General features: G+C 44.1%; 1 protein-coding gene across 11 annotated transcripts; it reads right to left on the bottom strand.

Moving 5' to 3' along the window:
- Positions 1-46,483: 46,483 nt before the first annotated feature.
- On the bottom strand, positions 46,484-130,425 carry ST3GAL1 (ST3 beta-galactoside alpha-2,3-sialyltransferase 1). 11 transcript variants are annotated; one of them, XM_087745246.1, is made up of 9 exons: positions 130,268-130,417; positions 130,012-130,083; positions 92,406-92,527; positions 72,594-73,433; positions 63,149-63,345; positions 59,789-59,968; positions 54,629-54,674; positions 51,876-51,995; positions 46,484-49,994 (listed from the first exon to the last, which is right to left on the bottom strand). In XM_087745246.1, the coding sequence occupies exons 4-9, from the start codon at positions 72,903-72,905 to the stop codon at positions 49,821-49,823; spliced, it is 1,029 nt and encodes a 342-aa protein (XP_087601372.1). In that variant the 5' UTR covers positions 72,906-73,433; positions 92,406-92,527; positions 130,012-130,083; positions 130,268-130,417; the 3' UTR covers positions 46,484-49,820. The 11 variants fall into 11 exon arrangements, with proteins under 11 accessions (XP_087601372.1, XP_087601323.1, XP_087601539.1 ...); XM_087745197.1 differs by lacking the exon at positions 130,012-130,083 and having other exon boundaries at positions 130,268-130,422; XM_087745413.1 differs by lacking the exon at positions 92,406-92,527.
- Positions 130,426-144,179: the final 13,754 nt, after the last annotated feature.

The raw sequence follows: 144,179 nt of genomic DNA, 5'->3' as shown, positions 1-144,179 counted from the left end.
CTTTAATCACTCACGAAGACTAGGCACAGCTGCTCTTTACCATGTACAGGATCTCTGAATGCCAAAATGGAGGAATATTAAGTCACATCCTTCATGGCCAAAAAGATGCCAATGAGACATCTTTTAGTGTAATGTGCTTGTTGCTCAGCTGTTTCCAAACATTTAACAATGAATTATTAATTAAAGGGAGGTACTGTTGTTTGGCAGAGCTGATGATTTGGAGAGAGCAGATCCAAAGTCTTTCCCCAGACCTGCCATTGCCTTTTTCTGTCTTTTCTTGGCAAGCAATTCAGTCTGTGTGAGTTTCAGCTTGTCTATCTGTAAATAGATACAGATAAAAAATCTGCACACTAATATATTAAACAAACTTAGCTTTTTCTTCCATTCACAAGCTGTCCATAAGCAGCCTGATTCTGCATGTGAATCATCACTGGTCAATACATTTCTTTACATATGCTGATCACAAGCACAGTATTTGTTATCTAAAACTGAAACACTGATAACCAGGACTGTTTTGGCTCTAGTCCAATTTCTTTTGTAGTTACAGAATATAAAACGAATCTCTCTTGGGTACACTGGGAAAAAAAAAAAAAAAAGATATTTATGATTGAAAAGGAGGATGTGCTTAACATGGAGTAAACAAAATCCTTTCATTGGCATATTATTTAAAAATTTGTCACGAGCACGTTTACAATGGGTTAGCATTGCTGAATGAGAAACAAGTTAATTTCTGACTTGAGGGCTGCAAGCAGAGCAGTTCACCACTACCTCGCTCCATTCATAGTTCAGGCTTAATGTCACTTAGCATGTGACAGGCAGAAAGAAAATCATAAATGCTCTGTACTCATTTTGAAGAGTAATGATTAAAATCCCAACAGAGAGCCAAATCCTACCTTCTTCTGCACAGCAGCGGAGGATTGAATAGGGACAAATAGACTCTGTTCCTTCCTCCACACCAGCTGGAGACTTTCCAAATCTGGTGCTTAACAGAGTGGTAAGCAGAGCATCAATTAAATAGGACATGGGCACAGTTCGTACACCATGACCTGGAGAGGTCAAGCTCCTAGCTCTACGCTGAAGCTGAATTGCTGTGGTCCGTCATACAGGCAGTTTCCCATTGCCACCTCACTAAGGAACAAAAGGGCAAGCTCTGCCTATACTTTTCTGCCTATTTCTGTGTTTGCATTTTGTAATGCTAGTCAAATTTAAGGGCAATTCATGCTGTGGCCTTGGGAGTAGACAACAGAGTCTGTGTTTATTTTGTATCTCCGAGTTAATAAATCAAATCAACCGTATTCCTTCCATAAAGAGGGGAAGTTTTCATCATAGCACATTGCAACCTCTCACATTGTCAGACTTGATCTTTAATGAAGATGTCTTTAAAGAAACTGGTACTTAGACTGGAGTTTTAGCAGTCTCAACACTGTACCTGTTCTGTTTTACTGCACTTCATACAAAATGCGTCTACAGACTGCTACAGATGCTGCGCCAGGCTGTAGGGTTTTGATCAGAAGTATCTTTTAGTACACCACCAAAATAACTGGGGTTCTGGTTATTTATCACAAATGCATATAAGATTCATTTCACCTCTTTTTAAGCTGAGTGCCTTAAACATATGCATCATCACAATAAACTTGTGAGGCCAGAAAATGTTGTAACCTCCATTACATACTTAAGGAAACTGAGGCAAGGGCAGTCTAACAAACAGCAATGTTCCAAAATTGCACTTAGCTCCTCAAAAGAGAATTTAGACAGAAATTGGGTGATAAACGCAAGGAGATATCCACAAAATAACCATTAAATAACTTTGATACTTAGGAGTCCAGAATTTCCATGAAATTACCTTCAAACCTGCAGACTGTGGCACTGAGGGTCTCTGCAGCAGGCAGCAAGCACTGAAGCCATCACAGCACACTGCTCCTACACAAACACTGCTGAGCTCCCCACTACGACAACCACAGCCACGAGCCCTCAGCACCAAGCTGGATGCGTACAAGCCCAGATCTTGGCTAACATCCCAGTGTCAGGGTGTGTGCAGAGGGACTGGTGGGCATCACTGCTCCTCTAGCCTGAGAGGACTCCAGCATCTCCGGTGGGGAGGGCATACTCATGGGAGGGGACATTAAAGCTGGGACCAGGGGAAACAAAGAATGGGAGAAAAACAGTCTCTCCCCTCCCCTTGAGGTTGTACTGACTAAAATGAAAGATTCAGGGAACAACAGAGAGTGTGAGAGGGAGCGAGATGCTCAAGCCAGCAAGGAGGTCTCCTATTCCCTGAGCAGGGAAACCAGTTTACTGTTTCCTTTTTGGATTGTTTATGTATTTTTTTTGAGTCATTCAACCAAAAAAATAAGTGATACCAGGCACATAGGACCCATAGAGAGTGATTTCCAGGGAAAAGCTCATGTTAACCTGGAGTAAAAGCCACAGGGGGGGTGGGAGGGGAAAGAAAAACCTCAGTAGAATTTTGTCATTAAAAACACCAAACCACCCAGTTTATGTTTAACCACAAAATATAGTGTGGCAAGAAGATTATGTCCCAGGGAAAGTCATGCCTCTGAAGGCCTTTTGTACACCCGCAGTAGGATTTTACCCCACCCTGTGTAGAAAGGCTTCAAGCTTTCTTTAGGTGGCTGGTGGCAGTGTCCCAAGTCAACTGGAGGCCTTCAAGTTCAAAACAAAACAGAACAATCACTTCCTAGGGAGTTTCTTCCCATCAAGCATTTTTGTGAGGAGTCCAGGCTCTCCCGAGAGATCTGGCAGTCAAAATCCAGAAAGCAAATGTTTAAGAGCTTCCTTCACCCTTCTCAATCGCCTTGGCTTCTCTGGCACTGCTTTTATTGTGTCCAGGGTGACTTCTTGTGGAGGGCAACAAATCCCCTGGCCATGGGGCTATAATTCCTAGGGCTATTTGGGCCGGCAAAAGGAAGCTTTGACATATTTCAAGGCTGTCAGCTGAGGCCAGGGCTTTATCTCTGACCATGGATGGCCAGCCTGGGACTGATTACTCTTTGATTTCTTGCTTCTTGCTTGCTGCTGAGGCCCCCTCATCTCACAGAACAGGCTTGCAGAACCATACACACCCCAAGGGGTTTCCCACAACACCACACTGTGCTAAAGCATTCTCCTGGGGTGGGAAAGGCAATAAAGCACAGAGTGGAGTTTCAATGACAGCCACCTCAAGAGCCTCACCGATTCAGGAAACAGGAGTTGGCCAACATCTCTAGAAGACAGCTTGGCTGACCATCTGCATGGGGAGGGAAGGTTTCTCTTCTGTTTCAAGCAGGAGGTCTGACCTCCCTTCTCCCTTTCCCAGAGTCATTTTGCTTCCCAGGACACCGCAGGGGAAGGAAACCAGCCCTGCCAAGGGCAGCCAGCCTGCCTCTGTGCCAGCTCTGGGGCAGGGATGCGGCAGGGCTGGTTCTTGCTTTAGCTTCTCTGTCAAGCCAGGAGACAACCGCTGACCAAGGGGAAACCTTGCCAGCTCTGAAACTGCTGGGATCACATAAAACTGAAATACCCAGTGCTTCCAAACACAGCCTTCTTTTATCACTGATTTTTGCGAATTCTGTTACTCCATGTTTTTGACTCTGACTGCTTTAACCGCTTGCTGCCCATAGCGACAGGAACAGGCATGGGTGAAATCCCAGCCCCCTCTGATCTCAAGAGAAAAAGATCCCTCATGTCACCTGTAGATCTTAGGGGGTTTCACAAGGACTTTAAGGATGTTCATCCTTTGTCTGTCTTGCAGTAGGATGCACAGAGTTGTATAGCATCAACCCAAACGCCCCACAGACACACAAAAAGCTGCAGAGACCTGTCTCAACAGACTCCTGCTCACCTGCCAGCCCGCCTGCTTCTGCTGGGAGTGTCCTGCTTTCACAACTCATCCATCATCCCACTGGCTTTCCAGTATTTTGGAATAACACGTACCCTTTTACCAGCATCATCCTTTACCAGCTTGTGTAAAGTGAGCAAAAAAAATCAACTCTTTTAACGTCATTAGTCTGACTGCTTATAAGGTCAAAAGTGTCAAAATGTTTTACATTGAACTTATAGATAAGAGAAATTAAAAACTTAAAAAGATGATGAAGATATCATTTTTCAAAGTACACATATTTGATCCTTGCAATTATATATATATCTATTCTATGTGTGCATATGTGTGTATATTATATACTCATGTAAATAAACACACATAAATATATCCATGTATGATTTGCACTGTATAGTATGCAACAACAAAATCTATTTCTTGAACATGAAGCATTGCTGGCATGCTGTGTTGGCATGGATCCGGTTATTGCAGTGAACTTTAGGTGCACATAATTTCTGCCACTGCAGGTTCTTTGAAGAGCTGAGACTGAAGCAAAGTCTCCACTTGCGCATTTTAGTTTCATGGCCCATTATCCAAGGGTTTGCGGTGACCCATTTAGATCTTAACATTGAATTTTATGTACACACTTTTGCATCTACAGACATTTTGCAATCAAGTCTATATATCAAAAGTGATAGAGCTGAAGCTCTTTACAAAAACAGTGGACCTTAGACAAACCACAAGCATGTCTACAGTGTAATATCTCATCTATCTGCCATGCTCTCATACTGGTATTAGACAATCATCTCCCAGTCATGATTAGAAAGTGGAAAAAATGGGGAAATATGAAGAAACTTTAAAATTGTTTGAAGAAAAGTACTCTGGATTGCCTTTTAAGAGATTTTTGTTTGGCTCATGGATTTGTTTTGTTTTATTTAAAAGTTCTGTTCTTGCTGCCACAGAAATGTTTATTTAACAAGGTTGATGCTTTCTTTTTCTGAAGTTATATTAGCATTGCAGACCGAAGATTTAATCCAAACCACATTTTTTTAATTCAGGCAGTGCTCTATCCAAAGGTTATTTCTTGGCTTCAGATATAGCTCTCTTTAATCTATGGGTCAGATTTTCAGTGGGTATTTTATATTGATTTACACCTGCTGACTAGCAGGGCCATCATGTCTAACAAGCTGAGGCCTAAACTAATTGCCAATGTCTCATTAGACAACTGCATAGACAATCCAGTGCTGATGTATTTACATGTTTGCACAGGTCTTGAAAGCAAGGGCAGAGAAAATAATATTGTGATTCCTTATAATTAAAATAATATTGTGATTCCTGACAGTTATTCTACACTGATGTATGCTACATTTTTTCCTCCTGTTACTAATAGCTGATTTCAGTGACACAATATAATTACCAAATGCAGAACCTCGCTTGTTAGGCATGAGTAAGGTGACCAGCACTGCATATGACACACATTCCCTGCCCAAAATGCTTATGATCTCAACAAGATAGTCACAGAGCAGACAGTGAAAAACATGACGAAGGAGCTGGCTTAAGGGACAAATATCTATAAATTATTATAATAACTATTATAATAATTTGCTATAATCGCACAAGAGACCGTTACCTGTTTGATGATACAGCAAGCATTGGTTTGTTCTCTGGTCAAAAAATAAGTTAGTGACAAAAGAGTATCCTAGCTGTCTTGCCTGGCTCGTAATGCCAATGGTATCTATTCAGCGGCTGACTCTAATAAAGTCATCTGGCTTTTTTTGAAAAAAAAAGTAGGAGGGGAGGACAGCAGCTTGTTGGGTGACCTCAATTCGCTGAGATGCAAGGCCAGTTTTTTAGACTCCCCTTTTATAAATGCTGCAATTATCTGCTGTACATAATTCCAGTTACAATTCTGATTGGAAAATGGAGCTGCTTAGGGGAGCTTACAAGACAACATCTGTTCAACAACAGACATCTGTGCCAGAACAGCAAACCAGGGCTGCCCGAGGCGGGGTGCTCGAGTGAGACGCGTGTGCAGACCCACATCTGTATGTGCTACCACAGACCAATATTCGTTCTTCTGCCAGCAAAAACTGTTTGTAATCCAGACCAAGTTCACTGGCACTCTCTGCCCCATCTCAAAAGGCATCCCAACTTTATTCATTAAGGAATGCTTTAAAAAAATCTTATAAAAGAAATGTCCTTGACTGTGATTTCCAGCAATTCCTTAAACAAAATTACTTCCACGGACAGTCGTCCCCTACCCAGTTCAGAGAAGCAGCAACAGGCTTTTACAACTAGATGTCAAGTATCTTCTGCTGAATCTTTGGACTTATTTCATCCCCTTTTGCTAGTAGATGACTAGTGAATTAGTTGATTTCTCCACTAACCCACCTCCATCCTACCCTGCCAGCCTGCACCTTCAGTGTCCCTGTCTGGGTACCAACAGCAAGCCCACTAGTTACACATGGGTCTATTTGCCCCCATTTAAGAGAAGAAGTTGGAGCAAGTAGCCCTTCCAACCTGCTGTTGCTCCAGCCCAAGCTCTTGTGTTGTGGGTTGGGCTACTTGGTGAATTATAGACAACTCCTACTGAGTTTTATCATACTTCTGCTTGTTCCTCAGGTTTATCCCAAAAGGACTTTCCAATTCCTGTCTCTTCTTGCCTCTGCTAGGGTAAAGTGCTGGTTAACAGCTGTGGATGGAGTCTGCATCTAATGACTCATATGTGCCAGCAAACTGTGCAGTTCTGCCTGAAAATGGGTATTGCAAACCATTGTAGTATGTGGCCTAAGTAAAATAAAAAATATTCTACTCTCCTAATCTTTCCTTCTCCATCCCCTCACTACCGACAGAGCCAAATTATGGCATGACTGTTTCTCCTTATTCAGGCAAAAGTCACAAGATCCGCTCCTAAGCGAGCAAGAAATTTTAAATGAGGAAACCAAGGAAATAGATAAGCAAGCAGAAAACCAAAGAGAAACACCTTTAATACTAAGCCACTTTTGAATAGAATGATTATAAAATGGCCAAAATTGTTATTTATATGAAAACACGTTGCCCTAAGGACTCATCAGATGGGAACGATGAGTTTCTTTTTCAAGGCTAGTTGAGGGGTGCAGCCTGGAGAGCACTATAATGTGCAACAGAGTAATACTTGACATAGTGGATGATATAAGGAAGCTTCATCATGTGCACTATAAAGAAAAATTGCTGAACTGCCTGAAGAGTCTGTCCTGCCCCACTCCCTATCCTTAGAAACACTCAGCGATGGGTGGCTCTAAATTCACAAATCATGTCATGGCACATAACCTGTCATACCTGACCCACCCGCCCTGCTTCAGGTATACTGTGAAACCAGAAAATGGGGAAGGAAGGAAAGGTTCTCTTTCAGTTCGTTTTAGTCATCTTCCCTGTCTGTTTGGTGATCCTCCAACTGGGTAAGGACAGGGCTGCAGGACCAGTCTTTGTCCCCATGTCCATGTTATCTACGTGCTTGTTTCACTTTAATGGCTCTCCTGAAGAGGTCTGTTTACTGCCATTCCCCCATACTATTTACCATGTGCACTACAACTGGCCTTAATCAGGACCAGATCCCATTATACTGGGCTCTGTGCGAACATCTACAAACAGCAATTCAGGACTGGAACAATTTGAAATCTCTGCCAACCTGAATGCAGTTATCTGCTGCCAAGAAATTGTGAATTTCAAATGATGGTGGTCTGGTTTGCAAATACAAGCCCTCCATCTCCTCTTTCCTAGCACCTGATGAACGCTGACAGTACTACTCCCTCCAAATTTGGGGCAGGATCTCCTGCAAAGCCAAGTACAGGAGAGCCCAAGAAGACTGGGTCTCTCTGAATCTTACTTCTGCCAAGAGACTGTAGAAGATTATTTGTGGACCTGAACTTCAGATGAGTTAGGTGTCAGCCAGCAGATTCACTGAACTTTTTGGCTGGATCATTGCCGAACTGCTGACAAGAAACTGGTTATTATATTGTCCCTAACTCAGCCTCAAGAGTTTGGAGTGGAAGTGATTAGACATGTGAGCCGTGGTTTGGGAGACATACTTGCTGTCTGCCAAGGGACGTGCAGACAATCACGTAAAGCAGAAATGCACACACTCACGCAGCACTGCTGTTACTGAAGAGATGAAACTCCTATTGCAGCAGCCGTGACTCAGAGCAGCATTTGCATATCCTTGATCAAGAAAAAGTAAAAAAGGGCCCGGGAGCTGAAGAAGGGTGGGGATGATTAGGGAACAGCCAAGAAGAAGAAAGGCATATTCAGAAGTGGGTGAATCTTTCCCCTGGGACGTGCTGCTTTGCACCGGGAAATGTCTGCCAGGGCACAGCCCCAGCACAGCCCACTCTCCTCTCCATGTGCAATATTTCCATGCAGGCCGATACAAGCAAGCAGGGGCTGTGGGATCTGGCTTTACCTTGTCTGGGCAAGGTGAGCGTTTTGGGATCTGTATTTCAGCAGGAGGGCATTATGCACATAATGGCAGTTATCTACACACATATTTTTACACCATTAAACTCAAAGATGGATGTTTAATTTCCCCTTACTCTGGTTCCCAGGAGTTAGACATTATAAGGCTGTTGACTTTTGAGATTTTCTGTTAAAGGCATAATTGCTGAAACCCCATGAGGTTTGAAATAAGATACTATATTATTTTCACACACCCACATACAGACAAAGCAATTTCACTAACTGAAATTAAGATTATACCCCTTAATTAACAGAGCCCGTAAAAAGAAGGTTACTACTTCAAGTGTAAACTGAGACAGGGGTGAAAATACACCCTTTTGGAGGCACAAAGAAATGTCACAATACTTTTAAAGGCAGCTCATTTGTTTAAGAATGAGATCAGGATAAAAGGGAGCACCACACTTTCACATCGGTGGAAATTCTTTTCTCCCTTACCGTGGTGACAGACACATATGTTCAGCTACAGAAACATGTAACTGAAGATGCTTATGTTGAAAGAATTCATGAGGTGCAGTGAAGCATGTTTCGTTTCTGTTCCTAACAAAGGGACCAAATCCCACTTTCAGCTGGAAATCTCATCACCAGCGATGCCTTTGGAAGGAAGAGTTGGACCCTGCCCTGATGGGGGAAGGAGGGGATAGGCAGCCATCCCAGAAAGGCTTTAACTAAAGCAGTCTTCTGAGGAAGGAGAGGTAAACCTACTCCTGTGCAGAGGGCATCTGAGAAGTTCCTTTACATCACTGGTGTCTTAACACCAGGTCTAGGTGCAGGTGTCATCCTGAGGCTGCCCCAGAGTGTCCCCACCTGCAGCCTAGCATGACCCAAGATGAAGCACCCTGCATGTCCCAAGATGAAGCACCCGCGACCTGGCCAAGCTAGAGTGGTGTCTGGGGGCACAGGGTTTGCTGGGCAGCTGGGAAGGCTGAAGGACACCTGTGGAAGACCCGAATAGGTCAACCTGCCTCTGTGTGTCCTTCTGGCCTGTGTAGTAGAGGTGCTTGCTAGATCCCCTTATAGGCAGAGAAAAGGGGGGTTGTGAAGTGCCTCAGGCCCATAGTCACTGTCAGAAGCCACACAGGTCCAACAAAAGAGTCTCCAGCATTGTTGCAGACCTCCGTACTGCAGCATGTTTTATTCCTGCAGAATAAGCAGTGGTTTGCATGTGCTGGCAAGGTTTTCTGGGTCAGAACTGGGTGCTCTGTAATAAAGGTACCATGTGGGGGTTTCAGTGAGTCCACCTCAGCTTTCCAGGTCTTCTCCAGAGATACTAGGAGACCACAGCCCTTACAAAAGCAATCCTCTGATATAAATCAGCATCCTACAGCTGCTGCCATGTGAGAGCCATAGGGCCAGGCAGCTTTCAAAGCACTCTCAGCAAAAAAATGTTTCGAACGAATGTGAGAAAATGATTGTTTAAGCTATCCTAGAGAGTTTAACATGGTAGTAACTGAAAACTGGCAACCATAAGGCCTCACAGCCCTCCTGTGAGATACTGAAATTTTTTTGGTTATGGCTTTTTTTGCAGATGGCTTTCTCAAGATCATCTTACACATCCATGCTGGAACAGACAACAGAAGGTTTATTATTTCCACATTCTCCTTCTCACTGTAGGCCCTGGACATACATTCTTTTGCTTCCCAAATTAAGTAGGTTAGCTTTATTTCCTAATGTTAATGCAGTCTTTGCTGTAAGGGAATGTTGCAACTGGGTATTGATTTGTTTAAAAGAAATAGGAAAGGTCATTTCTGTTCTTAGGAGCCTCATCTCCCCTGTCACTCTGGCAGAGCTGGAGGATGAAGGGGCTCCTCTGTCTCACCACACACCATTTTTCTTCTCAGCCTCCTCTTGTAACAAGTCTTTTGCTCCACTGTGGTCACCTTTCTTATTTTTGTTTTTTGATGGTCTCTTCCCTTTCTGTGTGCGACAGGATTATCCCTCCCTGTTCTCTTCCTGTTCCTTTCCTTCCTTCCCTTTTTGAGGCCTTTGAGAATAATTTTGGCTGAAGACTTCTATAAGAAACTCAAAGTGAACATAAAACTGCAACAAAAACCAGACAAAAAATCTTAAGATTCAAACCTCAAGGTTCAGACTCATTTAAGGCATGGAAACAACATGGAAAATTGCGGCCCAATGCCCTGAAATTTAGCAGCGTTCCCAGTAATTGGAAAGAAGGTTTTAGAGCCAAAATGCCAGGTCAGTGTGAAAAACCAGAAGTGGTCCCAGCTCAACCCATCACTGTTTCCATGCAGTTTGATGGAAATGCCTGCTCTGCTGGGTCTCACCACCCAGCACACAAGCTGCCTAATTTTATTTGGGAAGCTGAAGCAGAAAGTGTGACAGTTCATTTCGGCACCTTATCGTTCTCATCCTGTATTTATTGTTTGTTTCGATTTTTTTCATTTTTACCAGTCCTTTCCATCAGACTTTGCTGTTTGTCATGTAGGTACTTATTAACCAGTCAAAGCTAATCATTTGGACATCAGTGGCTTGGTTTCTTATCTTGAACATATATTGTGATCACCTTTCACACGCCTATACAAATGCACACACACGGCAGAAAAGCAGATCCTGCTAAGTCTGGGAAAAATACTTCCATTTACAGGCCTCCCTACTAATGCACATTTTCACCACAATTTCACCACAATTCCTCCACAAGAGGAGAAAAAGGTCTGAGACTGCTTCATTTTTTACATGCACAGATCCTACCAAAGACTCTCCAGAGCTGCAGACCAGTAACTGTCAGTCTAAAAAGGCAGCTGTGGTCTGTTAGTAAATGTCTGTGTTCGTGCAAAATACACATTGTAAAAATAGAACTGTGCACATGGAGTTTTGTCAGCAGATGCTCTGCACTGTAAAAGCACTTGCATGCTGGTGGTCCTCAAGTCTTTCCCATCCTCCACCAAAATGAACAAATCTCATATCCTGGGCCAAGATTATGTGCTTCTCCCTTACAATGTCCTGTACTCCACCGTGCATTGCAGCACCATGCCCTGTTCCCATGCCATTATCCTATGTGCCAAGATAATGGTTCCTGTAATCAGGTCATCAGCCACCTCAGGGAGTCATGCCTGAGTGATCAGGTAGATGGTCACATGCAGGGTGTCATCTTTTTGAGCTGGAGGGGAGACCAGGGCAGTGTGTTGCAGGTGAGACCTACCCCTTCCAACCGAGCGCATTGCATGATTCAGCCCTTCACACATGTGCCTTGCCACATGGCTCTGTGTCCCACATGCCACAGGGCGTCCTTTGGCACCTTCCATCAAACCCTTCTGTGTGGTAACAGGCTGAGAAAAACTGCTGGTTACAGGGGACAACCCCATAAAAAGGGGAAGAGTGTGAGGGCTGATGGCTCAGGAGACAGATGGAGAGGGCACCAGAGAGACATGCCAAGCAGAGCACCCCAAACAACATCCACCAATGCTAGAAGGTGTCCAGAGATGCTCTGCTCAAAGATGTGAGTGGAAGCAGACCCATGGCTGCTGCGAACAGTTCTCCTCCTGATGGCACGGATGGTCAGCTCAGCCAGGGCTGGCAGGAGGCTGCTGAATAGGTTGTGAGTAAAAGGACAATTCAGCCTCTCTAATTCTCTGCCAAGCTCCTCTTGCCAAATTGTCATTAAAAGCGTCAACGCTTTGGCTCCCTGTGTGCTTAGGCAGCCAGTGCTCCAAGCGATGGCAAGACCTGTCGGGGCATTGCAAACCTGCCGTCACATGGAAATCTTCCCACTGAGAAAATCTTCCCACTGTGGGAGGGGAGGTCTGGTTGTGCTCCTGCTCTCTTATTCCATTCTCCTCTCAGTGCTTGTTCCTTAAAAGGGATCACATGTGTGTGGAGGTATAATTAGTAGTAAAGCTAACTGCATTTTTTCCAGTGATAACGTTCCATAAAACCTCCCTTTTTTCCCTCCCTCTCTGCATATCTTTCTTTGGTTAAAATTTTTCAGTGATTTTGTCTTCTTAAATAGCAAAATGCTTCATTTTCAATTCTGGAATCCCAAAGAGTAATTTTCATGACATTATTAAAGCAAATATAATAGAAAATACAGATAAATTTTGAGGCCAGATCTGCTTGTCAGGATTATGTTGTATCTGTCCTACAGTAGTGCATTTATGATCAGCCTGAGGATATCTCTGAAGATTGAAACTGGCGGTCCACTTAAGCTCTTTCACAGATGATTACAGCAGTGATGCTGAAAGCAGGATAGCAAGGTCTAAGCTAACAAAACTCATTTGAGCGAAGAAAAGCATAAAGAGCAATGTGACACAGAGACTGCTGTTTATTACCAGCACTGTTCAGGCTAGTCAAGCAAACAGGTTGGATTTACATGATGGATGCAATGAAGACGGTGGATCCCATCAATCTGTAAGCCAGAGCTGCGTGGACGGGGCCGGCTGCTGCTGACAGGTTGAATCTGTACAGTCCTTGGACAATTACCCACCTTCTTACAACCTTCAGAGAGTCAAAAGGGGGACGTAAATTAGTACAAAATACATTGTCTATGCAGAACTAATAATAATAATACAAAGAATACAAATGTTGACCTCAGGTTTCAGACACCATGGGGAAAAATGCTAGTGTCAATGGGAGATGTAGTGCCTGATCGATATCATTTCAATCACTGTATCAGGAAAGTAAAAACAGCTCCATAATATTTTCTTACAGCACAGTTAGTCAGGCACTAAATAATAGCCACTTTCAATGTAAAAAGGCACATCATCTGTGACTGCAAAGATGCATAGCTGCAACTTTAAGGCTCATGCTTTCAAGATACTTGGTAATTCCAAGAGAAAAGCAGAGGGCTAGCCAAAACACATGGACTTGGTTCATTTAGCCAGCGATGACACAGCTCATGTTGGCAAAAACATTTGATCAAGTCTCCTCCCAGATTGTGTCAGCTCTAAAAATATATATAAATGGGCTCCTATTGCGTGTATATCTTAACTCTCCATGAAGAGTTTTGTGGGTGATACTGCTATTTCAGTTCACATGATTCTTTCCCACTCTAGATCAATACAGCAATGCCAGCAAATCTTTGTATTTTAGATCTGCCCTAAGCTGGAAGTGCTGGGGAGCATGGGGATGTTTCCTGATGTGCTTGGATGCAAGCCACACCTGGTCTGGCCCCAGCTTGGATGTGATGGCCCTTCACTTCAACCCTTCACTTGCCAAAAGTCAGGGTTTTGGAGGCTGGGTGTAGCTCTCAGCTAACATATTGAAATTTCATGTAAATTTGTGTTGACAGTTTCCAATGGTGTTTTGCTGTGCCATGTGGATCCAGGACGCTGCTGGCTGAGGCCTGGCTGGGTGATGCTCAGTGCACTTCAAATGTAGGCTTCCTCCTGCACAGAGGCTGATGGGCGAGGGGATCCGTGAGCAAAGGATTTCCCTGTTGTTTGCTTATGTTTGGAGGATCAGATGTTTGTGTCTCCATTAAATAAGAATATCCGCAAGAAATATCTGACTCCTGGCAATTTCTCTCCATATCAGAAAGAAAAATTGCAAGGCTCAAACAACCACTAAATAGTGTGTGCAACAGGACATAAAGCATTATAAGCTCTTTGCTCTTATGTTTTTTAAAGATCTAAATGGTCGAACTTACCTTAATCATCAAAATGTAGCTGGGCGAGGGACCACAGGAGGCCAGACAGTGTCCAGCATTGACCAGAAGACCAACTCCTATGCAGCAATCTTACGACCTGGAATCGCTCACTCAAATTTATTTGTTACATGAAGCATCAATATGTAATTCTGTTTCTTTTGGATTTTGCTTCTCATACTGTTTATAATGAAGATTAAGGAAAGAATATTGTTTTAGCCAGGCCACAAGGAATCCGAGATGCTTATTTTTATGACAGTCCTCCCTACAGGTTTGCAATTATTTTTGCTGGCAAAATGTGATTTAAATTTTCTTTTTAATGAAAGAAGGAAAAAGCCTATTGCACTTCATGTTTTTCTTTGGAAAGTGTCAATTCTGTTCTACCTTCCTGCTACATGCTGAGTGTTCATGGTGAAGAAGAGTTGTAACATATCAGATTTCAGGGAGAAAGTGAACTTCAGGTGCCTTAGACACTTTTTCCTATTTCAAAGCACAAAACTGTCCTCCAATACATCATTCCTCATAACAGGATAAAAAAGTGTTTTGGACATGCTTTTGAAAAACTTCAGCTTTTACCTCATTCTTTTCCATGCCTCAATTCACACATTGATGGAGAGAAATTAACTTTTTGTGCAAAAACTGTGTCTTGCATAGGATGTGGAGGCTTCTCAAACAAACAGGCATGAAAAATCAAGGTCCATTGCTTTGCCTCCTGTCAAGTGACAGGTTCATTTTAAATATAGAAGCAGCATTTGCGGACAGAAGCCAAAGAAGTGGCCCTTATCCGAGCTGAGATGTGGTGACGATTGTGTCACTGGCCCATATTCATGTGTGTTTGCTGTGGTTTGCTACACACTGGCAACACGAAGCATTGCTTCTTGGGGAGGATGGATGCTTGCACAGCCTGTGATGTCCCTGATTTTCTCCTTGGTGAACTGATGACATTGTCAATCTGGCAAACCTCACCTCTCCTTCAGCTTTTTGGCAGCTTAACCGCGTTGCACAATGTCACCTTCTACCCCAAACAAGCTCATTTGGCTTCAGCAACGAATGAAGACCTTCACAACAGACTTCGGGTGCAGGTGAATGGAGGTCTTGGGTGTTAAACTAAGTACTAGTAACACCAGAACAGAAGCCAAGAGTCCTGACACCCTAAACCAGCTTCCCAAAAGGATTTGCTCCATAGACTATATAAGATAAAAGAGCTGAATAGAGGAACAAAGACTACCAAACCAATAGAATCACAATGTCAAGCTCTGTTTTAATGTTAATTAATTATTGCATGTACAATGTTACTGATTAAACATAATTGGAGCAGTTGTACAAGGGAATATCCTGTAGACTACTAATTAGAATACTCTCTGGGAAGGGGTGAACTCTTCTGAAGAAAACAGGGACACAAGACTAAATCACACTAATCAGTGAGCTTCTGGTTAAAGAGCAATGGCAGTATGGATGTGATTAATTTCAGCAGTGTTTGACCAGCTTTTTCGGCTGGCATCGAGTCTAAGCAAGCCAAGGGAGAGAGACGTTTCAAGGTGATGAGTCATGCTTTTTTGAGGAAAGCAAACAAAGCAACGAAATGAAGGGGGAGGGAGGAACAAAACAGAGCAGCAAGAAGTGGAATGGACATCAGGAAAGGGGCAGAGCCAAACCGTAGGAAGCTGTAATGTTCCAAAAATGTCACAGGACAAAGTAGGAGGATCGACCATGGAGAGGCCAGGGATCCTGGTCGGGCAAGTCCCGTTGCAACCTGCCAACATATGGCTGTCTCCTGCATGGCCAAACACCACAGCTGAGAAAAGCAAAGAATTGCCCACATTGTGGGTCTTGATGGGGCTTGGGTTTGAAATGACACTGAGCCCCTTCTGAGAAGAAGTTTAAATGGGACAGCAGATACACCATGGAAAGTATCAAGTGCCAGAAGTTCTAGGTGTCTTCAGATGCAGAAAAATGATTTTGAGTGTCTCTTGGCACTTGGATTGTGGTTTTCCCTTGTGTTTATAATCAGTAAATTGAAAGGACATCTAAGCTTTAAAAAATATCAGAAGCCAGCCTTCAGTTTACTGTGGTTGCACAATCCTGAAGGCAGGCTTTTACTGTAGGTGAAATAAACAGCTTTGCTAACTATAAACCCTCCCTTTACAAAACAGTACCAAGAATGAACTGTTTGTGGCAGCCCTCTGGTCAGGTGAATCTATTTAATGAATAACAGCTATAAATATACACTCAGCAAAATTTCACATGAAGGCAAAGGGCTTAGCTATTCCCAGGGCAGAGGCAGTGGGGGAGCTGTAATATTGACAACTGACACAGGGTCAGATGTTTTTCCCATATACTGCTGAGACAGCTGAGCTGCAGGGCAGAGTTGGAAGAAGCAAAAGTAGCTGGGCACTGTCTTTTTTGGACCTCATCTGTGTAATTTAAAAGTGGAATTCATCTCTGCAAAAAGGTAGGTCAGTCATTTGCAGGCAGTGCAGAAGCACTTATGCAAGATAATCCATCCCATCCTTAAAGCAGTGCCTAAGAGGGGTTGAATTGTCCTCCCATGTGTTTACTTTCTCCACTGATTACAGAGGGAGAGTACAAGATTAGTTTGCATTAGATATCACATGTTTAGGTAGGCAAAATTAGGTAATCCCATCCTTGAGAATCCTTCTGTGAACTACAGGGGGAGATAATCTCTTCTATGAGAGCAGATATTAGAGTGAGACCTAGTAGCTAGCTTGTAAGAGGTGTGTGGAAAGCCATTGCCTACTCTGGGTTAAAAAGTCTGAGCATCCCACATGGTGAGAACAGAATGGAGCCCACCAGGTCTTGCTCTGTATGTCCACGGTGAAGAACCACACTTTGCCAGCCAAAGGGTGCCGTCCTTCAGCATTTTTGTCACAACTGGGAGAGCCAGATCCTGGGCTGTGGCTGGGACTGTGAGGCATGGACTCAGTACAAATTAAAAATCAGGATCCAATTAGCCATGGGCTCCAAGTATCTCATAAAGAAACCAAGCATCTCTTTCATAAAATTTGAAAAATAAAAAAAAGCCCCAGTGATGATACTAATACTTGTTTGTGCCTGTATTGCTGCTGCCAAGAAAAAACAGATTCTGCTTGAATGAGGCTGCCAGAAGTTGGACCGTTTTGTCTTTGTGCAGCAGGGCGATGCATGGATTTTTTGTGTCTCTGCATGGAAACTTAACTTTACTCTCAAATAACCTCAGCCGATTTCAGTTGCTCTTCTAAGTGCAATACTGCCCACCACTCAGGAAGATGTAGATGAGCTTCTGCATATTGACTATGGGGTAAACATCTCCATCTAGTTGCCATGGAGGTGATGGAGATGCAGCATTAGCTCACACCTACATTTGCCTCCTAGTACCAACTTCACATGCCCACCTGAGCTTGTGGCTGCTGCAGGGCCAGGTGTCACAAGGGACCTAGGTGTGAAAGGCTGATAAGAATGTGGTGTGATGCCTCCTGGGAGGGGTCTGTTAGGGAAACCTCCTGCCACAGTTGCATTGAGATAAGTGGCTAGAATTAGGCTGCCAAGAGTGCTTGAGAAGTATTTTTCCGTCCCTCCTTTTGCAGGGAGCGCAAAATTCCCTTCCCCTCCCACTCTCTGTCTATGGTATTTGCAAGGATACTTGAGATGAGGGTTTTGTTAGATGCCACCCCTGTAAAAAATACACCCAATACTAGTTATAAAGTCAATAAAGTTTAAAAAGAAAACAAATAGTAAGCCTTTATGTGGACAAAATCAGAGTAAGACATTCCTCTATCTTATCTCAGCTTGTAAATAAAAAAGAACTTTCTTAACTTAATACTTTTAACAAGATGACAAATTTGAGCAAGAAAGAATGGCAGTTTGGTAGTCTGTGATGTGTAATGTTTTAGAAACAGTCTCCAAACAATTGTTATCAAAAACCAATTGTGGGGGTTTTTTTTTGACAATAGTTTTAGTCTTTTAAGTAGATTTTGTTTCAAGAGCTAATTTGTTTCATTTAAAGTATATTAAACACAGGATTCTCTAGTCCACTTGCAAAAAAAAAAAAGTAAAATTAAAACATGGTAAGAATCCAAATGGGCGAATTAAAATTTAAGATGGACATGAACTGAAATCTTGGATCTGTATGTAATGAACTGTAAGTAATTATTTTGACTCCTCATTTCAATAGAGAAACATCAAAGCAAATATCCTGAAATTTGAATTCCTTGATCTAAACATTGTTGAAAAACCCTCATACCCCAGACACTTAGACTGAAGAAAATTTGGATTTGAGCTAGACTTCAAGGCTGGAAAGTTTATTTCTGGAGCAGAACTTCATAAATGAGTAGCGTTCCTCTCTGTGGTTGTTGCTTAGGTGTTAGTCCAATTTATATAAAAAATAAACTGAGAGTTTGCTGTTGATCCTATCCAATCTGACCCTATCCAATCCTACCCTATCCAATAAAGGACATGTGGGCTAGAAACAGATAAGGCTCCAAAATCAACCAAAAATACTTTCTGCTTTTGGGGTGCTTGAACTTATTAGACTTTTCAGGCATGGTTTCTTGGTGACTGAAAGCACCCCAGAAAGCACCAGCTGGGATGGCATGCCTGCTTTGGATCAGGTGTTATGGCTGAGGCTATATCCTCCAGCCTTCCCCTTCTGGCTATGTGCACTCCTGTGTCCTCTGTGACCAAGGTGCCTATCCAGAGCTATCCAGGCTGAGTCAGTCAGTACGTATGTCATTCCTAAACCCATCAGGATCCAGGAACTCAGCAGAGGCTTGCCTGCAAGACCCAGTCCTTTAGGGACTCTCAGAGCACATATAATGCAGCAAGTCCCCCACCAAATACAATTGGGGATACCCTTCTTGGTGGAGGTGGTCTCTATGTTTTGACCAGAACACTGAATAAGTCCTTCTGTTGGAGTGCTGTGACCACACGAGTTAGATAGATATGCTCCTGGCACTCTGTCCTTTGACACTAAGACTCTGTCTTGCTGTACTATCCCATGTTGTGTTAGCATTTGTTGGTTTGAACCATCCAAGGTCAAGCCTCAGTTGGGACTTGTGAGCCCGCATTTCTTGGGCAAATGCTTTAACCATTGAGTGTCTTTCAAAAGGTGGACACGAAGAGCATCACTAATCACTCTTTAAAAGGAGTGGCTTTGATTTTGAGAGGGGTCTGATTTTTTCCAGGATCATGAAGGCCTAGCCTGGCACACAAAATGGAGCAGAACCCTCAGGGGACTGAGCTGGTGCCCAACATAGTTTCAAAACTCAGTGAACATGCGGAATAGGTACCTGATTGCTTGGGTAGGGCAGCTGAGCCCATGTGCAGAAGCTGATCGGTACACTGTTTAACTGAGTGGTGTTCAAGGATTATTGAACATCTACAGTTACTGAAGTCCTGGTTTATATGCCTTGATCCTTTTTTGCCGAAGGGTCGTGCAAAAATTTTAGGTGCAGTGTTTTGAGTGTATCCTTGAAGAAGTCCAAGCCTAAAAGAAGAGTATGGCAGAGCTTAAGGCTAGAATTGACTGACCAGGACATGCAAAAACATGTCATTTGAGTGTCTGAGAGCTGCACAGAAATACAGGGAGTAAACAATTTGCACTGGAAGATTAAGATGACCCAAGGTTCCAATAAATGCCTGACAAGATTAGGTTTGATTTTTCTTTCCTGAGGTCAAGCTGTTCTTTGTTCTGGCAAATTTATTTAACCATATTAACCTCCTCAGAGATATATTTTATGTACAGTTTTCATGCGCTGCAGCTAAGCCCTGATCATCCTTTAATATTGTATCATGAATGGATACCTCCTTGTTTGACCAGTGAATGACCTCCTACTCCACCCCAAATAAGTATGAAGTTTTCATCTCTGTGGCAAGAGCATTTACTATTATTAGTGCCTTAGAAATATTGCTTTTGTTGTGTATTTACATAGGCATATAGGCAGAAGCGTGTGAGCAGGTATGTGTGTGTGTGCATGTGTGTACATGCAAGAGAACTCTGTTAAAATTAATTGCCTTGGCTCACAAAACCTTCTTGATCTGTTTACATTCCTGAGGCAAATTCCTTAATATATCTGTAGTTGAACTGTTCCACAGCCTCTAAATGCATGGCTTTGGTATGCTACCCACCTTTCCTGCACAGGGAATCGCTGAGAACATTTAGTGCCTGCTGAGAATAAATGTGCCCCTGATACAAACACAGCAGCAACGTCTTAATATGCACTGCTAATGCTACTTAATCCTGAGGATAATGTATTGGGTTTTCTGCATATGAATTTAATATAGCATGGGAAGGGGAAATTGTTTGGTTTGGAGAGTGGAGAGGTGGGCAGGAGGGGGAGGAGGAGGAGGGAAGGGAGTGGGAAGTGTTTAAATAGCTTCAGTAATGACCTCGGTGCTGATAGAGGACTCCCACTCACATGAGGAGTTATGCAGAGTGTTTGAACTGAGCAAGATTTGGCCCAACGTGTCAGATAATTTGTAGTGTTATGGGCCGGGCAGTGCTCATTCAAGATAGCAGTAAGAAGCAGTTGTACTCCTACAGGAGAGCAGGTGGGGGGTTCCTTCCCCAGCCCTTGAGGACATATCAGTGCCATTCCCAGGGACCTTTCAAGGCCAGAAGTATTAGCTGAAATATAAAGGTTTGGAAAATAGCAACCAGCCTTGCTCATGCATCCTCAATTTTCTCCCAGCAACCTGAGAGCTGACCCTCTTCCATATAGATTTGCAAATCAGGACAGGGCAGTCCTATGAGGGCCATGCTGTCCTATGGCCTTAGATAACTGAAATGAGGACCTCCATCTGCATGGCTGGTATGCGTGCAGCGCAGGGCAAAGATGCTTATGGGTTCTACTGGCTCTGCTGTATGAGAAAAAGAGAAAGGCCCGGAGAAAATGAAAGAGAAGCAGATTTACAGCTCCAAACATGGTGGCTCAAAGAAAAGGCAGGAGACAGATGCTTTTGGGCAGAGTGCTGGGCTGGAAATGCAAACATGGGTCTGCACCCCTTCTTTTCTGACTCCTCTTACTTTGGTATGTAGGATCACCTCTGAGGAATACCTTGTTCTGTCATCAGTGTGGTGGAGCACATCCCCCATTTGGCCAAACCTCTCAGGTAAAGCCAGTAGCAACATGTTACAACCTCTCAACAGAATATATGTGTACATCTGTTTTCTTTTCCAAAGTAAAGATCCCATCAAAAGTCAGTTATGCAAGAGATATTTAAAATGGAATAGCAAGGTACTGCTGCAAATTATCTTGTTCAGCTTACCAGGCTTCCTGGTGTTGGAGGCTAGTATTTGGGAATGTGATGTTCACCAAGGTGGTGAGTCACTGGAGTTTATGCAACAAGTGCTTTACATAACACCTTGCCTGTTTTTTTAATGCAAGGTAAAGAAATGAAGAAATTGCTTCAGCATTATGGAAGCATATATTTGTTTTAGGGAGAAAAGGTCACTTATATCTGAAGTTCCTTTTATTTTGAGCATTTGTAAGACTAAACACTTTTTCACTTGGTGTCGGTTATTTTTGTTCTGGCAGAGCTCAGAAACTCCCACACTGCTGAGGGCTCCAGGGTGCAAACTGCAGGGAGGGCTCTACAGGATCTCTCCACTCCTTTCTGGTTGCTCTGCTCATCATTGCAAACCCATAGTCCTATCTTCACAAGCAGTGGCAGCCACTGGGGCTTTCACATATGATGCTTTCAGCAGCTCCCAATGCCTCCTTGACCCCAGCCTGGTGCTCCTTCCACTGCATCATGATGAAAATTGAGACAGATCGAACATTACCTGTTTATGGTGATCGCAGCTTGGAATAGCACCATGAGGAGAGTGGTGGGTCATAGAAAAAATACCACACAAGGAAAACAAGCAACCAGGCCTTCATCAATGATGAAAATCAAAGAACTGATGGACCCTGAATGTACCCCATGCGTACCTAGGGGAGGAAAGCTTCTCTTTCACAAGATGTGTGTTTGTAGCCACAAATCTAAGGACTTGTGCAAAAGGAATAGGAGTTGACTGAGATCATGCTTGAACCTGTGAAGGAGACAATGTTAACTACAGACTTGAGCCTTGGGACCAATGTCTGCTGATTTCACCTTGCACATCTCCAAAATTAGAGATGCCATCTTGATACCAACCAAGAGACAAACTACTGTTCCTGCTACTGTTCAGGAGACACTGCTTACTAGCACACTTGGACTCACTTTTTTGCATGTGTTTATTCAGAGCAGTCATGTGCTTGAGCAAAGATCAGTGGTGATTTGTGATGTCTGCTGAAAGCCCCTTGAAAATCAGTTATTGATTAAATTCTCATTATCGTTTGTAATAGATTACTGTGCTATGGGAGCTCTTGAGCACACTCAATACGATTCGCCTGGGGATATGGCAAAGCTTGGTCAACACCATCCTGAAGTTAAGTACTGCTTTATTGTACTTTGCTTTCTGCTCAGCAGGCATTTACAAGAGTTCAAAATGTAAACATGAAAATTTGACTTCAGATAAGGAGATCTATCCAGAAATACGTGGTAACTGCTCAGCTGTTGGTGTACATCTGCCATCCTGTTCCTTTGTTGCTTTGAAACATAGGTTTTATCTCTCCCTTATGTTTTAATAGTGGCCATATAATAGTAACCACACAGCTTTCTGCAAAGAGCTGTGTGCAGGGAGCACGTTGTTCACTGCTGAAACACACATGATTGTGCAACTGCAACACTGAGAGGGATGAACAAGATAGCAGAAAATTAAAACTCAAGGATGGATTTAAAATGCCACAACTCAGCTGCTGGTCCTGCAACTTGGCCCTGTCACCCCAGGACCCGAGCTGGGAAGGGACAAGGGAGGAAACAAGGTCGGATGGACTCCAGTCTGAGCAGAAGCCAGGTTTACATCGGTCAGTGTCCCTGCCACAATGCAAACAAATATCAGCCTGTAGTCAAAAGCTCGCACTGCTTACCCAACCAAACTACTCAGCTGCACCGTTTACTGGGACAGCGCTGCCTCCAGGGTCTCCATCGTCCTGTCCAAACTGTCAGGGTCTGACCAAAGACAACCTTTGCTGAAGGACACTAGTATTTTGAAACCTTAGACAGCAGCTCAGTCTGCCTGCTGACCTTTGCTGAGTGGCCTGTCGGGAGCGGACACACATTTATTGAGACCTTGCACTGCATTTCTCAGAAGCTGAAATGTCCTGTAACAACGATTCACCATTCTTTTAAAAAAGCTGCCTCAGGCTGACTCAGTTTAGGGGAAGTATTACTTCACCCATGTTATTTTTAACTAAAACAATGAACATTATTATACCCTTTGTTGGCTCTGGTAAGTGTGAGTGGGAGAAAGCAAGTCACAAGTTTTACTTACTTGATTGTATGATTGCCTCTTAAAAACACCCCTAAAGCTAGGACAGCAAAGCTGCAGCCACAGCTATCTTTCAGGCTTTGCATTCCTCCAGAAGAAGAATTATCACTTGCACTGGTGGACGGATGGATCGGTCATCCCTGGGTCTCAGAGGATTATCCCTTTTGCCTTGTTTCCCACAAAGGCACAGGACCAGGATTATGCTTTATGTTTTAAAGTGTACCTCTGCCATTTGATTTTTCAGGTGTATTTTAGAGTTTCAAAAGACAAAAATAAATAAATAAATAAATAGAAACAGAATGTGGGAAGCAAACAAACCAGCTGAAGACTTCATGTGTGGCCATGCTGGAGTGTTCGTTGCTAGGTAGGGAATGTGCTCTTAGGAGTTTCTGTGGCTACAAATGTCAGAGTGTCATTTTAGAAGTGATGTGACATCCATGAAGGTCTTTGAAAATGAGTGAGAAAAAGCATGTATGAAGAGGTAATATTTCCACCTGCTGCAGTTAGGTAAACCATACCAACCTGGAGAAGGGCTTGCAGTCCAGAAGCACCTTCTGCCTTTTCCAGCTGTGTCAACTAACCTCATAAAGGCTATGTCCCATTATACCGTTATCTCATAGTCTAGTTTTCTTGTTCCAGCAACCTTTAAACACAGCTGCAAGGCTGATCTTCTCTGTATACTTATCCCTGTCCTGCCTGCCCTTTCCCAGCATCTCTCATCCCATCTTCATGTTCCTGCCCAGAGATGTCGTGCTCCACAGGGCAGAGTGGGCTGAGACACAAACTTGCCGCAACACCAGTGGCAGTCCTGACTCTGCTCCTCCTCCAGCTCCACACCAATCGCCTGTTCACTCATGCTTGTTCCACACTAACAGACTGCAAAATGCTTCCCTTCCTCTCCCTTCTGACACAGTTTCCACCGAGAGGTCCCCCGGGTTGGAAAGTCTCTGCTAAAGTCTCGGTGCCAAGACACTGGTCAAAATTCAGCAGAGGAAAAGGTCCCTGGATCTCCTGAGACCTGGGTCTCTTGGTATTTGAGGGCTGCTTCCTGCTCAGGTGTTGCACAAAGCAACCCCAGCTCCATGAAGCAACTCTGAAAAGAAAGAAAAAGCCATTTGGAACTGGGAATCCTGACTTTTTCATTGGAAAAACAAACAAAACTTTTCATTTGAGGTGATGTTTCAGATTTTTTTTCTTAGCTTTTCTGTCTGAAATGACAAATTCTTTAATCACTCTTTCCTAGGATACATCTTGAATTTATTTGCATCTGCGTTTTCCCATGAAAGGTGAAGATTTCTCAGAAGATTACCAGCAGGCTGTAATCACAACCACACAGTACCTGAGGTCTTTTGCACGTGCAGAGTATATGCATACTTCCCATAGCATGCATACAGACACACACACACTCCCTTCTCCACCACCATCCTCCCAAAAAGGCTATTTCTCCTATAGAGTGCAAAGAACGTGATTATTAATATTAATGTATTATTAATTAATAATAATTAATATTTAATGACATGTTCTTGGTAGACTGCTTGTGGTAGGCTGGATTAGGAGTCTATGCTAGTGGACACATCCCACCCTAATGGGATTCATGGGGAGCAGTCACTGGAGGGAGGCATTACCCTCGGTCATACAGCACCAACAGCATCTTCCTGGCTGCTCTCAAAGGGTAGGAAATCCCAGATAAGGTATGGGAGGAGAGCACAGGCCAGTATCCTACAGATACCATACCAGATACCACTGGAATCTTTTACATATTCAAGCAGGACAGACCCCAGGATAAGTTTGATTCACCCAACAAGTATTTCAGGAATGCACTTGGGATCCTGCAGGGAATAGCCCAGTCCTCAGCAGGTGAGGCCCAACCTGCTTTTAATGGGAAAAATCCTGAGACAGAGACCCTGGGTGGGACGCCAAGGCACTGGAGCCTGAAGAAAACATTGCACTGAATTACAAAGGATTGCTTTTGGCGAATAAACCTGTAAGGTCTAATGGAAAACTATACACCTGAAAGGAGGTTTTGAAATGTCTTTTAGGAATTTACCTTCTTGCTACGTATATTTCACAAAAAGCAGAATAAAGTACTGCATTCTTGCCTTGCTGCAGAGAACGAAAAGCTCTTGAAGTCTCTTGGAGTTTTTTCAGGGAGGGCAAAAAAACAGGATTTCATATCATCATTTTTAGCACACTATGCAGTGTCCACAGAAGTGACTTTTTCCATCATAGCTGGGTTTGGTTGGATGCTCCATGCTAGAAGGGGTAGTAGGACCTGCTTGGCTGTACTCAGCACCCACAGTGCATGGTGCTGAGATGGATAGAGATGTGGGGGACTCCCAAGAGCCCGGATAGAAGGCAAACCTGCAAAGAATTTTTGCTTCTCCTGACACAGCTTTTGAGTTTCTTTGGGTGGAGCTCTTAGGAGGGATGAAAACAGCATGGCTGCCAGAAAACTTGTGAGAAAGCCTGCTGTAGGCTAGATTTATTTGCTGTATAACATCTAGTGCAGGTAACCTGCAGCCTTCCTTACACTGAAGGTTAAACATTTCTCTGTCTGTCACTGAAATTCAATTTACAGGAATGCTAATTAATCCTAGCTGGGACTCTCAATGCAAACTGAGACACTTGGGACTGTATTTTATATCTTTTATCCTCCCAGAGATTATTTACATTGCAAAAAGGTCAGGCTTCTAACAAGTAACACTGGGGAAGCTTTGCATTTCTGAAGGATTTGAATAGTGCTATTCTAGCCCATTTGCTACAGGTTTTGTTTCCACAAAAATGACATAATCATCATAAATAGTGTTTTTTGTATGGTATTGTGCATGCCGTGGATTCATATGGTAATTCCCTGAAGCATCTGTTCCTCCATATTCATAGGTCCTTTAAAGGATCCCAGTCTACATGTGTAGATCTTTGCATCCTAATATTTCCTGAATTCTGTCGTAGATGGAGAGTCTATTTCTCCTATGCATGTCAGTGAAATATGGAATATATTAAAGACACCTCAGCTAGACATCCTCTGAAAGATCTTCCTAACTCTGTCCTCTTGAAAGGACTTTCTGGAGGATGAAGTAGAAGGAGTATGTAAAGTACTTTGTTAAGAGCTAGGTGGTATTAAGTCTGCAGCTGTCTTGGGAAAATCTGGCATCCAGAAGCAGGGCTGGCAATCACACAGAGTGATGCTCTCCAAAACTTGGTTAAGTGCTTTTCCTCTCCAACAAACATTTTTCAGGCATAATTTAGACTGAAACTATGTGCATATTTAAAAGAAATCAGACTGCTGTGTAACAGTGCCTTTTCTGACACCAGCTTCCAGAGCAACTGCTGATTTACAGCCTTTGGTAGGGTTTGTGTGGTCGGTGAGCCAGTCTGAGCTGGGCCCCGCATTGCTTTAGTGAAGAAAGGAAAGGAAAGAAAACACATGGCAACTGATAAGCTCCTCACACATCAGTTGTTAAAAGAAAAGTTTTATGCCAATAGCTGAATTAATACAATACGTTGTCCTGGGCTTTACTGAGTTTAGCTCTTCTTCAATGGAGTTGGTGCTATAGTTATGTGTTTGGGCACTTGTATATCAAAGGGGAAACCTGGGCTTCAGCCTGGGCTCCACTGACTGCTATTCAGTTTTATGTTGTCATTTCTGAATTACAGTAAAATCCAGTTACTCAACTAGTCTGGTCACAAGGCCAAGACTTCCCATCCCAACTCACACGGGATCTCTGCTTTTCAGTAAAAAGGATTTTTAATGCAGGCCAGCAGCAAGAGTGGTAATAACATGAGTTTCATCTGGAGAACATCTGTTTTCCTTTCAGCATATGAAGATGTAGAGCTGGAGATGTGAGAACAGACACATCCTCTTTCTCCATGTCCAGAACATCAATAATTTTGTTATGCTCTGTTTAGGGATGGAGCATATGTGAGATTTGGAGAGGCCAAGAAGATATTTTCTTGGTACAGGCACTCACAGCTGATCCACTCCAAACTCGGAGAGCCACACAATCTAAAATCAAATCTGCGATGCGGTACTAATTCCTCAGGCTCTTCAGAAATCCCTTACTCCTCTGCCATACTCAGTCTCCGTGCTGTTAAAGCAAGACCCTCCTCCTAGTTATGACTCATCAGGAAGCACTATCTGGGGTGCAGTTTCATGTCTTTCCTCACTATTATCTTCTTTTTGCTGTTCTGTGAAGATGGTGCCAAACAGAACTTTTCAACTTATTCAGTTTTGCTCAACTGTTTTTCTACCAAGTGATCAACCATAATTCTTTGGTGTGAACCCACAGCAGGGATTTCCCATTCAAATCCTAGGCAGGTCCAAGCTTAGCTCCTAATAGCAAGAGTGTTCAGACCATTAAAGACACGCTTTTCTTTCATTTCTTTTTTTATATTATAAATAGCAGCAAAAGAGGAGATGGTACTACTGTGTCTGTGTGTGAAGGGTGATACTCCTGTTTGCTACTGCACCTGTACAATCCCTATGGGGCTAAGAGGCCTATATCCTTGTCCACACTCATTTCCTTAAGCAGATCATCACCTCTGCTCCCCTTTGTCATGTGCTCAGACAGATTTTTTTTCTCTCCTGACCCCAAGCCTGCAGACTTCAAGGAAGGGATTTTCAGAAGTAACATAAAAGAGTTTATGTCTTGAATAATCCTAACTCTCTTAATCTTTTAGCTCTGAGTTGCGGTGTGCTGTGCTGTTTTGATTATCAGTACATGTGCACCACGTAGATTGTAGACATGGTTCTGGTATGAGGAAGATGATGTGTAAATCAAGATTTTTCTCTGTAGCCACCCTTGATGACAAAAGAGTGTCTCACCTTGGCTAGAGGAGCCAGGTGAGTCATTGAATGTGATGACTTCGTTCTACCCACACATGAGGCAGTGTGATCACATGTCTTTTCCTTTCCTTGTGTGCTGGAAGGCAGTTTGGAGGGTGAAAGATCTCCCACATGAGTTCAGGAGAGTAGAGGAAGTTTTAAAACAGAAAAGAGAAGGAACCTACAGAGATTCATAGGAACCACTTAGCAGGAAGGGGAAGAGATGACGTTTTATCAAGACGAAGAACTAATATTAGAGAAGGTGCAGGGCACTTGGGAATTCAGAGAACTGTCATGGAGGACATGACCTGAAGCCTCACCGATTTTTTATTTCCTTTGCATCTTAATTTGTAGTTTTCATCATACTGATACATGTGGAGAAACGACAACCTCAGAAACCTAGTGTCAAAGCCCTGTGTGTTGGTGTGTGTACATGTGTGTTGCATGCTCCCCCTGTGCACGTCTTGGAGTGGCAATGGTGGTAAAAGCTATACTAATGTACAGGGCAATCTGAGGGCTCCTCACCAGGCACAGGAGACGGTGTATGTACAAATACCAAGATTATACTTGTCCTGCAAGTGTGCTTGGAGTCCAAGGCAAGGCTAATGCTGAATTTCTGCTGAGAATCCACTTTTGCTTAAATCAAACTAAGGCTTGGGGATGCCTTGGATCTTGTGAGTGTCTAATCTGGGGAAGAGGATGAAAACTGGACCTAGAAATGCCCTTCAGGTGGTTATCAGGAACAGTCATCTCCAGACTCCTGCTTTTGGACTCCTAGTCCTTGTAGATGTAAATGCACAATTGGGAAGTTCGGTGTCTGGCATTGGCAGGAACTGGAAACTTGTTACTTGACTGATCAGTTTTCCCCACATCTGGTTTCAGCTTTCCAGAAATAAAGCAATGATTAGTAGCAAAGGAAAGGAAGCAAGGAGAAAAGTACAGGCAAAGTTGAAGGTTAGCAGATTATAAACCTTGCTAGGCTTGGTGAGGTCCAGGCTGAGCTGTGTAGTGTTAGGAAAGTAAAGTAAAATTTTAACCCAGACAAAAGTCCCAGTGGTGAATCAGCAACTGATTCTCTAAAACCACATCCCTGCAAGCACGTCCATCTAAAACTTCCCTGCAAGCACGTCCATCATGTCTCAGAGGAGTGGGTAATACCCTTTCCTGGGACACACACCTTTCATGTGATGTTTCTGAGTTCAGTGCTAAAAGAACAATGCTGCCTGGCGTGTTTTGACCTGCAGGAGCTCTGAGCACATCATTGCCTCCGATGAACTGTTCTCTTTCATCCTCCCTCTTCCCTTCTTGTTTTTGAGAGCTAGGATCTATGGCCATAAAAGGTGCTTCTGCTCAAATCTGTTTACTATGGGTCTGAGTGTGATTTGTTTCCATGCAAACACATTGATATGTTCCTGGAAGAGAATGCCTTTTCTTGAAATGCACATAAAAAGAATACCTGTCTTCAGGCAAGGCAAGCTATGAAGCAAAACTTCCCAAACACAGCAAATTACCTTTCTTGATTTGCAGGTAATATGTGCCTATAATACCTGGTTCTGCCATGAAGATTCTTGATTAGAGGATTTCAGAACATGTTACAATATAAGGACATCTATTTGGGAAAACTTAGTAGGAAATTAGTGGGAAACTAAGACACAGGGAGTTTACTGTCTTGACCCTTGGCATTTGCAGCCATCCAGCCATTCTCCTACCTCTACTGACAGCATACAGTCTGCAACCACTTGCCTGAAGGTACCCACCAGAAATAATGACATATCAACAATTGACAAGAAAAGATTAATTGATTGCACAAGCACTAGCTGAATGTAGATAGAAATGTACAAAGTCATTACTAGCTTGTTAACAATCACTAAATAGGGCAACATGGTGGTGGTTTAACCACTAGCCTTTCCCAGCCATCAGGAAGGCTGATGCTACACGCTTGGGATCTGGGCACCTGGAGGGTCCCCATAGTTAGAACCTGGAGTTTCTCCATGCCTTGGGCCAGGTTGTGCCCTCACTGCTGCTCCTCTCATTTCCTCCTGCAGGTTTTACTATGGGCAAGGAGAACAAGTGATCAGTTCTCCACTATCCCTGCACAGAAGTGCAGCACCCCCTTCTCCATCCAAGCCCCTGAGGAGCAAGTAAGCTGCAGCGCTGAGAGGGTGGCTTGTGCACCACCACCCTCTCTTCAAATGCTCCGTAGATTTCCTTGCAGTGATCTCTAGCTTGGACAAGGAGGACAGACCTGTGAGCCTCCACAGTAAATACACCAGCAGTAGCAGCCACTTGGGATGTGGACTGCAAGCAGTCTGTGTTGGGGTGTAGGCAGGCAGCAATGACTTCCCGAAAGCCTCAGCTCCTGCTACCAAACAACTTCTGTTGTTGCAGGAATGAGGTGACTGACCCAAACAGGTCAGTGTGGTACCTCCCAGCCTACTCCCAGAAGTGCTTGTTGGGCTTTGGTCCTGTCTTGCATTTGCCGTTCCTCATTTTCCAGGGACCAGCTCAAAGTGGCAGGCAGTCACCTGCACCACCATGGTAAGGCAAGGGATCTGCCTTTCAGGGTTGTGTTGGGCACACGCAAACAATAAGGGAATTGCTATTCAAGCTTGGATGCCTCAGTTCAGTGAGGTGCCACCTGGGTATATAATTAGAAAACACAGTTGAGCTATATAAGAAACTTTGTGACACTGTCAATGGCATACCAAATACTGCACTTCAGATAAATGTGCATGCACTCACTGTTGTCTCTTACCACAATAAATTCAAATCTGTTGGTAAGTATGTAAAGATAGAGCAAAGTTTTTAAAGTTTAACACTTTCGAGAGCCCATGCAGCATTTTACACCTGGACAATGCCTCAGCAGAGAATTCAGTATTTTATAGTCGAGCACTTTGCACCCTCAGAAAACTGGTTTCCTTGATTGCCTGAAGCCTTATGGAAAATGCTGAAGAAAACTTTGCATCAAGGGATGACTTTGGCTTTCACATGAAGCTTGTTTTTTCGAAGACCAAAGCTCTTCAGCCTGACCAACGACTTTGTATGGCATTTGGGTGCTCAGCAGGAGACATGCTAAGGAAGACCAATCCATGCAACACCATTAGCTTCTCACTGTGGTCACAGGTTTTCTTGGCACGTTCTGTGGAGACCGATTGCTGTTCATGCTGCAGAGCATGGAACTTTGCTTATTCTTTATTGTTCTGCTGTCTGTGACCAAAGTACTACTCTACCTCCAGCAAATGACAAATGCAAAATTATCAACCCCCTTTTTTTGTGGGATGTCTCCTTCTTGGTTACTCTTTTCTCTTGTGTCCTTCACCTCACTGCATATAAGTGACAGAGTTAATAAAAAAATGATAACATAAAAATACTGTTTCCTCTTGTCTCACTGAGGAGCTGGGGCTTTTCAGGCAGCTTAATAAATAGTACTATGAACCTAGGGCTGTTTTTGCAATAGGAGGCTTTAATTAGTGTTTAATTTAGGCTGGAAAGAGAGAGGGGAATTTCAGAATCAATGCTAGGAAGTTAATAACATCATTGCCAGGTCAAGAGAGTTTCTTCTCTCAAAAGCAACCATGAAATTTGCCCTGCAGAGTTCCAGGTTTGTTGTTTCTGGCTGTCTGTGGTCAGACTTTTTCAGTTTACAGGAAGAATATGTCCGTCAATCCGTCCTTCCTTTCCCAGTACCACTCCTTTAAACTCTGCCTGGGCTGTTGGCATCCAGCTGTGTGCTTTCAGGCTCTGCCAACATTACCAGGAGTAAAGGCTGCAGAAGCATTGCTGCCCTCATTTACTTTTATGCCCCTGGCTTTTATTTTGGGTGTGCTCATGCCCATGTTCACAGCCTACTTCTCTGCTGGAGGTGATGCGGGTGAGTGGGGGCTTTGGGGCAAAGACAGCCCTAACAGGGAATGTGGAAATTAAGTTAAAGAGAGCAGCTGTAGCACTTCTGCTGGGCAAAAAGGAGTTAAACCTGGTAAAGCATGTCATTATCAGTAGTGAGAAGAGTGGGTTATGAATATGCACAGAGCTTTGACACCGTGAACTTTAACAGTTGCTTTAAGAGCTGCATTTTGAACACACACACAGAGAAAAGCAACAAAACACAGTGAGGACTGGGGATGAAATGAAACACAAGAAGGAATCAGAGCAATAGAGTGGGAACAGACATGGAGAGGTCAGCACATCCCTTGTACAGGAAGAATTGCATAAAAAGATAGTAATATTTTATATTGCCTTAATAACACTCTTTTATAGATGTCCAAAAACTTCATACTCAGCTGATTTACCATTGCAGTGCTCACAGACCACATTGCTTTGGGTTACATGTGAACAGGCAGAGTTGTTGACTCTCCCACATTCACACAGGTACCAATGACAGAACTGGGAACAACAGCCAAGTCCTCCCCTATAGAAAGTACCTAATCCAAAATTCACTCTACAACAAGATTTGTTCACCTCCTTGCTCCACTCCCAGTAAATGGAAGCACTGGCATAGAGCAGAGGGAAGATATATGGACCAGATAACCTCCAGAGATCCCCCTGCTCTGAATTTTTCTGTGGTTCTGTGTGAACAGGTGGGAAGGAAAGGACAACAGGAGCTGTTGAGAGAGCATGGAAGTCATATCTGGGTGTACATGGAGACACATGCCTACAGAACAGCACTGAAGCTGGGAACATGCCAGACTAGGCTGTGGGAGGGACCAGTCTGTACTAAAGGGGCTGAATTCTTTTTCCCTAGAAACACCTGAATTTTCCTTTTTATGTGTCAGTGAATGTGGGATACAGCTACTAACAGTCAAAATGGCCACCACTGAAAAGTCCCAATATGTTGAGAGAACAGGTGCATTTAATCCCCTTCCCAGTAGTTACTCATTAAATGAAGGTAAAAAAAAACCAGGCAGGTATTGCAAGGGAGGAATAAATAGTTAAATATGCAGGTGATAAACATCTGAGTTACTGATTAACTCCTGGCTTTTGTAACCCCAGCAGTTCTTAAGTTGGCTTACTAGGAGACCAAAACACAGAACTATGCCAAAAAGACCTCAGCCTTTAATAACAAATATTACACTTTAGCTCTCCTTGCAACAAGTGTCCCTGGGCTGTGACAGTGAGGACAGCACTGCCCTCTACTGATGGGAACAATTCAGACCTGTTTCGATACCTGCAACGTTGAAGTATAGAGTCAAAAAAGCAAGAGAAATCCACGTAGGACAGGACAGATTGAAATATAACCTCTTCCTTGATGTGTCAACTGCCAGAGGTTGAGAGAGAAGAGAAGGAATAATGGACCGGCTCTGTGTGCGCATCCTCGAGTATCATCTCCAGGACATTCATTACAGATGGAATGCTGGGGCAGCTGAGCCTTTGGTCCAACATGCTATGGCTAGGCTTATGGTCTCAGCGTAAAATTTGGGCTGGAAGGGAAAGCGGAGACTTAGACATTTCGGGAGCAATCACAGTGAAAGCGATGCAGCACGCTTGACAGGATGGAAAACAGGCTGCTGCTCATCTGTGAATAAGAAAAGGGTGATTTCAGATGTCGTCTTTGGCTTCTTCCATCTGGAACGGCTTGCTTGCCCTCCTGCACCCAACCAGCTCCATCCAGTCTGGAGTGTCACCTCAAGCAATATCTCTCCCTCACTGTCATTCTTGATGTTGTCACTTGTTATTGCAGTGTGTCACTTGGTTTAACTGAGAACATGCTGGTTGCCATCTGCAGAAAAAACTGAGAAGTAAGGTGGCAATAATCACTGCAATTAGGGGTTCAGCTGAGCCACCTCAGAAGCTGTTTCTCCCTTATGATGGCTGAATGGAGCATCCTGAGCTTTTGCAGGGATGTGAGGAAACCCCTGAAGATGTGTTTTCCTGAAGAGAGACAGCTCTGCCCTGTGGTGCAGAGGAAGTCCTTCAAAGTTTAATAACTGTGTTTTTAACTAATATAACTTGTGCTTAAGCAAAGTTGCTCTGGCAAGGAACTGATCCTGCAACACTTTGCAAAGCGTGAATCTTTGCTTCACTCAGAGGAGGTAAATTTGAAGAAATGAGCAGAAGCACTCAGCACCATTAGTATGGATGGACACAGGCTCGCTGGATGAGCAGGATGCCCAGAGCTGGTGGGAGCCAGGGGTCCAGCAGATTGGGAGTGGATGATAGACCATGGTGAACTGAGCCAAAAAGGGCCTAGCTGTGTCTCTGGGGATAAAGGCTGCCCTGTGAATGGAGCCTGAAAGGATGCAAGTCTTGTTTGCCTTTTGTCTTACTTCTGCTCAGTCTCTAATAATAACCCTCATTACTAAGCCAAAACCAACAGCCATTAAAAAATATCAACTCTTGTTCATCACCATCAGCTGCCACAGAAGGCAAAAAATGCCCATTTGCTGGCACCAGCTCATTCTGCTGCTTGACCTGCCTTTGCTATGCTCAGATTTAATTTTTTTCTTTAACAATTTCACAGTAAGGCTCTATTTTTCAGGTCTCAAACAAACAGCAGGGTGCACGCTGAACAATAGTGAAGAGTTTGGCAGCGTGCAGGTTCCTCGCCTGTGCCAGAAAAGCTTCTCTGATGGCTCTTAGTTCCTCTTTACCCCCCTCTGCCAGGGGCTGACATCAGGGAAAGAGAAAATACAATTGAAAGCCATCAAGAGTAATGCCCTGTTTATTTTCCTGCTAACAAAATTATTTTCAGGACATCTCAGAAATCAAAATGGGAGCAAGGGGAGGGGAGGGGTGGGAAAATCATAACAAGCACACGTTGGCATTTCATTAGCTGTTAGCAGAGACTAGAATCAGGACCAAAATGCAGGTCAGGACAAGATAAATGAAGCTGTACATATGTCATGTGTCCTTGTTTACCCTTCTCAGAGAAGACCATAAAGAGCTGGAGAGGTTTCTGTGCTGGAAGCAGGACGACGTTAATTATGTTTGTGACCGTGCTCCAGATTAGTTATTGCTGGCCCCTATGGCTGCATGGGATGGCCACTCCAGATCAGTGCTAGGACCGGCATGGATTTACCAGGGGAATAAAAAGGAGATTTGGGCTCCTCATGAGCAGTGGCTGCTGCTGTTTGCCCTTGTGTCAAATGGTGTGGTTGTGCAGCGGCACAGCCTCTTCCTTGCTATTAGGGTGAAGTTACACAAAATGGGAGAGCCAGTGTGGCATCTCTTGGCTGCTGAAAAGGGCAGGTCTCACTCCCTCTCTTTTCACCTCTCCTCCTTCCCTGCCCATAATTGCAGCAGTGCAGTCCTGCTCTCTTGCACCAACTCTGGCTCTGCTTGGATGCAAAGGGGAAAAAATAAGCATCAGTGTAGTCTGGGCTCTACTAGCTTCTGTAAAAAAAATTTCTTTTTTTGTTCAGTAAGACATCTGGGTTAAAACCTGCTTCTTTAGCTCTTAACAGTGAAGATCCTAGACCGTTCGTGTTCGGTAAAACTGTTCTGACTTAAAACCTGCTTCTTTATCCCTTAAAAGGGAGGATCTTAGGATGCTGAGCTTTCTTATCCAGCAGAGAGGAGCAGGACACATGGACTATCCAGCTCATCTCAGGGTTAGTAAGGTGCACTCTCTGACATGGTCTTCTTGTGTTAGCAGGGTCTTCTTGTCCAATGCTACATGACTGTCAGAGATGCTCAGTCCTGCCTTCCAGGCTTTTGGTCAGTCCTCAGGAGTTCAAGGGTTCTGTCTGTTCTGTGCAGGCCAGGAGAAATGAGGTGGGACACTGAGGCATGGGGGGAGGAAAATGGGGTGGCCTCTGTCCAGGCATGGTTTGCAAAGTGGAAATCAGAGGCCAAGTATGCTGCTCCTGACCACGTGGTCTCTGGACCAGCACCGCTGCCCACTCCTGCATGGGAGACGTGCCTCTTCTAGTAACCACCACCTCAGGGTAGCAGGTTACACTGTTCCCACAGCTCTAATTGCAACTCTTATCTCTGCAATTACAACTGCAGTAAGAAGTGACGTGGATCAATAATGAACTGATGAGCAAGAGCCTTTTCTGAGGCTACTTCATGGAGCAGGGCATGAGGAACAGAGCAGGGGGCTTTCCAGCTTTTTCTCCTATCTAGCCAAGGTCAGTGAAGACCCAAAATCAGGCACAGCCAAGGGCTGACTCAGCAGGCACCTCCCACTGGGGTTGCTGCCTGCTTCCCTCTGGGCCTGGCAGCAACCCTGCGGGTCTGCCAGGCTGAGCTGACTACGCTGGTGATGATGGGGAAGAGAAGATATGGGGAGGTGGATGGTGGATCTGTCACCTTCTCCTGGTGTTGGGCTGATATCAGCCATGGACTTAATTGGGGATGGGGTCATGGGTAGGATGCAGGACTTGACCTCTCTGTCTCCCTTCCTTAGGGCAGTTCAGGGATGTCTTACCACAGCTAAATGTACTATGAAATGAACAGACAATTTTCCGAGAGGAGTAGTCCTTTCCACAGGAAAGAGTGAATGAAGCCATGAAATGACATTTCTGTCCTTTAATACAGTATCAAGACCCACACCTCAACTAACCTTTTAACCTGGACAAGCTACTTTACTAATCAGTGTACTGTGAACTCCCTTCCCTTACCCATTCCCATTTTGGTAGGAACTGCATTCGTGGTATCTTTTTCTTTCTACAACTATTTTCCAGCATAAATCTCTTTCCATTGTTCCAGTCCAACCACCCAGTGGAAAAGCAAACATGCACAGGCTTTGATTTTCATCTCTCTTGCTTGTAAAAGAGAAATACAAAACCTGGTCTCTGAGCCAAAGCTAACAGTAGATAGCCAACACCTGCTCTGCAGCGGGGAGGAGCAGTGATGGCAAAGAACATGGGGGAGGCTTTACCTGCCCCTGGCAGAGCGGCCTTTCCCACTGCTCAGGAGTATGTTGGTGGGATTTGGGGTTGAGCTGCCTCAGGTTGGGCCCATACTGACAAATAAAGCAAAGCACAGACTGAAACCCTGTCCCACAGTTGTCCCTTCTGCTTAGTTGCTTGCACATTTGCTGGCCTGGTTTTGAGGGCCATTCCTGTGAGGCGACAACTGCTATGTGGGTCTAAATGCAGCCAGCTGCATGGATGTGAGCTGTGCTGTCTGGTAGCACAGGTACGTGACTTCTGTTTGCTCGCATGGACATGACCTGCAATGATAATCCAAACCCACTAAAGAAAATGGAAAGATCTCCCAGTGACTTCAGTAGTCTCTGTGTCATGTCCTAAACTGAATTCAGGCCAACACGGGATCAGACCAACTTCACATAAGCAGCTTTAGACTGATGTCAGTGGAGCTGTTGATACGAATTTTCAATAGCAGGGCTAGCGTTGCGGGGTGAGGGCTTCCTGAAAGCCAAGTCTGCACATCTTATGTCAGGTCTATGAATTTATATCTGAGTGTGACACAGTCCAGTCAAGGTAAATTTTAGAAATGTGGCCTGGATAACGGGTAATGACTGACATACAGAGGAAGAATAAGTTATTGTAGCATGAAATCTGTTAAAGCCAAGCTTAAAGCAGCCTTGCTGTACTCTCTCTCCACAGATGAGCATTCTTTCAAGAGAGAATGGGACTTCATAAATCATTAATTTTTCCAAGGAAATTTTCACTTTGCTACAGTGCTTTTTGCCACATTGTAAAAGAAGGTGCTTTTTATTTTTCTCCAACTTTCAAAATTTTTCCACAACTCCTAAAAATTTGAAAGGGGGAAAAAAAGATTGGGACAATATGTGAAAAAAAAAAAAAAAATCAAGCCCAAAGGATATTTGACATGTAAATACATGTATATGTCTATATGTCTCACTCTCTATATACATATATATTAGGTGTAAGAATTTTTTTGTCATAAATGCCATTTCTTGATTGTTCTAGGTAACACAGTGGACATATTAAATACTTACCTAGCCTGTATATCTTGGGGATAGGAATCATTTCTTGTTCTGAGTTTGTACATCTCCTGGTACTGAGGACAGACACTATATTACTGAAGCTCCTGGACAATTGTGCTACAGCAACGAGGACTCACCATGTCACTATCATTTTAATGACAACTTGTGACCCTGCTGCATGGCATTAAGTGATATGATTTTTTAGGAACCTGTTGAGGTGCAGCAAAAAGTTTGACTGGCAGACAGGTTTTGCTGGGCATTTTTTTTTTTTGTAGCTACTGAGCAGATCAAAACTCTCTGATCAAGGCCCAGACCCTGCGCTATACAGAGGTGTGATAAAGACAAGATCAAAGAGTTGAAGGGAAAGGATGTTAGGGTATAGCATATCTATAAATGTCATATGGCATTTCCATAAATCCAAAACATAAGGTCCAGAAAGTTAAATTCATAGAGAGAGCGTTCAGGTGATGATAAAAATGGCAATTTTTTTTTCCTTTTTTTTTCCTCTGGGATGTAATGGAAAATCCTGCTGGCTGGTGTAAATTGATGTAGCTTTGACCTCTGGGAAGTGGAGCTGATCTACATTCACTGAGAACATGGCCAAGTGATAACATGCTGCCTTGAGCTCTGCACTAAACAGGTTTGCAGAGTTGATGAGTTCGATTTGTTTAGGGGGTTGATTTGGGTGTGCTGTATGATTGCACAGGAGAGGAGGGTCTGAAGGGCACTGTTACCAAAGGAAGCGAATACCTGAAACACAGAGAGCTAAAGCTCTTCTGTACCAGCTGTGAGCCAAACCCTCGTTGTTGTAAGCACAGTAACATTTCTGTCCTTCCTGCAAAATACAGCCTCTGCCAAAACAGCTGGGTGCCAGGGAATCTTTGCTGATGGGTTTAAAGAAATCTTTCTGTCTTCTTTTCAAAACTCTGCAATTTCAGCTGGTTCACCAGAGCCATTCCACTCCCAGAGAGGCATGCTGCCCAGACATAACCCCAGCCTTGCAAATCAACAGAAAAAAATGCTGCAGATCTGCAGTTCACCAGGGATTCCTAGAGGCTTTGGCTGAAAGGGCTCTCTGAAGGTCTCTAATCCAAGTGGGACGCCCCATTGCTGGATCAGATTAGCCATGGTTTTGTCTAGCCAAGTCCTGACATCTTCCAAGAACAGAAGTCCCATTTCTTCTCTTGGCTGACCCATTACCTTCTCACTCTCCTAGTGAGAAAGACATTTTTCCCAATGTCCAATCTGAAACTCCTAAGCTGCAATGCCTGGCCATTGTTGCTTCTACTGCCATTTGGCACTACTGAAATGAGGTTGTCTCAGCCATCTTCACCTCTCCTTGACACAAGGGCAAGGACACCAAAGCCAGGCAGTACATCTCAGCATCTTTATACATTGCTTGCTCTTACTGTAGAAAAGGCAGCACAGGGTATACATGCAGTCTAGGAACTAACTAGGACAAAGCTGTGTCCTGAGATCATCCATACTGTTTAGTCCATAGTCTGTTCCCTGTCACTGTTTTAGCCCATGGCTTCTCATCCCCTTACAGAGAATGCCCAGGCTCAGCCTGGGGCACAGCATGAGCCAAGGTCTGTTCCCAAAAGGCAATATAGGTGAAGCCATCCAGTACTTTTAAGACACAGAGGTTTAGCTGTACAGGCATACTCCGTGGTACATCTGTGCCCTCGGTCACAAGAATGGGACTTGACCTACTTTATTACATTCTATTTTTATGTTTATATATCTACATATATAAACATCTCCCAAAACATGCCTATCGTTAAATGCCAGCTGCCAGCTCACCCTCTGCACTCTCCAGCACTCCCTTCATGCCACCTCTGGGAACACAACAGAAACATTCAGTTTTTGTGTCATAGAAATCCCACTCTGATGGTGCTGCTGCAGCACTCTCACATGATTTCACATACTTTTACTTAAAATATATGTATGTTTTAGTAATAATTCTTTTTTAGGTCACAGGGACAGTACTCTGTGCAGACAGGAGATGCAGGGTTAGGTGCTAAACAGCACAAGTATGGTCAGTCAGCTGGAGAGAATTGGTCCTCAGCAATGTGAGGGGGACCACCTCCAGGACACAATGTATGAGCAGTGTTGATGTAGCAGCAGGAATGAATAGTGGGTTATTCATGGAAAGGTGTCTAGAATTGGCAAGTTGAGCCTTACTGTGCTGTCCATTACCATGAAGGAAACGTTGGACAAACAGCTCAGCCTTACTCTTGCAAATGCAGGTGAGCATGGTCACTATAATGCATCCTAGCTGCCCCTAAATGCAGGTGACTCAGGGAAGGGTTATTCTCTATGAGGTATACACTCAAGAAGGAAAAGTCCCATTACAAATCTTAGCACATCCTTTCCCTACCTGCTCCGGGATTTTGCTGCTCATGGGCTATGAGTAAGGATGAGCTACCACGCCACTGAAAACAACTGAAAGCTGAGCAAAGCAACAGTGGCTAGAGCATCTGCAGAATAGGCTGGCCAGTTTTGCTCTGGGCTGTAATCCTGCATCACCCGTGGTCAGTTGTGAGGGTCTCGTCAATGGAATGGGAGTTACTGGGCTCAGTGGAGGACCTCACACCGATCTCAGACATGGGCAAAGAATAAGAATAACAAATAAAAACTCTACAGCTGGAAATGATGAGTGAACTATGGAAGTATTCAGCAGAAGAGGTGAAGTAGAACAATTGTTCACTGTACTGATATCACAATATTGAAAAGCCAGAGGCCTAATGAAGTATTCGGATAAGAAATTTAAAACTGAAGGCAGTAGCTGTTCAAATAGCACAATTTTAAACTGGGAGGTTTAGTGCCACAGGCCCTAGGAAGGGCCCAGCATCGCCATGGGAGGTACATCTTTCCCATGCGGGCTGAGTGTGCTGCAGCAGCTTTGTGGGTCTCTTCGGCTCAGCACAAGCATCTCCTCCCGTGAGGTGGGTGGGAGGCAGCTCTGCATCCATGTTGGGGGTATGATGAGCAATGCCAGTGCACCCCAGCCAGCACCATCCCTGGGACTGCCCGGGATGGGTACACTTTCCCCTGCAGCAGACAGGCAATGGGACTTGGTGTGGTCACTCAGCAGAGCCGTCCCGGAGCCCGAGGCAGGAGCCAGGATGCTGGGGTCCCTCCCCAGCGCTCCGACAAGTGGTTCCCACTGCTCCCCATAGGGTGCTCCCCTCTGCCTTGGCTGTGGGGCACGGCTGAGTCATAAGCATGCATGCTGCTGGCAGTCAGCAGCCAGATAGGGCTTCTGCTTTCATTGAACCCAGCTAATTAATTTGCAGCATTGATTGCTTTTTACAATATATCTTTCCCTCATTTAACATGTGGGTGCTATAGCTGAGAACAAACAAATCCAAAACTACACAAGTTGATTATATTGGTAGCATAACATACAAGTCCTGTTAGAAACAACTGAGTTGCCTTTACGGTCCACAAAGGACATATTGATCTGCTATACCTAAAGCCTTTTACATCCCCAACTGAAAAGATCTGAGCATTACCACATAGCCAGGAGTCCCAAAAATTTGTCACTGGTCAGGGAATTAAGTTTCAAAGGAAGAGTAGTTTTCTTTTCCCCCCCCCCCCCCAATTATGAGCATTTCTAAAGGGTCAGTACAAAAGACAACACACACATATCTGGAAGTGTCAGCCCCTTCAAAGCAGGAAAGGAAAACTGCACAGATAAGAGCACTGATGTAAACCCTCAGGCTGTGAGGGTTTGCAGGACTTCTCCTATCTCGTGCTCCCCCATCCCTTTCATGGCCAGTGGGCTCCTGCATTCAGCTCTCATCCAGAGGCCAAAATACATACATTTAGCAAATAAATCCCAAGCCTTATAGCTGTGAAGATAGTAGTGTCAGGTGGGAACGAGCTCTGAGCCCATGATGTGACACACACGGGTATGAGAGAGCTGTGTGCTCCAGAAGCCACTGGATAACTCATGGGAACAGGAAAATAGCACGCTCTAGTGGGGAAATTATTAAACTCTATTAGAAAACAAATCGCTGCGCTGAGTGCTCCATGTGAAAGCAGCTGTTGCTTTGTATCTCTATCCAGTGTTACTTCTCCCTTCCCTGTGCATCTCCGGTCACTTGTTGCCCCTCATACCCGTGAGCCCAGGGAGCAGGATGGTACCTCCAAGTCTGTCCCATCTGCTGTCATCCAGCTTGGGCTGATTTCTTTTTCAGGAGCCAGAACTGGGTGCTCTCCCTCTGGCTTGCTGAGTGAGCTTGGCACATCACACATGTACCCATGCCAATGTGGCAGGGCCAGTTACAAGGGGTCAGAGAGGACAGTCAGGTCAGTGATGGCAATGGCGAGGTGCCCCGTTAGCACAGTAATTAGAGGGCTCCTTCCCTCTCTCTCCCTTTCACCGTCACCCAGTGGAAAACTGTCTCCATTAAGAAGAACTCATTACTAGTGAAACAGAGACACTAATCAGATATTAGTTGTAACCATTAATGAAAAAGCTAATGAGGTGCTGAGATCCCCAGTGCTGACTGAAATGAGTTAATCACATCTCACTGCTCAGAGACCCATTAATCTGCGTGCATGCTGATGTTTCCCATTCCTTTGTTTATTACAGGAAATAAAAACATTGTTCCAGCTTCATTTACTTGCATCTGCTGGATCTCTCTGCTAAGCTGTAAAGTCATGTAGCTGTGGGCCAGACTTGCAACTGGTGACAAGCAGCAAAGTTCCCTTGGTCCCCTGATAAGCCACCACAGAGAGAACTATCACTGGTGGAATGGCACACACCTTCAGGGAAGGAAGCCTTGTGCCGGCCCAGGGAGGGAAGCAAACACCGCGAACATAGCCACATAGACCAGTGATTTCTCATTGCCCCTGGCTGTTGGTTTAAAATATTATTCCAGCTCCTACAGTAACAAGAACTGAACTGCCACCAGTGCCCCTGGCTGCACTCCTCCTGAAGCAGCTCCTAGTTTTTTTTCAGTTTGGATCATGTCATTCCTGCTAGCGGTGAGTAGTAATCTCACCTTATTCCAGTGGGTTATCTGTGGGATGGGTGAGTAATTGGGAACAACTAGTAACTGAGGTAGTCTGGTGTAAATTTGACCTAAAGTTTTATCTCAGGTGTTGTTGGTATTACCTGCTCTCAGACTTCAGGAAAGGTCTTAGCACCCCTTGAATCCATAGACTTCTTTAAGTCTCTAGTTTATTTTAGTCTGCCTGGAATGGAGTTAACTTTCTTCATAGCAGCCCATATAGTGCTGTGTTTTGGATTGGTGGCTAAAATGCTGTTGATAACACACCAGAGTTTTGGCTGTTGCTGACCAGTGTTTGCACAGTGTCAAGGCCTTCTCTGTTTCTCACTCTGCCCCCCCAGCAACCTGACTGGGTTGAGCAAGAGGCTGGGAGAGGACACAGCTGGGACAGCTGACCCAAATTGCCCAGAGGGTTATTCCATCCCATGTAATGTCAACCTCGGCAATAAACTGGGATGGAGGGAGAAGGAGATGGGAGGTTGTCTTCCAAGGTGGCAGTTGTTCAGAGAGTGACTGGGCATTGGTCTGCTGGTGGGAGGTGGTGAGTGATTGATTGCCTTTACACAGCTTGGGTTTTCTTCTTCCTTTACTGATTAAACTGCATCTCGACCCACAAGTTTTCTTGGTTTTGCTCTTCCTATTGTCTCCCCTGTCCCACAGAGGGGAGGGAGAGAGGAAGTGAGCGAGCAGCTGTGTGGGTGCTTGGCTGCTGGCCGGGGTCAAATTACATCAGCATGTGCGCAAAAGCATCACTAGCCTAATTTACTCCTGCCCACCTACTCTGATGCCAAACAAATGGTTAAAACACCACTTTGTTTCCAAAGGTTTTCTAGAAGCTCTATTGACTTTACTTTTATTTAGCCTGTCTTGATCTTTACTTCTGTTTATTTCTATTTCCTTACTTACCTATTCAAATCAAACCCTCAAATGACAGAGCCTGTCAGCTTGCAGAACTTCTCCCCACAGGCAACTCTTTGATGTCCCCAGCGATGAACCATCGGTCATTGGTCACTCCCATGACTCTGCCTGTGACTCCAGTGCTGCAGGCAGAAGCTCAGTGCCCCATCAGCATCTCGGGGAACTTGCTCACACATACCCACCCTCTGATACCTGAATGTCAGGATGTGTTATACAAAATCCTCCAACACTCAAAGGAGAAATAGGAGTGGAAATCAGTCTTTCCATTATTTTCTACCATATGAAACCTACTCAGGTATGTGCGCAGGCTGAACACATGATGTCGCTGCAAACTGGACATGATTCAAGGCACAGCTCAAGTACAGCCAGTCCGTTCAAACACCCAGCCCCAGACTGTGGGTTTGGGTTTGGGGCTGGGGGAGCAATGTGCAGCTCCCCTGGATGGTGACAGCTTTTTGGGGCCTGCCCCAGGAAAGCAAGGAGAGGAACACAAAAATCCACATGGGGAAAAACCGCCATAAGGGGCTCCTTGATGTAACTCCTTGACGGAAGCTTCGTTGGGGCATCCTTGGAGGAACATCATGATGCTGCAGGATGCAGCGTTAGTGGCATAGGCCAGGATGCTTTTCTTACTGATTTAGTGCCTGAGTGGACAGGGAGGCAGCTGGTAGTTGCCGTGTAACTCTGAAGTCTATGATTATATGGAAAAAGTAACTATTTTGGGAAATGTCCTGCCTTAGTAGGAGTACTAATGTCACAGGTCCAGACAAATTCCCATATGGATATATTTATATTCTGCCAACTAAACGTTACCTTAGAAACTAAGGAGTAAAGCAACATGGTGAATTTCCTATATGAGAAAATTAAACTGAAAACACAGATTTACCTCTGCGTAAAAGTACCTAACCTTGGAGAACTTTTCACTGTGTGAACCGCACTTTATTTCACATTGCCTGAAGATAACAAAACGTAATGAGATCTGCTCCCTGTAAGTCTGTAGGAAAGACAAGTGAAAACAGAGATTTTTAAAGGTGGCAAGGGACTCCCTTGCCTTTTCAGTTGTTGGGTTTAATTGCTATCCTGAATGTGAGCCATCAAAGGAACCCATGCCATGAACTAAAGCCGTATTGTTCCCCTGTGGGTACTTTCTTTCTTTATTTGATGGTATAAGCAAAGTCCTTTGTCCAACTCCTGTGGTCGGTCCATCTGTCTGCATGTTGCTGTTGTCGCTGCTGCATGCCTTACTGGTCTCAGGGGGTCTTCAGATTGTAATTTTATGCAAATAACTTTCCTGACAAAATCATTTCAAACCTGGAAGCTGCATCTCAGTGCTCTTTTTGTGAGTGGACATGAAGCAAAATGCAAAATGGTTTTCAAGAGCAAGCTGTTCCCCAGTGTTATTTTGCTTTGCTGAGGACAACAGAGGAGCAAATTCTTTGCATCTCCTCTGCACAGTGGCAAGTATGAAGACAGAGAGCCACTGGGAAGGACAGTCCAGTTTTATAGCCATCCCAGGTTAACACTCCTACTTTCTCTGTTTGGAGCAACGCTGTGACCAGACTGGTTATAGAAGCTCTGGGCAGAAACCAGGCTTTGGGACCTGAAGTGACTGGGATAGCTCCTCAGACTTCTGTGCCTCTACTTCCCACTCATTTTCAACAAGTGTGATGCTTGCTGGGCTGTATCCATTAATAGTGGTTAATATCTCACTGATGCAGCATTTCTAGAGCCAGGGTTGAAAAGCAAAGTGTGAAGCAGCTCCTGAGAACTTGGTCCTCTGAAGGTCCCACTGGAAAGCAGCTCTTGCTGTGACCATCCAACCATTGCCTATATCTGAATAGGAGCTTCCTGAGCTGCCCTGTGATGACTTCTTGAGCTTCTACCACTAAGCAACTAGGTTGGTTGCATGTCAGTGGGCAACTTGCATCGCTGCTAGGCCATCTACCCTACTCACTCCCTTAAACAATGAATGGAAATGGTGCACAAGGAAACTAAGCAGCTTACGAGGTCCACAAGAAATAATTAAGGTGGAGTCTCCCCATGTAATGCCTTGGTCATGCAGATGAGGTGGTGTGGCATGCTAAAGTGATACCTGATCAAAGATGCCCATCTCCTAGATGGGGTTCTTCTAATGGACAGCCTAGGCCATCCATGACTGAAGTGCTTGAGTGATCATAGCAGCTAAATTAGGCACTTAAAATAGGGACCTGGGGTGGATTCTCAGCATCTCTTCTACAGAGAGAGCCAGGTCTCTCAGCCCCAGAAAACAGGTGAGTTGAATCTCTGCTCAAGTCACTGATTTCTGAGTCTACCTTAATTGCCCTTATATGTAACCTAAATACAGCATAGATCTGTCAGGAGACCACAGGCATATAAAGTTTAAGTTTTTTCCTTGAGAGAGGTCTAGAGCTGCCATAAGCTGAGAAGTGTGATGCCCACGACCACAAGCTTTCCAGCGGCCTGAAGCATTCATTCCTCTGCCGATGTCACCCGAGGGATAGGTGGGAGGGAAGTGGAATAAGGCTTCATTACACTTCTATACAACAGAGGAGGTTCTAGGAGTTAATGGATATATTGTGGGAAGAAGAATTGTGCACAGAGAGAAACACCTTTGATTTGATTACAATAAAAAATTTATTTTGATTCATATCATACTGAAAAATTAAATAAATAAAACATCAAAGAATGATTGAGTGAGACTCCCCACCATCAGAGAAAAAAAAATATTAGCATAATCGATCATGTAGTCAAAGAAAAATAGGAAGAAAATCTCATCATGGGAGAAAAAAAATGCTCAAGAGATTTGGCTTTGGTAAAAAACATAACACACATTGAAGGAGTGCTTCAGAGACTTTGCAGTGGTGGCAAAAACAGTCCAAGAGTTTCAAGCCTTGACATGTTGCTAAATGTTTTCCTTTGTTGTTCTTTTAAATAAAATAAACCCAGAATCCCAGGAACACACAGTCTTTGACATTGGCAGTGGGAATTAATTCTTCCCTCAGCATCATCTGTTGGTATCTCCTTATTCTGAAGGCATTTGAAAGAGCAGCAAAATTGTGGAGATGAGACAAAGATCTAACACAACAGTCAGTTGCCAAAAGGACTCTAGAAAAAGTTCCTCTGGAATAGAAATGTGATGGTACAGACTATCCCTCATCCTGCAGCTAGAAATGTCCACTCTCTGCTCTCCTCACACTCTGAAAAATGGACATCAGTGGTACACAGTTACTGCTTGCTGTTGGCAAGAAAATTAAATGGGAATTGCAGCTTGTTCCATGGTGAAGACACTAAATCTATCCATGATAGTATAAGCCATGATGTTTCATACATGCTGTCAGAGGCAGAATATTCAGGGAAAAATTGGAAATTTAATTTGGACAGCAAAAGGAAACTTTCAGAACAACACAGACTAGAAGACAGCTGATTTTTTTATCACTTTCTTTGATCTCAAACTGCCACCTGTGATTAAAAAGACCAATAGGAATTGAATTCTTCCAAGTCTTTCTAAAAATGACTGAAACAGCAATGAAGTGTTTCTGAGTTACTGACATCTGTCCATGAGGAAAAAAAATATTTGAAGCTCATGATGAAAAAAGTATCATCTCCAAAATCCAGCCACAGGGTGAAGATACCATTAGGGTCTTCCATGGAGTCTTTGTCCTCTTAAAGTTGCTTTTCTTGTATTACTGTGACATCTCACCAGGAGCATATTGTTTAACAACAATTTAAACAGTGGGAATGCTTAAAACAAACAAACATTGTTCAGGTAGAAACGTTTCATACTTTTGCAAAGTATGTACACGTAGAAGACAGTAAGCCCATTGAATTTGCTGTGCCTGTGACATGCAGGTGAGTTCTGCTGGCCACCATGCTAGGAAAGGCCTTCTTGACATGAGGATCATGAACAGGTCTCAGCACAAGGATTTGAAAATCCTGCCCTTTCCATATTGCTAAACTGAAGGGTCATGTGTGTACAGCAAAGGGAGCTCAGTTCCGCACACAGACGTCTGGCATTCTTGTCTCTTTATACACTGTGAGTCCAGTAATACTCATGCGGGTAAAGCAGTCCATGTTGGCGAGTGGTGCTGTGGCCCAAAATACGTATAGTCCAGCTGACCGTGCCATTGTGCTGTGAACTGCTGCCTTGGAGGGGAGCTCGCTGTTAACAACTGGCACGGAAAGACAAGGGGATAAATCTTGGACTGAAGCACATAACTGGTCGAAGGGCTAGGCTTTCACTGAGCTCAAATACTCATCCGCTTGGACATGCTGCCACAACTGGCGCATGAAAGATGAGCCATTTAAATGATTTCTAATTTGCCACAAACCCCATTGTAATGCATTAAAAATGAAATACGCCATTTTTTCCAAGCCTGACCTAAAGTCCCTTGAAGTCTGTGGCAAGAACTCCATTGGCTTCACCAGAGCTGAAAATGGGTCAATAATCCATGAATCCTATTTTCCTGATAGCGGGAAGAAAAAAAAAACACTGTTCCCCATTCTTCACTACCTGAACTGTGTTCTTGGATTCATACTTCATCTGTCCTTGAGGATTAAATGCGTTGATTCCAGCAAAAATCTGTGGATATAAAATCTCCACTGTCACTTCCCTCCTCTCACTGCCTAGAGGTACTGACATTAATACACTCGTTCCTCCAGAGATGCACATAATTTTGAAGTCTGGCTTACACTATGGGATCAGCTTGCGTAGATTGTGTCCTTGTAGATGCTGCTGCAGGGCAAAAGATTCCTCTTGTATTACTAGCTGATATCCCAACCCATGATATTTCTTCCATTTCAAATAGAGACCTTGCAAAGAGATTTGTAAAAAAATAAGAGGAAAAGTTTCCTTGGAACTTCTGGATATTTTTCCATAAAAAAGGTAAAAGCTACCTTTAAAAATTAGTCTTGTTTTGTGTTTGCTCAAATACAATATAGGAGTTGTTATTGTTTCTGACTACAAAAGTATACCACATGGAGGCTAGACTTTGGTTAATTTTTCCCCCTTTTATAAAAAAGTTTAAGTTAGGGTTTGTCATCTTTAAAAAAAAAAATCACATCTGTTGCACTATTATAAAAGGCACATATAAAAGACTGAAAGACAGAAGTCCACTTTCCAACCATAAACTGATTAAATAAAAATAAGCATTCCAGAGTATTTTCCACAAAAAAAAAAAGTAACAAAAATTATATATAACCAAACCAAACAAACACAAGTGGCTAAAAAGGCCATTTTTTTTTTTTTGCTGGAGTTTTCAGTATTGTTTTCTCTCTCATTATGGCTGTATAGGAAGCAATATTAAATAATATATGATCAGAGATTATTTGATCCGTATTTTCTAGATGCTATCAATGCAGAATGAGGCAATGGCTGAAAAATTTACTACTCCAGGCAACTTCATCACGTTTTTGCTTAATAGAGCATGAAACCAGAAGTAATAGAGGAAACAGAAGAGTCAGTTCAAAAAGAAGATCAACAGCAGAAGTGAATTCATTTCGTTGAGGTAATCCTTACTATGATGTTCACAGCTGCCCTAGCGGGGTCTCAAGTCCCAGAAGTTGTTTTCACTCTTCTTCAAGGATGTCCTGCCTTACTTGAGGAAAGAACGGACACAAAAACAGCAGTTCTTGTGCCCAGGTTTCCCTTAATTGCAACAGGAAGATCTTTCATCAGTAATTCAAGAATCGAGCTGTAGAGCCTAAGCAAAGATTCATTTATTCTCACAACTGATTGGTAGTTCCCAGTTGTCTGTAGATAGGAAATCACATGCAGCATGGAAGCCGGTCCTTGGCCGGGCTCCCTGCGGTGAGCATTGCAGCAGTGAGACACTCTGAATCCACCGCAGATTCACACATTCAAACCTGGCTGGCGCCCAGATCATCTTCACTGAGCTTTGTTCTGCTGCATGTTGGAAATTGCAGCCCCCACTTCTCCCCGTGGCCAGGGTCATCTACCCTTGAAAAAATTTATTTTTTCAATGGAGGCAAGAGTCAAAGTTACATTGAACTCAAAATCCCCATCATGGACACCTGTCTTCCGGAAAGCCCCAGCTGAAGCGTTGTTTTCCCAGTAATGATGCCAGTGTCCTTTGCTGTCTGCTCCAAAACCATACACATTCACCTAGGAAGTAAGAGAGAACTAGTGTTATGGCCTGGAAAGCAATTGGTCTTCATCTGAAATGTTGAAGAAACTCTCTTGATTCTCAGTTTATCTATAGCCAGCAGCACCTGAGGACCTCAGTGGTGTGCCAAGCTATTCTGTTGCATGAGATGATGCAACCACAGAGTAACAGACCAAGGCCTACTCAAGGGACATTACATCCTAAGCTATGCTGAGACCACCACCATACCTGAACCCAGAGAGAAAAGGAAATTTCTATCCATGAGTTCTTGTTCAGCAAGATGAAAAACATATTCTTGTCCCCTAAGCATGATGCTTGACCTCAGGAGGTCAGTGGCTTGGGATGGGAATCTCGTCTTTAGCTGCTTAAAGGCCACAAAGAATGGAAAAATTTTGGGTTTGCTCCTAGTCTTCCAAATGATAACGCAGGTTGACCCCCACTTATATGCTTAATTATATGTCATTTGCTGTCACTTCAGAGGCAGATGGACATTATGTTCTTTGTCTGTATACTCCTATGGCCTTTCCTCTCCCAACGGCCCATTTATCGATGGCTATGCCTGTTTCCTCTGGTGGTAAAAGTCCAAACATCACAGTTGACTTATTTAAACTGAGAGTGGTGATATGGCTGGGTTTGAATGCATCATAGCCCACAAAACAAGTGCCATAACCCACCCACACCTGGACCCACCCAAGTACGAGCTTGTGTTAAGTTATTTTTGGTAATGTCAGAGCCTTGCTCATTGCCTGCTTACCAGAAAACCTCCACCCAAGCTGCCTATCCTATCTGCCTTGACTATGGCACAGTTTCTGCCACCATCATTAGGAGTATTTACATCACTTCTCTGGGCAACGCAGGCCTAGGTGACAAAAGCTCTCTTTCGTCAGCAGACCTGTGTCCAGGCCAGGGATTTTGCCAGCATAGTGATTTTTATTTTCCATGCTGACAAGCCCATGTTTGCAGGATTTGGTAGAGCTGACCTGGCCTTACACTAACTAGCTGAGTCTCCTGTCACCTAGGAGCACCTCACGTCACTCAAGCCTGGGAACTTCCTCAAGTAAGTGCTGGAGCAGAGGCATTTACCATAACCTACTGTATAAATCCACGAGCTAGGGTTTGAGAATAGCCCATCTGCACTCCCCAAATTGGCTTATGTAAGAGCTGATCATTGAAGTTCTTCAGGTGAGGTTATGTTTAAGATTTAGATATCCAAATGGAGGTGCCTGAGCATCCATTACAGTCAGCAGTGATTCAGGCAGCACAGCCACTGGAAACCAGGGAGCGATCCTGCTCCCCTAATGTCTTACCAGGAGGTTGGTTTGCTGAATCAGCCTCTTGGCTCCACTGATTAGACAGATAAGACCTCAATGCAGTTGCCCAAACGTAAGTGCCATTTGAGATGTCCCTGGGTACCCAGTACATCTACTCAAAGCAGGCAGATGCCACACAAGGCCAAGGGATTCATAATTTTCTGGCTCAGCAGCTGGAGGCAGAGGGCATGTCCAGGGTAACACCAGTGGCTCTAGGTGCCTAAACAGTGAGAGAAAATATAATTTGGGCTTCCACTAACAAAATGGGCATGGACACCATCCATATTTAGATGTCTTTTAATGCCAAGTGGAATCTCACTATGTTTAATTATATTCCCCTGGAATACATCTTAAACCCTACCACTTGCTGATGTTAAAAAAATCAGTCACTATCAGTTGAGCTATGTGCATGTTACTAAGGACTCTGCATCTGTTTGAAGAAGCAAACGACAGAGAAGATAAAGAGGGGGGAAATAAAGGCTGAGTGAGTGGCCAGGACATGTTCCTGGTGCTTCAGTGTGAAATGCCCTGATTTTTTATCCAGATATATCCAAAGAAAAACAGCCAGACCTCATCGCATACGTGGAGTGCAAATATCAAAGACAGAAGGCCTGTGGAGGGGTATCTCCCATGATGCTGGAGCCAGTTTTCATAGACGTATTTCATAAAAGCTGGATTATAAACCAGGATCTAGGCAAAATTGGAGAGAAAGACTCATTAATAAAATACCCTGGGAAAAAACCAACAGTAGCATGTCATCCCTAAAGGACACTGGGGTAGGGGAGTGGGGGAGAAAGGAATAATAGTTATTCCCTGAGGGCAGGTGAAAGGGAAAAATGAAGTCCCATAGTTAAGTGCATTCAAGAATATTTCCCATGTGCAATTACACATGAATATTCCTTTCTTGGTCTTGATACCCCACCGGCTTACACTAATGTAAATCCTGGGTGATTCCTACTGAAACCAATGGGTATGAAATGGCACAAGTGAGAAGAAAATCAGGCATTCAGCTCTCCTTGCAGAGTCCTGCTGTAATGCAGGTGAGCTCTGGGCAGTTGGAGGCCTGAGCACGAGAAAGTGTAAGATGCCATGGCAGATTTCATAGAATCATAGAATCTTTTAGGTTGGAAAAGACCCTTAAGATCATTGAGTCCAACTGTAATTTGGGTGGGAATGTAGGAGCAACTGCATTTTCTGCACAATACTCCAACCATGTCTTGGTATCTCTATATGTACAGATCTAAGGAAACCAGGGGTCGGTCAGGTCTAAACTATCAGGAAGCCTATCAGGTTGCATCAGCTGCATTTCTCCTGTTTCCCAAACATCCTATTTTTCTATGCTTTTATTTTTTTTTAAAGACATAAATTGCACTTGGTTATCTCCTGGGGAAATTATGAGGCCATCTAATGGAGACAGAGCACTTAAGATCAGACCTGAGTGTACAGTAAATCCATGGACTGGTGGAAGCCCTTGGTTTCAACCCCCTTCCCTGAATCAGGCAAAGAGAGGCTTTTCCCTCCATGCTGTGTTTGTAATTAGAGTGACAGCATTTCCGTGCTATCTGGTTAGCTGCAGGGCTTTTCCTTTTACAAAGCCAGAGGTTAATTGCTGATATTGTATCTGTGTGTAATCGCTTCTCACAGGGTTATTTGCATTCTGCGGTGTGGGAAGAAATAAAGCTTCTCATCTTCCTGCTTGGGAAGCTACATGTTGCTCTCTACAACTACCTGAAAGGAAGTTGTAGTGAGGTGGGGGTCGGTCTCTTCTCTCAAGTAACAAGTGATAGGACAAGAGGAGATGGCCTCAAGTTGAGCCAGGGGAGGTTTAGATTGGATATTAGGAAAAATTTCTTCATCGAAAGGGCAGTCAGGCGTTGGAACAGGCTTCCCAGGGAAGTGGTTGAGTCCCCATCCCTGGAGATATTTAAAAGACGGGTAGATGTGGTGCTTAGGGACATGGTTTATGGTGGACTTGGCAGTGCTGGGTTAATGGTTGGACCTGATGATCTTAAGGGTCTTTTCCAACCTAGAGGATTCTATGATTCTATGCTGCTACATATCGCCCAGCAGCTCTGAGGCTAATGTCATACTTTACCAGCCCTTGAGACATTAGGAGCCTGAGCTCCTCTGAAAATCAGCCTCTCCAAAGGCTGAGACAATGAGACTTTTATTTTGCTGGAAGTTCTGTGGAAGAGGAAACGTCTTTTACCTCTCCCTACATAGCCTGCCTTGGTTATGTCCACAAACCATGCAGTTACAACAACAGAAGTCTTTGCACGGTGGCTAAAGGTGCAACATGGGAATGACCGTCCTGCCCCATGGGAAATCCTGCCCCTGGCAGTAGGGCATGTCTATTAAACCACAGCATACTTGGGCAGAGTCAGTATGTATGGGATGGACTCTTCTGACTGCTGTAGGGTGGGCACCGGGTTTGTCCATCTTTCTTTGACCTTCTCAGAGAAGTCAGGTCCCCTGACTGATTGCCTTTTACACATCCACACTATGAAATAAAATGGGTCAGATGTGTTTTGTTAGCCTTGAGGGAAGTGGCATGGCACAGATTGTGTCCACATTGCTCAATTCTGTCCCTGTGCAAAACAAGGAATATTCCCTGGTCTGCGTTATCTTCCAAACCCTGCTTGAACATTGCCTGGGAGAGTATTAATACACTTGGGACAAAATCAGTACAAACCTGGCCTGAGCCCAGTCTCCAGGCTTGTTTAATTGGGTACAGGCAGTGATTACAGCTGTGGGCTAAGAGCCTTCACCAAGAGCCATTGATACCATCTTGAATTCTCCACTGACTTGAAAACACACAGCTTTATTTCTGCACAGTTCACTTAGCTCTTTATTACTAGAAACTGACCCAGGAGTGAGAAACATCCTTGATGTTCAAATAGTCAAACTATTTTTAAAAAACTCCAAAGGCTCTCCACAGGTCAAAGTGTCATTACATCCAAATGACTGCAATGGGTGGGAACAGAGCAACTGCTGTGGAGGGTGAGCACAGCTGGCCAACAGTGCACCTTAATTCTCCCTGAGCAGTACCAGAGGAAGCAACCCAACTTTCAGAACACTGGTAATGCAATGGCATAGTCACAAGAACAGTTTCTTTCCAACCTCAGTTATTTAGTGGTTGATCTATGGCCTGAATGGCACACAGAAGCTAAATCTTTAGCTTAGCTGAGCCTTGTAAAGTGTGTGTATTCTGGTTGCAGTTTTTATGAATGTCAAGGGGTTCCTTGGATTCTTGCAGTCTCCCAAAGAGGCAGAAGACCTACAAGTAGATTAGCAGAACAAATTCACAAATCATCATTGCTCACCTTTTCTTTTTTGACTTTGATTTTCCGTGGAACTGGAACATATGTGCTGTTAGAAGAAAAAAAACAACACCAAGGTTAGTAAAAGCCCAACATATTAATATTTTCCTGTATTTCCAAAGAAAGACAGACTATTTTCCATGTACAGGAATAAATTCAAATTATTTGAAAATAATAAATTCAAGACATTGTTGGAAAATGAGGCTGCAATTAAGTAATACAGCATGAAAAGAACTGAGGTGTCACTGAAGCAAGTTTATAGGAAGCCATTACATTTTTTTAAATTTTCAAGTTAATTATTGACAGTAGGACACCAAAGATTTAGTTGACAATATATTGTAAAGTCAATGTTATGTGGAGTCCATGACTTCTAATTCTTGGCCCATGACTGTTGCAGTCTTTGCACTTCGATTATGGGAAGGGCTTTCCACTTAATTTCATGGCAGAAAAACCTTTTCCCACCAGGGGGAGACTTTTCCCCTCCTAAACCTTGTAGCTACTGCATACTTTTCAGAGTAGGTGGTAGTAGAGTTGATAATTTCGGTGGATATGTGCAACTCTGGCATTCCCAGTACACAGCCCCTCACCAGCAAATTCCACTCCTCCCCAGGGGGATGCTGAAGGCTTCCTGCAGTTCCCAGAATCAAACTTCCAAGTCATACCTTATGACTGGGTTGAAATCACGAGTCATGTCTTGAAAACAAAAAAATCTTTTCTTCCCATATCTCATGCACAGTGCCTGCTGGCATTGCACAGCTCATCACAAGTGCTATAAAAAAAATCTCCCTGAGTTTGTTTCAAGTGAGAAAATTCTGAACTGGCCTTGTAACTGGACTATGTCCCAAAATATACCCTGCATACTTTTTAGATGGGTTGTAATAAATCACCAAAAGCTTCCATTAGTTCAATCTAGATGTTTTTGCTTGATTTTTGGTAACAACAAGATTCCTGTAATTAGCACTTTATTTCTCTTTGAACCATGGATTATCAGCACATTGAAACATTAGTCTAAGTCTTCCCAAACGAGCGATGACCTGGAAATGTCCTCATCTCCTTAAGTACTTCTGGGCATCCCTGACCTTAGATCTCTGCCCCAGCCTGGATGCAGTGGAAGATGTGACAGATGGGTTCCAGCCCCCCGAGATCTGACACAAGATGCTAAGAGGGAAAGGGACACTCATGCAGACTTTTTAATCTGCCCTCGGCAAATCTACCCTTGCATCTGCTTCCCACGCCTGACCTTAGTTAGCAAAGTTGGTAGAGGTAGGCTTGGTGAGCCCATGTCTTTTTTGTGGTTATGAAGACATAAAGGACTTGTTTGCTGGTAAAATCTCCTCATTATTATATAAATAAACAGACAGTCTTTTCTGAAAAGGTGTTGTGGAGGAAACAAGAGGGCCATATTTCATGGACATCTAGCCAGGTACAGTAGAAGACCAAAGTGAACGGTATGCAATATTCAAGACAATATTGGCAGACAGCTCTAATCCAACCAGAAGACTATTGTAGCTCTTGCCAGATGACGTTAGTCATTTTAATCATGGGATATTTCATTTTTTCAGAAGCAATACCCAAGTCCTGCTGTCACTTGGCTGCAGAATTTCACACAACTGCACGGAAAGTATTGGCACACTGATTAAGACCAAATGGAGACCTACATTGTTATGATCGTGTAAAAACTGGGCGGCAGATCAGCCAGGGAGTTAGTGACCCAGTAAATACCACACAGGAGCGGGACAAGGAGTGAAGCCTGTGATGAAGGTGGTGTCCTGGTTTCAGCTGGCATAGAGTTAATCTTCTTCCTAGTAGCTGGTATAATGCTGCCTTTTGGATTTAGTATGAGAATAATGTTGATAACACACTGCTGTTTTAGTTGTTGCTGCTAAGTTGTGTTTATACTAGTCAAGGACTTTTCAGCTTCCCATGCTCTGCCAGGTGCACAAGGATTTAGGAGGGGGCACAGCCAGGACAGCTGACGCAGACTGGCCAAAGGGCTATTCCATACCATATGATGTCATGCTCAGTATATAAACTGGGGGGAGTTGGCTGGGGGGCAGGATTCGCTGCTCGGGGACAAGCTGGGCATTGATCAGCAAGTGGTGAGCAATTGCATTGTGCATCACTTGTTTTGTATTTTCTATTATTATTAATAATAATAATAATATTATTATTACTATTATTATTTTCTCTTCCTCTGCTGTCCTATTAAACTGTCTTTATCTCAACCCATGGGTTTTACTTTTTTTTTTCTGATTCTCTCCCCCATCCCACCGGGGTGGCAGGGAGGGTAAGTGAGCGGCTGTGTGGTGCTTAGTTGCCCGCTGGAGTTAAACCATGACAGGTGGCTACAGGTGGAATTCATGTAATCTGGAAAACATCTTCTATGAGCCACTTGTCAGGGCTCTAGTGAACTCTGCTGGCATCACTGGCCACCTTGTACAGGACATTTACTGTACCATTGACCCAAGTGGAAGATATGGAACACATTAAGGAATACAAAAATTGCTGTTTGCCAAACCAAGCGGAGATATATGGAGCTTTTTTCATTGTGGAGATTCTTAGAAGACTTGCAGAAGGCAAGTTAAGGCAACTTGGCTAAATATATAACTGACGAGGGCCTGAAGGTTTTCTGTCCCAGAAGGCTTTTCTTGGTCTTTTCTGGAACGATGCTCAATCTTAGAGAGCCACTTTGAAATGGGAAATCCATCAGTCAAATGCGACACATCTGAGAGAATCATTCAGCTAGCAATTCAATCTAATATTAAGGCCATCTGCAGTTTGGCTTTTCTTTTGAACCATAAGACAGGATGCTTATCTTTTTTAACTATGAGTGCGCTAAGGTAAGTATTTCTTCTCTTCTAAAATACTGAATTTCAGACGGGTTTATTTTTATTTGTTGCCTTCTCCCCTTTACAAATGTACAGCCAACAATTTCCTTATACACTGTCTGACATTGTGTTTAATGCATGCTCATAGGCTTATTCTGCTAGCCTAAAATTATGTTAAATGTATTGTTATGATTTGTGTGCTTAAGATTTTCTGGTTTTATTGCTCCAGCATGTGGCAGCTTATTAATTATGCAATTTGCCTGCTTTGAGTATGGCAAAAAATGTTAAAATACTGGTATTTCTTCCATGGGGTTGAATATTCACACACTAATTTATACCAGATGCTTACTAAGCCCATATATACAATCTAATTATAAATATATAATATATCCTGTAATTTATTAAGCAAAGATGTTTTTCCTTTCATGTGCTGTGACTGCCTTGTAGTCAACCAGTTATATCTTCCTGACAGGCTAAGGGCTCACTCAGCTTTACCGCTGCAACCCACTTGCTGCCACTTCTGAAGGTAAATACTCGATAAAAAATAGTGAACGGCTTTGCAATCTGGGCACAGAGCAGTGACAGTGATGGAAACATGAATGGGTGACGATGGCAGCAACTAGCCCTCTGTGGGCACCTCTTCCTAGCGCAGGCACAGATTTGACAAAGATGCAGCAAGGGGATTCATTCAAAGACCACTGAAGGCAGGTGGGAGCTTTCCATTGCTTCTGATAGGATTTGGATCCAGGCTTAAGGGCAGAGGTTCTCAACCTTTTTTTATCAATAGAACTTCTAAAAGAAAAAAAACCTAAGCCTTGGAAAAAAAGGTGATATTTTTAAGCCAATTTTCTAAGTGGGCTGATTTTTCTGAGATAAGAGTGTGTCCTGAAGATGGATTTTTTCAAGACAACTTAGGACTGTATATACTAAGTGCTGGTGGCAAAAACGTAAAAAGAGACTAAACCAGATTTGTTACAAGTTAAAAGTATCTTAATAAGCGAAAAGAATCTAAAATGCATTTGCAAATAGAGAAAAAAAAAAGAAAAGACGAAATAGAACTCCATTTGTTGTCCCATCAAAAAGTTTTCCTTACAAATGTGAAGCGGGTCTTATCCCCAGTCAACAGGGAGATACTTTTACAAGTTTTTAATCTTCTGAGAGTCTGAAATTGGGAAAAAAGTTGAAATGTTTTGAAATACTTCTCTCTGGAATAAAGTAATCTGATGTGCTGTCGCTGTCTTTGTGTAGCAGGGCGCCACCGAGCAATCCCGCCAGGCTGCGGCTTTACATCCAGCAGATAACCTCACACACAGTACAAATGTCACGTATTTCATTCTCTGGATTAGGAAAAGCCAGCTTATAGGAAGGGAGAGAATCTGCTAGCAGGTGTCCAGAAGAAACATGCGTTTTGTTCACATTTCTAATTCTACTGCTGCCATAAATTTACTTCTGAAGCACAAACATTTACCGAACATTTACTTCTGTTACGTTCATTACATGAACATTTACTTGTGAAAGCACAAAGAAGAAATGGAGAATAAATACTAGTGTGGAACATTATTGACAGGTAAAATATTAATTTAAAGCTAAGGCACACAGGTAACACACGAAACAACGGTGTCTCCTCTGCATGGCTCTCGATCACCTTCCACCAGGAAAGATGGATGGATGGAACTCCTGACCGACCTGTCCACGGGAGCATGCTGTGGGTGGGGACTAAGTGTCCCAGTCTGCTTCTGCTCTCACTGCCTTCTGTGAGCAGCCTGAACATCCCTCTCTGCCTCCTTGTCCTCTTCTGCAAGTGGGATAATATATGTTGGAGGACCACTTGGCCACCCAAGTGTATCCGATGGGATAATCCAGATGTCTAGGACCACTGCTGAATGAATAACCTACCAAACACCTCATTCTGCAGATGGCTTTCTCATGGGTACATCTGGGTACGGGCATGTTGGCTGCACCCGCTGTACTCCCAAGGGACTGGAGAGGAGGAAGGATGAGCAGAAGCCCAAAATGAGGCACTGAACCCCAAAGCCCAGCAAGCCACTGCTCAAACTGCCCATCTCCAGCAGTAAAAAATCTCCCTTTCATTTCTCTGAGACCACTGTGTGGGGCTGCGAAGATCTGGATCTTCTCCTCAAAGACTGCACCATAACATCAAGGTTTTCTTAGAAAGCAAGTGTTCAGGACTGAACCCTGACCTGAGAGTGTTTGTAAAGCTCCCCTAGGCCTTATCAGAAGCAAGAACTTGCCCAGCTTGGGCTTTTCTGTCCTACAGCAACATGTTGGGGCTCCCACCCCTTCAGCCTGCCCACCCAGGGCTGTCCTTACTCACAAGTTGATGGTGCCTGTGGTGAGAGCGGTGACAACCCAGCGCAGGTCCAGGGTTTTGAAGGGGATCAGGATCATGCTCACGTTTTCTGCCAGCTCTTTGTAGCTCTCAGGGTAAACGAAGTGGTGAGTGGTCTTGCTCCCAACATCTGATTCGTAGCCAGTGGTGGGGGCACGGTTCATTCTGCAGCCCAAAAGTAAGAATTGAGAGAGTGAGGAAGCAGGAGAGGAATTAGGTAGGTACAAACATGTGTGATTCTTCCCCAGATCATTTGCTTCAGGTGGCAGGAAAATGCTCCCACGGCTAAGGAGAGTGCTGTATGCAGGCTCTTCAGATAGCCTTGACAGAGTGTAGTGGTCCTCAAGCAGGCTGAAATGACCATCACCCATAGCAGATAAATTAAAAGTAAATGAAAGCTCAGCTTTAGTGTGGGATTCCTTGGACTGAATGGGAGTTTCTGCCAAGCAAGTGTATCTCTGAGCACATCCCTGGGTTCCCTTTACAGTCAGCAGAGAGCTGGTCAAAAAAAGCAGTGAGTCTATAAGGACACATCTCCTTTCATCCTAAAGCTGAAGCCTCCAGTAGGTGAGAAAAATATTGCCCTGAAGTCCATCAGCTTGACTTCTTGCAGTTTCATTCCCCATCTGTACAGGTGTATTTAGATGTCTAGGGTCAAGGTAACAGACCATGTTATGTGTGATAAGCAAATATTTCTTATGGTCCTCCCATGAAAAGGCACCAAAGCCACAGTGACAAATCCAGGACCTACTGCTGCCATTTCATTTACTCAAACCTTACTTTGTAGTATGTCCCCCTACTTCGATACATCTACTTAGGGTTGCTCCACACACACATAGTGTGCTTTCAGTAACCCTGGGGTCAGTTCATGGAGATCTGCCCAGGGCCCACCAGGGCTCAGTCAAAACGTGTTGGCCGAATAGGGCTACCTTTTGTTGGGTGTATCAGGGAACAGAGTGGGTTCTGAACTCAGGACTGCAGAAACACGTCTGCATGTGGTCCCTCCTGAAAGCAAATCTGGGGACACATCAACAATTCCCTCCCTGATGCATTAGCTGACTGCTAGTAGAGATTTGCATGTTTCTGTGGTGCAGTGTAATGCAGATTAGAGATCCCCAAAGTGGCTCTGACTGACCTTGCATGAATCCATGGTGCTGTGCAACACTGTGGAGAAACACCCAAGCTGGCTCTGAGCCGAATGGGATTTTTCTGCAGCCCAGTGGAGTGTCCTGCAGAGACATTAGCTCAGCTCCTCGCAGAAGTGCAGGGAGGACAAGGAAGGATGTAGCTGACGAGATGATGAGGAGCATTGTACATTGCCAGACAACATGTTGCCCTGGTCACTGATAACGGAGTAGGTAAAATCTGTTTATCAAGTCTATGCCAGGCTGTGTTATTGCAATGCCCCCCCTAGGTGAATTAGTTAAGTTTAACTCCCTGAAAGAGAGTTATTAGCATAGGCAGACTATCCTGCCAGCCTGCGAGCACTTGTTATTGAGTTAACCTCTTCCCTGCCAGTGACCCACATTGTACTGTGTAGAAATACTCTGTAAACATGAGACTTACTATGTTTTATCTTGAGAATAGTCAAGCTGAGGTATAAACTATGGGGTTTTCTTTCTGTCAGGACAAAGCCAAGGGTGACATCTTAGTTATCTTACTCACACCCTGCCCTCGGGTCTATGTACCTTCCTCACCATCCGTGGTGGGGCTTCCTGCGTGGCGTGGCAGAAGGCAATGTTCACACCCAGTCTGAGCAAGAAGGACCAAGCAGGAATTTACTTCCATCATGAAAGCAGATAGTTAAACAAATAAAAGTAGGTTCGAACACAGTGTTTGGAAGGAAAGGTGTCCCCTCAGACTCCCTGGCTCTTCCCCACGCTTGGCTGTATTGCCAGAGCACGTGCAAGTGAATATCAGGTCACCAGAGATTTTATTTGTTGGATTAACACACAAAAGAGTCACCTGCTCTTCACAAATTTCCACAATGAATCCTAAAACCTTGTGCCATCGCTTCAGATCTGGCTTGAGATCCCTAAAACAGAAATCAGAGCCCGGAAGGTTCAATTTCAAATCACTGAGAGTTTCTTCCTTGACAGGGATGCACAGCAATAGGAAGGGTTAGGCCTCAGAGCAGAAACCCACATCTGAGTGCATTACTCTTTAGTTACTACTCAAAAAAGTAGCCTTTGAGTCTAGCAAAGCCTTTTCTGCATGAATCTGGACATGTAGGCCACGCAAGATAAGAAAGTCCACACAGGAACGGGGCTGTCTCCATAGGAGGGACACAGAGTTAAGCATAAATGCACCTCAGCTGCCTCACATTTACAACCTGCAGCATTAATATTGAGGGCTCTTCACTTTCCTTTGTGGATCTGAAGACCAGGTTGGCTGCCTCCACCTTTGGGAAGGTACTTTTGGCAGAGGGCAAGGCATGCAGCTGAAGGAAGCCACTCCTGAAATGATTTAACGTGAACATCATGTGTCATCTAAAGACCCTAGAGTGCGTCCAAGCCACATTGGAAGCCAAGTGGCCTAAAGTGGCTTAACAGTACAAATAGTGCTCATCTTCTGCTGATTCACTCTTGACTTCAGTGCACAGCTTCCTGCTAAAAGTTAAGTTGTTTCTGAGAGTATAATCCCACATGTGGTATTTTCAATAGCAATCCCTCCCTTCCAGGCCCTTTGACCTGCCTTGTGTTGCTCCCCAAATTGTGCTGTACTGGCAGCTGTGGTGTGAAGCCTGGACAACACGTTGGAGATGAACTTAGTCAGCCCAGATATCTTGGCTGCCCTGTGGGTGATTAGCTCTGCTTACCTACTTACCGCTTGCGTTTCAGTGGGACAAAATAGCCAACCTTCATTGCCTCAAAAGGAAGACACAATGCGACCCTTTACAAAGTAATCGTAGCCAACCAGTTGTCTCCTGTCCATTGCAAAGTGGCTTTGGCTTTCCCACCCCACCATTGCTTAAGAATGAACCAGTGCAAGAAAGTCAAATCTGACACAGCCAATTCAGCGTCTAAAAGATCACTTGTGAGTACTAGCTGCAGCCATATCTTTTACTCAAAACTGCATGGTTTTTTAGTTATTTTTTTTTAACACAGGCAATTATGGATAGTGCAGAACAAGCTACAGTATCAACACCTATTCATCTTTTTTTTCCAAGCTAAAACATGAGGTCATATCTCCAACACACATAGTTTACATCCCTGGAACTTAGACTTGACCCAAGTACCAGATTCACTAGATAGGCCCTGAAATCTTGTTTGCTCACTTATCCCCCAAAATACCAGTGAATGTTAAACAACAGAGACATCTGGAGCTGCGGTGGTACCTACTCACCTGAGCACAAAGTCGTGGGAGTCAATATCTTGGCCATACTGAGACTGCCGAAGGTTCCCAGAGTTGCCCACGACGGCGCACCGTCTGCACATGTAAGTGCCTTGCTCCTGCAGTGGATCCCCAACCCCAGGAATGATCCCAAACAATTCCTTGAGAGTAGCATTAATATTCTTCGGAGTTTTCTCTCCTTGCAGTTTCTGTTAGGGAGAAAAATCACTCCAGGTTACCAATATAGATAGCTTTTCTGTGAGCAAGACGTAGCTTCAAATGTCTTCTCAAAGACCATTCCTGCATCTACCTGCAGACACTGTCTCGCAGTAAGCGTTACAAGGCTTTGGGTTGGGAGCAGAAGTGTGGAAAAAAAAAAAAGTGGAAAATCCCTTCCCATTAACTTTTTTAACTTGGTTCCCCTTTTCCCTTCCCTTTCCTCAGATTCCCTCACCTCCTCAGTCTCTATCTAGCCACAGTGGAACAGATCATGCGTTCTCCCCAAGGCTGCCCTTAGCAGAATAAATGTTCCTCTGGTGTCTATAAATGTAATCCCATCTTGGGCCAGATATCTTCTGTTAGCACATGTATAAGATTTCTTTTAACCCTCCTAGGAAGGACAGAAGAGTCGCAGGGAATCTGAGGGAGCACAGAAGTGGCTGCCAGCCCTTCCACAAATTTTGGCATATGCCAGAAGTGGGAGTGGGAGATCTTATTGCTGCTGTTCTGGACTGTGGAGGAATCAGCCGCTAGTGCAATAGGAAACTACGGTAGAGTTGAGTTAGCCCTGAGGGTTGGAGATGTAAAATCATCTAAAAAATTCTCCAGGATGAAGAAAACCACCCGGACCTTGGTCATTGTGTCTGTTGCCGTGGAGGGAAACTCTTTTGTAGCTGCTCTGTGGTGCATGGTGGAAACAATGGTGGATTGGGAAGGTACAGGCAAGGTGCAGGGCAGGTGATGGTCAGACACTCCCTTTCTGGGGCTTTGCTCTCTGAGGGCTATTAAAGAGGTTGGGAGTGCTGGCAGGCTCACAAAAAGCATTGCCCACCCTTGTGGTGCCGCTTGCTTGCAAGTTCACAAAGAGAGAACGGCTCCTAACACAAAATCTGCCAAAAGGCTCTGCCTTTGCTCTGCCAGCCCAGGGCAAGGAGAGACAGGGAGGGAGGGAGGAGAAACACCTTTTCCCACGACTCCCAGCAATGGCCTGGGGTAATCTGGCTTTAGTTTCCAATGTGTTTCCCTCGACTGCACCAGGAACTGTTAATTTGTCCTGCTATCTCTCTCTGTCTCTCTCTCACACAAACAGATGTATCACTGTAGTTTTTGTATAGATTTCATGTTGCCTCTTTGCAGACTTATGTAAAGCAACCTTCTTTGCACTGAATTGAACAACAGGTCTGTGGAGCTCAGAGCTACAAGACAACATTGCGGTCAAGAATTTGAAACAAATAAGAAAAGGAAAGGTTGCATATATAGATGTAATCTCCCTGTTAATCCTTGCTAGCCTATATACTCATATAGGGACTGCACAAGGTGATTAGGATGCAAGGTAATTAGGATGCCCAGACAAGCACTGTCATTATTACCACGTATGTCACTATTCAGTGGATGGCTCAATTATTTAAGTGAAAAAGGTTATCTTCTTCTAAATTTGTGTGTAATGCTACAAACACATGTTCACATATCTAAACTCTTGTGTATTCTTTATGAATCCAATCTAACCTGTTTTTACTCTGAATACATGAAAAACACTTAATGTTAGAAAGCCTGCAGCCTTCAAAATAAATGGGCACTTCATAGATGTCTTAGAGTGTAGTATCAGATGTATAATGTAGAAAAATCCAACCTGTTTTTTAAAAAGGAACTTATTTTGAGTTATTTGGACACATATGTGCATACAGCCATGTATACACTCTCTCTGTAAAGGTGAACTGACTTTAAATGTCTTTAAGAAATGCAAGGGGAAACCACGAAACATGCACCAAAACATTTTTAAGAACATCATAGTTATTCTGGGGAAAAAAACAAAGACCTATTCTTGAACTAATTTTGCCTGAGAAAAATCAGATGAGGAAGGTAATTTTCAGAAAATTCTAAGTACCTGAGCCCCCTTTTTAAGTTAAATTGCCTTTTCAGCCAGAATGACAGCATCAGTAAAGGAAAGGACCTGGAGTATTGACTTCTGTTTGATGCATTAAAATGGTAAGAAACATTATTGTGGATAGGCACCTCCATTTACACAGAACAGTGATCTGCCTTTTCTTTCTGTTATGCTGCTATCGGTCCAAGTAACTCTGTTGCAACCACATTAAAACACCAGCCAGGAAGCAGGACACCACTGTCCTACGATCCCTTGGTTGTACACAATTTCCACAGCAGAGATTATTACTTACGTTAGAGATTCCTTCAATGACCTTAAATAGGACGATGACTTCATTGCACTGTGTGCTGAACATTGATACAATAAGACATCCATCCTTAACTCATTGAAAGTGCTCTGGTTTAATTTGCTCGGTGATTATCTGATTGGACTACGCTTTTCAGGCCTAGTCTTCCATCAGCACTGGTTAGTCTTTGACATTTTAGCAAAAGAGAGCAGAGCAGGCAATGAAGATGGTTAACTCCATGGCAGATGATAGGTTTTAAAAGTTCAGACTTAATGTGCAGCCAGTTCCTTATTGCACAATGTTTACTTGGCTTCTTGAAAAAGACCATTTTAATAGCATTACAATTACAAGCCAATTACAGTTCACTTTCCCACATCAAGTTTTTGTCCTTTTTCTTGAGTAATATGTGTCTTTTTATTTTAACAATCTCCCACCAGTCTGGCCTTTCCCATAAATCAACAAAAGCACTGGGTGAAAGTCTGTCCATACCGTGCAAGGCAGAGCCATGTCAGTGCCATGTGGCTCTGCTGAGACAGCATCCTCCCTCCAAGTACCGTAGATGTGTGCCAGGGATATCTGTATGGATACAGCTGTGAGAAGTGGGCTTAAATACACTGAAATACCTGACCCTTGTGTCCTGAGGGAAGTGGCTGCTTTTCTCAGAAGTCTGTACAAGCAACAGCTGTGTCTAATGATGCAGCTTAACTTCTTGCCCAAGTCCAAAATGCATCTTAACCCACCTTGTGTCCACATATAAAATATCACTAGGTCACTTAACACTCCGGCTCCCCTCCATAAAATATTTATCCGGCACTTGAGAGTCAACTCTTCACCTTAGGTTGTTAAGAAGTATGATTGGAAGTCCAGTTTGAGAAGTTTCCTAATCATCTTCACAGGGAAGACAAACTACCCTGTCCTCCCAGCCTTGGAAACTCCCCACTTCACACGCAGAAGTTTACCAGCTGGTTTAGCATCTTCTTATTTTAAAAAAGCAAGAAAGAAAAAAAAAAAAGAGAAAGAAAAAAGAACCCTCAAAGTTTATGCACTTCCTTTTTTTACCCATGAATGGCTTTCTCAGGAAGAGCCTGTTGCTCCTTCTCGCACCACGGTGTGCACACCTCCGTTAAGGATGACAAGGGACTTTTTGCTGCTTTTATAAACTTCTCGGAAAGCTTGCCTGGGCTCTCCGGTACCATCGCATCACCAGCGATCACCAAGAAGCAATATCCAAAACTCAGCTAACGGGGTGCAAGGGGGGGGATGTGAATTCAGCCAAGGCTGCTCTGGAGTGGTGAGGACACAGCTACAGTCAGGAGAGCCTCAGAGGAAAGCTCTCCTGGTGCCTGTGCACCCCATCCATGGACAAATCTGACAGCATATTAAATACACCTTCAAAATCCCAACTTATTAGCAGGTAGAAAATATCCTGCTTAACCTGTAATCACTGGTGTGATGTGGATGCAGACGGAAAATGGATTGAGACACAACCCTCATGGTGGACAGGCAGGTATAGGTGTGGGTCTGGACGCAGCCAGCACTGCTGGGGCAGCCCTCCTGCAAGCACATGACCAGGCAGCCTGGGGAAGCTGGTGTAGCAATACTGTTTTTTGTGGCTTTTCTAATTTTTTTTAACTGTTTTTAAAAGATAAAGAGGCAATAAAGCCCCATGAGAATCTCTTTTGCACAGCTACTAACTACCTTGCTGTAGCAGTTTGGAGGCATTAATACTCATGCAACGCTTCCCAGCTATAAGACATTGTACAAAGATTAATCCTAGCAACAGCCTGGTGGGGCAAATCCAGGTAATCTCCATTTTGCAGACTGAAGGAGAGGTTAAAAGGAAACCAGCAATTTTAAAAATGCCTCCTTGGTCTGGAAAACACGGCATTATGATTGTTATATTTAACGTCCTGCAATTACTATGCATCAAAGAGATTAAGGGGAAGAATATAAGGGCCTTCAAGAGTTTGGACTCTGTTTAATGATTTGGGTCTGTCAAAAAATATGCATTCTCAAATATGAATGTAATGTGCATATATTATGTAAATAGCACACAATAATATGCATATGCCAAATTGTATGATTTCTGACTTCCATGGCTGGTGCATGTCACCTCCACACTACTCTAATGAGCAAAGACCCTGCCTCCACTAGCTCTGCGTGCCCTCATTTCTGGCTGCAGGATGCTTGCAGCTCCGCACAGTGCATCGCAGCGCTTAGAGGGACCCATGAGCTTGGACCACCTTCAGATCCATCTGTCCTCACCGCAGGAGACCCTGGAGGTGCAGCCCAGCTAGACGTATGCAGCGGCTGCCAGCAGGGATAACGGATAGCCCAGGGTGAGGTTCTCTCTCCCAGCATGTTCAAGGCTGGTCTAAATGTCACGCTTGCACCCAAGCAGTACACCACGAGGTGGGACTGGGCACGTAGCAGGCACTGGGACTAAAGCCTGGGACCTGGGATGGATTTGCTACCACCTTCTACTGTGAACACTCTACCTTCCGAGCATTGAGCTCTTTGTATTGAGCCTTTAGTTTTGCTTTCAAAGCATCAGTGTCCCAGTTTTAAAGACGACTTGTGGTGATCAAAGTACTTGGGCAAATTTTCTACAAAGAGCATTCAAAATGCATGACTCAGGTGCCAAGTTGCTCTGCTGCTGTCTTAAAAATAAGTACAGCTTCCACAACTTCCCCAGCACATGTGTTGAGGATGCCCTTTTGTTCGCCATTTGGTTAGCAAATCTTTAAGCCACATATTACATTTTTTCCTACAAACATAAGGACTAAAAGCTAACATTTTCTTTTAGATAGGCTAATCACATGGCCCCAAAAGCTGAGCTTTCTTCCAAAAAAAACCAAAACAAAACCCTCAAATATCATAAGACTCAAGATAAAAATTGTTATAACGTGGTAGTTTACAAACAATGTGCTACAGATAAGATTGCCAGGGTACTCTGAGCCTGATTTTACTTATCACAGCTTTAATCCATCAACCTCAGCAGGGTTATTTTGTATTTAGAACAGCAGGTTATGATCTCATATTTTTTATACTTTCTGACCACCAAAAACAATGCCAAAAAACCCTGAGAATAAAACAAGAAAACTATAAATAAATTATAATTCTTGTCCTGTTTCCTTATATACAGGTTACTAAATTTAGTGGAAATGTCCACAGCATTTGTGTCATGGAACAACAATGAAAAACTTGCAGATGAACCAGCTCAGGGAGGTGGGAAAAAAATATAAACAGAAAGAAATGCATCACATAACATAAAGTGCCAATTTCCAAAACACTGAGACTCTCACAGTCCCTGAGCGTAAGATGAAGGAAGGCAGAAGGATGGACAGAGAGAGACACACAGGTAGAGGAGAAGAGAAAAAGAGAGGAGAGGAGAGGAGGGGAGGGGAGGGGAGGGGAGGGGAGGGGAGGGGAGGGGAGGGGAGGGGAGGGGAGAGGAGAGGAGAGGAGAGGAGAGGAGAGGAGAGGAGAGGAGAGGAGAGGAGAGGAGAGGAGAGGAGAGGAGAGGGAGAGAGGGAGGAATTTCTAACAAGCTGGTTACAGTCTGGGGTATTATTAATGCCAGATCATCTCCAAGAGGAGGACTCCAATTCAACTTTAAGTCACAAGAAGCACAGAGTAGCCACAGGGGTATACACAGGAGGAGAATTTGGGCCATTATTTGTAAGCCAACTAATGGGAGAGTTTATCAGCTGGGTAGGTTTAAGCAAATGAAAAGGAAGTAACAGCCCTGACAACAGCCCCCTTGTTTCCATGAGCATTTTCAAGTGCCTTCTTCAGAAGCAGCCCTGCCCTGTGCAGCAGGACAAGCTGCTGTAGGGATGGTGGCACTGCCCTTCTCTTCCCTGCTCCTTCCCACCCACACGGATGGTACCACTAACTCCAGTATGGACAACGCAATTTTATTCACAGCAGCTGGGAATATTTCCTTCCAAAAGGCCACATCCTACCACACTGGAAGAACTTAATATATTCTCCAAATAAACCATGAAGCAGCCTGGCACCCATGTGAAGAGCTGTAAGCAAATGAAACCACCCCATCCTTTGGCCCCAAGTGTCACTTCATCTCAAATACTGGTCATTAGGCTCTGAAATCAGTCCTCACTTTCCTAGAAGTGGAGGGATACTAATGCTACAGGACTATTTGGATGAATAATCCTTATTCATATATATAGCAACAGGGTTAACGGGAAGGGAAGGCAGACTGAGCTTGGTAGACAGATAGCTCTCCGGCAAGGGCTCTGCCTGTGTTTAGTCCAAGCACATCACATGGGTGTCCCTGTGACAGCCTTATAATAAATAGTTCCAGTGCAGTCACTGTCATCTCAGTTACAGCATAATGAAACCACCACGCTGTCTGAAGTCAGTTCCTGAGAGTGAACGCAGTCATTTCTCCCCTGAAATGAAGTTTAAGCATTCTCAGATCTCCTCATGCCTCATCTTTTAAGTGCAAATATGGTAAAAAGTCACAAATTATTGAGTTGGCCAAGTAAGCGATAGTAAAACATGGCCATGAGCAATATTTTCTTTAGGACTGGCAGAAATCTCAGAATCACTTTGAAGATGAGCCTAAGAATGAACAGCAAAAAGGGAGTGGAGTCAGGATGCACCTGGGAATTACTTACTGTAGAAATGACACTGACTGTCTCAGAAAGGCTTACCCAAAGCAACATGTATGTAAGAAATATGTTGCAATGAGGAGCTGAGGCCACATCATGCCTGGGTTTACCCAGAAGCATCTTTCAGAGGAGTCAGGGCACCTTCTCCATCTACTACAGTTTAGGGTATTTTCAGTAAGTAACGGATCTCCAATAAACAATGCAGTTTTGGGGGACACCAAAATATTTCACACATTCTAGTTGAAGGTAAGCTCTGGCTGAAAAAAAATACGGTGGAAAAAGTGTAGAAATCTTAGAAGATTTATTTTTACCATCTAAGAAAAACAGCTTTGATTTTGTATTCTGAAATGGTGTATTCCCTTTGAACATGACCTGAATTCAAAAAATGAATGAAAACACTAAAAATAGGGTTAGACAGCCCTGAAAATTAATGGACAGCTTTTATTTGGGCTGGAGGGGGAAGAAAAAGAAGACTTTGGCTGTCCTGAAAGTCACTAGTTTTTGATTTAGTTGAAAGCGAAACACCCCTCCCCCCAAAAAATCTGTTTCAGGTTGAGCTGAAGTGAGATATTTGTGCTATTTTTTTTTTTTTTTTTAGTTTCATTACAAGGAGAATCAGAAATTCAGACTTCTGTACTGAAAGTCCCAAACTTTTTCTTCCTTTTTAATTTTTTTTTAAAGAGAATGCATTGACACCTCATGTTTAAATCAGAGTGGGGTCTGAGTGCAGAATGCAGCGTGGCTTCGCTCTGGGGTGATGACAAAGCCTTAGCAGAGGCACCCTGCCCACCCAGCTGTGTCTCGCAGGACTCCTCCTCAGCCTGGGTGCTGCAGGAGTGCAGCCCCCACACCGATGCCAGGATTTAGGATTGATCATCCCACCTTCTCCTTGGCACCTCCTCGAGGTGCTGATTGCTCCTGTTTTTTGTATTCAGAGGCAATACGGAAGCATTTCACAACCAGCCTCAACACTCATGGTGTCCATGAACAACCTCATCCTCTCATCTACTGAGCTTGATTTGAGGTATCCCCCCTCCAAAAACTGCCAGTTGTTAGATCAGCTCAGCTCCCTGGTGAAACCTCATCCCAGGTGAAGGGGAAGTAGGACCTGAGCTTGCCATCTTCCCTTCTCATGGCTCCAGCAAAACCCAGCGAGGAAATGTGGGCACCAGAAGGAAAAGTGTCTGCGGGCTGCAAGAAAAAAACATAAGCAATGGGAAATCTGAGTCATGGCCAAGGGGCAGGTGAAAGGATGCAATGCCTGGAATACGTGAGACTCATAGCAAAAAGGAGGGTTTCATCACAAAATGAGGATATCCTTTATGCAACAGTTAAAGACATTGGAGTTCAGTGGCATCTCTTTTTCACCAGTAAATGCAACAGCCAGTAGAGTGACAAGTGATAAATCAGATACAACCTCATTCCCACAGCACTTGACATCTCCTCTGAAACCTGAATGCCTCCACTGCAGAAGTGGGCACCTGCCGGAAGGGCCTCCCCAGGGCACCACGGAAGGGCTGAAAGCCCCAGATTCAACATCAAGGGTTGTGCTCGCTGCAGGTCACCAAGTTGCAGGTGGTTGTGTGTTCAAAGAAAGGCACAGGCAGACTATTTTTTCTGAAGAGAGGGAAAGCAACTCATAACAAAACTGCGATTTGACTGGGGTTGCTGAAGCCAGAACCTGTACTTTGGCAGCTTGGCAGTGCAGGCCATAAGCAATTCATCTAATCAGTGTCTTGTTTCAAGAGAACATAAAAGGGGCTTTAATTAGGCAAAACATTGAGATACACCTTCTTCCCTTCTATGCTTTTCGAATAAGGTATCACTTTAATGATGCTTGGATAGGGCTCTTTGGACCACCCTACTCAAGAGGATAATCAGAGGCTGCTCCTTCCCAGTGACCCACAGCCACCCATGTGCTTTACAGACCCATTTTACATCACCAGCCATAATGGAGGCTGTTCTCATACACATGGAATTAATCATTTTCCATTTAATGCTGCTAATTATTTACTTATTTTACAGTAGGGAGAGCCCCAGAGGAATTACACACTTCACAAGTTTGCTTTGCTACCTCGATGGACAGCAGAAGCCCTTTTTACTATCTGAAGTGAAATAAGCAAGCTTACAAAGTCTAGTCTTTCAAGGAGAAGGGAGAAAAAGGCAATATTGACATTTGCAAATTCTGAATTCACCGCCTAACTCTTCCAGGGACTTTTCTAGCTTGGAGCACTTGAACGTGTGCTCCGAGTGCCTGTGAGCTAAAGAGCAGCATGAACGCCCACTTTCTTCCACCTCTGCCTGCCTTGTCAGATGAGACAGCAAATACTTTTGGCAGGAACCGTCTCTAGCTATCTGCTCAGCATCGCTCGAAGCCTGACACCGCAACCGTCGCACGAACACCAGGCCGTATCCACACCTCCCACTTACCAGCCACCACGTGTAGCTGTCTTCTGGGATCAAGGCATTTTGTGAGGTCAGGAAAGGTTGCATAGTTGAATTAAATCTCTGATCGAACCAGAGGGAATGTCCCAGCTCAGAAATGCATGTGCGACAGCTGCACGGTCTCCTGGGGTACTTGAAGAGTTTTTGGACTTGCTCTGAAAACTGCATGATGAGATGTCTCAGATCCCAGGTGGTCATGGTCACCTGGTGCGTGTAGTTCAGCAGAAATGAAGATACCGTAATAAGCAAAAAGGCAAAGGTAAACACTTTCACGTTCCTCCTCCTTACGACAACCATCTTTCCTGCTTGGGTTCTGCCGTCGCTGCTGACCAAATACGATGTAGGGTCCAACGTAAGGCAAAAAGGAAAGGGTGCTGCAGGTGCCTGCCAGTTACCACCCCAGGCTTAGGCTGAATGTACTGACTCCACTACCTCCATCCATAAGGGAAGAAGCTTTGTTTCCCCCAAATGGGTTTAAAAAAAGGCAAAGTTGGGTATTTCCTTTCACCTTCTTACAGTGCTTCCAAGTCTCTTCCACCTCTTCGTGACCTGCTGCTAACCTCTCCCACTGAGGATTCAGTGAAGACGGACCCTTGTCCTTCCACGTACCAGAAGATTTAGAGGGGAGCAGTATCAGCATTAAAATTCAGGTTTTCTGTGTGGGAGCAAGCCATAAATTAAAGCAAGTAAATTGTAGAAAGAGGAGGGTGGTTATTTTTTTTTCTTGGAAGTTAGTTCATGAAGGATCAGATCATCCAGGGATGTACATTCCAGCAGAGAGACGTGCTTTGATGTCCATTTAAGCTGTGGAAAGCAGTTTGCAGCCTGGAGACACACACACAGAAAAAAAAGAAAGAAAAATTATTTTCAGAAAGTTTTTTGCATTCCTCCCAACCTAATTTTTCTGCTTTTCTCTGCCCACCCAGAACCTTCTGACCAGCTCAGAGCCCTCAACACACCAGCACCGGCTGCAATTTCTGCTGCGGTATTTGCATACTGAGAAGTTTCAGGGTGAAATTTCTGAAAGGGCAGAGCATCGACCTGTGGACATTGAATCCCTTTGTACTGAATCAGCCCCAGCAGCGCTCCAGCCTTACCTGAATTACAGTTTGTAGCCTTTTGAATGGCAATGACTCACCTCCCTCCCTTAGGCTGACCTTGATAACCACAAGCTACGCAGCAAAGTATTCATAACTCAAAGCAGCTGAACAAAAAGCACTCGGCAAAGGAGGGAGGAGCAGGACAGGGAGGAAGAGGAATCAGTTTCTTTCCCTTCCTCCCCCCCCAACCAGCTTAGTTGCTTAAGGATCGAGGCTGGACTCGTGATTCAGAGAAAACCAAGCAAGAACAGCTCATACATCCTGGGACAGACGGGGGAAATTGAAGTATAAATGGCCCTTGTTTTGCGTGCATTATTGTTATTTTTCCTGCCAAGGAAAGGCAGGTGAGGGCAGCCTGCGATCTCAGAGAGTGTCTGTGAGATCCCGAGTCAGGCAGAGAGGCAGGGAGCTGCTTCACCACAGCGAGTCGGGGGATAGAGGGGGGCCTGGAGCTGCTCTCCATTCCCCTCCTGAAGTCCCCTGCCTGGCAGCAGTGATTTAAACAAGTTTTTAAAAGTCGAAAAATGGATCCCTTCCTCCCACGATGCCATTGTTTTGTGGGAAGAAAAAAGTGTTGTGGTTTTTAAATCTTTGGATGTTTGCAAAAAGCCCCAAAAGTGCCATTGCTTAAATAACACTCTTTTGATTAAAAGAAAAAAAAAGAAGAAAAAAAATCGGAGAAACAACTCGGTCAGAATATGTGCAATTTATGAACAAGAAAAAGCTCAACAAGAGAAGTCTCATTCGCTGCTCAGCTGCAGGTTTCGGGCCAGCAAACAAAGAGCAAAACTGCAACTGTTACCTTTTAAAATCCATCATTTTAACCCATTCTGTGTGCCACATTGATGCAGGATCCCCCTCATTTCATCACCCAAATCCGATGCTTATCCAGACATGCGGGAAGTGCATCTGCTGGCCACAGGTCTGGGCTGGACGCAGCATCCCCAGCTTTGCTGCTGGCTTTTCTCCTGGGGATCCACAAGGAGCTGCCCAAGGCCAAATCACTTTTCCAAGGGGTTTGACATGGTGTCTTGGAGACAGCACAGGCCTGGTGTTTAGAGGTGGTGTGTAAATATTTACCAAGCCCCATAAAGCCAAATCCGAAAGCAGGAGCCTCAGACTGTGGTCTTAAGCCTTTGCTCTGCTTCAAGTTTCTCATCTGCAGCACGTGATGAGTAGTGTGTGCCGTTCAGTTAGCTGCTGTTTGCCAAATGCCTTGAGATTTATTTTAAATCTGGCCCCTACAAATGCATTTACAGGAGCTCAAGGGCTGACAAGTGGGTCAGGCTGGATAACAAAAGGCTTTATTAACCCCAGCTGCTCGGGCTCGCCTGCACCAGTAAATTAAACAGCACCAGGGAACAATCCTGTGCTCGCTTTAACTTTTTAGAGGGAAGTTTTGGGGCTAGCCAGAAATCTTCCAAAATATTCTCTGCTACAATGCGGGAATCACAACTCAAAAGGCAGTGGAGATGCTGCCACTGTGCCTTGGAGAGTTAGAAAGGGAGCTTAAGAGCACGGCCCCCATGCACAGCCTCGTCTATGCCAGCTGGCTTCTATGCTGGAGAGCGGCCCCAAACACATTTGCTTTACTAGCCTGGATGTAGTTGTTAGTCTAAACAAAAACACAGCCTCTAAATGTCCCAAAAATATGCCAGATCCCAGAAGCAGATTGATTCTCCATTTATGGACCAGATAATCCAAGTGCTGCAATGCTGGCGGGTTGAACCCCTACTGCTGTTAACGCTCAGCCAATTCGGTATTTGTAAATACAGTTCCTGCTCTTCTATTATTTTTTTAAGTTGAGGAGGGAGGGAGATTATCCAGCCTTTCTTGAAAAAGTCTATAAAATGGAGTATTGTTCATAAAGGAAACAGTTCTGGCCTCCAAAACAAACACTCATTTCACCAGAATTTTTTTTTTTTTTTTGTAACTGAGCTAAGGTTAAACCTATATTTAGAATTTGAAAAAAAAAAAAAACAACCAAACCAGTGTTTATGCAGCGGACTGCAGTGCCTCCAAACTCCTGATCATCCTGTGTTTTATAGCACGTGATGGGAAGGTGAGAAACCATAAGAACTCCCAAGGCCCTTTTCCAGTGTGGAAATAAACACTGGATACTCTATTTTAATTCTTGCTACTTACAGTTTCCTATGAATGCTCATGTTTCCTATGGATACTCATGGTAGAAAAAAAAAAATATATAGAACATGACAGAAAGGCTTCGGGGACTATAAATGTGATTTAGGGCCTGAGGAAAAGGAAGGCTGAAACGAATGGAAAATGCTTTCATCGAGTTCACTGTCACTTGGACAGGGACCATTTTCTTCCTTTCTTAAAACACACAGTAGATCCAACCCAGATATCAGTACTTTCACTCTTTCCAGCATCTTGCACTGCACCTCACACCGTCCCTGTGTCTCCCTCTGCTCACATATTTTCATAAATCTTCGCAACAGGGTTTCCATAGGATTCCCCAAGGTGCCGGGAAGTGGGAAGGGCAGGGATGATGTCAAAGCAGCAGCTGGTGTGAGAAACCACGCAGGGCTGCCAACCCCAGCTGTTGTGAATGTTTTACCTCCTGATACTATTTGCGATAGTTAATTTAAGCCATTACAAGTAAGTAGCGTGATACCAGTCATGGTCCTTTATCAACATACCTCGGCGTGACCTTGGCATTAGTACATCTGTGAACAGGCTATTTTGACCTCAGAGCCAGAAACAATTTCTGGCAACTTCAGGTATGCAGATTTAAATTATGTGCCCAGCCCTCATCCCAGCTCCAGTCCCCTGAGAGTTAAACAGAATTTAAGTACAGTGTGTGTGCCTGCGTGCAGCTATCCCAGCTCAGCTCAAGCAAGCAGCAGGTTAAGCTACCTTAAGTGATTGGGTGCTTAAGGTCTTATTTGTGGTCTGGATTTCTCCTGCTACCTTCCCACCTCCTCCCCCTTCCTACATATACCCTTGTCCCCATGTAAGACACCCCTGTACACCCTGGGATAATTTATTTATGCTGCCAACACCCAGTGACATGCAATGCAGAGAAAATGAGAAATGACATGTCCCAGGCAAGAGCAGAGAGGGGCAGGTTCAGAAGAAGGGGCAGGTTCCTCCAAGCTTTGTCCTGAGAGTAGGAGTGGGTCTAGTGTGATTAAATGGTCATAAAGGAGAGCAGAGCTTAACCTTTCGTCTACATTTTATATCATAAAATATACCGGGATCAATCCATTGCGATTGTTTGTCTTCATTGTCTTCTCGTGTTTTAGAAAGAAGGAACAGAAAGACCTTTTTTTTCTTCTTTTTTATTTTCCCCAGGGTAGATCTTTTTTGTATTGTAAACTTACAATCTGAAGAATTTCCCTGGTCCCTTGCCAATTTGGCAATTAACAGACAAGGATAAAGACACATCAGTTCAATGGACTAATATAAAGCAATTCTTAACACTTTCAGGAAATATTTTTTTGACAAATCCAGCTACAAATGCAATGTATTCTCATTGCACGTGTTAGGTTATGTGATAAAAACTCATCTGCACACCCACAAAGGAGCACAGAGAGACAATGGCAGGAGGGGAAGCCCAAATAATACCCTGCCCCAGCTGCTCCCAGGCCCATCCTGGGAGCCATCAGCCCATCAAAGGCCCATCTGCACCAGCCCAGGGGAGCACAGGGGCACAAAGGCAGGTGGGAACCCGCAATAAGGACTCAGAGGAAGCGACACCCTGTCTGGGTCCTTCCTAGGGCTGGCCCAGGACAGCCTCAGCCCCAGGCATGAAACTCACCCAGATAAGTCAACACCAGAGCACCTTTGGGACTGAGACGGGTTGCTGCTTGGGGGCATGGGACACGTTTCTGGGTGCAGGGGAAGAGCATTTGGGGATTGCACAAGATCTGTGTGGTTGGCCACACAATATTAGCAGAATGCTTCCTTTCTTGATTTTTTTTTAAAAGATGAGTCTTAAACAAAAAGTATGTAGAAAATAATAATGAAAAAACATTGAGAAAGATTCTTCTCATCCCCCAAGTTGTAAATGTCCCACTACACTAAGATAGTTTGACTCCTTTTTGATGCCTACTTTGCTAGCAAAGAAGTACTTAGTACCAGCACCACTTTGAGGAGATCTTTGTTAGCTCGAGTTAGATGCTGACGGTTCAGAATCCAGCTTTTGTCTTCTGGTCTGTAAGTCACATTAAAACCCCGGTGTGAAACACACTTCTCTAGTTTGAAGTTGCCAGCGTTTTCCAGACACAGCGTGTCGGGCAGAACAGCACAAAGGCAACAGGGAACAGTGTCCCCATACAGAGATATTTCCAGCTTTCCATTCACTGCTTGAGGAGTTCAAAGGTCCTGAAGTCCTTTAGACTCAAAGCCCACATACCCACCCACCCCAGCAGAAGATGGGGAAGGACAACACGACCTGCTGCGGCTCTCTGCTGACTGATGGTGGTCATCGTACAACCCTTCTACAACCCACAGTATTTTACAGCTGGAAAATGTATACTTCAAGGAGTAGAAATTTGCTGCAATTCGACTTCAAGAGACTGTGCTGTGCTAGAAAGGTCTCGGTGGCAGAACTGCAAGTACCCATTTTCAGAAGCACAGTTCAGATCCCCGCTCTGCAAAACCTCCAAAGATTAGTTAGTTTCCCAGCTAAGCCACTGACAGCTATATTGTTATAAAGCCTTTTGGCAACACAAACAGTATGTCCTCAAGCATCCTTCCTGCTGTTTTGGGACTTTCTTCCCATCTGCACTCCTCATGAGCAACTACTTGAGCAACCCTTGGTCTCAAAGTCCTGGCCTGGGAGAGGATGGAAGGTTAAATCTTGCTTTACTGTACCCATGAAGGCACAGAGCCGTCTCAGAAGATGTCATCCTGGGGCAGCAAAAAACCTGTCCCTGGAAAAATACACATAAATTTCCACCCCAGGTCTGTGCTTAGGCCTGGAGAGGAACAATGGAGATGACTGTTTCACTCCAAACCACAGGCTCGTCTGTCCTGCCCCAGCTCATCGTTAGCTACCTCCCACTGCCCAGAGCTGGCTGACATTTAGAAAGAAACACTTCATTGGTCTGACACCTTGCCAGAGACTTCTGAGCATGAGGCTTTTGCTACGTGAGATAGATTGTGCAATTACGAGACAGCCTGGCAGCCTGTCAAACAGAGGGCAGAAACCTGAATCTCCCTTAACCAGATGATGCTGGGAGCCCATGCAAGACCTCTGGTCCATCTCCTCCAGCTCGAGGAGTTCAGTCTCACCAAGCATCAAAGGCCCACAAGGGCTGGAGACATGGTGGAGTGCTGCCTGTGTCCCAGCACAGCCTCTGCGACTTCAGCCTGTTTGAGGTGCGACTTCCCACGTGCCGCTGGCCCCATGGTGGTGGCAGGCAACAGGTAGCCCCATCCTTCTCAGACACCAAAAGCCACCACAGGATGCAATTTTGGAGAAGCACCAGTTGCGACAGAGCTTTCCCCTTTTCCATCCATAACAATTAAAATCAGACTGTGTTTTGTTTCTCAGAGCTAACTGGCTCCTCTCTCCTGTCCATCTTTACATCCCTACAGGGATGACATAGGTGCTGCTGTCCCTCGTGCCCACAGCCATGGAAAAGCAGCCTCAAGTCCCACTTGCCATTTAATCAGGGAGAAAATGATCTGTAACTCTTCTGCCCCATCCCTGACCATGCTGTGAAGCATGAATCTCTTTGACTGCGACTGTCAAATGGGGTCGCAGCATCGAAGTTGGGCAAGCCGGTTGGTATATCGCTCTCAGATTTATTAAAATGCTCACCCCAAGCAACTCCAACTAATCATATCAGCACTGTCTAGAAAACAAAACTACTCAGCAACATTTAAGCCGTGAGAAAAAGTAGCTTTAGACAAATTTAAAGGCAGTAGCTCCTCCATGCTTCTTGAATTTGGAGCAAGCTATTGGGCAGTGTTTCATCCATCACAGTGAACAGAAGAAAAACTGGAGGTGGTTTATGGAGCATAACTGCATGGCATTTTAGGTGCCAGTGATCTGAAAAAACATCATTACGTACTTGTCTCATCAGTAAGCAGGTTTGCTGGCTGGCTTGGGCTGGCCAGGTAGATAGGAGATCTCCCTGGTACTCTAACACAGCCTGCCCTGCCTACGCACGTAACAGGTCTGTGCAGCCAAGGGAAGCAAACAGCTTTTTGTGCAAGATGTGTATAAGATTAACAGAAACTTCGGTGGGGAAGTTGCATTCCGTTGCCTCAAAATAAATCTTTGTCTTGGTAGACTTTATCAGGCATATTGCTGAGCAGTCTGGAAATGAAAACTCCCTCGCAATGCTTGAGGAAAGGGCTGGAGGCTCTGGCTTGGAAAGGGTCATGATCCTGCCCATATCCTCGGGCTCTGAGACCTGCCATCCCTGCCTTCTCACACTGAGGTGAAGACATTTTGTCCTCCACCTCTGCGGAGGGGTTTGCAGCAGCAAAAGCTTCCTCCTCCTTCGCATACCAAGAGTGGATTCCTGCAAGGGGTGTTTGGTCTAGAGAAATTGCAGTGGTAATATCCAGGATTAATTGTGCTGTCTTCCATGGGCTACAGTTCCTACTCATGTATTTAGGCCAAGTGGGAATTTTTGCTTTGAACGGGGCTGGAAGTGCCATGAAAGATGGTCTGGCTCCAAAATCTCTGCCCTCACCTGTCCGCCATGTCTAAGGCAGAAGTCATCTTAGGAGCTGAGCATGGAGAAGGGTGGATCATCCAACCACCTCTCCTGTGGGGCTACAAGACAACTTCACTCTGCTCCTGAGGAGCCAGTGCATCCAAAAATGAGTCTGAAACAAAGTTTTCTCCAACTGATGGAGCACCACACTCTAAATGAAGAACTGCCCAGGAAAACATAACAAGTCTTGGGCTTAAGTCTTTGCTCTCCTGCTTGATCCCAAAGCTGTCCTTGATGAATCATCTAGATGGAGATCAGTGACAAGTGGTGTCCCTCAGGGGGTCCGTAGTGGGCCGGTACCATTTAACATCTTCATCAATGACATAGTGGGATCAAAGTGCACCCTCAGCAAGTTTGCAGATGACACCAAGCTGAGAGGTGCAGTTGACACGCCTGAGGGACGGGATGCCATCCAGAGAGGGACCTGGACAAGCTCAAGAAATGGGCCCATGTGAACCCCATGAGGTTCAACAAGGACAAGTGCAGGGTCCTGCACCTGGGTTGGGGCAACCCCCAGTATCAATACAGGCTGAGTGATGAAGGGATTGAGAGCAACGCTGAGGAGAAGGACTTGAGGGTACTGGTGGATGAAAAGCTGGACATGATCCAGCAATATGCGCTCGCAGCCCAGAAAGCCAACCATATCCTGGGCTGCATCAAAAGGAATGTGGCCATCAGGTCAAGGGAGGTGATTCTGCGCCTCTACTCTGCTCGTTGAGACCCCACCTGGAGTACTGCCTCCAGCTCTGGGGTCCTCAGCACAGGAAGGACATGGACCTGTTGGAGCGGGTCCAAAGGAGGGCCACAAAAATGATGAGAGGGATGGAACACCTCTCCTATGAGGAAAGGCTGAGAGAGTTGGGGTTTTTCAGCCTGGAGAAAAGACGACTCTGGGGAGACCTTCTTGCAGCCTTGCAATACTAAAAAGAGGGCTTCTAAGAAAGATGGGGACAAACTTTTTAGTAGGGCCTGTTGCAATAGGACAACGGGGAATGGTTTTAAACTAAAAGAAGGGAGATTCAGACTAGATAGAAGGAAGAAATTTTTTATAATGAGGATGGTGAAACACTGGCACAGGTTGCCCATAGAGGTGGTAGATGCCCCATCCCTGGAAACATTCAAGTTCAGGTTGGACGGGGCTCTGAGCAACCTGATCTAGTTGAAGAAGTCCCTGCTCATTGCAGGGAGGCTAGGCTATATGACCTTTAAAGGTCCCTTCCAACCCAAACCATTCCGATTCTATGAATAAAAAATGCTGATGCTGGAAATTCAGTCCAGGATCCTAATCAAACTGCTACCTTTTTGATAAATGCTGTGTCCCCTACTGCTATCTCTTCATAGAGCACCTGATCTTCAGCCTTGAGAGAAGAGTGAAACTGGGTGTGGGGTGAAGGGCAAGGTTGTGGGGAGCCTGGTTCCCTCCTCTAGCGTCACCAGCTATGCAAGGACAACATTCACCTGGGTACCACTTATCACTGGGAAACACATCGATAATTGTGACTGTGGAGACAAACTCATAATCAATTTATTTCCAGTGGGAGCTATCATGTAGGTAAATTACTGTTTAAATAATAGTCCTTTGTTACTGTGGCCAGGCTTGGTATCATGCCAGGCTCAGTGAAAAAGCCCACTGATAATGTACCAAAACTTGCCAATGTAAGCCTCATCTTAACTTTTCCAGGTTATTACGGTGCCAACGGAGCACTCAGACATGTCTGCAGACCATGAACCAGCCACCCCTTGCAAACTGGCCCCTTTGTGTCTTCTTCATGGGATGAACTGGGAGAGATCAGTGAAAAGGGTGATTAATTCAAATTTAGCGGGTAGCTCCACTGTTGACCTGTTTATGGTCCATTCCTTTGGCTCAACACTCAGCTCGAGTATTTTCAGGACAAAATAGGAGCACCAGAAAAAGAGCTCTGTCCAGCCAAGCCGTGAACCGTAGTGGTTATGGCCGAGAGGCTGGAGGCTGCCAGGTCTCACCGGGGATGTGCTGAAAACAAACAGTGGAAAAATAAGCTGCTGATAGCAAAGTCTTCCACAGCCTCTGTCTTGCTAGAAAGTGATTTTGGAGGAGCCCTATCTCTTTATACACACTCTATTAATCAAGAAATGGCACCTCTGCTTCCCTTGTGGTACTTAATTTTCTTTCATATACTCCAAATCCCCTTCCCCACAGACACATTGATGTTTTAAATAGCAAATATATCACTACAAGCTCTTAAAAATATTCTTTTCCTTCCTCATCCTGTTGTTGGCAATGCTGGATAGACACATAGGTTTAAACGTGCTGAACTATGAGAGCTCTTCTGTGGTAGGCCAATATCCACCGATGGGTTGGGATGGGACTTTTTGTGTTGTCTCTATATAGGCTGGCTCGCCAAGAGCCCAAAGCTGGGGCAATGAAAACAATCACTCTGTGGTGAAAATCCTAAACTAAAATTCACACACTCACTAAAATTCATTCGCTCTGTCTCTGTGAATTGCTCTCCTTCAAAGAGTTCCTTAAAAACATCCAAGCAGACAACTGGAAACATAAAAATTGCTGTTTGATTCCTGTTGACAGCCTTTGATGGCAGAGAGTGCATGGTGGACACAGTGCCTTTGTACTCTCAAATCCTTCCCATGCCATTAGGTGATTTGTAGGCTGGGATCAAAATTCTGCTACCCTTTGCTTGGGAAAAAGGAGCTGTCAAAGGGATTTCCAGGGCACCCATATGCATTTGCACCTAGCATATTTCTTTAATGGTTCACAACAGGACAACTGTGGAGCTGGAAAGGAGTTTTTCAAGCACAGTTTGTTTTTATTTCTTTTTTTTTTTTTTTTTTCATCAGTTTGTCAAAATTGAATCTTTCTGTGGATGATTTTCCATCTTGATTTTCTGTTTCAACAAACTTTCAAAAAAGAAGGATCTTTGACATTTTAAATGACAAATTCTAGTCTTCCTTCTGCAAAAAAACTTTTTCTAGAAAATGTGTAATTTATGGTAATTAAAGGAAAGCAAAACATTTAGAAGTTCAAAATGGAAAAAAGGAGATCTATTTTCACTCCTGCTAGGAGAAGTGTAATAACATTATCACTTCTGCTTTTTGGTTTGACTTCACATTGGGCAGACTAGGTATTTTTTTTTAAAGTCTTGCTAATTCCCCTGAGACAGTAAGAATGCTACTTTCAGGTAATCCAAATATAGAAAGACAAATTAACGGTGGCAACAGCAGTAGTAGAAATAGAGGCAAGCTAAAAGTATCGTAGAAGCAAATTCCTGTACATGCATTAGTTTCAGTTTTATAGGATTACAGGTGAGGATCTAGGATTATTTCTGATTATAGTACACTCTAAACTAAAGGTGGAACTCAATCACATTGACAGCAGGTGTTTTGCTAGCCTGTCTGAGTATCCAGCTCAAAAATATTCACCAATCTATTTCTTGGTTAAAACTGTAGGGAAACATATGTGACTATAAACACAGTTGTTCACGTGGAACAGACTTCAAAAAATACATTGTGAGGAACCCTGATTTCTGATGTTAAGAGAGTGATTAACACACCACAGGGACCCTCATGGCATTATAATTCTAAATGCAGAGAAAGATTAGATGATAATGATGCTAATGATAATATCGGCGGTATTGTCAATAATCCCTAAAATCTAGGAAACGTGTTTCCGTGCCCATGTGAGCATCTCTGACTCTCTTCACTGGGATTCCTGCCCTGAAACAATACCAAGCAATTGTTGGCACTGTGAGGTTGCTAACTCCTGTTCACACTGATGGGCTTCTTGTTAAACCAACAACATTTCTCTTACAATCGATGACACCAACCACTATGGCTCTGCATTAAATATTTATTCATCAGCCAGAATGAATTCACTCTGAAGAAGGTTTAATGACACCACAGGGATTTTTCTCCTTCATTAACCTGGGATTTACGTTTAGTCTTTCTTGTGCTACGACGGTGTCAAATTGCCCACAATTAAATTCAGAGGTGTTTTAGCATTGGTGCGTAGTCTGGACCTGGCAGTCAATGCAAGCTATGGCAAGTACAAAATAATACTTTGAGTTTTCCATTTACTGTGCACAATTCTGAGAGTTTGGCAGCCACAGTAAGTTTATAAGGAGTCAATAAATAATACCTTAAAAATAGATATAAGAAACATATTTGATAATTAATATACTGGGTTACAAGCCAGAATTACAAAGCCATTAGGCAGCTACTTTAATTAATTGATCATTTATACATCCCTAATAGGAGTACTTGACCTATTTGGATCCAAATACACTGTGTGCTCTTGCTCCTAGCTAGGGCATCATCCAGCCTCTGTGCATATGGTGACAGTTCCATTCCAGCTTTTACCCTACATCTACAATGGGATTGACAGTCAAGAAAGAAATTAATGATTCAGGCTGCCTTTTATCCAGAGGATTGCCAGACCTTAGGTTGTGGCTGATACCTGTGAACAGAAGTAGCTGCCCAGAGCAGGCAACATGAATACGGCCCTTTGGTGCTCCATCAGTGGAAGCTTTGCTTTGGACTATGTGGTAGCCTGGGTACAGAAAAAACACAGGATTTCAGTGAAGAAGAAATTCTGTCTTTTTGTCTGGACTTTTAAAGTGTTTTTAGAGAAACAAAGATTAGCATACATCAGAGTGGCACAGAAAAGGCTTCCCATAATCCTGAATATGAAAATATATCAAGACCTGCATGCAAAACGGATTTGCATACATCAGAGCTGCACATACAGCCACTCAACTGGGCATCCTGAAGTGCATTAAAAATGTTAATACTGAATTATGTGGATGCTGATAATTGAATGCTGGAGAAACACACACGGACATGCACAAAACTATGGCATCTTTTCCACTTGTCTGTCTTAATGGCTAAAACATAAAAAGGGAGACTGCTAAGGTAGCTGGCAATCCTTGAGTATTTAAGGGCTTTCTGGTTCAAAGGGAAATGCAAAGTATCATTTATCCATACAGAAATAATTAGCAGAGGAAGATTTAATTTATTTAGTATTAAAATTTTCAATTCTAAAATGGCATCATACAAAATCCATCGATTTTGTAAAAGCAGAAATTTTAACACACAAAAGTGGCGATCAATTCAATATTGCTTTGGTCTTGTCCTCTGCAGTGCTGCCAACCACATCCTACCTAGAAATCAAGCCATAGCAGGCCAGATGCTGAAAACATCGGCCTGGATTTACTCTTTTATGTATGACAAAGAGTGGAAGAGGGAAGATGTCTGTCCTTGGGCTCTGACTATTGAAACAGGACTGGGAAGCCCCTGATGCTTGGTTTTCCCCAATGGTAATTTCCAACATCTGCCCATTTGGTGGTGTATTAGGAAACCAAGAACTTTTTTCAGTTCAGCATCAGTGAAAGATAAACATCAGTCCTACACAGCCTGGTTTGGTGCTGGTCAGAAACCCCAGCTTCAGCCTTGGGGTCGCTATCCTTAAGTGACCATAACCGTATCAGCACTATGTCAGCACAAACCCCACAGAAGAGCAACATCTAAAGCTAAATCCTGCCTTTGGGTTCAAGATCATGTCTCCTATTCAAACACCGAGAACAGGATCGCACGTTCATTGAAATCCTTTCCCCATCTAAAGCATCCCTCCATTTTCAGTGGGACAGGGAAGCTTTCTCTTCCTGTTGCAAGCTTTTGTGCATATTACTGTTGCAATGAATGGGGGATCCCGTTCTCACTCCGACAAAAAGTTTCACAGTAACTTTTAAAACGGGGCTTACAAAAATGTCACCGCTTGCTCTAGCAATAAAGCTCCTGGCAAGTTTTAATGGGCACAGTGTTAAAAACTAACAGTCCCCAACGTTCGCAGGCAGTAGAGCCCTGGGGCTTGGGGTTTTCTTTTAAATGAGCCACCAATTTGTGTTCAAAAAGATCGCTTTGCAAGTGGGAGCTACAGGATTTTTATTTGTGTTTTGTCTTTATTAAGCAAAGAAAAAACAAAAGTAATTTTACCTTTCATTAAAACCTTTCAAGGATTTTCCAGGAACTGTATACCAAGAAACTCTTGAAAATAGCTGTTCTGCTTGGCTTGGTTTTAAACACGGTAAGATGATGTTTTTAGCTCTTTTATTACATCTCTCCTGCTCAAAAAAAAAAAAAAAGTGAATGCTGAAAAATAATGACTGCATCCAAAGGGAAGTCATTAGAAATAGAGCTTAAACGTTCCCAGAGGAGAACTGTCCTATGACTTCTTATGGAGGAGATGTAGCATCAGCTGAAAGGCATCATTGTTTTTAAGTTGCTCTAAAAGGGGACAAGAGTCTCCAGCTCCGGAAGCACTGTCATGCTTAGCTACAAGGGGTTGATCCAGTACATGGTAGATGTTGTTGCTGGGGTGTTCCCATCCTTAGGAAAAGATCCTGTGCCTCAACAGATTGCAGGATCACTCCTAGATCTTTGTTTAAAAGATGAACTTTCCAGTGATCAGCATTGCTGCTGCAGAGACATTTCCAAACTTGCAGCTGATGGCAATCATTCTCATTTTACAGCCTCCTGTATTTCTTACTTCTGAATTTCATTGACCCTGCTCTGACTTACATGCACGGCAGATTTGGTGCATAGCTGATTTGTATGAGAATCAGTGAGGAAAGTGTGGGAGACAGACGGCAACAGGGCTCACAGTGACAGCACGTGGCATACGGAGGCAAAAAGATCTTGCCTGACTTCTACAAATATATGCAGTCATTTCTGTTCACGGAGCTATCAGCCAGAAAGGCAGCCGACGAGAGGACTGCTTACCCCTCACAGCCACTCAGCGAGGTGCAGCTCCTGGCTGACACCCAAAACTGAGACGGTTTGGCTTGAATTCTGGACATTCGTTCATAGACTCGTAGGAGGTTCAGCTGGGTGAGGTGTTGAGAGGTTTCCTCCTGTGCAAAGGCGGCACTAACCAGTTACATATAACTATTTTAATATAAGTTTGTCTAACTCCTTCTGAAAACAGCCAGTAGAGGAAATTCTCATGCTTCTCTGAGCAAGTTGTTATCAGTACAAGACCATCCCTGGCTCAGACAATAGCTAAAAAAGCCCTTCCCCAAACTCCCATTTGAGTTAACAGTCTTAAAGAAAGAAATCGAAACAAGCCCAGCCTTCAGATGAAACTATGATGTGAACATTTCAGCCCTGAGTCAAAACCAAACTCTTTGAGAAGACGACAGAGCATCGCCCTGTAGCATCTGCAAGCATCCACCTGCTGCTGAAACTGCAGCCTGGCTTGCACAGTGGTGCAGGGGGGCAAGAATCATAGAATCATTTAGGTTGGAAAAGACCTTTGAGATCATCAAATCCAACCGTTAACCTAGCACTGCCAAGTCCACCACTAAACCATGTCCCTAAGCACCACATCTACCCATCTTTTGAACACCTCAAGGGATGGGGACTCAACCACTTCCCTGGGCAGCCTGTTCCAGTGCCTGACTGCCCTTTCGACGAAGGAATTTTTCCTAATATCCAATTTAAACCTCCCCTGGTGCAACTTGAGGACATTTCCTCTTGTCCTATCGCTTGTTACTTGTTAGAAGAGATCGACCCCCACCTTGCTACAACCTCCTTTCAGGTAGTTGTAGAGAGTGACAAGGTCTCCCTTGAGCCTCCTTTTCTCCAGACTAAACAATCCCAGGAGGAATGTCCCCCTGCTTCCACATACAGGCATCCTGGGAAACAGCTTCAGCCTGTGATCCCATCCCTCACTTACAGGACATGACGCTGTGGTGGGAACGACAGGAAAAATCCTGGGACACTGGCGGGCCAGGTGGCCAAGTGGGGAGGACCATGTAGGCTGAGTAGACTGCAGACAGCCATATGCATGTAGCCCATAGGGGCTGTGAGGGCTACGCTGTACCTGGGGGAGACTGATTTTGCTCTCATGCGCATACCAAAATGGTTAAAGTGTGCTTCTATAACTTTCCTTTGTCCTCACCTTTTTACCCCAAGGTAGTGGAAGAAAGAGGAGAAGGTACAAGGTAAGAGGATTTGCCTGGATTAGCTGGGAGCAGGAAGGGCCTGGGAGCAGGTTTACTGCACGGCTGACAGGGCTTACAGCTGGAATTAACCCTTATATGGGTCATACCACTGCATGCAAGGAGAGTGGGGGGCATGCAAGGATCTAGCCACTGTCCAAATTTCTGGTGGTCTGAACCAAAGCAACCTCCCACCGTCTTAAAAAGCCTCTTCTACAGCAAGGACTGAAACAAATGAGAAGGACATCATCCCTTTTCCTCCCCATGGCTTGTATTAGAATCATAGAATCATAAAATGGTTTGGGTTGGAAGGGACCTTTAAAGGTCATCTAGTCCAACCTCCCTGCATTGAGCAGGGACATCTTCAACTAGATCAGGTTGCTCAGAGCCCTGTCCAACCTGACCTTGAATGTTTCCAGGGATTGAGCATCTACCACCTCTCTCGGAAACCTGTTCCTGTGTTTCACTACCCTCAGTAAAAAATGTCTTCCTTATATCTGGTCTAAGCCTATCCTCTTTTAGTCTAAAACCATTCCCCCTTGTCCTATCACAACAGGCCCTAGGGTACTACTGATACCCTCTCTAACTCATCCTCTGCAAAGCAGGGCTGGGGCTGCAAAGCATCCATGGGGTGAAACATGATTTACAGCTCAACCTGCTCAACGCAGGCAGGATGAAAATGGGATTTGCTTTCAAAAACAGCTTTACAAAAACCATGGAGGTGAGCTGCACATTTGGTGACTGGGCTCCATGGCATTGTCACAGCAGATGGAGAGAATAAAGAAGTTTTTGCAGCCCCACCAGTGATACTGGGAAGGAATAAAGGCCCTTTGCTGCCTAGATGCCCATCAGCAATGTTCGCCCTCATGCAGGTGAGGTTCCTGTGGCGATACCTGCTCCAAGTCCAGACAACGTGGCTTTGTGAGAGCACATGTGGAGCATATGTGTTCTCCCAGCTCCAGGCTACCTGGCCCTAATGTGTAAAGCCCTTGGCTTGACAGGTGTTGCACGTTACTTCAAGTTGGCCAGACATCTTTATATGACTGTAGAAATACCAAGCTAATTAAGAAATGAAAATAGAGCTGTCTTCCTGATGAGCCAACGAGAAAATGAAAAACAGTAGTAATCTTAGACAAAAAAAAAAATCCCTGGCAATGCCAGACTTGAAGTGACAAAATCCGGGTGACATTTGTGGCGGCATGGTGATAAACAAATAATGGCCAAAGCAAAGCACTCACTGATTTCATTTGGGGTAGTCCACTTGAGACGTTTGGGGGCTGAGTTTCCAGAGATGCTGAGCCCCTCACTGGTTTCCACAATTTTAGCCACTCAACACCCCCAAGAAGCCAGAGCAGAATCCCTCAGGATTGCTGTTCCTTAAACTGAGAACCCCCCAATTTACCCCTGTTTTCAGCAACATCCAGCTTTGGTCTGAGAGCACCTCTTCCCAAGCTCATACACAGACATCTCACACACCCTAGCTGAGACAGAGCTTCACTACCGGTTTCAAAGCACATTGGAAAGGTGTCACAAAAAAGGATTTTTTCATCTCTGCTTTCATTTCCCAACCCACTGAGGCTGGTTTGCTATGGGAGGATTAACCTGGGGCCGCACCCTTGGAGGGGGAGGTGGCACACAACGAGCTGGTTATTCAACCCCCATGAGAACTCCTCACCACAGTCCTTTTTTTCCATGATCCCTCCAAATACCACTGTGCACGAGACGTGCTGCTGCCAGCTCTGCTTTACAGATGGGGAAGGGTTGAGCAAGCCTGCAGGCATCCATCTTATTCTCACCCTTACAGAGACTGAGGTAGAAATGCAACATCCATCCCCAGCTCCCGACTCTGCTCCTGACTCTGCTCCTTCCCTTTCCCACTGCTGCTCAGCATTTCGAAGGTAAACCATTAGGAGCAGGAAGCTGGAGCAGAAATGTTACTTTGCCCTCTGAAACCCCCTTCACACCTCCGACCTGCCACTTTTTCAGGGCTGTGTTTCAGCCTGGGTCCTCCAAGCACTTGTTAAGCAGCCATCCCTGGCAGGAGTGAAAATTAGTTTAAGATGGAGTTGGCTGCTGTTCCCATCACTCTTTGCCAAGCCTGATGCCACCCTCCGCAAATTTTCTGGCATAATGGGCCACAGTCGGGCTGAAAAAGAAGCATAAGCCACACAATGGCTATGGATAAGGGCAATTTAGTTTGCAAATGCATGGCTAGCTATCTTAACACCAAGAATGTAACAGGAGATTCAAAGTATAAAAATGTATTTTAAGGCTTCTTTGGTCCAGTTCACATCCTTGTGCATATGTTTGCAGTGACTCAAGCTGAGTTTTGTTTACAGGCATCGTATGGGAAGTGCTGCATCCCATCGGCACTGCCAGCAGTGCACAACCTGCAGTCACAGCGGTCACTCCTCCGTCATTAATGGCAGGAGTTTGGGGATCCGCCGGAGAGCCTGTGCACCCCTGTTCCCAGCTGCATTGGGACATTAAGCCCTATTGCCACTTGCAAAGGCACTCATTTTGCAGTGGCTACAATGGCTCATGCTGCAGAGCTTTCCCATTCCCACCCACCTTTGCAGACACCAACAGAGCTGCTAATCTGAGTTACTGCCCCATGCCCCCGATATGATAATCCCCATCTATATGAACCCTAGAGTTAAGGGGTCACATGCTGCTTTTTATAACCTTACCACCAACTCAGTTTTTAAAAGCCTTTTCTTCCACTGTTCTGGACAAGATTAGGCACTGCAACTTGATTGTGTTGCTATGGCAGTAATAAGAAAAAAAGTAATTTCTTTTTCTTAAAAAAAAAATAAAAATCAATAATTGGTATTACTGTGTAAGGTCTCTGACATTAATTATAAATAAATGTTAGACCTACTAAAATAAAAGAGTGAATTTACGGCAGCAGGCTGCATGCTGCTGCTGAAGCCTGTGCGGCTGCCACGATACAGATACAAAATATAAAAAGTATCGGGGACTGCAGTTTGCATTTTATTGTCTACGAAAATGAATGTGTAAATAGCAATAAAATGCCCAATTATTTAGCACAAAGCCAAAATACTCCGCAGCATTTATAGGCTGATGGATGGCTTGCCTGCCTGCTCTAATTTACCATAAAACAAGGAAGACAAGGTCGGAGGAAAATAAACAATGGCTCCTGTCAATATGATTAGCTGTGAGACGCCAGGTGAGAGCAGCCGTTCTCCAACGAGGGTAACACTACACTGTTTCAGCTGGCTTTTGCTTCGGTAATTTAGCCCGGATTGCCATGCTGCTTGGCAAAGGCAGCATCGCGGATGCTGAGTGAGGAGGCAGAGATTTCTGCTCCTAGGGTCTTTATGGGCCCCATCGCTGATGTCTCCAGCAGAAGGATGGAGCAGCCACTTGGGGGGTGAGGGCTTTGTGCCTGCAGCAGGAGGAGGGGGTTATTAGGCAGCCTTGTAACAGATCGGTTTCTGGACAAGAAAAAAGCTTGCTGGCACAGAAGTCAGTGGTCAGCTGTCAGGGGCATCACCCATGACATGACGAGAGGCAGGGAGAGCCTAAAAAAAACAGGGGAAAAAAAAGGTAAAAGACCTCCAATGCCATCTGTTAAAAAACAAGGACTGAGAGAGAAAGAAAAAAAGCATTTGAAACACTTTACGGGATAATGTAAACTGCAGACAGAGAGAGTGCTACCAGCTGGCTCGCTGGCTGTGATTCAGCGGCCCGCGGCGATGCCTGCAAAGGAGCCGCAGGGTCCCAGGCTGGGCCCTGGCGGCAGGAGCTGGTTTGTCTGGCACCGGCCACCACAGTTATCTGCTGCCTCCACCTGCATCTAGGAGACACCGTGCTATTGTCACCCAGCCTATTTAAGAGCATTTTTGAGTGTGACAGGGGTACATATTATCAAGTCAAGGTTTTTATTTGTTTGTTTTCTAGCTATGTATCTCCACATAGGCATACAAGCCCAAATTTCACACATTGCCTTTCTCTGGGGCAGAGAAGCCATGTGCATCTACTCACCTTTGCACAACCTCTTTTAGGTCACTGAGGTTGTGGAGATGTGAATCTGGTGCTTAGGGTGATATTACCCACAGGTTCCTTATGCAGACAGTGGTGCTCCTGCAGAGGGTAATATCCGTCACCTAGGGATGATGGAGGAGGTGAATGGAGATGGATAAGCTCTTGGGTCAGTGCCCACGAACAGCCAGGATGAAAGCCAGGATGTGCAGCTCCAGCTCGGTGCTGGGACACACTCCTCAATCTCACACTTTCAACTCACACTTGTAATTTCAAAGTGAAATTCCTCTACTGAGCAACCATGGCGCAGGGGCTCGCTCCCTCCATTGGCAACGTGGAGAGCCTCGCCTTCTCATTTACTGGGCTCCTAATTAAGACATCAAAATTACGTGCCTAAGGAGAGGCAGTGTGAATAACTCAGAGTGCAGGGGAAGGATACATTAGCTGACAACAAACACAGAGATTTTTTTTCACTGCTGGACTTGTCAGTGTATTTTGAGCCTGGTTCAAGTTCACGTAAAGCCACCTGAGTCTTCCAAATGATTTCCACCAGCCATTTTACCCAAAGTCCCTTTTTTAAAAATTCAAGTTGAATTTTAAGATTGCTTCTGTTTACAACAGTGGACATTACGTGAAGGACAGCTCCTAGATTCAACAGAATCAGGACAAAAAAATACGAAGGAATGGAATGGGGACAGGCACTTTCTATCCAGATCTACTCCATTCACTTCAATGAAAACTCCAGAAGCAGGTCCTGCAAGAAGGATCTTACTCTAGCTAGAGCAAGGGTCCTGTGAAGGACTCCTGATGTGGCTTGTCAGACCTGGTTCAAAGTACAAAGCCAGCAGAAAAGCTTCTAGCAACATGTGCCAGGACCTTTCATCAATTACCAAGCTGCAATGCAGAATCAAAAGCAGAATGCTAAATACCGAGTTCTGCCCTTCCCCACACATTTCCCTTTATAAGAGGAAAAAAAATCTGTAATCATCAGTATGACTGCCTACTTGGATTAGAAAGCAGATAATAAATAGTACATCCATCTTTCAGTTATTAATATAACTAAGCTTATTGCATAATATCTGCTTATTTTGGAAAGCAGCCCTTTCTACCTGTCCCAACAGCACATTACTGAGTTGGCAAGATGCAGGAGCCTTTGAGTGAATAAGAGAATATCTTCAGATCAAACTCACTTGTCAAAAATTTCATCTTGAAAGTCTGGGTCACCAATTACCCAACTTTTTAATGGAAAAAGTCCCCTTGACTTAAAAGTCTCCTTGTTATAGTCCCCTTGACCAGCTTTGCTGTAGCTTCCATTTCATTTGGCTGTGTGTGACGCTTGCAGTTTATTTATCTCAGAAACGATTACAAAGAAAATTTAGGTAGAGAGGACTCCTCTGCCAGATCACACAGTCAGAGTGATGAGACTGCACATCTCCCACCTTCCTTTGCTCAGGACAAAACCTGTTGCTCCAAACCTGGGGTTAGACTCTCAGAAAATGGTCCACGATGGCTATCATCCTGCACCCTGTGCTGGTTCTGCTCCCTGGAGCTGGAGGCTTGGTCCTGGATCGTGCAGAAGGTGAACACCCGCAGAATACCCTGATTGGGTTTGGGCCCCAGGACATCTCATCCCTGCACCACCAACAGATCTGCAACAGCTGAGGACTTCTTGCAAAGTTTTGATGGCTTCTCTCTGCTGTTCTGTGCTGGCTCTCAATAACTGGATAGACTGGTGGTATAGTATGAATAGCCAGTCCCACCGTGCCTGTCATCCAGTGTTTATATTACTTCATTCAAGTCTCATAAAAAGCCCAATTGCTGGTCTTGGAACGATAAATCAGCATTTCAGAATTTACTCTTGCTTCCCTGCAGTGCTATCAATCACATCCAATATATATTTTATAGTGCTTCCCTTTGACTTAACCTTATCATTGTACAAATCATAGTGTTGGAGGGGAGAACACCACCAGCATGTATCCGAATACAAACAATTACAAGATTTTAGAGTTTAGGGTGTTGTGCTGGATCTGTATCTCTGAATGGACTTCTCAAGTTTTTATGAAGACAACAAAGCCCCTGCTCTGTGCCTTGGGATGCCTTAGCCCTCTTGTGCTCATAAAGCTGATAGAAAGAAAAAGACCAAACATATTAACCTTTCTGACCCTGCTTAGTCTAGTTTTGTCCTAGCAAGGGAGAGTCAACACTGCAGAAATACATTAGCACAACAAATAAGGCACTAGTTGGCACTTTAAGTGGCTCCTAATGTCCCTCCACAACAGTGCAATGTGCTGTCATCATAACAAGCCAGGCACCAGATGCCTTTATTTTTAATTGCACTGAAGAGATACTGGTCTCACCGCAGGCTCTGCCCAAAGGCAAGACTGGTCACAGCCCCTCTCCAGGCAAGTGCTGCTCCAAGATGTCCTTTTCCTGTGCGCTGAAAAATGTTGCTAGTTCATAAATTCATGGCGTGGGTTCAAATGTCTCCCAGAAGCTCTTTCAGCCACAGCCACAAATATGGTTTCACTCTTCAAATGCTGCATTGGCAGCAAAATCAAAGCTTCACCACCACAGCCGTTCCAGTTTGGAAACAAATTTTTTGGCTCAGATTTCTCCAGTCAACTTAATTCCCACTAGCCATCAATTGCAATGGTCCGCTTAGATGAAGGCAATAGTCTGAATGCTTTGTCTACAGAGTAGTAACCCCTTGATTTTGGTGCTCTTGTGAGCTTTTCCTCAGAGGTGAATTTCTCTAGTGAATCATTTAGACAGAACCATTCTCTCTCCTGTCTTGCTATTGAACTGTCTAGGAGACAGCATTTAAATGCAAGAAGGCAAAACAATAGTATTGACCTTGTCCTTTGTCCGGGTTTATTTAATTCTGTAAAGCAAACAGTTTGTGTGAAACGCACTCCTGGTAATAAAATCGTATTGCACATTTGCTTATAGAGGGTCACCAGGGAGAGCAAATGCGCCTGTACTCAGCAATAAATGTTTGATTCCGTGTTACACAGCAATTATTCAAAATGAGAGGGACTATTGGATCCAAGACTGCTGCCCTTTAGGACTCAGCCTGTCAAGTTGCATTGCTCTGTACTTTTTATCCAAGCGGATTTCATCTCCGCAGTTATTGCTGGGTGATATTCAAGTCTTCAAGTCCAAGTTGCACCGAGCTTGAAAAATAACATTTGACTTCCAAGCTGCCCTTTCTTTGTTAAAAGGAGCATTGCTTTTTTATTATTATTATTATCTATCAATATGCCATAGCGTATTAAAGGAGTAAAATTTAAAAAGCGTGGATGGTTTATTCTGAGAGGACAGGGAAAGATGGAGATTTCAATTCAATCACCGCTAAAATTGCTTCTTCCTTAGCTTTAAAAATGCCGTAGCTTTAGTCATCAAGATGAAATTACATTGCTATTATATATTTATTTTCTCAGTTTTTTGTACATACTTAGGAAATTTATCAGGAATCGGGTATTTTTCACTCGTCTGAAATTAAGCAAGGAGTCATTAATGTATTTTATACATACATCTCTCTATAGATACTTTCTCGACATTTATTACATACCTAGCCTTGCACTTGCTAGACTTTTACATACTGCTTAGCGAAGAAATATAAAGAAATTGCATAGAGCTTAAGCACACACAGAGATGTGTGCCATTTCCCCTTAAAGTAAGATTTAATCAACGCAGTGCCACCTCAACCCTGACCAGATGATCAGTCAATGCAGCTCTGAGTAATGTCTTGGAAAGTCTGAGCCTACAGACAATTACAGACCACTTAATCACAAAATTTAATCAAGATAATAATTAGGCACTGCATCCTGTTTAATGTACAAGGATGTGAGCCTTCCAGCTCCTGCTGCCAGATCGGAACTGAACACAGGAATGGGGGAGAGAATCAGCAAAGTCAACAGACTATATCCTTGATGACAGATGAAAAACTAAACTCAAACAGCTTGCCAAATCCTTAAGAAGAACTCCAACACTTTATGCCAGTCAAAACCCCAACCCTACAAGATTCTTTCAAAGATCCATTTCTTCAGAAGACCAACTTATTATTTTTTATTTGACCAGGCTTGAGGCTCAGGGTCCTGGCATAGTAGGTGCTCTTCTGATGTGTAGTAAGCACTTTTTGCTCAGATAAATCTTGCCCTTCAGAATGGACAAGGCTGGAAAGAAAAAGCTCTATTAAGTGACTTTTTCAACGTCAAAATGAAGAACATATAAATCTGTCAGTCATCTTAGCCACTGTGCTACACTGCCTCTGTTGGGTCAGCTTTGTAGGTCTAAGCAAAGAGTTACAAGACTCTGTAGTTAATAAATTTTTTGAAGTACCTCATATTTACTGTAAGCTAAGCAAAGTCACTTTCTGGGATAGATGCTATTAAGAGGATTTTTCCATATTTTCCTCCAACTTCAAAGTGGCACGTGAGTCTCCTCTTTAGAGCCGAGTGACATCCACACATCACTGAGCTGAAGAAATAGTGGCAGCAGCAATGCATTTGTAAACATTAAAAAGCCCAGAAACACAGAGGCTTGGAAGAAAGAGTGGTGGGGTGTAGAAAATGGACTCAATGACCCAGTAGGTCACTTCCATTTCTAAATTCCACAAACCCTCTGGATTAAAAATAGGATGAAAAGTAGATTTTTTTGCTTTAAACCAGTGCTATGTTATAGAGAGTCACAAGTGACTGTATACGCTCTCTCTGTGCAGAGAGAATGCATCCAGGACAGGGTGCTAAACACTGCCTTGTCTTTAGGGCAAGGATGGGCACATTTTAAAGATTTGTTGAACAGCTTTATTTATATTAAAGATCACGTTAGTCATGGTGGTTGCAAATCAGATGCCAAGTAATTTGAAACAACATTCCAATGTTACCTGCATGCTGTCTTTTCTTCTGTCTATGCATGGTTTGCTGTGAAAGGAAGAGGGGCAGAAAAACCTAGGAAAGGTGCACACCTTCATCACACCGAGACTCCACCTCTCCCATTGTGGTGCTGGGACCAGTTTGCACCAGCTGGGGATACTGGCTAATATTTTAAATTCAAAAAGTGAGCAGCTTCTCATAGGGGCCAGCAGAAAACCAAGTCTACAGACTGATGGGGAAGTGAAATCCTTTCTTTACACATGAGACTTAAAAGAAAGAAAGAGTAGAGCTGTATTATGGTAACATTTCAATCTTCAGAGCCACTGTTAGCTGCGATGAATCCCTTTTGTAAATTCAGAATCTTGAGCTGCAAATATTTATCAAGAGTGTTATTATCGGCCATTGTGAGCCTGTGAACAAGAATTCCCACTGTATTTTAATGGCTGCTGGCCATATCCATCAAAAAGGGGACTCTAACAGACATACAGTTATCATTGTTCAAATTTTAATGAATATATGGCATTCCCATTCATTATTTAAGTGACATTCAGATGCAGTTTCACTGAAAGCTGCCTCTTCATAAATGTTATTAGCTACAAATGTGCCTTTAATAAAATATTACACTGTGCAAAAATAAAGTGTTGTCCTGATAATCAAAGGAAAATGAATGGAAGGAACTAAAATCCACAGCGATACAGTCTGAACTCCTTATTCACTTAAAAACCTCTTTGATTTTAATGGGCAATTTGTCAGAGCCCAGCACAGGAACACAGGGTCAGGCCCACCAGGCACACACAAAGACACAAGAAACACCTTCTCCGAACTCCTGTGGCTCACACGCAGACTGCTACCCGATTATTTGAGTCAGAACAGGTCTATCTGTGGTCAGTTTGACCATAACTCAATAATACTGTCTGCAAATCCAATATACATGGCCCGCTGGACAGCTTTACATTCATTATCCAACTGTTTGGACCGCACACTTTGGAAAACACTCTGTAAATTGGTGTTCAGGCTGTTGAATGTGGTTCAATGCGGTTAAGGCTCTGCTTTTCTCATGGGTGCTTGTATTTTTTGATAAACTTGTGTGCTGAGGTATCTCAAGTTAGGCACTCAGAACTGAAACATCCTAAATCTAATCAGGTTGCAAATGCTGGCCCCAGAATGCTTGCTATCCAAGCCAGGAGGCAGCTATTTATTTTCTCTAAATTAATCCCAGCTCAGCAAGACGCTTAAGCGCACATCTAACTTTATAAAGACAGAGTGGGTTTCCCACTCACTTAAATAATGCAGATGCAAATGCTCTGCTGAATCAGGTCTATAAAAATCCAATAGCAGTCAGTAATAAGTACTGTGACATACAAGAGAAATCTCTGCTCTGCAGCCAGGAGGTTGGAGCGCGCTGCTGGGATCTGTAATGCAGTGTCCTCACTAGAGCCATGGGATTGCCTCCGCTTCCCTGCATCCCGCTCTATTCCCTGGGCCGAGAGCCACACACACTCCTCCTCCTCTCTCTGTCTGGGAATAAGATGTGTCTCTATATAGATAGTATCTATTATGCAAGATTTATCTTGGGTTTCCCTGCCCGGCTCTTCTAACCATGCATTTGAGATGAAAATACTGTCAGCGCCTAGGCTGGGTGTCCGAAGCAGGAGGGGCAGAAGCAGAGGTGGTTTATTGGCCAGAGCAGAAGGTTTTTCTGCTGAAGCAACTTTGTAGTAAATTGGGTTTATTCTACCAGGATAAAAGAGCAAATCGACACTTCACTGGAGTTGGGAACCTGCCCCCACTAACAGTATATATGGAGCACGCCGATGATGAAGGTGAAACAGGTCCCTGCTAAGCCTGGTCAGCTCTGATAGAATATGCTCCAGAAAAGGGTCAGAGGGACAAGAAGAAGAGACTAAAAAGGAGGCCTGAGTGCAAACTTGCACGTCTAACCCGTTCAGGGTAGCAGCCCTCTTCCCAGACTGGCACCTAAACTCTTCAGGGACTTTGTCTTAAAGGAAAAAAAATTAATAATAATAGTAGTAGTAGTAGTAATGATAATGTTCCCAGAGGTACCTGGGGTGATGTACCTTGGCAGGCGTGAGTATTTGCCATCTATCTCATGGCTGCGCACAACAGGCACCCAAAAATCAGGCATTCCTCTGCCTGTGCTTCCTTGGGGTCTCCACATTGTACATGTTCTGCCCAACACAAGTGGACAAGATGGGCTTTTGCAGAAAAGTCAGCCACGAGCATCAGTTTTCTTGAGAAGGAGACTGAGGGACATCCTCGCTTTCCCCCACTGAGTGCACTGATCAGGATCTCACCTGCAGGATTAATAATTTGTGCCCTGAAAGAAGATAGACAGTACTGCTTGTTGGGTTTTTTATCTGGGGGGGAAGAAGAGCTTGGGAGGTACTCTTTGGGGAAGGTTCAAGGTGAAGGATCTGGAGCACAAGAAAGCTAGCCTCCTTGTAGCCTTGAATAAGGCCTTCAAAAAGGCAAGACTTCATTCACATACAGGTCCTGTGGAGGATCTGGCCTTGACTGATGTACGATATATAAATGATCCTTGGCAGAAGGAAAAAAAAACCAAAACAACCCCCTAACATTAGCCAATTCAATAGCTTTAGGAGACGGACCATCAGCATCAAGAAAGACAGGGCCATGGAGAGATGCTCCAGGGCAGAGCACACTTTTATCAGAGTAAATCTGGATTAATTCAGCCATTTTTGGTGCATATTCATCCCAGAGAAACACACCAGTTTCTCTATGCATCAATAATGATTTTTTTCCTACACTTTGGGTAAGCCCTTCACAGATACCCACCATTTGATCCTGAAGGTTCGACTTTGTAAAGAAGTTGCAGTGGGAGGTGGTTATCCTCCAGCCTGGGTGGAATCTGTCACTGATGTAATTTTAAAAGGCAATCGTGAGAAGGTATCTCACCCAGGCTGCAAGAAGTAGCATCTTAATCTTGAAACTCTTTCTGTTCTGCAGCATTATTTCAATGGAGCAGGAGGTAAGAAGCACCCTCTCCACTTCTGCTCCTCGGGTAGAGTTAAAATGCTCTCCAAATCATATACATTTATAAGCAAGGTAATTTCTCAGTGCCTTTGCTTTCAGTTTCTTATGCTTTAAAAACTAAAATTACAGCATTATTAGGGGCTAAGGGTCAGCCATATACCCAGCCAACTAGCTGGCAATGACTCCACCTGGAACAAAGAGATTCCAAAATAAACTTTTTTAATGAGAAGGATGGTGAAAAGCCAAGCAGAAGTTGCAGAGGATACCTCATTAAAGAAATTGATAAGCCTAAGTTAGGTCAATCTGTTTAAGTAACTCAATGGCTTCAGCCAGATAAGAATAGATCTGTTTAATTTGCCTTCAGAAAAGCAGCAGCACAGTGGGAGCGGAGGAGGAGACCTCGTAGGGAGCCATAAGCTTTCCATAAAAGTTGGTAATCATGCGGGAAGTCGCATCTGTGGTTTACTCACTTGGAAGAGAGACATCTCACACAAAGTGAGCTGAAACAGTTGTAGGCAGAGAGAGCAGCCGCACATGAGGAGCGGATTTGCATTCGGCAGCATGTGCTAATACCGTGGGATCTTCCCTGCACGGCCCCAGCCTGCACAGGGAACACAGGGCCAACCGAAAGAGCCTATCTGGCAAATGCAAAAAATTAAATTTAAAGCATGAGCCCAAACCGGATTTGTTTTTACACCTTTGCAGCACTAGAAGAGCTTCAGCAGGAACAAGTGAGCTGATTTTCTGCTGGAACAAAAAGCTCAGAATATGGTTCTCGTTTTGAAAGTCAAGCCCAGGGGCCCCAAATGGGAAAATAAATTCTTGCAGTTCGAAAAGATTGCGCTGTGAACTAAACAGCACTGCCTGGCCTCTGTCAGGATGTCTGCTCTGCTTAGGCTCGGCCATGCTGACAGCAGGTTTATCACTTACTTCAGGATTTCCGTAATGCTGAGAACAGCCCAGCCACCGGTGTGCTGTGCATCCAGGCTGGAAACTGCCAGCAGCCAAACAGCATCTTGCTAATGACTGCTGCTTACAGGGCACTGTATCAGCAGTAATTAGCAAACCGCTGCTAAGCTCAGAGACCTCATTTGCAGGTATCCAGGTGACCCCACTGATATGACTTCAGGGCTTATTTCATCCTTGAGCAGAAAAATCATGTCTTTAAGTAATTGCATGGCTTGGTAATAGGTAAATAAGAACTTTGCTTCAAAAAATTAAAATAAACCTAATCTTGGTTTTATTGGGCAGATCTCAGCAGCAACACAATAGGAGGTTTTGTCATGCTTGGACTTAATCTACCTTTTAGAGATGATGTATAATAAATTATCATAATGATTAAGAGCCAAACACAGCATAAATGGAGTCCCTGTCACCGAGGCTTCAAGCAAACATTAAGCTTTATAATGTATGAGTGTACACGGTAATGAATAAGTATGTCTCTCACAGGCTTTTGCTCCTTGCAGGCATACTCGGAGGGGTTTGGTGCATGTCAGCAGCTCCAACCGTTAAACAGCCTTCAGTTGGCCCTCAGAAATCATGAAGTTTTGAATTTTTTGAATAGACCTGGTCTCAGCACTGGGAATCACACCTCAAAGCTTCTCCTGCTAATAGGAAAGTTAGAAAACAACTTAAGATATGAAGGGAGAGATTCCTACGTTCCTACCCCACCTGAAAAGGAGGCATTTTGGTGAAACACCATTAAGATAACCACAACATCATTAATATTATCAACACAGCAACAACCCACAAGACTAAAGCCTACAGCTCCAATGTTGAAGTGAAATCCATTTGTCATGAACCAAGTAGAATATTTTTTACCCTGGGAAAAGGTACTACATCCCAACTGAAGTATCTCCTGATTTTCCTAAAGGGGCCATGTTAGGCAGGTATTTCACCAGGGGTGTAGGGATCCCAGAGGTCCTGGCCACTTCTTGCTGCACCAACATCCCCTGCCCTATTCATGGCATAGAATCACAGAATCACAGAATGGTTTGGGTTGGAAGAGACCTTAAAAATCATCCAGTTCCAACCTCCCTGCCATGGGCAGGGATACATTCCACTAGATCAGGTTGCTCAAAGCCTCATCCAACCTGGCCTTGAACACATAACAAGGCATAACAAGGACCCTCCAATACCCCACTGCACACAGAAAAGCTGTCCCCTTTGGGTTGAAAGGAGGCAAAACCAGGAGCTACACAGGTTGGAGGGATGAGGCAGGATTTTGGCTAGGTGATTACTATAGACCATTAAGTTGTTCTCTTCTGGCTGAATTTATTGTTGACTCAACAAAAGAAAGCGCAGAGAGCTGAGTACCTGCCAAGCCTGTACAGAGCAGTTGCACCAAATGGAAAAAAAAAAAAAGCCAGTGCAAAATCAGAAGGAAGCCACAAACACTTGTTTTCTCTTACATCTGCAAAATCAAAGCTAACTTCCCGTTTCTCTCAATGGAAAACCTTCAAATGCAGAGCCTTGGGAGAAAACCACCCCCTGCACTGTGAATACTTAAAGTGGATGTTTAAAAATCCCATCCCAAACTTCAGTTCCTGAAGTTGAGCATATTTTTATTCACCTTCTCCTAGCAAATTGCAGTTCCTCTTCTAGGGGATACAAATGGTAAAGCAATGAGAAGGGGGAAAAGCAAACCTGACAAATGCCCACATCCCCAAGACAGCCAGCTCCAAGCAGGTGGACACAGCAGGAATCACTTGCGTCTCAAGAGCGGCGAGGGATGAGTGATCTGGATCTGCAGAGAGCCTGGGTTAGTCAAATGACTTTTTAGGGCTTTGTGCCAGAAGGAAGCAGAATTAAACAGAGGAAATATGCTGAAAGGATTCCCCACACAGCAGGGGAACAGCCAGATGCTTCATGTGCATGAGATTTCAGGGTAGCATAAGATACATGTTGGGACACAGGATCAGCATGGTCATCAGCAGCAGGTGGGGGGGGGGGAAATTGGAATATGGCAATGGAAAAGCAGAACTACAGGGCAAGTGTTTTGTGCTGAGAAGTTGTCACTCCCTGAGGTCTGGCATTGAGAAACGGCAGTGGCCAGAGCACCAGAGAGCCGTACCAGTGCAAAGCTGTACACGGCCAGAGAGTAATTTGGGGGATGGTGCGAAACCAGCTATTAATGAGTGGGTCAGCACAAACCTTGGAAATAAGGAAAGCATCACTGTGAAGCAGACTTTGCATTCCCAGCAATTTGAAATGCAACTTTTGATTTAAAAGCTACCAAAATTTAAAAAAAGAAAAAAAAATCAGCCTGCTAAAATGGCAGAGTAGAGGTTTGTTTGTTTCTTTGTTTGATTGTTTCTGGAAGCACCTGTATTTTGAAAGACTAAGAATCATCCATCACTGTCATTTTAGACCTCAAAAGAACTGCCCACAACTTAGTCGTTTGTTTTGGTTTTTTGTTTTGTTTTTTTTTTTTATACAGTTCCTTAAATGTCCAAAATTAGGTAATTCCGCAAATAGTGCCTCTAGCAGACATCTGGGCTTTCTGTGGTCAGACTTTCCAGTTACATTATGTACTTTTTAGCAACACCTTTCCTGGCCTCCAAGTATTTCAGTGTCTCAGAGGATTTTAGATCACATCATATCTAAGGCTATAGCTGTCCAGCTAGTCACAAATACTCAAAATATTATGAGCTGAGCACACAGAGAGACACAGAGCGGAGCACCAGGTGGCAGAGGTGTGATGCAGAATTACAATCCAAAATCTTCTGAACAACAATCATGTTTTTACATCCCACAGCTGCATTTGCAAGGCAATGGTCCTTTTACTTCTCTACAGAATGATCAATATTTGTAGCTTTATTCTTTTACATATTTAATTATTAGCAGAAAGCAGAAATGATGTTTCTCTACTAAAGAAATTTCACTTCTGCATCCCCCATCCTTTCCTGAGAAAAGCCAACAAAAGCACTTTTTTGCAATGACAGTGAACACGTGTAAGAGCAATGGGGCTATCAAATTAAAGGCAAACGTGTTATAATATCAACAGTGACTTGCATACACAGCAGAGCTACCCTACTGAAAAAAGAGCTCGTGAATCCTCTGCTACAAAACATCAGACAAAAGCATCTGAACAGTGTGAACAAAGGGAAATTGCTACAGAAATTACAACTGATCAGACGTCTGTGCAAAAGAAATTCCTTCCCCAGATTATCAGCAGCCATTAGTGCTTCAGAAGAAGACCACCAGAAAGTTGTGAAAGGCTCTTTAAGATAGCAAAAGCCATCTCCTCCTCAACCTTTTGGAGACAATACCGCCCAAAGCATGAGATTCAATGGCTGGCATATCAGAAACCCTGCTTTTCTGGCTTACTCAAAACAGTAGCACAGCGGCAAGTTTCAGGGTCAACCAGACTTTGACAAAGCAGCAACGCCTCACTGGAACTTAAATGTTGCTATTCTTTCATTTCAGAAACAAAATGCTCATGTTTGCCCTGTGGCAGAGGGCTCATAGCATCCTTTCAAGCGGTGGACAAGGCCAAGTATTAAATACTCCAGGAAGTTGTTTTCTCAGGTGGAAAACAAACACTTTGCAAAAGGCTTCATTCATTGCACGTGTGGGCACCTGGGATGGGGTCAGTCTGGACCCCTCATCTATGAGAGGGTACAAAGGAGGTCACGCAGTGGGAAGACATAGGCTGGGTTAGTTTTCAGCTAATCCATGCATCTTAGCATGACTGATTATTTGGGTTTTGACTCTTTGTTTATATGTAGTAAGCTTTTATGAAAAAGAGTCTGGGTCCTGGGGTCTGCAGGGCAGCTCTGAGTCAATCAGGCCAGTAATTTTTTTTTCCTTCCTGCAGAAAGAGGAGCAGATCCTGTTAATTTTGGACCATAAATAACCTTCTCCATCTCTTTCACACTCGTCTACAAGGGACAACACCTATGTGCTGGATGTTTTTTCAACAGATAACACCAAAATATATACATAAAAAGAAAATAAAAGAAGCAGGTAGGCACAGCTCTCGCTGACTTTCAGTAAGGTGCAGACAACTCAGTGCTGTTCGGGCTCTGAAAGCCTCCCATCAGCTTACCTGATGGACGCAGCCTTTGAGCTTCAATTCTCCACAGAACAAGAAAACCACAAAACCAATGTTAACTCCCTCAGTTTAGGTGCCCCAGCCTCTACCCTATGGCACTCGCATCCCTAGCAAAGAGGTTAATGGGGTCTAACTCCTAGCCATGCTAGTCAGCACTCATCTGATCTAACTTTACACATCAACACCTGAGCAAGTCATCAAGGCTTCCTTAACTGTCAACAGGGATGAAGTCCCACCTCCAGAGCCTGTTTTTAAGATGTTTCTTCTAGAATGAGATGAATCACATGCCTATTTCTCTTTGCAACCTATAAAAGGAGGACAGATAACCAGCTCTGAAGCACATGCGTTGCAGATACTTCCACTTGGTGGGATGCATCCCACACTCCTGCACGCTAAGCAAAGTCCCAAGACAGGAAAACGCTCTCTGCTCCAGAAGGAGCATGAAATGCTTCCCTCCTCCCCATGCCTGTCCTCCATGTGCTCCCGTTCATTTCATAAGGCGAGCGGTTTTCTCCCAATTAAAAGAAACTGGAGTATTCTTAAAAGAAAATGAAGCTCCAGTTCCCTTGGCGACGCCGGAGAACGTACTTCCTTCTGCAAGGTCATTTCTAAATTACGAGGTCACAGCAACATATTATTCCCAGTATCGATTCTGCCAATAGCGCTGTCAGCCAGCAGCACTGAGAGGGGGCAGATGGAGCAGGAGTCTTGCCCATGAGAGCCACACGTGTGCTAGACCTGGAGAGAGATGTGGAAACCCAGCCCTATCCTCAGCGCTGAAGGGCAGGGCTGGTTGCCAGACACAAGCATGGTTGTCCTTCCTATCTCAGTCATGCCACATGTTTTTGGTCCCTGCTGTACTTCCTAAGGAAATGAGTCCCAGAAGCCAGGTTTTTTTTTTCTAGCTGTTCATTTTCTCACCTCCTCTAAGCACTGACTCTGCTTGACGGCTTCCCCTCGACCCTTTTTGTCCTCCACACCAGCCCAGGACACGCAGAAGGACAGCACTCTCAGTGCTCCTTTACATGAAAAGCCACAGAAATGAAGAATAAAGACATGCCTGGGAACAAAACGTACTGGAGCTGCCACGATGGGAAGCCCTGCGAACCCAAAACCACCTTCCCTGGCATGGGTACAATTACCACATCGCCATCCCCCTTCCCAGTGCTGTGACCAAGAGGAGACAGAGGTAACACTGTTCCAGGTTTCATCCTGCCAGAGGAGAAAAGATGAGTGTTGTGGCTCCCTCCACTCTCCATCACTGCATTCAAGTGAAGTATGAGAGTAACATCTCTGAGTAGGTACCAGAGTAATTGCAGTCCATATGGCACCTCAGATTATGGAGTTGCCTGTGCAGCAGTAATTCCTCTGCCCACCAAGGTTTTCTGCTTGAAAGATTGACACCTTTGCAGCTCCTTTGGGCCTGGCAGCCCTCCAAACTACAATCCCATGGGGCACTGCTCTGCATCTGGACTGATCCATTCCCATACCCATGCACCCTTCACTGCTCAAGGGTCATCATGGCTGGATTTCACCTCTGCTTTCACGGGTAGGCAGCCAGCAGCATCCCACTTTGATACCTCCTCCAAGCATGTTCCACCTCTTTGCCAAGCAGGACTACCAAATCCTGCTGAGGGACACCTACTCTCCACACACTGCCAACAACATGCTGTCATTTGCAACCATGTCTACTACCTATCAAGAGCTATTAATGAGCCACATTCATTCTTCTCATCTTGTATACTAAGGGTTACAAGGTTGTAGGTTACAAAACCAAAACAATTTGGTTAATACTCTCATATATTGAGAGCTCAGGTACCGTAAAATACCTGTCCAGCAAAAGGAAGCACACTTTTATTTTATAAATAGGTGTATTTAGGATTGAGTAAGCATTAAATTCTCCTTTCCACATCCACAACAGTGGAGTCTCTAGGAATATTACTCTGGCACATTTTAACATCTCATCAGTCATGTTTGCACAACATGGGATATGAAGAATTCTTTAAGAGAGAAAAAAAGAGCCCATAGTGTTATTTATGCTACCAGAGTCTCCTTATACTGCAAATTCAAAGGTTCCCCATATGTCTTCATTACTTTAAACTTCTGGCATCTGTGACTACCCCACGGAATAAGCCATCTGCATTTCAGCTCTTCAATGGTAGATGCCTAAGGATTGTCAATACTTCAGTGTAGTGTGCACACCCATCCAGCTCTGTTCCAAAAATTTTTAGCGTGATAGCACATTTAAAAAAGGGATAGAAAAGAAATATTAATTAAAGCCAGACAAGCTCTGAAAGAGATGCAAAGTAGCAGTTACAGTCTATAGCTGGCAAAACAACATCAGCCAAAGTGGAGTTCCCAGCTCTTGTACAGCAGAGAGAGAAATGAAACCTTGTCTTCAATCCAGTGTCTTATCCAAAGTCTAAAAATGAGCAGAATCTCTATTTACCTAATGTCTACGAACAGGACCCCTTCAAAAGCTGGAATCAGAGATCATATCACAGATTTTTGTTGGAACAAAGACAAAATAAATGTTACCTTGTTTCCCTGAAACTGTAGGTCACCAGCACTCAATCTGTGATTATACAGTAGTTAAGAATAAGCTCAGATCAATAGTCACTGAAACCCATCTGTTCAAAGCAGTAGCTATAGCAGCACTGCAGGTAGAGGGGCCAAGTGTTACCAGATGTTGTTGGAAAGTGCAGTTGGGAGACTAGTGATTCAGGCCCGTAGCAGCAGAACGTGTTACAGACATAAGCTGGATATTTCATAAATAACAGACTTCAGTCAGCCAGAAGTAGTTTCCCCTGATCAAAGATGGGTAGTTGTATATATATATCTCCTCACCTGCTCCAAGAGATACCTTGTGTAGGGAAAAATCTGTGCTCAACTTGCCCCAATGCTCCATCTAAACCTGCCTCTATTTTTCTTTCCTGTACATTGGAAGGCAAGAGAGGTGCTCCCATTTTTCTTGTTGTAGTTTGGGACCTCACCATGTAGACCTTGCTAGCTTTTATTATTCCCACATGTGGCATAGTTCCCCTTCCCGTCATTATCCACTGACACATTGTCACTGCAGGGGAAAAAAGAAGAAGGAGGTAATGACATGAAACACAAGGCTTTAACCTGAAGTTTATTCCTCTTCAGCTCTCTGAGGCTGCTTGAAGCATGAATCCAGTTCTGCTGTTTAAAAAAGGAATTACCCAAGTGACTCACCTCTTGCTGAGAGAGAGAGACTGCTGGCTTGTTCATCACGAGGCAGTGTTCAGAGCATGCCACTTCTCCATACTTACAGCAAGAACCTTATTCCTGCAATTTATTCCTGGGTCTGCCTTGGATTGCATGGCTTTGGGGAAATGGCAATAAAAATTGGAAAACTTGAGAATTCTAAATTGATGCTTCCCTTCCCAACAGACTCTTCCTGTACTGACTTGTTTAAGTTCAAATGCTGAAGCTGAGATTTTAAACTTGTGCTTACATTTTCAGCCTTGTTCACATAGTCATTAGCAGCATTAAATTGGGGGAGAATCTGCTATGAAATTTAGTCATCTGGTACCATGAAAAAGTGCTGGCATTGTTGTCTGATGTTCTGAGAGGGGCTGGTACTCCAAACCAGAAGATACCAGAGCTTTTCAAGTCCTGCTCATTATTTGCTTTGCAATGACACAGGAAACAGTAAGGGCTTTAATCTGTAAATACTCTTTCCTTCGGAGACCTGGGAACAATCTACAGGACATAGCAGTTGTATTTTTCTTTCCTCCGTGAAATGCTTCATTAAACTACTGCTCACTTAATAACAAGTTTGGGGAGGGGAAAAAAAAGGGAAAAAAAAAAGAAAAATAAGTGATGCATTTTTATGCAAAGCCAAAACTCCTGCATCTCTTTGTTCTCCTTGTGCTGCAAACAGCTTGCTTGAGTTGCAGGACATTTGGCTTTGCATAAGAATGCTTCACAGAACAAGACAGAAAAACGATTCTTAAACACAAGGGAAATATTAAGAGGAAAAATGCAAGATAAGACGGCTTGGTGAGTAGTTAAAGGCTCCGACACCTTGATCTTAGCACATCAAAAAGAATACATCTACTTACATGGAGACTGCCCTTCTCCTAGAAGTACACTCCCCCTCGGTGCACAGATATCCAACTTCAGATCAAAGCCTTCTCAAGGATTTTTTTCTTTCAGCTACTTCCAGTCACTCCCTTTAGCCACCTCACTCCTTCCTACACCCCCTGATACATCGGACACAGGGCAGCACTTCGGATTCAAGTTTTAATGCTGTACATCACTGTGATTGATTGGACTTCAGCAAAAAGACTGTGTAATGATAATTTCAGAAAGAGAGAGGATTAATTTTGGTGTGATACCGCTAATCAATCTCCATTTTAGAGTAATTAATTCCAGCAGCTACAAGACTGGCAACACAGACACTACTGCTGCAGGTACCCAGTAATGGTACCGCCCAAGTACCCTGCAGCAATGCAAGCTACGGGCTTTGTAACTAAGACAGATTTAAGATGGGGCTCCTGCCCAGTAACCCCCACTAGTGAGACAGTACTACTGAAACAGGTTGCCCAGAGAAGTGGTAGATGCCCCATCCCTGGAAACATTCAAGGTCAGGTTGGACTGGGCTCTGAGCAACCTGATCTAGTTGAAGATGTCCCTGCTCATTGCAGGGGGGTTGGACTAGATGACCTTTAAAGGTCCCTTCCAACCCAAACTATTCTGTGATTCTATGATTCTTATACCCTGCCAGCCTACCCCCAAGGTCAGAGGCAGAGGACTATGCTTGCAGGTTAGAGGAGCAGCAAATACAAGAAACACCTATGGGAGCTACACTGCTTGTCCAGGCAAAACGGGGTGAAATCCTGGCCACAGCGAGTTTGGTAAAAACTGCAAGCAGAGGAAGGAACTGAATAGTCTGATTTGTGGTGGCTGGTTATATTAAGGATACTGGAAGATGCATTGATGTTCCTGGCTTAATAATTAAGAGCATAAAACTAAAACTTTGGGCCAAATTACGTCCTCATTTTAGTTCATTTAGATCTGTGAAAATGAACTGAATTACTCAAGATCTTCATCTACGTAATAAAGCTGGTCATTTTGGCATCGCAGTCTGTGGGTACTCATTACAGAAGCTAAACCACAGGCTCGCTCCAGATGGCTTGTCTCTACAACACAGCATACATCCAAGGCACTTCACAAACTAATCACCTACCGATCATATCCCTTCAATTAAAAATTACTCAATATTTCCAAGTGCTGGCATCCATTTTAGAAATACCAGAAAATTATTAAGTGCTTGGCCAATGATATGCAGCTTTTCCTACATTACAGAATTGTCAGCTAAACAACATTAACCAGTTCAGTAAGGCAGTATAGTTTATATCTGGCACATGGTGTATTTGGAAGTTTCTCCACCTCTACATCTGCTGTGGCAACAGCCTTAGTGGGACCACTCAGCTGGCGAGGCACGCAGCGGCAGCAACAGTAAGTCCTGCGACTGGGCGCTAGATTGGGGTGGAAAAGGGGGTTTCCTGTGCCAGGGAACCTGAAAAAGAGCCTGGTGGGGCCGAAGAAAAACCGGCTGCTCTCGCGAGCAAGGCAGACAGGCCTGGGGCGTTGCTGGGGCAATCGCGGGAGATTTAAATGGGCCCCTAGGGAGCGCGAGCAACCAGGACGGGCAAACAGGGCGTGGGGCGGCATTTGGTAGTTCGTGCAGGCAGAGCGAGCAGGCAGCTGGCGAGCTCTCCTTGTGGTCTACGCCCTCTTGGAAGAGACTTAGCCATGGTTTCCACTCGGACAAGAGCCATCGCCAGAAGGGATGTGGTGACGCAGACGGAGGTCCCACTCAAACATGCAGCCACCCAGGTCTCTGGCTGCAGGGAGTGCCAGAGCCTTGCTCTGGTGATGGAGGGCTGCCGAGACAACACCTACGTGAGGTGCGAGCAGGTGGAGGATCTGCTCAGCATGGTGGCAGAGCTGAAAGAAGTAGCAAGACTGAGGAGTATCAGGGAGTGCAAGAAGGAGATAGACTGGTGGAGCCACTCCCTACTGTCCCTGAGACGAGCACACTAGATGGAAGCATCAAGAGAAGCAGAGGGTCCCCTGCCCTCGTGCCACCAGGCAGAAGGAGGGGATCCAAGAGATGGAGGAGGATGGATGCAGATCCCTGCTCGGCACAGCAGGCAAATCCTCTCCAGGCCAACCTCACCCCCCCAGGTGCCCTTACACAATAGGTACGAGGCTCTGGAACTTGAGGGCCAGAAGGATGAAGATACGGACAGTGATCCATCCAAGGGGTTGACTAGGGGAACCAGTCAGCCCCACGCATTACAACGGCCACTGGTAAAGAAAAAAAGAAGGGTAATTGTCATAGGCGACTCCCTTCTGAGGGGAACAGAGGGCCCGATATGCCGACTGGACCCATCCCATAGGGAAGTCTGCTGTCTCCCTGGGGCAAGGATAAGAGACATTACCAGGAAGCTCCCTAGGCTGGTAAAAGCATCCGATTATTATCCACTATTGGTTGTTCAGGTTGGCAGCGATGAGGTAGCTGATAGAGGCACAAAGACGATCAAAAGGGACTTTAGAGAACTGGGGCGATTACTTGAAGGATCAGGAGCACAGGCAGTGTTTTCCTCCATCCCATCAGTAGCCGGGAAGCATACAGAAAGGAACAGAAAGACCCAGCTCATTAACACATGGCTCAGAGGCTGGTGCCAGCAGTGGAATTTTGGGTTTTCAAATCATGAGGCAGTTTACATGGCACCAGGCCTGCTGGAGACAGATGGGGTTCACCTGTCGCAAAGGGGGAAAAGGATTCTGGCCCAGGAGTTAGCTGGCCTAGTTGAGAGAGCTTTAAACTAGATGCGAAGGGGGAAGGGGATAAAACTAGGCTTGCTAGGGATGATCCTAGGGGTGGCATTGCCTGTGTTGGAGAAGAGATCAATAGCCCAACTGAAGTGCATTTACACTAATGGACGCAGCATGGGCAATAAGCAGGAGGAGCTGGAAGCCATTGCGCGGCAGGAAAACTATGATGTGGTTGCCATCACGGAAACATGGTGGGATGACTCACAGAACTGGAGTGCTGCAATGGATAGCTACAAGCTCTTTAGAAGGGACAGGCAAGGAAGGAGAGGTGGTGGGGTAGCCTTGTACGTTAGAGGGTGTTTTGATTGTCTAGAACTCAATGAAGGTAATGATAAGGTTGAGTGCTTAAGGGTAAAGATCAGAGCGAAGACTAATAATGGGAGTCTGTTATAGACCACCCAACCAAGATGAGGAAACAGATGAAGTATTCTACAAGCGGTTGGCTGAAGTCTCACAATCTCTAGCCTTTGTTCTTGTGGAAGACGTCAACTTACCAGATATCTGCTGGAAATACAACACAGCAGAGAGAAAGCAGTCTAGGAGGTTCCTGGAGTGTGTGGAAGATAACTTAATGCCTTCTTTGCCTCAGTCTTTAATAGTCAGACTGGTCACCCTCGGGGTTTTCAGGCCCTGGAGCTGGGAGATGGAGATAGGATGCAGAATGAAGCCCCGGTTGTTGAAGAGGTGGCAGTCACTGACGTGCTCCTCCACCTGGATGTTCACAAGTCCATGGGGCCAGATGGGATCCACCCGAGGATACTGAGGGAGCTGGCAGAGGAGCTTGCCAAGCCACTCTCCATTATTTATCAGCAATCCTGGTCAAGCAGGGAGGTTCCAGATGACTGGAAGTTAGCAAATGTGATGCCTGTCTACAAGAAGGGTCAGAAGGAGGATCCGGGGAGCTACAGGACTGTCAGCCTGACCTCGGTGCCGGGGAAGGTCATGGAGCAGATCATTTTGAGTGCCGTTATGCGGCATGTGCGGGACAACCCGGGAATGAGGCTCAGCCAGCATGGGTTTATGAAAGGGAGGTCCTGTTTCACTAACCTGGTCTCCTTCTATGATAAGTTAACCTGTTTAGTGGATGAGGGGAAGGCTGTGGATGTTGTCTACTTGGACTTTAGTAAGGCCTTTGACACTGTCCCCCACAGCATTCTCCTGGAGAAGCTGGCTGCTCACAGCTTGGATAAGTGCACTCTGCGCTGGGTTAAAAACTGGCTGGATGGCTGAGCCCAGAGAGTGGTGGTTAACGGAACCAAATCCAGTTGGCGGCCAGTCACGAGTCGTGCTTCCCAGGGCTCACTACTGGGGCCGGTCCTGTCCAATATCTTCATTGATGATCTGGATGAGGGGATTGAGTGCAGCCTCACTAGGTTTGCAGATGACACCAAGTTGGGTGGAAGTGTCGATCTGCTGGAGGGTAGGAAGGCCCTACAGAGGGACCTGGACAGGCTGGATCGTTGGGCCGGGGCCAACTGTATGAGATTCAACAAGGCTCAGTGCCAAGTCCTGCACTTTGGTCACACCAATCCCATGCAAAACTACAGGCTGGGGGAGGAGTGGCTGGAGAGCTGCCTGGCAGAAAAGGACCTGGGGGTGTTGGTCAACAGCCAGCTGAACATGAGCCAGCAGTGTGCTCAGGTGACCAAGAGGGCCAATGGCATCCTGGCTTCTATCAGGAATAGTGTGGCCAGCAGGACCAGGGAGGTGATAGTGCCCTTGTACTCGGCACTGGTGAGGCCGCACCTTGAGTACTGTGTTCAGTTTTGGGCCCGTCACTACAAGAAGGACATTGAGGTGCTGGAGGGTGTCCAAAGAAGGGCAACGAAGTTGGTGAAGGGTCTAGAGCACAAGTCTTATGAGGAGCGGCTGAGGGAGCTGGGGTTGTTTAGCCTGGAGAAGAAGAGGCTGAGAGGAGACCTTATTGCTCTCTACAACTCCCTGAAAGGAGGTTGTAGTGAGGTGGGGGTCCGTCTCTTCTCCCTAGTAACAAGCGATAAGATGAGAGGAAATGGCCTCAAGTTGTGCCAGGGGAAGTTTAGGTTGGATCTGAGGAAAAACTTCTTCACCGAAAGGGTAGTCAGGCACTGGAACAGGCTGCCCAGGGAAGTGGTTGAGTCTCCATCCCTGGAGGTATTTAAAAGAAGGGTAGATGTGGTGCTCAAGGACATGGTTTAGTGGTGGACTTGGCAGTGCTTGTTTAACGCTTGGACTCGATGACCTTAAGCGTCTTTTCCAACCTTAACAATTCTATGATTCTATGACCAGCTGAGAGCAGAGACGAACAGGGAAAAAATGTCTCTTATCCTACAGTAGGAATACAGATGGAGAGAATTTTTAGAGCAATTTGATTGAATCAAATGGCAAAAGCTCCAAAGGAAGTTCCAGCATTGCTCCTTTTCGATGAAGCAGACCCAGGTTGATGCACACATTGCCGCAGAGGAGAGGACGCAGGAGGGGAGAGCTTTGCTGAGTGGTGTGGAGTTAACCAGGAAGTTTCATTCCTCCACTAAATCGTGGGGCTTATGTGGCTGTGCCACTTATTCTGGATTATATTAGGTGAATCATAGAATTATAGAATCATTTAGGTTGGAAAAGACCCTTAGGATCATTGAGTCCAACCGTAAACCTAACACTGCCAAGTTCACTACTAAACCATGTCCTTAAGCACCACATCTACATGTCTTTTAAATACCTCCAGAGATGGTGACTCAACCACCTCCCTGGGCAGTCTGTTCCAGTGCCTTCACTTCTTCAGTGAAGTAGTTTTTCCTAATATCCAATATAAACCTTTCAGGTAGCTGTAGAGAGTGAGAAGGTCTCCCCTCAGCCTTCTTTTCTCTAGGCTAAACAACCCCAGTTCCCTCAGCTGCTCCTCAGAAGACTTGTGCTCTAGACCCTTCACCAGCTTCGTTGCCCTTCTTTGGACATGCTCCAGCACCTCGATGTCCTTCTTGTAGTGAGGGGCCCAAAACTGAACACAGTATTCAAGGTGCAGCCACACCTCCTGTGCTGAGTACAGGGGGACGATCACTTCCCTAGTCCTGCTGGTCACACTATTCCTGATACAAGCCAGGATGCCACTGGCCTTTTTGGCCACCTGGACACACTGCTGGCTCATATTCAGCTGGGCTGTTGACCAACACCCCCAAGGTCCTTTTCCGCTGGGCAGCTCTCCAGCCACTCTTCCCCAAGCCTGTAGCGTTGCATGGGGTTGTTGTGACTGACGTGCAGGACCCGGCACTTAGCCTTGTTGAACCTCATACAGTTGGCCTTGGCCCATCGATCCACCCTGTTCAGATCCCTCTGTAGAGCTTTCCTACCTTCAGGCAGATCAACACTCCCGCCCAACTTGGTGTTGTCTGCAAAGTTACTGAGGGTGCACTTGATCCCCTCATCCAGACCAGTGATAAAGAACATAGAAAATTAGAGAGGCATGGCCCTGAGAAGGTGGTGAAGATGGGTGTTTTGTGGAAAACGGAGAAAAATACTGAGAGTTCACGACATGATTTTCTGGGTTCCCTATAGAAAGCCAGCCAGGTTTTTATTGTTAATGAAAACTCCTCAGAGCATCACTCACCAGCTATTTCAGTTTGAATCAATGAAGTCTCTTCTCCAGGAATACAGTCATTAGCTCCTCCAGTCTCTGCTGATAGGCAGGCAGGGCTTACATTAGTCATGGCTAACAACTTGGAGCAACTAGCAATAAAGCTAAATTATGCCTTTGATGAAGTAGCAGACTTCCTTACCCATTGTAAAGAGAATTAAGGGTATTCTCCAGTGAAATGGCTGAGCATGTCAAATTTGGTTCAATATATTTAATGTCGTAGCCACACTTTCAGCCAGGAAAAGGTGGCTCAGCTCCACAGCAGGAGCAGATGTTTGTATGGGATAACTGAACCAGTGTGTGTAAAGTCTTCCTGTACTGTGCCTTTTGGACAAGTGTCCCAGAATTCAATGTTTTTTCACTATGCTGGGTGAATTATGGACTGTAGGTATCCTACAGTCCATAAACACGGGACCCTCTGTGGTCATCTAAACAACCTTGTATGTGCCTTGTCATCTCCCTTTGCAAATACACCCTGCTAGTCTGCTGAGACAGTCATTTGCCATCTCTTCCCAAAGACAGTGATTAAGACAATTGATTCAGTCACTCATGTCCCCCATGCTTTTAGTGTTTATAAATATTAATGACCTTGATTGCTATATAGCACTACTGTAGTTTAAAGCTTGGAGCATCTCAAATAGTGATGGCAAAGAAACAGTTATTGGGAAATCAAAGCTGGCAATAGAATTAAAGAATAAAATTTTCAAAGGGAATAAGGCACGCCATCGCATGAGGCCACCCATCTTGCTCCCTGACATTATATGGCTGTGTTGAGGTAGTTCAAACACTGCGCAAGTGTGTCACTACACCAAAATTGTGCTTTGCATCAATGACAAATGTGACTTGTTCATTTGAGAATATGCACGGGTATATAATAACATTCTAGTTTCCTTTAGAATTCCTAAAGGAACTAGTGTACAAAGGTGTATTCCACTTTCCTTTTATCATGGTACAGACAGGTATGATATAAACACAAGCCTGTTTACAGCCTGGTGCTGTAAAGGCGTTGGCCATGACGCTCTAAAGGCAACCCATGCTTTCCCACCCCAAAACTGTACGTTTGCCTTTAGTACTTGTCTCAGTGAACACTAGCTGAACTTGTGCTAATAAAGATCAATTTCCTTCACAGCAGATAAGTATGCTGTAGTCTTTATTCCAGAAATCCCAATATTTTCAGCTAATAGCTTCACCCTTTACTAGGTTGTAGACCTTTTCCTACAGATGCCTCTCAGGACCAGAGACCTAGTGTGCTAGCTTATTTTTACTTCACTGCTAGCAACTAGAATCACTGCAGGTCATTAAAGAGACTCGTCTGGCTGAACAGCTTCCAGAATCGCAATGAAGTAGTTATCTAATATCCTCAGACGAAAGGTACCATGCAAATAAAGAGCACTGTGTTGTACCAAAGAGGGTCCTCTGATTACTATCTCTTAGTAGTCCAATAGAGGTAAATTGATTCTAGCCTGAGTTTTTGCAATACAGTTTCCTGGATAAAGAGTCTTCAGTTTAAAATAAACCCTGCTAAACAAGCTATAGTCCACTTAGCTTGACAAATTTAAACAATTAACTTGCAGGAAGCCAAGCTTCTTTTTCATATTTGCAGCTCAGCTGCCTTGAGACAATGTCCGAAGTACAAATAGGCTTTCAGGGCCAGATTCTGATTTTATTCAGCATGGTGTAAATCAGGAATAATCCCTTTAGAGATTAGTAGGAGTGAGATCAGATTCAGGCTCTTGGAATTAAGCACAAACCATGTGCTTGCTGGGCTTATTCTAATTCTGCTAAGTACAAAGCAATTCTCCTTCAGCATGTCCCTCTCCCATTCTGCCTAAAGCACTCTGAACTGAGGAGCGAAGGAAGTGCTGCTGATAATACCCAACAGAAGCCGTTAGTCACTGCAAAATACTTTTGCCTTCAAAGTTATTAAATAAACCTTGCAATTAAAAAAAAAAAGAAAAAAGGGAAAAAAAAAACAACCAAAACACCTTCAAATTACACAGGCAGAGCAAAGTTGTGTTTAAAGATGCCTCATGACCCCTGAACCATGAAATGAACTACAGTAACCATCTTTTACAAGAAACCAACACATTTAATTACTTTGATTTACAGCATCTGTCTCTGGTTCTGGGCATATATCAAAGGAAAACATAAGCAGAGCTTTTGCCAGATGCATGTAACATCCTTAGGAAGCATCTCAACAGGAATTCCAGCATTGCTACGAATTAATGAAATGTCATCTGGAAGTCACTTGTATCCTTCCCCTGCCACCATCTCCTCTGAAGGGTCAGGCAATAAAAAACAAACATGCCAGTGAGTACCTTGCTTATTTTTAGGTAAGATCAAAAAACCTTGACAAAACTATACATCACTGTGCAACTATACCAAAGGATACAAGTTTTGCCATTCATTGTGCTTGTGGTACATCCCTGCTAACACACCAGTCTGAGTGTGCACCTAGAGAATGCTGGTGAAGGAGGCTAAGATATCCATTTAGATCAAGATACAAATCCATCCTATTTAGATCAAGATACAAATCTGACAAGTGATGGGGAACTGTGAAGTTACCTGCTGAGAAGGATAGCATGAGCCTGCATAAATACTATTCTCATTTGATGTGGAGTAGTTTAGTCTCCATTTCATTACATTGTTTATGCATCCCAAAACAGCCTACTGAGCAGACTGAAGGACACCTTTAATTCTAGATGCCAACTATGTTGTTCTGTTCTGCACCTCCTGAAAAAAAACCCCAATTTTAACTCTCCCAACACCCAAGTCACTCTGCAGGTTCCCACTGCATGCCTTAAAGTTCACTCATCAGATTTGAAATCTTTTACTATGTACTGTTGACAAAGATCCCTTACCCCATGGCTTCTGAGGAAAAAAAAAAAAGTCTTGTTAAAATCTCATGTCCCATCAACTTTGGACAGGATGTTGAAATTCAGTAGGAGCTGGAAGTGGACTGTCAAGGGCTGTGACACCTATGGAAGAATTTTCTTTAGGAAAATTTTATCTTTATTTCCCTTCAACTGGACTCAAGACAGTGATGACTCAGGGCTCCAAGAAAAGTACTCTGCTATCCAGATTGAAAAGAGTCCTGTTGGCTTTGAGTAAGGAAACTGCCATCAACAAGCCTGTTCATACAAGTGCCATGTGTTTTAAAGATCACGAGAAGTCACAAGCTTTGTAAGTCTTATTAAGCAGATGACAGCTTCAGCAATTGATTCGAACACACGTGCTGAGCAACATCCCTGTGCTGACTCAGTGGGAAGCATGCTACCCACTCTGTCTCTGAGATATTTTGGTCTTGCCTTCAACAGTCTCCAGGTAATGAGCAGATCAAGCCCTAATGAGCTCATTAGATATGACAAGCCTATACTCAAGGTTACTGTGCACGACCCTATTCTCTCTTGGAGAAAGGTGAAACCGTCATGCAGCATTTGTTACTGATGGAAGAGAAGATTAAAAACAAAACACAGCACTTGGTCCAAGATGCGGAATCACCTTAATTTCCTTGGAAGTCAATATTGTTGGTGCCAGCCAAAGCAATGCTGCCACGTACTTGCTCAGGAGTAGCAATCAGCTCAGAAGAGAGCATGGCAGCTGGAAAGGGAGATCAGAAAGATTGATTCTGACAGCTATAAAAGCAAGAGGGTTTTTAATATTCAGAAAAGTGTCAGTACCCTAATAACAGAATTTCCGTCTCTGAGAGCTACACTTGTCAAATGAAACCTGATTAGATACAAAAGGAAAAAAGGCATCCGGACTTTGAGAAATTCAGAACAGTTTCCTTTGTAGAGGGGAGGCACTGTGAAGGAGATGCTTTTCAAAATGAACAAGTTTCACCTGGTTTTACCCTCAACTTGACCCTCGGGCACTGATGGCAGAATGCCACATTTCACAATTTAAATGAGGAGGATGTCAGCAGTTGCAGGAAATGGGCGGCACCAAGTTTCACCCTGAGGAAGAGCTGTCTTGAAAAGCCAGATGGTTTCTTCCGAGAGTGAGAAGAGTTACATGCCACCCTGGTAATCCCACCCTCTGTGTGTGCACCTCTGCCAAGCAAGCCTGAAACGCCCATAGGAAGAGCAGCAGGTTGCCTCGGGGTCTCTTGGTCCACCTCCAGTCTGTTCCATGAGAAGCTCCTCACTGAGGACACACACTGATACCTTCTGCGTATGACAGCCAGTAAATTTCCAAGCAAGACAGTAAGTGAGCAAAATTTTTACTGGCAGGCAACAGTCAGACTCATAATATTATTTTCCAGATTCAGAGACATGCCAGAAGTATGGTTGGTGGCTCTGAGAACAACCTCAGGGGAGAGTTACACCTTGATGAAATGCAGTTTTCCAAAATGAAGCTGTGCTGGTTTTGTTTTGTTGTTGTTTTGTTTGTTTGTTTGTTTTTTATAAAATACAGAAAACTTTTAAGTTTGCGTGCAGTAAGATAAATCAGGGAAATGACGTTTCAAGCAGAGCTTCTTTAAGAAATTCACACACAGACAAAAGAAGAAAACTGGGATGTGGGGGTCCCTGACAGCTCACCTGAGGAGGATCTAAGGATTGCTTTCTGCTGCACCAACATCTAACTCGTGGTCAGGCTTGTTCCCACAGGACAGCTGTCCTTTTTCCAAAACAATAACTTTAAATGGGGCAAATTTCTTAGGACTGTTTGTCAATTAGTGTGAGGACAGTTCCCACAGACAGGATTCGGGTATTTTAAGCCACAGGGACAAAGGGCTGCTATCTAAACTAGGGTGGGGGAAGCTCTTCTCCAAGAAGCAATAAAGGCAGTGACCACAACGAAGACTTCTGGCTTAATCTGGTAAAATTCTAGCTTTAAACAGCATTCTTCATGCAGAGTTTTTACAGGTAAAGGAAAAGTGTGTGTCGTCCCTTTAAACCAGCAGAAACAAAGCACAACAGATGAGCCCCTTTTCTACGCCGGTAGCGGGTCACAGGGCAGCAGAGGAAGAAACGAGCAGCCTCTTCTCCCAGTGTTGTGTGAAACAGAGACATCCCCCTCCGAATTCCAACCTATTAATTCTTTTCCATCTAAACCTCCAGTTTTCCCCTATTAAAAACATCCCCAAATGAATTGCAATTACATAGCAACATCCTCTGCCAATACTTACACTCAACTCGGTATCAACAGGAGACTCTCGCCTTGCAGAGAAGCAACTTATTCTGAACTCCTCTGTTTCATTGCTACTAGCAAACGTTTTAGCATTACTGTATCACCTTGTATTTTTTAACAACCTTGTATTTTTTCTACAGTCAGCATCCATCTCCTGCTCCTTTGCTGTTTGGCCTCATGACCACTTATATAGCTGCTCAAGGCTTATTTCTGTTTGAGGCATTGGCCATTTTACATGCCAGAGTTACAGCGCTTTAGGAGAAGCCCAGGTAGGGCACAAATCAGTGTCTTAACTGGGCATTTACACCCAACTCTTGTTGGTGTAATTTAACTGTCTGAATTGTGAGCTTTATGTTAAATCACAGCAACGCTTGGAGGACCAACATATATATTGATCTATAAATATTTTTTTTTCTGAAAACTTCCATCATTTTAAAGGACCATTAAAAAAAATAGAAGTAGGTGTCTCAATTTCTATATCACATTTATTTCCTGTATTTCACTTGTGTGAAATTCCCACTTGTAAGAGATGTAAATCACCCCATTTTTCCTCAGTCTGGAATATGCATCACAGTTCTCCAGTGTCCTCAAATATTTTACAGTGCATATATTCTACAGGTGAACGAAACACTTCCAGTTTCCCAAAAGGGCCAAAAAGTACCAAATATTGCACACAACTCTGTATACACGTAAACAAGTCCTGTCAAACCTAATCTGGTGGCCTGGGGCAAAGTTTGTCTGTAATCAGTACACTTTTTAATGAGTTTGCTTTATTAGGTTGTCTCCCAGACTACACATATATCTTGCTGCCCTAGCAAGCTAATGAAGTGGCCCTTTGAGATAGCAGGATGGCTATGTTCCAGTATCCCCACGGTTTTATCACAGAGTTGTGTAGCTGCTGCTAGTTCACCCATCCTGCCACCATGAGACAGGCTTTTCCTCTATCGTTTCTGGTCTGAAGCAGTTTTTAATTTTGCATATCTATTTTTGCATATTTTTGCAATGGTCACAGAAAATGTGCTGCGACAGCCACAGTGACTCAAGGACACTTTATGTTCCTCTGTCAGGGCTCAGGAATCAGGCACATCAACAGCCACATGGAAAAAGCACCAAATTGCACAATCCTTGCAGCACTACGATGATAACCTCATTGTAGTAGACAAAGCAGAAATATAGGTGATTTTTGTTGCATCGGCAGTGCTTTTGCACATCTCTGGTGACTGCACTGCTCAATGGAGTGGCAGACAGTGAATGGCTAAAGCCAACATCCCATCTCTAAAGTTCTTCTGTCCATGCTGTTGAAGATTTCCTTTTACTTTCCCGATTCAAAATCGGGCTGTTGGTCAAAAGGGCAATGTTTACACCTTTACTGGAGTCTCCACGCATTTTACAGGCTGACAATCTCCAGGAAACTAAAACGCTGTCATTTACAGCTGGCAAGACTGGAGCAGAGAGTTGAGATGGGAGGGGGCTCGGCTCTCCAAGCCAACTCTGGATTCTCAGCAAGAAGTGTATCCTCCCACCACCATGCACTTGTCCTCAGATTCAATGTTTAAATGTCCCCAGCTGTCCCAATGTCTTGGTTTGCTCTGATCTTGGCACACAGAGAACACAGCACGGCAGAGGAAGGGGAGTAGAGGGAGCCACGGAAATAGTCTGTTCTCCTCTAGCACGGAGCAGCTGTGGAAACGGGACTGATAAGAGGAAGAACACAGGTAAAAGCAGGACAAAAACCACAGAAGGGTACCAGAACAGCAGCACTGAACGACATTTCGGTGTCTACTCAGAAAGGAGAGAAATGGAGATGAAACTAGGAAAAATCTCCCTGAAGCTCTGAAGAAGCTCTCAGTATCTCACACAGGCTTTGTATTTCTATGGGCACCTCACGCCACCACATTGCAGCCATCAGAATAATGTCAGTTGAGGTAAGTTTTTCACCTGGAGATGAGATCTTGAAGCAAAGCCATATCTTCTGGCCCCACAGCTGCACCTCCGGCCCAGGCGCTCCCCGTGAATCCATTAGAGTCCCCAGTTAGACGGGTAAGCCACACCATAGGCATTTCTGGCAGCCCAGAAGAAAAGAGCTGCCTTTTGCCAAATTTATAAAGCATTTCCACACTACCCTACCAAACTGTTTTTCTCCTCTTACCACCATAAAAAGAGGACTTTGATTTCCATATGATATTTTATAAGAGCCAGTTTATATTTGAATGTTGCCTTCCTAAGCAAGAGAAGTTTTTGCAAAGCTCTTTTTAACTACTAACCTTTTAGAAAGGCTAATGCAATTTTTCCTTGCATTTCTGTGTTGCCATTACAGTATAATCTCCAGAGCATGAGAGAGAACTTCATCATAACTTGCATAACTTCATTGCAAAGGGTATGGCATTCTCAGCTGCCAAACTGTATGTGCCTCCATGTCCTGTCTGCAAACTTAGTATCTACCTGCTTTGTGCTTCCACCAGTGCTACTGCTTGATCACCTAGAGATATTAGGTAGCCCTCAGCATTAACATTTGGTGTTTGATGCTGAGCTTTTGTTAACGGGATACAGGGCAAGCAAAAGTTCATTTTTACTTTTCAGGATGAACTTTTAGGCTAGAATTAAGCCAACTGTTTGGGAAGAGCAGCAGGTCTGTTTGTAAGAAGCAAAGTGAAGCCACAGGAGACCTGATCATACAGTCATCGCTTCTCAACAAGAGCAAATTTTATCTGAAAGGGAAAAGGATGTGGGAGGGGGAAAGAGAAGAGAGATCAAGAAGGAAGATTTCTAATTCTTCTAATAAGCATTAGACAGAGAAGCAGGAGAGATCCTTTCTTTACTTGAAAGGCACAGAATTGCCCCTGAAGAGAAAACCTGGGTGAACCTTCTGAAGAGTAACTTTAATGCAAAAATGGTTTCAAAGGGACAAGAAACAAAACCCCAAATTCAGGTATAATATCAGTATTGCCATCGGCTGACATAAACTGTGTCAATGCAGGTCACATCAAATTCAGAAGAATCATTCTGACATTTCTGAAGGCAAACTTTGTTCTGGGCTCTTTCAAAATGAGTAATTTTGACTACTTGAGAGTTTGAAAAGGACCTGGAATTAAGATTAAGTAAACAAAAAAGCAAGAATGCCTCACTTGATCAAAACCATAATTATCTTGACCTGCCTTTGTTTAATTAAGGTTTGCTTCCATTTGATGTAAACCAGTATTTTTCTTAGTTTTATCACCAAAAAATCTAATTCAGATCATCTGTACAAATGGATTTAAATCAAGATCTAGTAAGAGAAAGCATTAGATGCATGGAGCAATAGTGTGAGCAGCTCAAGTCTCACACTAATGCAGGCTGCAGCCTGTGTACCTGCCCAAGGGCATGTCATGTAAAAGGTATCACCATATCCCATCAGACTAAAGGAATTTAAGATACTGGCATGGATGCCCTTATCACTCCCTGACAGCTTTGGATGCACTGCAGGGTGTCATAAAAGAGACAAATACTGTAGGGTCAGCTCCGATTCAAGTTGCAGGTAGCCCTATGCCATGTTCTTTACATATGACTTTGTAGAAGTCTCAGGATGAAGTAACACAGGTCTCCGCTTCAAGACTAATCCCAAAGGACTGTCTGTAGGACTTAAACCAGTATGTTTCAACCCAAATATTCAGATGACATCTTCCAATTTGATCTATGGTTTTGAATGCCAGGATGTAAGGACGTACCTTAAAAAAAAAAAAGAATCTAAATCTGGACACATGTAGTGTGCATTGAATTTGAGCTGGAGATAGGGAATTTGATTCCTACCTAAAAAAAATGGAGCTGATGCCTTATGATTCCCTGGCAGGGTCATATTAACTGAGCTGGCAGATTTGATAGAATTAGATTTCTTTGTCATGCTGGTACAGCACTGTGATGTGTCAGCACACGCAGCATTTCAGATATGTAAGATTAAGTCGTCGATTGAAGATCCAGCCTCCAGAAATAATGTAGTGTCCTTTAAAAGGAACAACCTTTGTTTTTGTTGGTGTACCATAGCTAAAAAAAAAAAAAAATAATCCACTGATCCCGGGAAAATGTCAGTAGCAATTATTTAGTCCAGAGACATTTTAAAATTGCATCCAATTTAATACCTCAGCTTCACTGTGCTGGTTTTTGCTCTGCAGAACAATCCTCCAAAGGGATGGATAAGGACTGATCTGGCTCAGGGGAGTTTTAGGGATACCCAGAGTATGTGTGGTCACCTCCGTGCCAGCAGCAGTCCTGTGTCAGGAACCAGCAAGGTGGGGAAAGTCAGGTTTGGACCCTGTGGGCTCCAACCACAGCCACTTACTCCTCCTTCACTCAAACCCTTTGGGGTGGAAAGCTACAGAGGGCTGGGCCTGCATTGAAAACTACTGCTGGAAGAAAGGACTTCCAAAGAAATGGAAAAGCTACTACAAAAAACAAAGGCTCTATTGAGATGAAGTCCTTAGAGCAAGAAAGCTACACTTCAAACATTTGTCACCAGACGCAGTGTACAAGCATTTACGTTGTGCCTCTTTTGCCCTCTGTGATACCTCATGATCAGCCAACAGAAACAGCTGTGGGTTTATGAGGTTTACAGATTTCCTAAAATAATACACCCTCTCTCTGCCCAAAGGCTTTGTCATCTTGTACGCAGGGCACAAGTCTTCTTCTCCCAGAGAGAGGGACACGCACATCAGTCCAGATGAAGCAACTTAATCAAGAGCACTTCAAAGCGCAGCAGAGCCAGGAACGAATTGCTTTCTGCCCTCCTTTCCCCCCAGAACTGCATTTTAACAATTACTTACAGTCTTTACAATCGACGACATCCCTAATTTTAACTGACGCTTCAGAGCAAGCTTCTACTGATGGTATTGGGACTTTCTTTTAAAAAGAGCTCCTTGTCCCCCAAGGTCCCTCATTTTCCACACTCCACGGCTATTTCACAGCTGTGGGTGTTGTGCAGCCTGACTTACAGGAGCTTTTCAAAGCCTATATAGGACATTTTCTGCGAAGTGACTCGAGTTTGCTACTTACAAACAAGAGCATGGGATGCACAGCACCAGTGGAAAGAGGAGGCTGGGGTAAGAGTGGGAAAGGCGACCAGAAAGGTGATGGCAGTTCCTCTGTGGCTGCTCTTAATGAGTGCCACGTCACCCGGAGCCCTTATCAGAACAAGAGGAGTCACATGAGGTAGGAGTCAACTCCTCTCTAACAAACTTACTTCCTAAACAGATACCACTTATGTTGATAACATTATCTATTTCATAAGTTAAAGGTTAGTGCCCAGAAAGCACATCTAGCTCCCACAGGGTCAATTCAGTTGCCAAACACAGGTTTCAGATGCCACTGGAGATGCCCTAGATATCAAAGCCATCTTTCCAGAGTCTCAAATATGAGACAAGGAGTTAAAGACTCACATATTTCTGGACCAGCTCCAGAAGGCCAGGACAGATAGTTCAGGGCAGTTCAAATGGCACTAAGTGACTATGGTTAAGGAGCAAAGATCCTTGAAGCCTGGTAGGTGATCCACAGCTCCCTGGAGCCGATACCTGTTGGGTGATACAGAGCTGATACCTACTGAGCGATGAGTTCAATCAATCTTCAAACACCAGGCTAGCCCAGAGAGGGATGTAGACCTGCTCAGGATGGGCTGCAAAGGCATTTATCCATCTCACCAGTGGGACCAGGCATACCGTGCCTGCCAGGACTCGAGAGGCAGACAGGAGCTACCACCTTCCTAGGCTAGCCAAAGCCTCCGTCAGTCTGTTGTCAGCTGACGCAGGCACTGTGGCAATAAGAGCAATACAAACATTTAGAACAGCAAGTTCTCTGCAAGCTTGTGTCTCTTACATTAGTCACAGTGCTCAGGAAACATCTGTACGGGACAATGAAGTTTCTTCCTGTTATAAGAAATTCCACTCCGAGGTGGGAGCTGACAGATAGTCCTACAGTTATTTTTAACTTGCATACCTCTGACTTTTAGTCAGATTTTCATTTAGCAGCTAATAGGCATAACATAGACACGACAGACAGGCTTTCATGCAGTTAGGCAGGACTACATACTTCAGAGAAGGGCAAAAGTATCTCTGCCGCCCTTTGCCTTATTCAGCAGAATTTATGCCCATGTTTTAACCTATATCAGTAACCTCAGATCAGTCAAAAATGCAGCTGCTTCTCTTCTCCTTGCAAGCTTGATTGTATGCAGGCTGTTTTGCAAATATTTTATAGCAATATTTATATCAAAATTAGTAGTCCAAAGCTAACTGAGCTTGCGCTGAAAGGTTTCATCAGAGTATCTTGGAAGAGGGGCTGGCTATTAAAAATAATTCTTCCACTTAAGAAGTGCTCCTAGGTGAAAACAAATAGCTTCTGGATGCCCAGGTTACAGTCATGCTCTATGCCAGCATCATATGGCCTTCAAGACAAAAAAAAAAAAAAAGAAAAAAGTATGCTGCAAGGGAAAGACAAGGACAAGAAGGAAGAAATTTATCTCCTACTTCACCAATTCATCTATCTATAGAGGAGTGCTGTTTCAGATGAGACATTGATAGTCCTATGCTGCCTTCTGCAAAGTATAGAATATATAGAAGATACAGAAAATGAATTAAATCTGGTATGAGAAAGAAAAAAGTTAAAGAAACTCTACATGTAGCATCTGACAGTATTGAAACAAGACAAAAAATGCATCCTTATTCAGAGTTCCCTCAGCCTGTGCCATGAAAAGCTCCACCAGGTGGTGGGATTAACAGCACTTTAAATTTACTGTGGAGCTGGATTTGCTCTTACTCCTTAGCTTTTTAAAGCACGTTTCTGCTTCACCACGCTTTTGAAAATACTTCTAAAAAAAGGTCCTAATAAAAACATATTACTACCATCATTTAACAGCAGCATTTGCAATGCATTTGGTATAAAAGATGCTGTTACAACCTAAAAGATGGAACTGCCATCTGCATGACCCTAATTTCCCCTCAAATTACTCCCAGTTTTACAAAAACAAAAAAGCAAATTGATAAGCAGATACAAAGTCATATATAAAATGATTTTTAGTTTTAAAAGCTACCTTCCTCAGTTGAGATGCCATAACCATTATTAATATCATCAAGTTTGGAAGAAAAAGTGCAAACAAGGCTGCAAGTTCATTTCGGGCCGGGATGTGTGAAAAATTCATACAAACAGGGCAACGCGCTGTTTCCACTGCACAATCAGACTGTGCACCAAGTGAGCGAGCCAAAAGAATAAGGAATTGGATTTTTCTCTTTTTTTGCTCTTTCAGAGGCTATGCTCTTACATGATACTAGCAGAAAGGTAAAATAAATGTACATTAGACTGAAGTGCACTTTAAAAATGTAGTGATAGCTTTAAAGCTGGTTTGGCAGGACCGTAGATAGGGACTTTGTTGAGGCACAGGATTTAAACCTGCTGCCACTGAAATGTTACCCTACAGCAGCACCAAAATAGAGTAAATGAAGTGAGAAACTGGCAGAGGAACAGAGTGCCAAGTTCACCATAGACCTACACTGGAGTTGTTTTGTTTCCAGGATAATCAAGAAAACAAGTGCCTTTAACTAATAAACAAATCCACCTTTTTTATTCGCATCCAACCATTCCCTCTTCTACCCCCAGCCACTGCCTGAACATGTGTTCAAAGAGATTTAAAACGGGCAGGTTTCCAGATGAGCCCAGAAAGGACCTCAAGCGCAGGTGTACCCTGCAGATAACTACCGTGCCGTTGCCCAAAGTAAGAAGATGACCCAGGGCCAACCGCAACTTCTTCTAACACGAGAGCAGCTCTGTCAAGGCATTATGAACAGCGGGCAGAGCACCACCGGCTTTGGATCGAGCCGTAAAAATTGAGGAAGGGTGAACATATCAGTTGCAGAAGGCACGGGCTGGCATGGATCGCATGGGACGCTATGGATGTAGTGATCCAAATATTTCAAAGCAGATGCTTCACACAGAGCCACCCCTCCAGCTAAAACCGTGTAAATAATATACAGGAGTGTGCTGCTAATTTAGTATCTTCCGAACTGCGAAGAGGCAGGAAGACTCCAGTTACAGGCAACTCTTCATTTTAACTTATGTCACCGAAGAGCACCAACATAAATGTACTCCTGACGACAGGATCAAAGTAGAATAAGGACTTTCTTTTTTATATCCTTGAATTTCCTGTCCCTTTTCCACACTGAAATTTAATTTCCTTTTCAAAGAGAGCTTTTGGAGCTTATGAAAATTGACCCAAAAGATTACAAGGGCTTTGTCACCCTTCCAATCTCTCTGAAAGATCCATAATTAGGGAGGTTTTTCCTTTAACATGTGTGCCCAGCAGGCAAATATATAATTCAGACTTACATATACAACAAGTTACTTCAGTGTATTGGATACATACAAGCCCAACCGTTACAAAGAGTTGAAAAATCTTGTATGTCTCAAACGACTAAATATGCATCAAGGCATTTTTTTTACCAGTTTGTTTTGATTTATGCCAAGACTAAAATCAATCATAGTAAGGACCTAGGATGTATGTTTCCTATAGAGATAAGTATTCCAAGTGTAATTAAAACACACCTAACAACTAAACAGCTGACCTCGAAGATTAGTTATTTATACTCCACTGGAAATTAATTCTGCAAGCAGAGATGTGCGAGCGGGTACCTAAGACAGCTAGTCTGTTTTTTTCCCTCTAACGGAATAATACTGGCTTTCCTCTTTCGCCGCACAGCCTACCCAAGGGGAAAAAAAAAATAAACACAATTAAAAAAAATAAGGGTGCAGGACTCCGCCAGGCTGGTCCCTCCCGCTGCTCCCCGCCTGCCAGCGCCCACCCTGCAGCAGAGCGGCTCCGCCACGCAGGACACGGGGCAGGAGCGGCCCCCGTGGAGCGGGGGATGCTGTGGGGCAGCCTGCGGGGCGCGTCCCCCCGCCGCTGCCTCCCCGCCGAGCGCACGGGGCTGCACGGGCATCGCCCGCAGACGAGCCTGGCTCCGGAGCCCACCTCTGCACCCGCAGCCTCCCCTTCTGCCCCCCTCCGCCGGGGAGATCCCGGCTGGATGGGGCGAAGCTTACCCGCTCCGGAGTGCCGAGGCACCCGCCGGAGGATGCCGCAAGCTCCGCCAGCGCCGGGGCCACCCCCTGCTTCTAAATAATAATAATAATACTTTAAAAACCCCCAACTTAACAGCCTTCCGGAGCTGGAAGGGAGGGGGAAGCTCCCGCCGCGCCTTTTACAGCAGGGGGGAGCGGGAGGATTTGCAGGTAAGCGGGGAGGAAGGCGGAGGATGAGGAGGAGGAGGAGGCGGAGGGGGGGTCCCGCGGTACTCACGGCGGGGCGCGGGGGGCCGGCGGGCCGCCAAGCCCCATGGCCAGGGAAGGGCGGGCGGTCGGGCTGTCGGTCGCCGCTGCTGCCGCTGCCTCGCTGTTTGCCTGCGCCGCCCGCGGAGCCTCCCCGGGCACCCCGTCCCTCCCCTTCCCTCCCCGGCAGGGCTTCCTGCCCGCTCATATAGCTCGCCCCCAGCCACGTGGACGGCGCCGGGGGCCCCGGGCGGCTCCTCCTCGGAGCCGGGCAGGGCGGTACCGGGGCGGCTCCCCCCCTCCCTTCCCCTCCTTTCCCATCCCCTGGCCGCTGAGCGGGGCTCCGCGCCCGCGGGGGCTGCGCGGCGGAGAGGTGCGCACCGCGCCCGCCGGGGCTGCGGCTGCCCCCGCGGGGGGGCTCGGGGCCGCCGAACTTCCCTAGAGCTGCGCCGGGATGAAGTCCCTGCTCCCAACGTGACCTCCCTAGAGGGTCACCAGCCAGAAATACCTGTCTTCTCACCCCCACCCTGAAACTCCCGGGTCTGAAACTGGGCTGTGTGGATCCCAGCGGTGATCACGGCAGGGAAAGCAAAAAGAAATACGGTGCTTCTCAGAGGAGAAAACGTACGTTGCATCTTTAATCATAACAAAAATTAGCACATAGTAAATAATATCTTCTTTTGGTCCAGCATCAGACGTTTTTAAGATGACTATAAAACGCTGTAGAATTAAAAAGAATACAGCATCATTAAAGAATCCCCCAGACAGACACATTCAACTGATAAAGTGTCTGCTAAAACTATTTAACAACATAATGCTGGCTTTTTTAGTGTCGATGTGTAAAGACTGGAGCCAAGATGAGAAGTGGTGGGGTTAGAGCACCTCCAAAGAAGCAAATGATTTCTCTGGTCTTCTCTCCAGTCCCCCCCCACCCCCCCCATAGGCAGTGCAACGTGCACCGTGAACATCCACAGCACATGTCAGAGGGCAGTATTCCTGAGCTCTGAAAAACATGTTCCTTAACGCTGGACAGCCGGTGCGTAACTCCCTTTGCGAAGCAGATGAGTTTGTAGGTTATTAATCTGAAACTGCCCACGTTGTTGGTTTATTACATCCAGCACAACATACTTCCACTGGAAACTGTAACGTGCTACGTAGGAGCTGTAAGTCATCAATCATCACTGAGCTTGTTTCCATAGAGTTATATTAGTAAAAGCTTAAGTGTGAATTTAGACCGGTGTCACATCACGTACCGCGCTGTGCGGTTATTTGCATTTGGGTATGAGTACCTGCGACAGGCTGAGCTTTCTGCTTAGGAGCATAATAAGCCCTTACAAAACCTTTAAGGGACTCACCCCATCGCTAAATCCTGACCCTGGATACTGCAGAGCAACAAAGTATTATATCCTTCATAAACAGGGCTTGGAAGGGATTTAATCTAAAGTAATGAAGGTAAAAAAGCCGAGGCTTCTTTTACAAGGAATGTATCAACGCAAGGAATCAGTGGTGGTGATGGGGGGAACAGTGTATTAAACAGCTCCTCACTGCTTTTTCCTGGGAGCTGCTTGCCACTGCTGGAGGTGGCATAGGGCCCTTGAGGACCTCCAATTTGATCACCTGTGACAGTTTCTGTAACCCTCTCGACTTGATACTCTCATACCTTCAGAAATTTGGTGGATTTGTTGCTTCATTTCCTTCCTGATGATTGTGGGTGAGTGGGCCTGTTTATGAAGAGATCGCTGGGGAACAGCTCACCAGCAAGAAGGCTGTGCATCAGGTTTGGAGATCTCTCCCAAGCATTTTTTGAGGTGATGGAGGGAGTGAGAGGGTGATGAGGGTTCTGAAGAATATCCTATAAAAGCAACAGTGCCTGGGGAAGAAAGAGTCTGAGCACGCTGTGTTTCACTACCTGTTCTACCACACCTGGTCTGTCCATGAGCTTAACAGAGAAAAAGGGTGATTCTAGTAAAACAGGTGATTTCTTACCATACAGTATATAAAGTCTTACCAGTGTGTCTGCATGTTGTATCAAGGAAAACACCCTGCAGTCAGGACTGTCCTAATTAATGATAGTTAATCAAGATGACACTGGAACAGGTTGCCCAGAGAAGCTGTGTTTGCCCCATCCCTGGAAGTGTTCAATGCCAGCTTGGATGAGGGTTTGAGCAATCCGATCTAGCGGAAGCTGTCCCTGCCCATGGCAGGGGGTTAGAAGTGGATGATCCTTAAGGTCCCTTCCAACCCAAACCATTTCATGATTCTGTGACTGAAGAAAGGGAGCAGGGGATAACATTAAGTTCTCTCTGCATTCTTGGTCCTATCTCTGCATCATTTCTCTGGAGTACGCAAGGAGTAAGACATGGTGCACCCCTCTGAGAAGTCACACCAGCTTTAGTTACAAGTTGCAAGGAGGAGATATGGAAGAGAGCTCTGCAGTGGCTGGTTTTGGTCAGAAAAGCTCCTTTCTGTAGAGCAAGGCAGAATAGGAGGGTGCTTGCCCCAGGGATGCCTCAGGGAGGTGTGACACAGCGATACGGGTGGAGCATGAAGTTCCTGAGGTTCCTGCCAGTGCTTGGCTGAGCCAGGAACAGACAACAAGACCAAATCCTCCTGAAAGAGCAAGTGTGGAACATATTTCTCTTTGTTATACCAGTGTTACATGCAGTTAACTCCTTTGGATGCTCTCAACTTCACCGATGCACCCCAATGAGTGTGCAGGTAGCAAGTGCTCTCTGATAATGCCACAGTAATTACAGCAGGGTCCAACCTGGAGGGTTGGATCTGCTCCCCTTTATACTGTAACATTTCCCTAGCAAGTGTCATTTAGATGTTTTTGGGAAAGAATCCAGGATTTGTTTCACAGACAGTATTTCCTCAACAGCTCAGTGAATACGAAATAGTTTGAACTAACCATGCAAATCTCGCTTGTCGTCTTATGTGGAGAAACGATATCTATTCTAAAGTCTGGGCCAGGGCTTTTAGCTGCTGATGGGGAATAGCTATGCAGACATCAAAGGAGCTGTATCAGCTTTTACCAAGTGGGGATCCAGCCCTTTATTCATATTTTAAAATTCAGAAACTGTGTCTAAGTAAAGCATTTTTCTCTATATTTTTAAGTAGCTAGTATTTTATTTTATGGCTGTTCCCTCAGTGGTAGGATTGTTTCTCACAGTCAATGTTTAAAGGCCCTTCAAGGCTGAAGGAATTAAAAATGAATAATTTAAAGCTGGTCTATGATGCAGAATTTTTAGCATATGTTTTACAGGCCGTGTAAAACAATTTTTTTTGTCTTGTCAGTAGATATTTTACAAACATGCTGTGCTGGAACCAAAACCCTTTTTTATTTAAGACTCAGATTTGAGCCCTCCTATGCATCGACACAGCGGCGTGCTGGAGCCTACAAGCCATAACAAGGAAATCATTATCACCGGCACTGATCAGAAAAGAGCAGGAATGAAGCGATTTCACCACTTTTACCAGTAAACCAGATGTGGGCACAACTGTGGCTTTCCCATCTCAGAAAGCCTCATCCCAAGGTAGAGACAGAGGAGCTGTAATTTGTTTAACCTAAAGCTACAAAAGGGCTGGACCCAGGTGGTGTTGGAGAAGGAGGCATGAGACTGTGATGCTCACAACGTGTTGGCCATTGGCTGTTTTTTGAAGGTTGGCTGGAGTATTTTTTTTGCCAATCTCCTGTTAACTTCCTAAACAATGTAGTGCTAGGAAAGCCGGCTTAGTCACTCTTGGCAGTCTTCACAGGCAATGCTGATTCCTGGTAAAAAAAACAATGATTCACCTTTTATAGATTTCATTTCTTGTTCCTTCCTAACTCCTTGCAACAGCAAAGGGAGGAGGCATCTACTCTGCACATGTTCAAAATCAGCCCGGGTTTCAGCCTTACGGACTGGTTTCCACACTCTTCCTTGTTTTCCTGGATTGTCCAGCTTTTCATTTTTATTTTATGGTTATTCCAGATTTGCAATTAAAAATAAATCATTTTGATTATTTTAAGAGCTCTTTGGACCTGTTGTGGTTTAACCCAGCAGGCAGCTAAACACCACACAGCTGTTCGCTCACTCCCCCCCGCCCAATGGGATGGGGGAAGAGAATCAGGAAAAAAAAAAAAGGAAGATCCATGGGTTGACATAAAGACAGTTTAATAGGAGAGAAAAGGAAGGGAAAATAATAATAATAATAATAATAATAATAATAATAATAATAATAATAATAATAATAATAATAATAATAAAATAATATACAAAATAAGTGATGCACAATGCAATTGCTCACCACCCGCTGACTGATACCCAGCCAGTCCCCAAGCAGCGGTTGTCACCCTCCGGCCAACTCTCCCCATTTTGTATACTGAGCATGACATCATATGGTATGGAATGGCCCTTTGGCCAGTCTGGGTCAGCTGTCCTGGCTGTGCCCCCTCTCAGCTTCTCGCTGGCAGGGCATGAGAAGCTGAAAAGTCCTCGACTAGTGTAAGCACTACTTATCAACAACTAAAACATCAGTGAGTTATCAACATTATTCTTATGCTAAATCGAAAACACAGCACTATACCAGCTACTAGGAAGAAAATTAACTCTATCCCAGCCAAAACCAGGACAGGGTGCCAAACCAATTTTAAGTATTTCAGCAAGAAGTAAAATTAGGCACTGCACTGGGAGAGTGTGGATTCAGGCTTGCGTTTGCTCTCCCCTCATTTGCTCTCCCTTCAGTAGGTAATCTGTCATCTTTCAAACAAGCCAATTGCCATTGTATCTAGGCCAAGAAGAAGAAGTTAAAACAGAAAATCAGCATTTGGTGTGTACGCGGTTGCCAAGAAGCTATTTCTCTTTGCCTGTGTAGATAATTTGTGATTCAGAAATGGTTGGCTTGCTCTAAAAGATGTGCTAACTGCTACCTCTGCATTGTGCTCCCAATGGGAGGAAAGAGGAGAGGATTCAGGAGTGTGGGCAACTCATGCCCCATTCCCAGGTTCCCCTACTATTCTGTCGAAGGCGGCCATTCTTTGCACAAGCCAAAATGTCACTGGATAATTGCTGTCACAGTTAACATAGCAGGAGTGATTACTGAGCTTGCCAGTTATGTCCCCAGTCCAGGACCAAGCTCCATGCAGGCGGACCCCTTTACAAGGCAAAGTGGTTTACTGGTAAGTTTATACATTTTTATGTAGCTAATTATTCATGTTTATTATGTATTGTACAGAGACACACCTATTGATTGGCATGAATAGCTGTGCAAGAGATTAAATACTTCCAATGAAACTTTATAAATATGAAACTAAGAATATTGACCACAAATGGACTTTACACTATTTGTTTAGTCTGATTGATGAGAGAGACAGATGGTCTACATAGATCTTATTTCCACAGAAGAGATAAAAGGTGTTCTATGTTTGAACATGTAAGAGGCACTTCCCTCATTTCACGTAACTTGCTACAGTGGTCCATTATGCACAGTGAGACGAATTTATAATGCTATCGGATGGCAACTGACTTTGCCATAATTGATAGACAGTTTTATCTTGACTGGTTTGGTCTTCTTGGCATTTTTTTTTGCAAACAACCCCCTGCACTTCTGACAGCTGTCGCAGAACTGTGATAGTCTTCCCTGATCCAAAGCCTACTAAAGGCAACTGGTAAGAGCTCAAAGGTTTAAAACGGGCTTTTAGATCACATCCTCAGCCTCCATACTTCACAGAATCAAACTCTGGCACTGAAGTGTGTTAAAAGCAAAGAGAAAAGAAGCAAAAAAGCATCCATCATCCTTCCCTCGTTGCTCTTGGAGTTCAAATGGTGAGGAGCTGCAAGAGCTCGGTCGTACTGACATACGGCCAGTGCTCTGAGCATCTGCTTTGCAGCACCTAGGTGCAGGACTGCATCTGAGATGGCTTTGACATCAGAGCAGGATTTCTTTTGAGGGCAAACTATTACACAGAGACATGTTTTTACCTTCTAGGACTCATTAGTGCTGTATACGGGAGCATCTGCTGTGGGTGAAGGTTGTGATATGGCACAACCTGCTCTCAATAAATATTTGAGAAAGTCAGAAAAACCTTTCAGTATTGTAGCACATAAAAACACACAGTAAACACCAAAAGCTCCATTTGCAGAAATATTCAGCAAATCTGGAGCTCAGGCAAACACACATAAAAAACAACCCTATCTAAGAAATACTTCTTTGCTTTTGTACTCTTAGATAAGTGGAATTTTTGCTATAAGGACAACATAAGCCTGAGAGGAATAATAAACACTAAATAAGAATAAAACACTGTGAGGATATTAAAACAGATAAAACTGTAGTGCCTCTGTCAGGATACAGGAAGTTAAATTCATGTAGGAACATTCATCAACCATCAACAATTTACTGCAGACCAAAAGAATGGCATGAACACATAAAATGAGGATAAAGGTAAGTAACTATATGGCAAAGAGAGACAGATGTGATGTACTTTTATGGCATACACATGTAACATGTTCAATCTCTCCAACATAAATGACCTTTCTTGGCAATTCAGGCATCACCTATCGAAAGTCACAACAGTAAAATTCACCTGCTTTACCTTCGTGCACCTTGATCCCACAGTGCCTTGAATACCATCTATTCCCAGATGCTTCAGCTGAAAATCCTCAGCTTTTTCCAGGCAAAGACTTGGAAATGTATGCATTAACTGATTGTGAAGTTATCAGCATCATTTCATTTTATTTCATTTCAGCTGCCCTCCAGGATAGTCAGGAATAAACCGGAACGTGAAATTAGACTTAGACTCAGAAAATAAATGTTGTTGATTAGGTTGAAGTGTCTATTAGGCTTGTGTTTGAGTTTCCAGCCCACAAGAAGAATGTCAAGCAAAGCCTGTTAAAGAAACATTTTGACAAGAATGCATTTTTCTGTGGCTCAAACAAAATAAATATAGTAACGCAGAAGAACCCTTTCAAAGTCAGGCTTATGTGCTTGTCTGATCAGCACCAGCTAACTGTTTCATCTCTCCTGAATGTCAGAGAAGCACACAAGCTGTGCCACCATGCAGTTTTCAAGATAAATGTTTTTCCTCAAAGGACATTGCACACATACCAAGGGCTGTACATGCTGCATTAAGTTAAACACACAAACAAAACAAAACACTAATTGCATGTGGAAGTCATCCCCTGGGAAAATTATGACTAAAACAATGAACCACACCTGGCAGATGTTAGTCACATAGCTTAATTTAGTTTGGAAAGGTAAGTATGTTGAATGGTAGAAAAGCAATATAATAAGCTAGATAGATAGGGTAGAAAAGGTTTTTGCTTGCCAGATATATAGGTTAAAATAACATTTTACAGTCCCTTCCAGCTGGTGGGATGGGCCGGGCAGGGATAAATGGTGTGGGCAGAATCCCTCCAGGGAGGGACAGTGAGCCGTTGTGCTAGGGTAGTGCTGAAGATCTGCTGTTAACCCACAGCTTGGAGCTCAGTGTAGAACAGAGTATCTGAGATGTTAGTAGAGAAAAAAAATAGGTCTAGAAATAAATTTCCCAGATGTAGACTGGAAAATACTTAGGTCGCATTGTTTCTATGTACAAAAGCTAGCAGAATTCTTCACTAAAGCAGCAATAAGTTAGCTGTAATGCTGTTTTAGATCTGGTATTAACAAATCAGTGATTAGAGAAGAGCTTGTTATCAAAGATGGCTTTGGAGTAACTGATCATGACTTTTTTCCACTTAAGGTGGATGGCAGAGGCAATCAGCTCTGGTGCAGGCGCATTCCTCAGCGGAGCGGGGGATCACGGCATGCAGAGGGGTTTGCTCAGCAGAGGAAACTCCAGGGGAGTGCAGAGACCCACCAGGAGCTGGCGGCTCTCATGAGAGCAGCTGACAAGGCCTGGGCAGGGATGGGAATAACAATGGCCACCCCCTGCTCCCACGAAAGGCAGCCCCAGGGAGCGTGAGCCACCGGGAGTGCTGCCAACAGGGTGGGCAAACAGGACACAGGGCAACAGCCAGGGCATCTTCAGGGATCTGCTTGGTAGAGTACCATGGGATAAAGCCCTGGAGGGAAGAGTTACCAGTTATATTGCACCACTTACACTGCGCTAAAAGGAGCAAGAAACAATGACATTAAACAGCCTGGCAGATATTCTGCTGGCCCTAGCAAAGGCCACCATCCAGGACCTGCTCCTAACCTCTCTGATGGGCAAAGGGATGCCTGGTTTGCTCCTGTGAGAGCACTGAGGTTATGACCAGCCCAAAGAAGGCTGAAAATAGGGAGCTGCTTGTCATAGGAAGTGCTGTTGAGATCTGGTATTATTAATATGTTCACACAATCAGTCACATACTACGCAATGTTGAAGTTTCCCAAAGATAAATTGTTCCAAAATGCAGTTTCTAAAGGTTTACTTCTGGGCAGAGGAAGGATTTTTTCGTTAAAAAAAGAGAAGCTAGCCTGTACAGCACAGTAGTGTTTCCACAGCATAACATGAGCTACAGTTCCATTTCCTCTGATACTGCTAGTTTGTGTCATCAAATGTACTTTTTATCTTTTTTTCCTTATTTACACTGGACTTTGAACAGTTTGAGAAGTCAAAATAAGTTTTGATCAAGATACCGGGGGGAAAAAGACTGCTGCGCTACAGGCTGACATTCCAGTTTCATCACTGTTAATTAAAAAAGGATGTGTTTCAAAGTAAGCTTCATGAATTCATACAGGGCTACAATGCCTTTGCAGTTGTCCCAGTCTTCTACTATTTCTCCAAGAGGACATTTTTCCCTGGTTAGGAACTCTTCCACCCTGTGTGCCTAAGCGTTGAAACTTGGTCTCTCAATAACTTCAGACACGAGGACTCCATCCTCAGCTCGTATAAATCAGCTTTTTGGCGTCTTCCATAGATCTATGATGATTTGTGTCATCCAGGGATCTACCTTCACCTTTTATTTTGTAGGACACTCATTATGCCTTTCCTTTCTTCTACCATTCAAATCATTAAAGGTTCCATCTGGGTATTAACCCTGTGTAAAGTACACATCATAGGAACATAGATCATAGATTAGGAGCTGAAAATATACAGTTGTCTAAGAAATAAAACACAGAGCTGTTACATTCCCTTTTTTTCCCATGGTATCTTAACAGATCTTCTCAGTGATATAATCGGCCTCTCTCTACTTCAGAAATACACCCATCCTAATGCATATAATATATTGTTTCTCTGTTATCCCACTTGCCTTCTCTATACTGTATTGAAGCTTATGTATTGTTCTCATTGGATGATATGTGTGTCATTTACACTGTCATCATTCCTAGCAGTCTCCATCAAGGGTCAAGGACCTATTTAGTACAAACACACATTTCCTACTGCAACTGGCTTATACTCCAGCCACTCTTCCCTGAAGAGCAGTTGCATTAGGAGCTGAGATACCATGCTTATGGGATGCTCTTATGTCTCTGAGCACTGAGATGCAGCTTCACGCAAAACTATTTCTTGTTTTACACCAAGGAAAATGAGTAAAGCAGGAAACAATATGTGTAAAGACACCAGGACAGAACACAGCACATACATCACCTCCCAGCTTTCCCCATGATGCATTAACTCTGCTCCACACAGGAGTCAGAAGAGCTGGTTGGCAGCAGTTCACATGAGGCAGTAGCACATGTTCTGCTGAATTCTCTAAGAGCTGAATTGAGCCTGAAATGCAGAGCTCAGGGCAAATATTTCTCTTTTTCTCAGAAACTAGAAGGTTCTAGACACTGGTACCCCCTGACAGGGGCTGAACAAACTCAATCCCTCTAATCTCTATTTGTCACTTGAAGGAGGTATAAGACTGAACTATTGCTTCCAGGGGCAGCAGCTCAGAAGACTTGTCCTATTTTCCTTGCAAAATTGGTCCTATCTGTGCAGACCAAATCCTAGTGATCATTCCCATGACTATGTAGAATGTAGTTATGTTCAAAAAAGATTAGTTCTCTTTTTTAGCAAACAAAATAACCTGCTGTATTTTTTATTTATTTATTTCCCCTGCAGAACAGAGGAGAATGTGGACTTTTAGGCATAGAAAAGTGTTCAAGCTTTAAAACAAATTTAAGACAGGAATCAGCCAGAAGATCTGGACAAGTCATCTGATCTGATTTCTGGAGCAACACAGCCCACAGGGCTTTTATTCAGTTAACCCTTATTCATTGGAACAAGGAACGTTGATCTGAACAGGTGCTTCAGAAAGACATCAGAGGCTTCCAGAGACCAAGAAGCCGCCTCTTCTCTTGAGAGACAATGACAATGGTTTGTCTCACTCACTGTACAAAAAAAACCTCACTTTGTATTTTCTTTGCATATATCTGGCTTCAGCCTACAGCAGTTAATTCTTGTTTCTCTCTGCTGGATAACAATGCTCATTGGAAAGAGAATTGTCTTCATTTGAAGGTCCTCCATGCTATAATCAAGTTAGCACTGTGATCTGCTTCTGATGAATTAAGTAGATTGAGCTTTTTTAATCTTGCACGTGGGATATATCTGACCAGATGTGAACTTCTACTCAACAGATGGCTATAGAGCACTAGTCACCGTGATCTCCCTTTGGAGTCAGCACAGAGAAATGAGCCCTTCCAGGGTGAAGTTCATCTCATCTTGAAGTGGATGTTTAAAACACACCAGATAAATGTCCCTTGCAGCATTCCTATTTCTCTCTAGCAACAATCAGGGAATCCTGTGCTGACTACTTCTCATGTCACTGCCTGCATTATAGGCTTCAGTATTTAGGCAAGATGGATCTGACTTTCTGGCTAAGTCATTTTCCCAGCTTTGAATCAATTCCTTGGCTTTCTCTTCTGCACATCACACTGATGAGACTTTGCAGCATCTCCAGCAGATGCATGGCTTTAATGCCTATGTATGAGGAGGCCTCACTCTTAAGTGCTGGGAGTGCACACTGGGGCAGTTCACTGAAAATCTGGTTAGGGAGATATAGCTGGATTTCAATATATATGTTGTCCATAGTCTGTACTTTCTGTCGATTGTACCTTTTTAATGAGATACATGTGGCACTGATGAGAAAATGCCTTAATAATTGTGGTCCTCCTGGAAAAAGATCACATTATGAAACTATTAATCTTGATATTTTTGTTCCATATCTGTTTTCCATTTTTCTGATACTAACATCCACTGCAGCATCACAGATTTCATCTCCTTCCATCCAGCTTGGTTTTCTAGCATTAGCCATTCAGCTGTATCTAATCATACCAGGCTCAGCCACTAGCCCAGGCAGACAGCTGCCAGATGTTTTACTTTTAAATAAATACTTACATCTGTCGAGTTATAAAGCAGAAAGCAATGAATCCATTCTTGATGGCCTTTTTTTTCTCTGCCACTTGAAGAAAACGAGCTAAGAATTACACAATCTCTGCAACAAAAGACAAAGGATTGATATGTCTGGGCAGGTTCCCCTTGATTTATACAAAGCATGTTTAAGGGTTGTTGTGTTAACCATCACTTTATAGTGGTTTATTAGTTCTGAAGGAAAAATTCTGAACAAAAATCTTTTCTCTTGCCCAACACCTTATCCCTATTTTAAGCATGGCTGGTTGTAATGCTCTCATGTGATAAATAAGCTTGCTATAATATATTTATATATTGCTTACTCTCCTGGGCTGCAGGCATGGCTGAGTAGGAACTTGCATGTGTTTCTGGCTGGGAGAAATGAGAGAGGGTTTTCCTATCAGAGTCCTGCTCTTCCCTTTGAGGGTCTTCTACCACAAACTGTAGGCAGCTCAGGTGTGCCCTGTCCCTGTCTGTCCCTCTCACCTACTCTTTCTCCATCCCTGTCTTCTGCACTCCATCATGTTTACCAGCTCTGATTGCAGACACTTTCAGGAAAACAGACAACACTTCTGGACAAGTGGTGCCTTTTTTTCTTACCTGTGGCTGTGTCCTCACAGATTTACAGGCCGTGTCAGAGAGCCAAGTTTCAGCCTACGCTTGCTGTATCATCTCACCTCAACCTCGTCTTTACCTAGAAACTGGTCCAATACAGATAATGAAGGCAGATTGTACTGGCTATTTATGATGTTGCCTTCTCACATGGCTTTCTTTTTGGGAAAGCAAGAATGCATCATAGCACAGAAGAGATTCCTCCAAAGAACTGATTTTTTCTTGTTAAATTTTGCTGCACGCTATTGTGGTCAGTGAGCTGAGATGATTCAGGTGAGACCACAAAACCCCCCTGCAGCTCCCTCCACATTGCTTTAAAAGTGATTTGTATTAATTTAGTTTTAGTTAGTAGGGATCAACTTAAGTTAAATCAATATATTGTGGGCTTCCATTGATTTGAGAAGGTTCACACATTGGGTTGTGCTCGTTTAAATAATCATTTTCAAAATGTTTGGTACCTTTAGTTAAAAAACTGGTACATAAGCCAGTTTGAGAGCTACAGATAAAACAAGTTTTCTTAGTGGTGGTAGTAAAGACTAGGCAAAAGTGAAAATCTTGTGGGATGAATGTGAAAGTGTTAGAGGCATGAAATAATTCAGTAAGAATTCAAACCATGTCTGGTATTTTGAAACTAATCTTTACTTATCTAATATAATCCTGCATTTAAAAAAAAAAAATATAAGATATAGCGTGTTCATTTCTTCCCTTATTTTTCTTCTATTTATATAAGAAGATTTTTATAATCATCTGTTCACAACATCACACAAACAACCTTGTGACAATTGGAATAATGTTTCCTAGAGGATTAGGGAAATTTGTAGAAAGAATCATTGGTTCATGTGGGAACAATCAAATACTCATTGCAGGCATCTTTGTTCCTTAATTTCTTTGTGCTGGTACCTTGATTTGTTTCTCAAATTTAACAAAGAAGGGTATGAAGCCACTAAAAATCTAAAATTACAATGTAACCATATGGAAATATTAAGTTTAGGAAGTCTAAGCACTTAAACCAACTGTTCAGGGTATTTTCCTCTTAATGTGCTTACATAAATCACATTAGTTTTTATGAGAGTTATTTTTCAAATTTATAGATGTTTTCAGATGGATCTTCATCTCCCAAGGTAGCATATGCAGAGACTGAGTGTGTTTCTGCAAATTAAAGTCTGTGGAGTTCAAATTTTAAGTCTGACACTGGATTTCTCGATGTCATTGCATACACTAGTTAGGACTGGACTTTTGGAAATAGTTTTTGCTTTTTAATGCTCAGCTTTAGAAAGCTGAATTGTCATTTCTGAATACCCAGCATTCAAATTACTGATGTAACACACAATATTTGTGTGACAGTTTTAGAACTGGTCTGTGCTACAGCTTCATCTATAATAAAATCTGAAGGGGAGAAAAATCACTGCCATTATTTGAGCAAACACAGTGCATAGAACTGCTGTCTATCTTAGGCTTCTCATCAGTGTTTCACTGAAATCCCCCATTTCTGGAAATAGCTGATTTGAGGTTGTTCTGGTTTAACCCTCGTAGGCAGCTCAGCCCCTCACAGTGGGATGAGGGAGAGAATCGGAAGGGTAAAAGTGAGAAAACTCGTGGGCTGAGATAAGAACAGTTTAATAGGTAAAGCATAAGCTGCATGCCCAAGCAAAGCAAAATAAGGAATTCATTTACTACTTCCCATCGTCAGGCAGGTGTTCAGCCATCTCCAGGAAAGCAGGGCTCCATTATGCTTTACCTGGGAAGACAAATGCCGTAACTCCAAATGCGCCCCCCCTTCCTCCTTCTTCCCCCAGCTTTATATGCTGGGCATGATATCATTTGGGGTGGAATAGCCCTTTGCTCAGTTGGGGTCAGTTGTCCCAGCTGTGTCCCCTCCCAGCTTCTTGTGCACCCCCAGCCTACTCGCTGGTGGGATGGGGTGAGAAGCAGAAAAGGCCTTGACTCTGTGTAAGCACTGCTTAACAGTAACTAAAACATCCCTGTGTTATCAACATTGTTTTGGTCACAAATCGAAAACACAGCACCATATGAG

The sequence above is a fragment of the Nipponia nippon genome, unplaced genomic scaffold (genome assembly GCF_047370975.1).
Source record: "Nipponia nippon isolate SJK-2023a ecotype South Korea unplaced genomic scaffold, ASM4737097v1 scaffold_1, whole genome shotgun sequence".
NCBI lineage: Eukaryota > Metazoa > Chordata > Aves > Pelecaniformes > Threskiornithidae > Nipponia > Nipponia nippon.
The sequence above is the reverse complement of the archived record's forward strand: the minus strand, read 5'-3'. Positions and strand labels throughout refer to the sequence as shown.

Excerpts from the sequence above, each read along its gene's own strand:
- ST3GAL1 (XM_087745114.1), bottom strand. The coding sequence starts at position 72,905 with ATGGTTGTCGTAAGGAGGAGGAACGTGAAAGTGTTTACCTTTGCCTTT. Across the intron at positions 63,346-72,593 it reads ACAGCTACACGTGGTGGCTG|AAACTGCAAGGAGAGAAAAC; the intron begins GTAAGTGGGAGG and ends TCTCCCTAACAG. Across the intron at positions 51,996-54,628 it reads TCAAAGTCAAAAAAGAAAAG|ATCCTGGTTTATAATCCAGC; the intron begins GTGAGCAATGAT and ends AATTTTGCCTAG.